The 144,179-nt window shown below is 34.8% G+C and overlaps 6 protein-coding genes across 6 annotated transcripts; 2 read left to right on the forward strand and 4 right to left on the reverse strand.

The window, feature by feature from the left end:
• Positions 1-16,445: 16,445 nt before the first annotated feature.
• LOC149424288 (uncharacterized) lies at positions 16,446-39,142 on the reverse strand. The gene is made up of 12 exons (XM_089651418.1): positions 38,909-39,142; positions 34,661-36,473; positions 34,418-34,528; positions 33,364-33,800; positions 31,664-31,756; positions 29,631-29,752; positions 28,766-29,135; positions 28,536-28,645; positions 27,549-27,613; positions 24,508-24,722; positions 22,822-22,962; positions 16,446-17,910 (listed from the first exon to the last, which is right to left on the reverse strand). Exons 1-12 carry the CDS (start codon positions 39,083-39,085, stop codon positions 17,662-17,664), a joined length of 3,903 nt encoding a protein of 1,300 aa, XP_089507544.1. The 5' UTR covers positions 39,086-39,142; the 3' UTR covers positions 16,446-17,661.
• A 306-nt stretch (positions 39,143-39,448) lies between these two features.
• On the reverse strand, positions 39,449-43,020 carry LOC149424289 (uncharacterized). Its single transcript, XM_089631262.1, has 2 exons — positions 42,784-43,020; positions 39,449-41,847 (listed from the first exon to the last, which is right to left on the reverse strand). Exons 1-2 carry the CDS (start codon positions 42,797-42,799, stop codon positions 40,328-40,330), a joined length of 1,536 nt encoding a protein of 511 aa, XP_089487388.1. The 5' UTR covers positions 42,800-43,020; the 3' UTR covers positions 39,449-40,327.
• Positions 43,021-44,593: 1,573 nt separating this feature from the next.
• On the forward strand, positions 44,594-46,109 carry LOC149424290 (transcription and mRNA export factor ENY2-like). The gene is made up of 2 exons (XM_089651419.1): positions 44,594-44,764; positions 44,865-46,109. Exons 1-2 carry the CDS (start codon positions 44,709-44,711, stop codon positions 45,082-45,084), a joined length of 276 nt encoding a protein of 91 aa, XP_089507545.1. The 5' UTR covers positions 44,594-44,708; the 3' UTR covers positions 45,085-46,109.
• A 989-nt stretch (positions 46,110-47,098) lies between these two features.
• Positions 47,099-86,807, reverse strand: Megf8 (multiple EGF like domains 8). The gene is made up of 20 exons (XM_089651421.1): positions 86,582-86,807; positions 86,320-86,497; positions 84,850-85,041; positions 82,154-82,380; positions 80,458-80,649; positions 80,269-80,368; positions 79,139-79,569; positions 78,798-78,962; positions 78,546-78,682; positions 72,033-72,266; positions 71,625-71,761; positions 70,465-70,678; positions 63,399-63,934; positions 60,578-63,317; positions 60,048-60,488; positions 59,797-59,964; positions 53,667-54,499; positions 53,280-53,578; positions 52,714-52,961; positions 47,099-52,634 (listed from the first exon to the last, which is right to left on the reverse strand). The coding sequence occupies exons 2-20, from the start codon at positions 86,494-86,496 to the stop codon at positions 51,670-51,672; spliced, it is 8,436 nt and encodes a 2,811-aa protein (XP_089507547.1). The 5' UTR covers position 86,497; positions 86,582-86,807; the 3' UTR covers positions 47,099-51,669.
• Positions 86,808-90,124: 3,317 nt separating this feature from the next.
• Positions 90,125-96,160, reverse strand: Nbr (exonuclease mut-7 homolog). The gene has a single exon (XM_089631263.1). It carries the CDS (start codon positions 95,938-95,940, stop codon positions 93,127-93,129), a length of 2,814 nt encoding a protein of 937 aa, XP_089487389.1. The 5' UTR covers positions 95,941-96,160; the 3' UTR covers positions 90,125-93,126.
• Positions 96,161-98,217: 2,057 nt separating this feature from the next.
• On the forward strand, positions 98,218-116,857 carry RabGGTa (Rab geranylgeranyltransferase subunit alpha). Its single transcript, XM_089631265.1, has 10 exons — positions 98,218-98,311; positions 100,764-100,874; positions 101,008-101,126; positions 104,181-104,374; positions 105,424-105,585; positions 108,870-108,983; positions 109,888-110,132; positions 110,498-110,687; positions 114,179-114,528; positions 115,992-116,857. Exons 1-10 carry the CDS (start codon positions 98,309-98,311, stop codon positions 116,148-116,150), a joined length of 1,647 nt encoding a protein of 548 aa, XP_089487391.1. The 5' UTR covers positions 98,218-98,308; the 3' UTR covers positions 116,151-116,857.
• Positions 116,858-144,179: the final 27,322 nt, after the last annotated feature.

The following is a 144,179-nucleotide window of genomic DNA, read 5'->3' on the forward strand; positions in this document are numbered from 1 at the left end:
TTTCCATGTATCTAATATCGGAAAAACTTTACCGACGAAGTTTGGCCGTTAGCGGGGGTTGACGTATCAATTGGCAGAGGGATGACCTAGGTAGGCACGGCGCGGACTAAGGGGCACGTAGCGGAGTTATTTTTATGTAACGTTAAATAAGTTAACCATTTTGTCTATTTCCGCAGGAGTGGGCAAAGAGAAACGCAACGCAACTCTGTCATATCAAACATGCTTGCATCAATTCACTATTTCATAGGTAGGTAAAAGGTACTTAAATAACTACGTACTTAATTAGTAAATACGAAGAATGCAGATAAAAACATAGTATTTACTGAACCATCAGCCCGTCTAATTCCTTAGCTAATTCTGTTTTCGTAATAACATGCTATTTGTAAATTTATATTTTTTGTAAATTGTACAGTCTTACCTATAATGTGTTTATATATTTTTTAATAAAAGTAGTATATAATCTTTTTCCTTCTTCTTTTCCTCTACACAAAAACGGGGCTATGTGAATTATCAAATTATTATTATAATCTACCATTTTCTACGGAATAGCTAATTTGTAGATGTGGCGCACGAAAAATTAAAACGGCCACCATCTTTAACTGGAACCTGAACGTAACCAACTTATCTACAGACAGACAAAATACCAAACGGTTGAGGTAGTCCGAGTTAAAACAGGACTTTTTTTTCATCAACTCCACAGAGGACTCCCTGTGGATAATAATTTCCCTCAGGGCCTGTCTCATATTTAGGGATGCTCTGTGGAGGGTCTTTTTGAGGAGAGGAAAGATTGGATGGGTATTGAAGAGACCCATGTTGTAGGAGGGAGGAAACACAGAGGCCGGCAAATCGTTCCACAGCCGAGCTGTTGAACTTAAGAACGAGTCGTAACCCGTTCTCATATGACAAATGCCAACCTTGTACATAAGTTTGGTGCGAGTTTGACGTGTTTCCAGACTATGCCAGTGCCAAAGGGATCAATGACGCTAGTTCGTCAGAGCACCTTTGATTGTAATACCGGTAAAACAAAAACACTGTATCTACCTGACGCCAGTCTCTATGTCAAGATAGGGGAATCTGTCAAACTGGGCGCTTGAGGGGCGCACTTGCGATGTGTACAGGTTCAACATTTGAGTACTATTAAACTGTTGTATACTAATTACCAGGAAAATATTACTTACAGTTTTAAATAGTGATTCTTGCAATGCCATCTCGTAGGTACATAAAATGCGGTATTTGAAGGGATTCTATTCAATAGGATATAATAAAATATTATATTTAAGAACCTTTCACGAAGATGATTAGATATGATGATACCGTGGATTTGTCAACAGTTGGTCCGTGTCGTTTTGGAAAGATTATAAAATAGGGATATGCAATTCAAAATTAAAAACAATAGTAGTTGACGTTTGTTTGGTTTTCTTTTCTTTACTGATCAGTATTATCTTCAAAACGATTTAAAATCGTAATTTTGCAATCATTTATATTAAAAAAATCTTAAATCTCCGAATGTTATCGACAAATTACTTTGAAAGTTTGCATTCGAAAACATGCTTTTTTCAAAAACAGCGTAGTCTGTTGGACGTACAAACCACGTGCGCTGTTATTTTCGCTATCTGCACAAACAGACTGAGCAACAGTAAAGTGTGGTTGGGTACATCAAGTGTTCTATAAATTAATAAATATTTGAGATAAAATGAATTGAACGTTCGCCCACCATTTTAGAATGAGGTCAGTATTCTCATATTTAAAAACCAGCATTTACATGGCTTTTATTTTGTTTAGGAAATAGGTAGGTAAGTTCTAAATGAAATTATATGTTTTTATTGAAACTGGTAACTAATGCTAAAAACTCCTCTGTAATACCTAACATGACCACAAACATAATATACCTAACTTTTAAATGCTTTATATTACTTCCGGACATTATCCCTCTATCTTCCCCTTGAATCCGGCATTCCGTGTTGCCAACCTATTGTCGCTAATGACCGTTTGTCCGCTAAGGCCGCCCTGGGAACCTGGCGGGGGGTGCGAGGGCGGGAGGCGCTAGGGCGGGGGCGGGGGCGGCCGGTGAAAGAGATTTACACACTTTCCTCGCGGCGAAAGTTACGCCACTTTATCAATGATGCGTGGGGAGGGGGATAACTCAATTGTTTAATGCGAGGATCGTACTACGCTTCAAGAATTACTACCGTTGGACAATATCTAGCCAAGAACTTAAATACCTCGGTGCAGGATGCTTAGCGAAATCCGGACAAAATACTTGATTATTCATTATTACAGAAAACCCTATTTGGTGTAGAATTATGAATTAGTAATTTCCAGATATTCCAGATTGATTGATTTGGAAAGATACATTATTTAAAGCTTAACGTTATCTATGTATAATATCTAAAAGCAAAATTAAAACATTAAATATAAAAAGACGGAAAAATCTTCGTGAATCCCAGAAAAAAAATGTATCAACTTATTTTACAATGCATGTTCTTTTAAACCATAAATAACACACATAAAAATTATGAATCAACAATATTACATGAGAAAAATATAATGTAGGTAGAAAAATAAAACATTAAAATTTTTTCAAACAATTGGAGGTAAATTTTGTGTTTACTTGGAATTGTCTCTAGCTTTTATGAACTTATTGGAGATTTCGTGAACTTTTTGTATCTTGTATTAATTATTATTCCTGTTAAAAAAGGGATTGCAGGTCTTTAACGAAAGAATTTACAGGTTTCCTATCAAACTGTCGGGGGACTAAGGGAATGTCGGAACACATTTTCATAAAAATTCTGATATTTTCGCATTTCGTCTTTATACTTATCAGGATAAGCGCAGTTGGGTGAACATGGGTTCATATATATTCTGAATATACTGATAGTTTGTTAGGAAATGGCGTGCCATCACGTTTTTGATAAATCAGCCATTTTCTTCCGTGTAGCTTTCGTGAACTAATTGTAGCTTTCGTAAACATATTGTAGCTTTTATGAACTTATTGTAGCTTTTGTAAACATATTGTAGCTTTCATGAATTTATTGTAGCTTTTGTAAACATATTGTAGCTTTCATGAACCTATTGTAGCTTTCGTAAACATATTGTAGCTTTCATGAACTAATTGTAGCTTTCGTAAACATATTGTAGCTTTTATGAACTTATTGTCGCTTTTGTAAACATATTGTAGCTTTCATGAATTTATTGTAGCTTTTGTAAACATATTGTAGCTTTCATGAACTTATTGTAGCTTTCGTAAACATATTGTAGCTTTCATGAATTTATTGTAGCTTTTGTAAACATATTGTAGCTTTCATGAACTTATTGTAGTTTTCGTAAACATATTGTAGCTTTCATGAACTTACTGTAGCTTCCAAGAGACTACTCGAGGGTTTTCCAACCTCGAGCTTCGGCTTTGTAAACGAGCTTGGGCCATAATCGCTCTTATATTGTTTTTTTTTTAAATATCACATAATTCCCCCATGCTATTAAAAATAATATCATTTTAAAATTAATCATTGAAATGCCAAAACAGCAACTGAATGAATTTTCCCACAAAATATAGTATATATCGCTGTAGTAGAGTAGGTAGGAGTAAAATGGTAGGAAATTGTAGTAATTATTCATCAGCTTTGTGCAGCGATTCTGTCCCTCCCTACTCCCTCCCCCTTCCCATGACGGATGTAGTACAATTTGCGGTCACCAGAGCGCATCCGGTCTATTACCGCCGCGCCGTGGAAGATTTACGGCCTATTATGGTTTTCCTTTTGGCTCCGGATTACTGCTGCGAATCATAATTAAGTTACCTAATCTCTTTTATAGATAACGCCGTTATTGTTGCATACCGCATTAACATGCCGTCTTCTCTTAAGGATCGCAATATTACCGGCGTTTTTTGTAGTCAAGCTATTTTATAAATATTTTTTGCCGTTATTCAGTAAGATATCTAAAGTAAATAATACATCAATGTTATAAAATTTTTCTGAATTTTTGAATATATACCTACACAATGTATAATATAAAGAAAATAGCTTTATTAGCTGGTTGCGCTAGAAATTCAGTACCTAAATTTTTATAAAAATTAATGTTCATATCAGCACCAAGCTCAATACGTAAATGAAGTTGTTAAGCTGAAAAAAACGTGTTTGATTTCGAAAAAAAAAGTTTCATGACGCCAAAAATAAGGAGTTTTCATTACATAGTTTTCTCCTTTGTTAGCGAAGTCCCCATGCACAAGCAATATTTCCGCTTTTAATTATGATAGTACGAGATTTTCAAATAACTAAAAGCATACAACAAAAACAACTAAAAAATTTTTTTTTGCTGTATCACGCAAAACGCTGATTTTGCATTAACGTATAGATAAATGTGTTTATGAGAATTATCTGATCTCTTTCCAGTATATTAGCGGAAAATCAAGTCATCTCGTCTTGAAAGAGTAAAGAGTACACAATTTCCGTCATTACAAAATGTAGATAATGACTAGGCTGGCGCTATAGCCGACTATGGCATACAACGGTTAGCATCGCGTTGATTGATGGCGAATGACGTAAAGTAAGTATTAAGTATTGAAAGAGGCTCTCAACCGCCCTCTGCCGCGGGTTAATAGATTCAAACTTCTTATCACTTGCTCTTTAGCATACATAATTGATTCGGCTTTCCAGGGGCGGCAAGAGAAATTATTGTAAAAAAATGTCTATTGGCTAAAAATGTATATCTAATAATGTGTTTAAATACAGGTTGAAATACGTCGTATTTCGAACTCACACTAAATAATTTTTTAATATAGTATTTTTTTTTTCTAAAAATTAAATAAATTGTGTAAAAAGACGTAGTTTTTCAATATACGTAGGTACCTACTGAGGTTATACATGTTAATCATATTAATAAAAAGTACCGACCAACCTATTTACAAAAATATAAAATAAGCCTGGTTCACCCTCACGATACCTCTCCCCATTCTTTCGCGGTATGAGCGTGGAAAACGGTATATTTGCTACTAAACTGCTACACAATTTTTTCCATATTGCTAAATTTTAAATAGAAAATGCAGTTTCTAATTTGATTTTGAAAATTATCGTGGACTTCTCTCCTACAAACACAAAACACCATTGAATAGAAAAATCCCAAAAATGCTAATATAAACCACTAAACAATTATTATAATCAAAAGGTTTACGTATCAAAAGGATATAATTTATACACGTGAAGCCTACTTTCATAAAAAATATCATGCGATACAAAATTATTATAACTTACCGTAATACCTGTATATTTTTTTAATAGTAAATAAGTAATAATTTCGCACTTCACTGGCGTTTTTCAATCTCAACGCACATTTGAACACCCAAAATGCAAAACACGAGAGCACCTCTAGTAATAAGTTGATTAATGGAGCTCCCCCCTTCGTGATCACCCCCTTCCCACCATGGCACCCCCCAGTACTCCAAACCACCCCCCCTACACACTTCACCCCAACCCTTTAATAAATATCTACAACATCCTTGTCAAAAGGGCAACTAAACCGTTTAAATTCCTTCGGGGAATATCTACTCTAACGTATCACTACTATGATTGTCTACTAGCGCTACTCGCGGAGTAAGGTAACCGGCAAATAAATGTGTATTTTTCAGCCATTTTAATCCTATGATTAAAGTTACTTGACGAGTAGCTTACTCAGAGGTAGGGTGTTCTGCGATACGGTGCGAAAATCTACCCTCCGATAAAAAGAAATAAAAAGCAACTTTTTACCTAACATTTACAAAATTCCATTTTTATAAAAAAAAATAGATAGCTAAATATCCATAGTTAGTAAGTAAAGTAAAAAAATCTATCCAAAAATATGGTAGGTTATTATATATGCAAAAGATATTGATGGGTGAAACTCAAAACATAAAAAAATAAATTGAAAAAAAAAATCTAAAAAACTAAACAAATAATATATCATTCCATACACAAGCAAATGCTTATTATGGGAGAACATAAAATAATAATAATTAATAATTATAAAAAAATTAATATAAAAAGTGAAAAAGAAACGAAATTGATGTTTTAGATTTTAACCCTAATTAATGGAATACTAATTTTTATTTGTGAAATCATTTGTGCATACTTTAGAAGGATTACTGTGCAGTATTGCACCCCATATGTTCCCAAATTAAACACTTTTTATGCTTTTATATAGATTATAATTTTAAAAAAGCGAAGATTTTAAGAAGAAAAACACACTAAAGGCAGCACTAAAGTTAATTTTCAAGTTTTGTGAAAGTTCTATTGAAGATCTGCCATTATTTCATTATGAAAAAGTTGTTTCACAAAACTTGAATGGAGCTTTCACATAACTTGAAAATTAACTTTGAAATATAATGAATTTTTTAAATTTTGTGAAACAACTGGCCCAAGTCTCATACTGTTAAACAATTGGGCCAAGTCTCATACTGCTAAACAACTGGCCCAAGTCTCATACTGTTAAACAATTGGGCCAAGTCTCATACTGCTAAACAACTGGCCCAAGTCTCATACTGTTAAACAATTGGGCCAAGTCTCATACTGCTAAACAACTGGCCCAAGTCTCATACTTTTTAAACAAAACTTATTTTTTTAAATATCTAATGTAAATTTTAAAATGTTAATTTCCATTTTAACATTTTTTGAATCTCCGAAATAAAATAAGACAGTTTTACTTGATCTCAGACAATGCTTATATCTTTTAAAAATCAGTGATACAATTATCGAATTGTGCTATTTATTATAAGATCACAAAATATTATGCATGATAGTTTAGAGAATTTGACTGCAATGCAGTTTGGACCTCAAAAACAATATTTTTTATTAAAAATTAATTTGAATGGGAAGGATTATAGTAACATATTACACTAGCGAGGCCATCGACTGCGCAAATGAATTCTAACGCATGACATTGAAAACAAACCAAAAACTCAATGGATTTACACATTTATTCCATCGAACTAGGATTGTTTATGGATTATAGATAGACTGATAGTAATTACACGACTACGCTAGAGTTTAAAAATCGTAGTTTTCAAAACCGTATCCCCGATGTGACAAAAAAAATTCTGTCCGTAAGTATTATTTTTTTAAATTAATTAAATGGATATTACAAAGATCCGATCATTATGGTTCACTGAGCCTAACGTACGTGCCTTATCGAAGCGATTCGTAAAAGCCAATTTTTCTAGGCAAATTAGGGAATCGAGATTTTTGACTAGCGTAGCGAAGTCCTGTTTTAACTCGACCGATTTGCATTCGTCTGTCTGTAAATTTGTTTGTACGTTTCGTTTCCATTTCAAAATGTGGTCGTTTTAATGGTTCAGTAAATATATTTTTTTCAATATTGTGGCACCTATCTATCTACCTTCCTGAAGAATTTAAAAAAAAAAAGAATTGTAGTTGAGATAGTGATGTTTCTTTTGAAAAATTGTACAATTCCTTGTTTGACGCGAGATCTACTTGTATCGAACATCAAAAATGATTTTATTGCATTTAATATCAATTGCCTCTAAAGTTGCACACCTGCGGGTTTGATGACCCCTTTTTCCAAATCATAATATTTACCAGTTTAAAAATGCATCAATAATAATCTGTCACCAGGCGGCAAAACGACTGGATCGAACATGAAACAGTTCGATAACCCTATTTTCTAAAACGAAATTAAAATTTTGACAAAGCCAAAAAGCTGTTGCTGGACGAAATATTATTCGCACCACAATACCTGCATTTGAAAACGTAAACATGTTTTTGCAAGCAGACGTCACACAAACGCTTGTAGGAGATATAATAAATAGCAAATTAAAACAAAATATTGAGGGAATTAAGTTTTAAAACCAAGCCGGTAACAAGGCGATCTGTTCTTACAATTTATGAGTGTCAACTGAAAGCTGTATTCGCTTCTGTGCCTCCATCACGGCACAATCATTTTAAAATATTAAAAACTATTTGCAACGAGCTGTTTACTGCGGGCACTCTATCAGCTGAGCCAGACGCATCTGTCATCATTACCATAATGGAGCGTCTCCGTGTGATGGCCCTTATAATCAAATGACCATGCTGCCGCTGAATTCCTCCTGGCTACCGACTGAATTAGCCCCTGATGCTGACAACCTAGAGTCTGGCCAATTCCTCCTGCCTACCGAGTGAACCAGCAATAATGCTGACAACCTAGAGGCTGGCCAATTCCTCCTGGCTACTGACTGAATTAGCCACTGATGCTGACAACCTAGAGGCTGGCTACCGACTGAATTAACCACTGATGCTGACAACCTAGAGGCTGGCCAATCCCTGGTCCACTGATGCTGAAAACCTAGAGGCCGTCCAATTCCTCCTGGCTACCGACTGAATTAGCCCCTGATGCTGACAACTTAGAGTCTGGCCAATTCCTCCTGGCTACCGAGTGAACCAGCACTGATGCTGACAACCTAGAGTCAGGCCAATTTCTCCTGGTTACCAACTGAATTAGCCACTGATGCTGACAACCTAGAAGCTGGCCAATTCCTCCTGGCTGCCGACTAAATTAGTCACTGATGCTGACAACCTAGAGGCTGGCCAGTTGCCTGCGCCATGATGCACAATGTGCTCCAATCTGAAATTATCGCTGAAAGAATTCCGATTGTCTCAGTTTCTATCTGTGTATTAAAACCCAGTTGTATTGAAATACATATGACTATTTCTTGTGAATTGGGTTGGCTGTAAGAAATAGGAATTATTATAAGCTACACCCCTTTGTACGTTCTGTATACCAGTACAATACATCTAGTAAAAATGTTAATTTTGATTTGAATCGTCTTTCTTTTATGATGGTTTTGATAGAACACCTCACGATGTTTTACTTAAATCATTACCCAGGTTGAGGACTGATGTGTGCTGGTGCTTATTATTTACAGTATTTTCTTGTACAGGCAAACACGTCCCGTACACTACTGTTCACAGAACTTTTTTATATGAATACCGCGCAAGAGTCCCAACTGTTCCCAACCGTCTGAAGGCAGTGAGACTATGGCATCCCCACTTCAGGTATGTTTTGAGGCTGGAGGTTGTGGGGAGTGGAAGGATATGGGAAGAAGATTTTGGGAGAGTACCTGGCTTTTCAGATCTGGTCACTAAACACGTCTAAAACCATTTCAAGCAATTCTGAATGTACCGCAAGTATGAAATTTACTTGAACTTACAAGTATAAAATTTACTTGAACCCGCAACCTTCGGCTTGCTATTTGGAAGCTTTACCTCTCAACCACGGAGACCGTCAGAACTACTAGCAATAACGTTGAGTGTTGAGAATAGTTCCGTTGACCTACAAATTACAGGAAGAAAAAGCTAAACTGACGGAATAGCTTTTAGTAGGTCACATCAACAGACTTTGTGCTATACAGTTTCAATTGTGTCAATAACTTTTGGAGTACATTACAATAATTATTATTTGTATTAATTGAACCATTTTTTGTAGCGATGTATGTACAAGTACACAGTCGATCAGATGAAATATTTGTTAACGCGAATGTGTACCCACCCAATGAAGGTTCTAGCGCGGGAGACGGTGTGGGGGCGGTGTGGGGGGAGTGGAGGGTGGGCTGGGCGGTCTCAGGGCGGGGGCGGCCTTATTCTGCTGAGTCGGACTATTCTCCGCCCACCCCCACCCCTCCCCGCACCCGCCCTGCCGCCGCCCTGACAGGACGCACCCGCCCGGCTCACGTACGCACATATAGCCTGCATTCTAATAATAAAATAAAACACATTATTTAAATCACAAAATTAGGCCATTTATTTTTAATTTAAAAATTCAAAGTATTCACTATTCAGCACGTTATCCATAACGCAGAAAATCTGTTTGTACGTTGCCTCAAGCAGCGAAAACGAGAAAGTTATTCGTGGCACCCTATAATGCATTAAAATTTAATGTAATGCAGATTTTACGGAGAGGTATGCATTGTTTCAATCTGTTTTCACGTAAACTAAGTAATCAATTCCATTAAGAGACGTAAGTCTAAACTAAAACTTTAGTTTAAACTTAAACATACGTAAAATTTTAAGGTCAGCTGATTTCTTCGATCATGAGCTATGGAGCTAATATCAAATTGACCGACAAAAAGAGAATTTTTTCATACCATAACATAACATTTTTCAAATGTTTATTTTATGTTGATTTAGGAAAAGTAATGATAAAACCATAAAATCTCGTAAAAATTGATTATGGATAGCGATATTTGGAATAATAACGTTGAAATTAATATTATAATACGTAGTAATACTGTACATAAGTTGTCAATACAGACTTCCGTTCATTTTACTTTTTTGTTAGCAAAAACCTCATTTTGTCTGTTTGATTCGCATCTTTACCCGAACTCACAACAAATAACTTTTACTTCCTAACATCAGATAAAAATATTATATACGATATCGCAAGTAAAATATACAAAAATTACATCGATTTAATATTATTAAAAATATCTAAATTGGAGCAGAAATTTAAAAAATGCCATAGAAAAAATTGATTCCTAACCACATAAAATAATATGTTCTTTAACTTCTGTTATTTTAAACATTGAATCAGATGTTTTTAAAATGCATAGACAAAATTAATCATGTTTTAACGTTTAACCATATAAAATATTTTTAAATTTAGAATAACAGAACTTAATGCTCTATTCTCTGTGCTTCTGTGTTTCCGCTTCCCGGGAATACCCTCCTAACCAAACACAACCCGCACCATCAGCACTATTTCCTCTCCGCTGGTACAATCGATAAAAATACACCACTCCTTTCGGCATGTCTGTATAGAAACTGTACAAATTCATACATTTCCATCAGATGTTCAGAGGAATTTGAATATTACACAAGTAAAAATGAGAATGTGTTTGATAATTGTTCTTTTTTTAAAATAATTATTGTAGGTAGGTGTTAGCCTAAACACTGTTGTACTCGTAAGTACCTACTTAATGATTACATCATGTCCGTATAGAAATTGAATGAATTCATACATTTCCATCCGATAGCTCCGAGGTTGGGCGAATACAAAGAATAAATAAATAATTATTAAAATGTAGTTTTATATTGTCACTTGCCATAGAGGTAGTGTAAAATTAACAAACTAACTAACAATCACGCCGATTCCGCAGTGGTATGCAGAGAGGATAGACCGCCACAAATCTCTGTCTCGACACACACACACCTAACTTCATTTATATTCATATATATCGTTCCATTATGACTCTTGACATGACTCGACTCAAGTAGGCGTGACCAAATTTAAACCCAAAATAGAGGATAAAAAAAAATCAATGTCAATCAATTGTCAATCAAAAATCAACCTAACCTAATCTTCCAAGATTTTATTAAGAGGTGCAGAGATGTGCTTTATTTCAAATAAATCCATTTCAAATGGAAATGCAAAATGCAAAATGGGTATTTTCCATTTTGCATTTTAAATGCTTTTCTAAAAACCATTTTGCATTTTGCATTTTAAATACTTTTTTCAATGCATTTTCCATTTTAAATGCTTTTTTGTAACATTCTTCTTCTATCTCCAATCATCTTTTTTTCATAAGCCCCAAATATCAGTCGGTCCTCAACCTCTCATTTCCATTTGTCAAGTTGCTCCCTGGTAGGAGCCCTGGCAATTGAGTGATACCATTACAAAAAATACTGATTCAAATACTGAACATGGGGCCATGACACTGTAATATTAAATGTTAGATAGCAGTTTCTATGTTTTTACGTTGGCAACATTAGTCCCGCGCAATTTTTTTGTGGTTTCATAATCTGTAGTCGTGGTGTTTCTGGATTTACCATCATGTAATATGTTTGTTCTACATTGATGTCCATTATTAAATGAAAAAATTGTTTAAAAATTCTATAATTATTTTGATTGTTTGACCTGAGAAACCATTTTGCATTTTCAATGCATTTTGAAAATAGGTATTTTGCATTTTGCATTTGAAATGCTTTTCTAAAAACCATTTTGCATTTTGCATTTTCAAATGGAAAAGTTTTGACCCATTTCCATTTTGCATTTCAAATGGTTTTGGGTACCCATTTTGCACATCTCTGAAGAGGTGTTAACGGTGTTAACCGATTTCGACTCCGCGTTCCCTGATTTAATTTAGTGAATGGTCCTGAACATGATTTTTTTTTAATTTTTCTGAAATTTTTGGTGCTGTGGTTCGGGATCACTCGTTCGCTCCTCCATTCATCAATAATTTCATCGCTAGTTTATGACTTATTTATTTCACCGCTGGTTTCATCACTGCTTTCAAGACTGATTTCATCATTGGTTTCATTACTAATTACATATCTGGTTTCCATCATAGGTTTCATCACTGATTTAATCGCTCGTTTCACCGTTGATTTCATCGCTGATTTCGTCACTGCAGATTTAATCACAGGTTTCATCACTGGTTTCTTAAGTAATTTCAACGCTCATTTTATCATTGATATCGACGCGTCAAATTTGATTGGGGAAGGACTAACAGGGCCGGCCCTACGCGGGTCAATTGGAACAGTCCACTCCGGGCCCCGAATTGGAAAGGCGCCAAGGCCCTGATAATATCCAACACCTGACACATCGTCCTAGAGATTATTTTTCATTAAACAGATCTACACAAACATATAAATCATCCAAATAGTTTTGATTACAGTTATTATCTACTACCTAGGGCCTAAGCTTCTACTCGTGTTTACAAGGGGCGTCAAGCCGATTGGCTGAAGGCCGGCCCTAAGGACTAAACATAATTTTTTTGGGAATTCAGTAAAACAGATTCTCTGTCTGAGATTTCCGATGAAGTTTCACTGTCCTGGGGTCGGGAGGGGGAACTGGAGGTTCTCCAGGGGGATCTGGAGGTTCTCTAGGGGGTCCAGGAAGGAACAGCAATATCGTCCATTTTTTACGAATTCACTAAGAAAAAAAATATAGTATGGAATGTGACAGTTATGAAATAAAGCTCATACATATCTGGTTTATGCGCGGCGAAAAGTGGCTCCTAGATGACCAGAGAGGAGAATAATCCACAAGAAACAACACTACATGTATTTTTGATTAGAAATCGGAATAAAATTTACTTTTTAATTAATATAAGAAAGAACCTAACAAAACAATGACAGCTAAAAGTTATTGTTGCGAATCCACGTATTTCTGAGAACCGTAAATAAACCACTCACCTGAGAACATTGAGGATTACCTAAGCTGTTAAAATTTGGAACTATAGAGTGGAATGTGTTCAGGAAAATTAAAAAATTATCTTTTTAAATCCGGAGAAGCGATTAAGTGCTTACTTAGGCATAATACAACATTTCAACAGACCACACAAGAAAAAGAAGTATCCGTACAGGCATTTCAATTCAATATTTGAAATGCGCGTAAGCTAACCTTTACTGGTCATTCTTAAAAATGGAACAAGTTATCTTTCGAGATTTTTCATGTGTAAAAACGTAACATCTAGGATTTACATAGTATGGCGTATGTTTGGGCGGTTAGTGAGCCTTCGGGGCTTCTTGGTTTCGAAATCTCAGACGAGAGCAATGGGTGTAAGTTTGGTTGCAGGCTGAATGATAAAGTCCTCGCGAGACGGCGTGCCTTATCTGCCGCAGCTTCCCCATCTCACGGAGGGTAGACGAGCAGTGAGCGATGAGCACTCGTCTCGGGGATTCACACATCGACCTAGAGACAATCGATATTAGAAAGTATGATTATATTCATCGGAAAACATTATAAGATCGACAATATCGACATTGACATTAAAATAGCGATTGGACAGGGGCAGGGGTTCCCTTCAGTAACGGAACACTTTACACTTCCAGTCTATAGATATAACAAGACATTCTATGAGCATTGATATGTTTCGATATGCCGAAACGTTAAATAATATACTGAAACATTCAAAAGGCGTAATGACTATTATATCATCGATTTCTGTGGGTTAACAGTCAATTTCGACGATATTTGTTCACCATGGGCAATCTCCAGTTTCCAAGCTAGGAAGGAGGCAGCATAATTTTGAAGTGAAACTTCTTTACGCGCGTTATGCATTTTCGAGGACCGGAGTAAAACCGACTCATGACCGTCACGAAAAACCGTGATCATTTCGCTATAGGAGCCTGGCTAATATTATATACCTAGTTTAGGTCACTCTCCGAACTCAGCTTCGCGGTCTAGAGGCAGAGCGCCCGACTGTCGTCGTTAAGAACCGAGGTTCGATCCCCGCTTTAACTATTTTTTTTTCTTTTTGTGATTTTTTTAATACGAGAAAAAGTGATAAAATGATCTCGTGCTGCAACTTTGTCAGGCATACATATAAGAAGATATCTACATGATTTGTAATAACGTAGTAAAAAATTACATAAATTTTTTAATTTTAATCAAGAGTCTCCCGAAATGTCTAAATCCATTTAGTGAGACTCTAGACCGGCAGGTGTTCACTCGAGTAATTGGCTAGAAGTTACGGTCGGTACCTATATGATATTTTGGTCGAAATATAGCTTACAAATCGAGCCGGTAGAGTCGCTCGGTATTTTGATTAATTATTTTTATTTTGAATCATTAAAATTACTAATCAAGGCCGATAACGCGACTAATTACCCTCGCAGACGTGCGTGACAAGTTTTTTTAATAAAAAACACAGCCGTAAGTGAGTTTTTCAAAATTTAGAAATGTTTTTCAAATTCAGACTCCATACGGGTATGAGACTGTTAAAACACAATTGATCTTTTCCAAAACGGACAAATATACGGAAATATTTTGAAAAACGACAGGTGATATGACTTCACACTGCCGATATATCTTCGATTTGACCCTATATAAAGCGTTAACGAGACGTTATGTGATATTATTCATTTGCCGAGTTTGAAAACGAAAATTTCCCCGGGACAAGTCAATTGAGGAGTACACGTTGTATACGCGGTTCTCGTCGCGCGAGATACCTCTCCTCGCGGTCTAGAGGCAGAGCGTTCGACACTCGTTATGCAGGACCCGGGTTTGAATCCCATATTTTTATAACTTTTAATTTTTTTTATCACATGCTACCTATAAATATGTCAATATACAGAAAAAAAGAGAGAATGAAATGAAAAGAGAGAGAGAGAGGAATACTAAAAGTTTCACTTCCGTCGTGCGTAGGCTTGCCACACACTGTATTTTCATTCTTATAGCCGATCAAGTTAATAATGCAAACACAATTTTCATTTTTGAAGTGAAACTTCTTTACGCGCGTCATGCAATTTCGAGGACCGGAGTAAAACCGAATCATGACCGTCACGAAAAACCGTGATCATTTCGCTATAGGAGCCTAGCTAATATTATATACCTAGTTTAGGTCACTCTCCAAACTCAGCTTCGCGGTCTAGGGCAGAGCGCCCGACTGTCGTCGTGAAGAACCGAGGTTCGATCCCCGCTTTAACTATTTTTTTTTCTTTTTGTGATTTTTTTAATACGAGGAAAAGTGATAAAATGCTCTCGTGCTGCGACTTTTAGATATTTTGACTATATGATATTTTGGTCGAAATATAGCTTACAAATCGAGCCGGTAGAGTCGCTCGGTATTTTGATTAATTATTTTTATTTTGAATCATTAAAATTACTAATCAAGGGCGATAACGCGACTAATTACCCTCGCAGACGTGCGTGACAAGTTTTTTTAGTAAAAAACACAGCCGTAAGTGAGTTTTTCAAAATTTAGATATGTTTTTCAAATTCAGACTCCATACGGGTATGAGACTGTTAAAACACGATTGATCTTTTCCAAAACGGACAAATATACGGAAATATTTTGAAAAACGACAGATATGACTTCACGCTGCCGATATATCTTCGATTCGACCCTATATAAAGCGTAAACGAGACGTTATGTGATATTATTCATTTGCCGTGTTTGAAAACGAAAATTGGCGCGGGACAAGTCAATTGAGGAGTACACGTTGTATACGAGGTTCTCGTCGCGCGAGATACCTCTCCTCGCGGTCTAGAGGCAGAGCGTTCGACACTCGTTATGCAGGACCCGAGTTCAAATCCCATATTTTTATAACTTTTAATTTTTTTTATCACATGCTACTTATAAATATGTCAATATTAGGAATCTAGTTAAACGTTCATTTGTTAACAACACGCCTATAAATAAATTTATGCTTTTTAAAACTATAATGTACAGCATTCTGAATAATTATAATATGAAATGAAAAGAGAGAGAGAAGAATACTTAAAGTTTCACTTCCGTCGTGCGTAGGCTTGCCACACACTGTATTTTTTTTATAGAGCTTACAGGGAAGGAACAAGAAAGTAGTCAGAATACACTAGATTTTTTTACGTATAAACCGGCATTGCTCGGGGTTGTGAACAGGGCCGTCTTAAACCATGAATGGGGGGCATGGCCATACTGCGTTTGAGGGCCGTTTGTAAACCAACAGGAAAACAACAAACTACAATTTTTTTTTTATTATTGAATATGTAAACACATTACAATAATTTACAAATGTAGATATTTCGAGGCTGATTGCGAAAAAATTAGAAATTTTTAACAAAAAATTGCCCAACTCAATTGTTTCTATAATTTTATTGAAGAGGTTCATGCAAGATAGTGCTATGCCACTGAATCGTGATTTGGAGATTTGAGAACATTTAAAAGTTTTAAATAATTGAAAAAAATACAAAATACCGCTATTATCATTTTGAATTTGACTCCTGTGTTCTCAACGTGCATCGTTTTGGTACTTAGCCAGGACCCCTCCGACGTTGGGGCTCTATGAAAACTTTGATATATTATTTTCCGAGTCCTATGTCCTCAATGTGTACCATTTTCACAGCATCCCCAAAGATGACATGTTATGCATTTGTGGAGTTGCAAAAACCGCTATCAAATTTTTAGGAAATCTGGAGTCACAAAAAACCGTTTCGAACACCTTGAAAATAATTTGAAAAAATATACCTTTTATACTAAAAATCAAAATAATTGTACATTATTCTATTTATGTATAATATTAATATTATATTTATTTTCAATTCAATAAAGTACTTTTTTTAATGTACCAAAACCTGCAGAAATTTACAGAGTAGGTTTTGCATCTCCATGACTTATATTATCTTTTTGAATAACTTGGACCTTTGAGGTTTTCATCCCAAGGATTTCAATTTTTCGAAAGGAAATCATTTACTAGCACGGTTTTTCAATGGACATAATTATTAAAAAAAACACACAGGAAAGTAATATCCACTTTAATCCAATTAATTTTAACCACTGTTTTATGCATTAAAAACACAATTTTGTAGAATGTTCAAAATACTATCTTTTGAAAATAAAAAATGTATAAATGATTTTTCATTCAAATTACATACTAAATTTGCTGTTATTATTAAATGCACAAAACTTAATAATGATATACTAAATACCTAACACTTAAAAATCTGGTCATAAACCAGCGTCTCATGAGAAAGCTGTTCAAGATAATCATATTGGACTAGAATACAAATTACATCATATTAGATTACATAGTCTTCTGCATAATAATTCTCAGCTCAAATTCGAATCTTCTATAAAGTTGTCACATAATTCAGGCTTAAAGTTTTTTTCCAGTCCCTTTGAAAATCTCATAAGAGAGTTTCACAGTAAGTTTGTAGGTTCTGATAATACAAGATGTTGGTTTCTTCCGAATTCTACATTACATAATAAACCCTGGACGATTATCTGTCAGAGAAGTCCATAGGGTCCATCTCAGTTGTGCTGGTAACCGACGGTGACAAGACCTTGATTGCGGCATTCATGATGGAGTCTCCGTTGCAGCCGTTGAGGTCATAGAACTCATCCGTGTTGATGGCAATGCTGTTCATGACGATCATAGGGGGCAGCTGACCACCTTCAAACAGCCCCAAGAGGTTATCCGAAACGGGCCTCTTCGTGCAGAACTGCTGAGCCAGAAGTAGGAAATACAACTGAAACAAAATTTATGTATTATGTGTAACGCTTTTTATTACTTTTGATGAATCTTTAGCCACGGGAACTTTTCGTGACTTGAGGAAAGAAGCACATGTGGTACCAGTATTCAAATCAGGTGACCAACCTTTAGTAAATAAATATAGACCAATTAGTTTACTATAGGTATTTGAACCTCTGATATACAAAAAATAAAAAACACACTTTAAGTCTCTTCTCTGCGCTAAGCAACATGAATTTGTTCATCACATATCTATCAATTAAATTTTTTTGGAATTTTGTAATTATGTGTGAAATTCTTTGAATGAAAGATTACAATTAGATGTAATTTATACTGATATCCAAAAAGCTTTTGATAAAGTTAACCACTCCATCTTACTAAAAAAGCTTGATCAAATAGGAATACTTGGAGACCTATTTCAATTTATAACAGAACACAATTAGTGCTTATTAATGGATATAAATAACCCCCAATATTTGTAACTTCTAGAGTACCACAGGGGTCAAATATTGGCCCCCTGCTTTTTCTAATATTCATAAATGACCTTGGTTCAAAATTAAACTGTGATTATCCTTTTTTTGAAAAAATTTAAGTCTGTTTCCGATCATCAACTGCTTCAAAATGACGTTGTTACACTAAATAACTGATGTACTGTCAATGATATGCACAAAATGTTATACTTTAAACTTCACTCGACATTGTAAAGGATTTTTCCTATGTTATTAATAATTCTATTCTTAAAAAAGAGTCTTCCTTAAGATATTTAGGAATCACTATTGATTCTGAATTTATATTCGATGTGCACATTAACGACAATAAATGCAAATCACTTAAAATGATGGGATTCATTCACAGAATATGTAAACCTTTCAAAGACCCTCAATCATGTTTAATCCACATTACTGTAAATATTAAAACATTTTAGAATCGTTTTTAAAAAAATGCTACTTTCAAATGTAGTCTAAATTACTATCTTAGATCATACGACTTACATTTTTAATACTTCAAGATTAATACTTTTAAAATTAGAAGGCAATTGACTGATCTAATTTATGTTTACACAAAATGATTGACGGCCATCTTGATACTGCATTATGTCTTAGCGATATTAAATAAAGTTTCCCAATTCCCATTGTTTAAGATGCCATAGCATGTTTCACCTGAATGCATTTACAAATAATATCGCCTATTTTAGTCCTCTGTCCCAAATGTATCAAACTATATAATAAGATAGAGTGAAGTAGACATTTTTAATTTACTGGATTCAGAAAAAATGTTCTGCTGTTGCTAAAAATATGTTGCGCTGATTATATTATGTATTACTTGGTCTCTATTTAATTTGTGTCTTTTTTTGTCTCTTACCTTTTTTTGTACTAGATATTTGTCATTTGAATGAGCTTTCATAAATGCTATAATTTTGGATTTTTATTTTTTTTATTATTGAATCTTTATTTATAGGTTTGAAAATTAATTTATCCCATGTATGAGTAGATTTTTGTAATTGTGACACCTATTTGTGTATTAACTAAGTTTTTTATGACTGGATTGTTCTCACGTCTATAAAAACCCAGTATAAATAAATTATTTAAAAAAAACATTACATTCAATAACTCAGAGGAATTGTACCTATTGATTTGATATTATGTAAGAATTATGGAACTGGCAGACGAAGGATGAAAGTAAACTGAATGCTATGTGAATGAGATCTATGAGAGGAATGTGTGGAAAAGCATGCAAGAATGTAAGAATGAATTAAGGAATGTGAGGAGACTATTACCTATTGATTTGATATTATGTAAGAATTATGGAACTGGCAGACGAAGGATGAAAGTAAACTGAATGCTATGTGAATGAGATCTATGAGAGGAATGTGTGGAAAAGCATGCAAGAATGTAAGAATGAATTAAGGAATGTGAGGAGACTATTACCTATTGATTTGATATTATGTAAGAATTATGGAACTGGCAGACGAAGGATGAAAGTAAACTGAATGCTATGTGAATGAGATCTATGAGAGGAATGTGTGGAAAAGCATGCAAGAATGTAAGAATGAATTAAGGAATGTGAGGAGACTATTACCTATTGATTTGATATTATGTAAGAATTATGGAACTGGCAGACGAAGGATGAAAGTAAACTGAATGCTATGTGAATGAGATCTATGAGAGGAATGTGTGGAAAAGCATGCAAGAATGTAAGAATGAATTAAGGAATGTGAGGAGACTATTACCTATTGATTTGATATTATGTAAGAATTATGGAACTGGCAGACGAAGGATGAAAGTAAACTGAATGCTATGTGAATGAGATCTATGAGAGGAATGTGTGGAAAAGCATGCAAGAATGTAAGAATGAATTAAGGAATGTGAGGAGACTATTACCTATTGATTTGATATTATGTAAGAATTATGGAACTGGCAGATGAAGCATGAAAGTAAACTGAATGCTATGTGAATGAGATCTCTGAGAGGAATGTGTGGAAAAGCATGCAAGAATGTAAGAATGAATTAAGGAATGTGAGGAGACTATTACCTATTGATTTGATATTATGTAAGAATTATGGAACTGGCAGACGAAGCATGAAAGTAAACTGAATGCTATGTGAATGAGATCTCTGAGAGGAATGTGTGGAAAAGCATGCAAGAATGTAAGAATGAATTAAGGAATGTGAGGAGACTATTACCTATTGATTTGATATTATGTAAGAATTATGGAACTGGCAGATGAAGCATGAAAGTAAACTGAATGCTATGTGAATGAGATCTATGAGAGGAATGTGTGGAAAAGCATGCAAGAATGTAAGAATGAATTAAGGAATGTGAGGAGACTATTACCTATTGATTTGATATTATGTAAGAATTATGGAACTGGCAGATGAAGCATGAAAGTAAACTGAATGCTATGTGAATGAGATCTCTGAGAGGAATGTGTGGAAAAGCATGCAAGAATGTAAGAATGAATTAAGGAATGTGAGGAGACTATTACCTATTGATTTGATATTATGTAAGAATTATGGAACTGGCAGATGAAGCATGAAAGTAAACTGAATGCTATGTGAATGAGATCTCTGAGAGGAATGTGTGGAAAAGCATGCAAGAATGTAAGAATGAATTAAGGAATGTGAGGAGACTATTACCTATTGATTTGATATTATGTAAGAATTATGGAACTGGCAGATGAAGCATGAAAGTAAACTGAATGCTATGTGAATGAGATCTCTGAGAGGAATGTGTGGAAAAGCATGCAAGAATGTAAGAATGAATTAAGGAATGTGAGGAGACTATTACCTATTGATTTGATATTATGTAAGAATTATGGAACTGGCAGATGAAGCATGAAAGTAAACTGAATGCTATGTGAATGAGATCTCTGAGAGGAATGTGTGGAAAAGCATGCAAGAATGTAAGAATGAATTAAGGAATGTGAGGAGACTATTACCTATTGATTTGATATTATGTAAGAATTATGGAACTGGCAGATGAAGCATGAAAGTAAACTGAATGCTATGTGAATGAGATCTCTGAGAGGAATGTGTGGAAAAGCATGCAAGAATGTAAGAATGAATTAAGGAATGTGAGGAGACTATTACCTATTGATTTGATATTATGTAAGAATTATGGAACTGGCAGATGAAGCATGAAATTAAACTGAATGCTATGTGAATGAGATCTCTGAGAGGAATGTGTGGAAAAGCATGCAAGAATGTAAGAATGAATTAAGGAATGTGAGGAGACTATTACCTATTGATTTGATATTATGTAAGAATTATGGAACTGGCAGATGAAGCATGAAAGTAAACTGAATGCTATGTGAATGAGATCTCTGAGAGGAATGTGTGGAAAAGCATGCAAGAATGTAAGAATGAATTAAGGAATGTGAGGAGACTATTACCTATTGATTTGATATTATGTAAGAATTATGGAACTGGCAGATGAAGCATGAAAGTAAACTGAATGCTATGTGAATGAGATCTCTGAGAGGAATGTGTGGAAAAGCATGCAAGAATGTAAGAATGAATTAAGGAATGTGAGGAGACTATTATGATGTGGAAGTGAATGATAGAAGAAGTCAAGGAAGACACAGTACGATCAAGAGAAATCCAATACTTGAATCAGACCATGTCGAGAGCCAGAATAATAGGTGAGCAGTGTAAGACGATGTATGAATGTGAATGAAGCAAGAAGTGTGTGCCAAGACAGAATTGTGCTGGCTACTCCTGCAGAGAAACGGCGAGATGGTTAATTGGTTAGTTTCAGATACTGAAAATGCTTGTTTAGGTTGAATCAAGGATTTTAACATAGCTTATAATACATTTTTACTATGTAATATGCAATGCCATCAATCAGCAAGGATAACAAGACACCCTACATTAAAAATAAAAATAAATTAATTCAAAAACCTATGATCTAAAACCTATATATTTTTATGTTTTGATAAATAAACTTTTAAAAGTATTTGTGAATTATTGGTAATTAAATATTTCTAAGAAAACATCAAGTTGAATTCTAGTATTCAACACTTTCACTGTCTTAAATTACTTATTACAGGGATTTTTAAATCCAAAAAAACTTGTTTAATTAGTACCTAATGCATTTCACTGAATCTTATAAAAATTATTTTATTATCCACTAGCTGACGTTTACCCGGCTTTGCTTGACTTTTCCCTACTTTCAATTAATATAATATCCATGTATTATACATAAACCTTCCGGAACAAAATCCCTAAATGATAGTGAAAACCCTATCAAACTTCGTTGCATAGTTTAGAAGAACTAAGCGCACAAACAGACAGACGGGCATACTATTTAGAGATTATCCAAGCTTATAAATAGAATCTGTTGATTGACATTTAAGTACCTACATAATAATTATATAGGTACTTCGACACAAGTAAAAGAAATTGACATACCTGTCCAGTTGTTTTGTTAGCCCAAATAACAGGCAGATCTTTTGATAATATTTCACTTCCATAGTTTTTGTATGTCATATATGCTAATTTAGCCCCTGCCACATTGGTTATTATTTCAGTTGATAGATCACTTGGGTTCAACTAAAAAAACACAAGTTTTACAGTTGAAAAATAAATAGTAGAGTATCATCTCAGTTAAACACCAAAATACACTTTTTGCAAGATATTCTTTAAAATATTAAGACAAATTATTTGTTGGCGCCTGTACATATGTAATATGAATACGAATAAATAATTTGGTTCGTATAAAAACTCAATTCTTTCAAGAAAGGCATACAAATACAATATTGGATTGAATCATCAATAGTTTTCAGGTCATTTGTTGGGGACCTCTGTTTCTCTTCCATAGTTTAAATTTATTATTCCTTTTTGATAATAATTTTTTCAAAAATTTTACAGCCTCTGTGGTTGAGTGGTTACGATGCTTGTCTATGAATCACAAGGTCGCGGGTTTGAATCCCAGCATACACAAGTAATTTTTTTTTTATTAATTTGTGTTATTTCTGAATTTTTTCAATCAAAATAATGTTTGTGGAACAGTGGTAGATACTTTCAGTACCTCCCTGGTGAAAGACCGCCATTCAGAATCGAAACGTTGCTTGAAATGGCCTTAGCCATATTGGATAGCCAGGTACTTCACCACCTTCCTTTCCCCATCTCCTCCCCCTCCCCACTACCTTCAGCCTCGCAAGATTCTCCACTTGCGAAGACGGTTGGAAGCTTCTGCGGTAGGTACTCACTTTAAAAACATCATAATCCGCTTTACAATTTGTACACTCTATACCAGCGGTCGGGGAACTTTGTAACCATTACCCCAAAATATTTTTGGGTAAGTCGATATTACCCCTTCCCCCAATTTTGAAAAGAGTCTTCTACTCAATGTATATTTAAATATTATTTATTGAATTAATCTACACGGAAAAAAAAAGTTACATGAAAATAGTAAATATGTAATAGACAAACAAAATAAAATTCTCAAATCGGATCAAACAAAAATTCTGATTTAGGATTTTATGTTTCCCTTTCAGTTTTTGGAGAAATGATGTTGCTTCATGTTTGATACAATTACTTCAAAATTGGGACTTTTTGATGTAAGAGCAATTTGAATACAGTCTTCGGCGTTTAATCGATTTCTGTTCTTCGTTTTTATGTTCATTAGAGTGGAAAAGCCTTGTTAACAAAGATAGGTTGTTGCAAATGGCAGCTTCTTTTTTACCCCCTCCTTATGTGCAATCGTAGCTTTTGATATCCAAAAAGACGACAGATTGGCTTTGCTCTCAAATTGAATACGTGCTTCAGTATTAGATCGAAGTTCAAGTATTGTTTCTGCCAAACCCGGAGGTTCTTCTGGTATGTTAGCAATTCCACATTTAAAAGAATCTACAACCCAATTGAAAGTATGTATACCAAGATCTGGAAAGTAGTCAGAGAACCGCTCTTTGAGTTTGGTAAGATGTTTTATAACTGTATCCTTGATGTCATCAAAAGTAATATTTTCACAGTCTTCCAAAATAGCAAACTAGAAAAATTTCCTTATTACCCAAAAAAAACATATTTACCCCATTTGGGGTAATTTACCCCGGTTCCCCGACCGCTGATCTATACTATAGAAATTGACAAACTTACTTCAACAAACATAGAAGTTTCATCATTTGCTGGTTTTATTATTATTAACTGATTTTCAGGTTGTGCACCATCATTTTTCTTTAAGATTCTCACAGTAGATAATTCCAGATACAAGTTAATCTGTTTTGCTATGTTGAATCCCAAATCAGCCATAGAAACATATTTTGGATAAGATGTATCGCCCAAATGGTACGACAATGCTCCCAATGGTACAACTGAAATTACAAAAAAAGGTTCAGTGAAAAATATTATGGCTTTAAACACAAATTATTATGGTGGTTCATCTTATGTACAAAATTATTATGGTGGTTCATCTTATGTACAAAATTATTATGGTGGTTCATCTTATGTATAAAATTATTATGGTGGTTCATCTTATGTATAAAATTATTATGGTGGTTCTTCTTATGTACAAAATTATTATGGTGGTTCATCTTATGTATAAAATTATTATGGTGGTTCATCTTATGTATAAAATTATTATGGTGGTTCATCTTATGTATAAAATTTATTGAAATGATTAAGTGATTTTCCGTATATTATGTAAAAGTATTTTTTCTTTAGAAAAATTTTTATAAATCGATTCTGAATATTATTATATAGTTTTATTGTAGATATATAATTATTCATAGTTAAATTATACTAACAACTGCACCAAATCCCGATTGGGTAGAACCGACCAATCCAATTTCAGAGAAATGAGTATATCTCTGTTTGCTTATGCAAGATTGCCACCGAAAGTTGATAGAATGCATTATCATTGACAACGAGTCCATCTACCGAGTTTCAGCTCGATGGGATGTCGAGAAGTGGGTTAATTTCCGATTCCAAGATATGCATTCATTCATTCATTCACAAAAACAAATGTGAAATTCAAATAGATATACAGTGAAACCTCTATCTATCGTTCCTCAAATAATCGTTTTCCCGGATGTATCATTTATTTCTTCTAGTCCGAATTCATTTCATACAAAAATAGATCGCATCGATCGTTTCTACGTCCACCATTTTCCCGCATTCATCGTAGGAATTACGTCGAGTATTTGATATATTTTGTCTAGGTTTAAACGGCGCCAGACAGCACTTGTTACGATGCGCGAAAATTGTGAGAGAAAAAGAGAAAGAATAACAGTTTGTCGCCGCCATCAGTCGCTAGTTGTCGTCAGTTGTCGCTAGATACCCGAACTTAGTGGAGTGTTTGCAGTTATCCTTTTTGAGCTTTTAAACTATCTTCGAAATGAGCCGTTTGATGAAAAAAGTACGTACTCTTTAAGAAAGATTGAAAATTATCGAAGAGGTGGAAAAAAACCCCGCTGAAAAACCCGTCGATATAGCCAAGCGTTTAGGAATCGCGGCATCCACGTTAAATTCTATTTTCTTGAAAAAAAAACGAAATTCGGGAGCAAATTCAAAAGTGCGGAAAATCTTCGAAAACTAGAAAAACCAGTAAAGAATTAAATTATTATCTCTTGGTACCAAATTTGACAAATTTTAACAATTTTGTTACTTTCGACGACAATATTCCAACGTGTGAGATAGAAACTATCGAAAGCTTGTGTGACGCAAGATTGACGGAGACAACAAAAGAGGTCGATATTGATGAAGAGGAGCCGCTGCCTGTAACTTCATTTTCAGAAGCTCTCTTTGAAATATTGAAAACTTTCTACTACGCACACTCAATAACTGATGCCGAAAAGAATATCATTTGCAAAGCCGAAAATATACTGTTGACTTGCGGAAATAAACCAGTAAAAAAACAAATGTCGATGAAAGATTATGTATTTACAATGCAATAAACTTTTTTTTAAAATTTCTTCTGTTTAGCTTTGTATTTTTTTAAATAAATACATTTATTTACATCTAAAACTTATTTTCTTCTTATAATTTTAATCTACCAACGGTTATGCAGATTGGGAGGACGGTATCTTTACTGGACCGTATCTCCTAGTGTTTTGTCCTCTTAATCCCGCATTCATTGTTTTCCCGCATTCATCGTTTATTTCGATAGGTCCCTTTAAAACCAATAGATAGAGGTTTCACTGTATTTAATTACGAATTAAACACCAACAAATTAATCAATACCCCTGTTCGGTTGGCATCATTGGATCGGCGGGCTTCTGAATTCACACGAGTATTTTCGTTTTGGTTTTGTAAGGTGATTTTTATGTGTCGGTTTTGTTTTTTGGTAGATTTGGAAAAATTGCAACATAATTTGGACAACTTTAAGCTCTATAATAAAATTGTGGTTTAATATTTAAAATAAATATATATATTATTAAGGATATATTCATGGGCAAACTGACAACCAAACAATATAAATACTACTAATGTTTATTTTTGGAGTCAACGTTTCCACATAAACACCTAATTCTATTACCATCTCCCGATGAATATCTGAATGTCCCCATTCAGGAACATGGACAAATTGAGTCGAGTACAACATGGTTGTAATTTTACACTTTGGTACACTACAAAAATAGAAGCGAAGAGATGCTGACATTTTACAATGTGTTCTTCAATTAAGAGAGGTTAAATTTAAGAAATGAAAAACGTTTCGAATTTCGCATACAAAATCCGGTACCTACCTACCTTATTTGATTAAACCGCAAAACTATGACCGTTTGTTGTCACGCCCGACCGACTATATATTTGGAGCAATTTCGCAGACTTTCGCGAATGTTTTATACTAATATAATACACAGATAATTTATATGGCAGCTCTTTAGTGAGATACGGAAGGGGCGTTGTAATCTTAAATCTTGCTTGGATGATATTCGAAAATCTTTTCTCTTAGACTTGTTATTATTATTGTTAAAGAAAAAATGGAAGTACAAAGGAATTTTAAATTTATATATATTGCATAGTGTTTAGTGTAACAACGAAAACATTTGTATTGTGTTGTATATTACCGACCCAGTTGCCTTTAGTAAAGTCAGAATAAATCAAATGCTATAGATATTTTCTTTTGCAAGTGATAACATGATTACAATATAGGAGTATGCATGTACCAAAATCGAGTACTAATATGAAGTATCACTCACCAATTCCACCAAGTGACTTTACTATAGAAAGCTTGGTTTCAAACGGAGAATACAGGATAGTCCACCTAGAAATAATAGAATTGATTGAAGCGTTGTTTGTTTTGTAGATTCATTAGAAAAATTGATGAAATTAGAAAAAACCATTAATAAGCGAAACTATGTTCAGATCAACCAAAAAGGTTACCGTTATTTTTACAAATAATAATATAAGACATGCTATTGGTCTGAAGCAAAAACTACAATGAAGTGTTAACGATAAAAATGTAGCTTAACCCTATCAGTACCGCACTTTTATTTCCACATATAGACTATATTTTAAACTTTTTTACCTTGACACCTTAAACAATTTTTTTTTTTTTTGCTCACTAATTTAGATTTTTTTCTAATTCGATTTTCATTATTTTTACGTCTCAAAGGGTTAATTTTTTTATTAGTCAGGAAAAAAAATCTAACGCGCAAACAATTATTTGATTAAAAAAAATAATAATTTATAGTATAACATGTATAAATATAAAGATAACATTAAAATAATAATGGATCCCAGTCCGAGCAAAACAGCCAAAACGGGATATGTCACTATATTTACAGTATTTGTTAATTATAATATTTGTTATTTTATAATTATATTAATTTTTTTGTTCATGTTCCTCAGAAGGAACTCTGGTATTGAAAGGATTAAGTGTTTATTTAGTACCTGTATTAAACCCTAGGGGTCGCATTTGCAGTATTGAATAATCATGCCCAAGCATTAAAGCATGAAGCATTGCAATTGCAGTGTCGAAATTGTACATTCATTTTGCCTTTGTATATAACCTCTACTAGATTAGTTAAAAGACAAAAAATAAAATGTCACTTTATCGAGTATTGCCAGTGTGTTGGCTTTAACAAAAAAATATTTTTATTTATTGAAGTTTCTTGTCGCCCCCTAAGGGTTAAATTTGTTTATACATTAAATAATATTGATTAAGTGTCATAAAAGTTACTTACAGATTTTCTGGTATCATTGGATCATTGCCTAACTGCTTGTAAAGGAGTTTTCGATTTCTTTCGTGTAATGCATTGGTATTTACTATAAAACATGATATATTCACATCATACTGAAAAAAATAAAATAAACGTAATGAAATGAAGCACAACAGTTAACAAAAATTGTGTAGAAAATAGTGGATGTACCAAACTGACTGGGTTTATGATAGTGAATAATTAATGTTACAAACCGTTTCAAGTCTATCAATTAAGTCTTGTGGATTTTTCCAAGGCAAATGATCTCCGACACCGAGCAATGACAAATTCCCAATAGTTGCTTTTGCCAATTGTTCGTTTTTAATTTCACTCAACCAGTCCTTATTAAACTCCGAATACAATGTGTTAACAAGTCTTTCAAATATATCTTCGGAATGTTTGTATAGATCAGTGATTTCGTTTTTCTCGAAAGATTCAAGGTACAGGGCAGAACTGACATCTTGCATTTGTTTGCTTGACATTTTGAGGCAGTACGAAGTCCTTTCACCAATTTTCTTTTGCTCCAACACATACTGTTTGTACAGATGATGTGTGTAGAGGGCTAAAATACTGTTATGCATTTCTCTAAAAGGTGAAAAAAAGATAATTGTGAATGAGTGGGGTTATTCAAAGAAATCAATAATAAATAAACAGGTTGGTAGATACTCTGAGTATCGCCCTGGTGAAAGACTACCATTAGGAATCGAAATGTTGCTTGAGATGATTTTATCCGTGTTTGGTGACCAATAGCCAGACACTTCCCCACCTTCCTCTTACCCATATCCTTCCACACCCCAATCCCTCCCCAACACAACATACCCCAATTGGAGATATCATTGTTCATTTATTCCATAATATATGGAAGTACAAACTCATTAGCATTAACTTGTAATGACATAAAGAAGGATATATGATTTGCCGCTGAGAGCTCAGTTCTATTGCAACCCTTTTTTGCAGCGCGCGTTGCTTATGAGAAGGAGAAGTTTCTCTATTATGTAGTGCTTCATCTGCTGCGGCTTTTGAAACCCCCAGCATCCTAATAAAAAACATGAAAAGAAAGACAAATGTTTCAAAATTCACCTTTTATCTGTAGTCTTCAAAGCATCCATTACTTTAGATAAATAAGACATGAAATAAACTTGAACATGAATGTCTTTTGGTAAGGGACCGACAAGTTCGGTGAGCAATTCTTCCCAGTTCACCTGTAATAAAGTATTATTTTAGTAAAATCCTACCATAATATTATCACAACAATATGTCTACTTGAATTTCAAAGAGTAGAGTTCAAAACAATGCAAAACATTTAAGTCACAAATCCTGTTCTTTTTAAAGGAGAAATTTACTAATTACCTACAGAACAAAATAACCAGTTTTCAAAAGTTTTTTAGCCTACAATTTTAGGATCGGCTTGTAGATGAGTAGGTTCCTACCAACCTACCTAATATTGTGATAACCTACAATACAAAGTACAGGGAATTTACCAACCTAAACCACATGTGGCTGGGAATGTAATGTTGTTAACCACATTTATATAAATAGTTCACCGTTGATGTGGTAAAGCCAGCCTCGTGCCTGGTTTAAGACCAGGTTTTAACCAAACAAACTCCATCGTAATAGGTCAAGTTTTTCACTGTCCTGACCTTACGCGCCGCGTAAAATTTATACCACTTTTTTATTAAAGATACAATAAAATATGGTCATCTGGCAATAAGGAAGTTGAGTCCATTTTTTTTATTTTTTTTTATCAATGTTCGCATTCAAACTTAAATACTGGTATTTTTTTTTTTTTTTTTAAAGTTTGTTTTCATAATTAAATTAATTCTCAAAGTTTAAATTTTATTAAGCCCGCCAAAACGAGCGGAATCCGAGCGGTAAGAGGCGGGGTGTGGTGTGACGTCATTAGAACTGTGAAAACCACGACGCTCAAGCATTTTGTATGGAAAAATTTTTAATTCTTCAACAAGGAATTCCAGTAATTTTTTTACCAATGTTAACCGTCTATTAGAATTGATGTTTTTAAAAAAAAAGAAAATTGATTAAGATTTAATAGTTAAATTAATATTTTAAGTTAGAATATTTGCTTTTCCCGCCCGGTACGGTATTGCCTCGCTATTTGTTGACGTTCCACGCGCTAATTCAGGACCACCGCGCAGAAAAGTAAAGACCAAAAGTAAAATAACGGTTTACAGCCCAGTTCACTGTGAGACCTTTCTGGGCGGCCGGCGGCCTGAAGTGTATCACATGCTATGTGACATGTATAATAATAAAAACTTCTAAGTTATGCAATAAACAACATATTATTATAAAGCACTATACGAATATGTATCTTTAGAAATCCATTTCATATAATAATAACAACAAATACGTACATATATTTGACAAACCCAAATAAACCTTTGGCCTATACACCTCTCTCATCTAAACCGACCATCTCTCATGTAATAGAAAGAGATGCACCATAGGTGATCCGTTGAACGTACAAGTCACGACACATGTGACGTCAGAATTCTTTCGACCAATCGTGGAGCGTCTACAGTCTATTGCTATTGAATGCTTTTTCAAGAACGTTTAACTAATTCTAAGAATAATAATATAGAAATATATTTATATTTTTAGAATCGATATTTTTTTATCTACATGAACATATTTTTTATAAGTCAAAATATTTTTCACTCAACTTCCTTATTGAATAGATTCACTCTGTAATGTTCAATAAAGTTAACTGTGTTGAAAACTTGCACTAGATGGCTTTTTATAAATGAGATTGTGTTATGCATAAATTACGCCAATACAAGTATAATTTCCTTTTTAACCTTATCTACGCGGCTGTGGTATATGTGATCTACTGCTATCCCCCTCTCGAAACTAACATTGTAATGGTTCAATATTGCCAGAAAGAGGAGAGTGCGCCTCATCAGGTACCTAACCAACAGCAGGTAATACAATACCTAACTATCGTGATTCATTTTTGGGTTTCTATGCCTTGATGCACTTCCTCCTTCTTACACCAACGTTTCAGACAGCGTTACAGTATCCATCATAAGGACAGATATACCTAACTAGATTACTATCATGATATATTTGAGCTATTTATCTTTGATTAATGGTTTTACCAGATTAAGGCTTTTTTGCAGATTTGGAAGAGATTTTGATGTAAAAATCTTGTATTGAAATTCTTTCCTCCTTTTAATGGCAGTTGGTAGAAACTGAAAAAAAACACACACACAGATTAATTTCATTGCATGCATAGATAAGAAAAAATTAATGCATTAAGCTAATTAATTTATTATCACGCTAAAGTAGATAAAAGAGTACACACATATATTATTATAATACAAAAATGCTGGATGACCTTAAAAATAATCATTAAGAATGCAAACACTTTGTGGCTTGACATTATATAAATGAAAAAAAGTTTATTGAGTTTTATATAGGTCGACCGGTTTCGGTTGGAAATATAAAGTTTATATTTCCATTGTCCTGAAGAAGGTTAAGTGCAACCGAATCCGGTCGACCTATATAACTCAATAAAGTGGTTTAAAACAAAGTTTAAAGAAATTTGTTTGCAGTTGGTTGCACTGAAATTTGAATGAGTTTGATAACTATTGCACTATGTATATTGAGAGCGTCTGAATCTGAATATCGAAGGAATCTGGCGAACCCATCTCTCAGGGAGTTGATACACGGCCTGCAATAGCCATCCCAAACTAAGGCATGAGCTACCGTGATCAGGCTGAACGACCTGAGGAACAGTGTCACAAACGGTGCCTCCAAGAAACAGGGTCGCATCTCGGAGTATTTAGTATTTAGTAAACGGGGCTCTGCTGGAGTGGACCTGCTATTTCTCTAAATGCTTGTGGAACGAAAATTGGACCATTCAAATACTTCCTCTTCCCTCGTGGGCCTTCAGGGAACCAAGGGGGAGTGGACTCCTTTGTTGTGGGGTCTTCAGGAAACCGAGGAGGAGTGGAGAGGAGAGATGACACCTTCCCTCGTGGGGTCTTCAGGGAACCAGGGGTAGTGGACTTTTCCATTGTGGGGCCTTCAAGGAACCAAGGAGGAATGGAGAAGAGATATGAGGCATATTGTGGAACAAGAAGACATAGCCTCATATCCAATGACAACCCTGGTGAACTTTATAAAAAGGACTGGGTTCCTGTTAAAGGAATGAGATAAAATGGGAGAAATCACAATGGGCCTATGGCCTAAGTGTTCATGGGAAAACAAAATAGAATAAATAATAGCTTACATTTAAAAAAACTAATTTTAATTCAACCGATGTATTCGCATAGATTTCGGGATGACTTATGCGATGATAGTTTGCTGTCGACTTTATACATTTGAATTATATTATAGATCAATTATATTATATATTTTTCTTTTTTTTTATCTCTCTCTTTGTGGATTGACATATAAATGAAAATAAAACAATTACTTTGTTTATAACAAAGAAATTTTATTTATTTAATTTTGTTTAACCGACCGGTTTCACATGGCACAAGCATCTTCAGGGTACAAACAGTTTATTGTTGTACCCTGCAGACGCTTTTGATAAGCGAAACCGGTCGGTTACAACAAATTAAATAAATAAAATTTCATTGTTATAATGGTTTTATTTTCATAATATATTTTACTTTATTGATTCAAATTATACTAAATATTTTATATTATTGGATCAGTATAAATGTTTAAAACACATTTGAAAGAATGTTCAAATGAATAACATACATTATATTAAAATAAAATAAAAAATATACATATTATGTAGAGTTATTTATTTGCAGATAAATTTAAAATAATAAAAATTACTTACTTGGTTCTGAGCATCTAAAATTGTTAACTCCAAAAATATTAGTACTTCTGATAAAAGATTATTTCCCAATTTTCCATCAAAAACCTTGAAACTCTCTAAAGCTTGTCTGACCTCGAGCAAATACTGAGAAATTTCTTTCCGAGCATCATCGTGCATCATATATGCTTCTGTGAGGTTAAGTTCTCCCTTTCTGAACATTGTTTTATCAATGATGAATTTCTCATTTTCATTATTTCTCGTAAGACTGTCATATTCCATGTCGGGAAAGACTGGCATTATGACAAGACTAAGATTCTTTGTTTGAGGGTCCACGTCCAGTCTCACATCAAAAAGAACTGGGAAGTTTTTCTTCAACAATTTGGTCAGTAAGGAGGTGAGTGAAGGAAACTTTGTATTTTTGTCACAAAAGAATCCAACGTCACTTAAAGCTTCTTGGGCTGAAAAGAAAAAACGCAAATTAACATATTAATAATTTAAAAATCAACCCGTAAAAACAAAGTTTTTATACTTAAATTATTCATTAAATTATACATCTATTTTAAAATGTTATTAAGACTCAAAAAAATAATAATATAGTTTGACAGAGGATTGAACTTTCCTACCGAGAAACAGTAGTCGACTGTATGAAATATAGTTATTCATGGTCAGGAATGGAACCTGAAACAGTAGTCGACTGTATTGGTTGTATGAAATATAGTTATTCATGGTCAGGAATGGAACCTGAAACCACCGACTTATAGTCAAAAATCTTACTACTATTTTTTAAACACATTATTAAAAATACTTTATTGGTTTCGCTCTAAGGAAAATTGGCATGGGCTAAGTGATGGGCAATACGCACATCATTTTATTCAAAATACAGTTAAAAATGTATAAAGTAAGAAAAAGGAAAATAATTGACTAAAAACCATAGAGTTTGGTGACAGTGAAATAAGGAATAACAGACACCATTGCAGATTTAAAAATTGTCACTATTATTCAGTCCCAAATTTTGAAACTGCAGTTCTTAATTTTATTGTCTGCTCGAAGGCCTTGGTATAGTTGCCACACTTACCGGGGTCTAATGCTTTCACCTTGCTGTAATCGTAATTCATACATGAAGTGAAGTAATTCTTTAATGCAACCGCATATTTGGAGCTGTCTTTCCCTGTGTTTTCTATAGAGTCTGAAAATAAAATATTTAAAAAATTATCTGTAAATATATGAGATTTCTATTTTATCATATGCATAAAAAGTGATTGACACTTTAAAAATACTGAACACCAGTAAGCCTTTACAAAATAATAATTAAACATACCTTTTAACCTCTTCAGAAAGTCAGCGGATGGGTCTCTTTCTACCAAGTAATCTTTAGAAATGCCGCCACAAGCGTAACTATAGAAGTCTTCACAGATATTCTCATCATGCTTCATAAAACTCAAGGATTTACTGGCAATGTTTTTACAAGTATTTGTATCACAAACATTTGTTTCTTCTTCGCTTGTTATGTCTTGGTATGGTGAGAATTTAAAATAGGATGATTCTGTAATTGTTTTAGGAGCTGCGTAAGGAGTTGTTGATGCAACTTCATAACTTTTTGTAATTTCTTTCAAAATTTCTACAGTTTTAAGTGATTTATCAGTTGTGTCTTTTACACTGGACAAAGGGGTAGAAAGAGTTGAATTTTCCAAAGCATTTGGTTCATTTTGTGTTGTTACAGTATTATTATAATTATCAAATGTTCTGGAAACACTTTTGACATTTTCTAGTTGAGAATTAATTTCTTCAGTACCAACAGAATGTATGGATTTGCGTGTTGTGTTTGTTTCCCCTGTCTCTGTGTGTGTTTCTGATGTAGTTACATTTTCTAAGAGAATTGGGATGGATTTGTATGTTGGGTTTGTTTCCCCTGTTTCTGTTTGTGTTTCTGCATGTGTTTCTGATGTAGTTACATTTTCTAAGAGAATTGGGATGGATTTGTATGTTAATTTTGTTTCCCCTGTTTCTGTGTGTGTTTCTGATGTAGTTACATTTTCTAAGAGAATTGGGATGGATTCGTATGTTGTGTTTGTTTCCCCTGTTTCTGTGTGTGTTTCTGATGTAGTTACATTTTCTAAGAGAATTGGGATGGATTTATATGTTGTGTTTGTTTGCCCTGTTTCTGTTTGTGTTTCTGCATGTGTTTCTGATATAGTTATATTTTCTAAGAGAATTGGGATGGATTTGTATGTTAAGTTTTTTTCCCCTGTTTCTGTGTGTGTTTCTGATATAGTTACATTTTCTAAGAGAATTGGGATGGATTTGTATGTTGTGTTTGTTTCCCCTGGTTCTGTGTGTGTTTCTGATGTAGTTACATTTTCTAAGAGAATTGGGATGGATTTGTATGTTGTGTTTGTTTCCCCTGGTTCTGTGTGTGTTTCTGATGTAGTTACATTTTCTAAGAGAATTGGGATGGATTTGTATGTTGTGTTTGTTTCCCCTGTTTCTGTTTGTGTTTCTGCATGTGTTTCTGATGTAGTTACATTTTCTAAGAGAATTGGGATGGATTTGTATGTTAAGTTTGTTTCCCCTGTTTCTGTGTGTGTTTCTGATGTAGTTACATTTTCTAAGAGAATTGGGATGGATTTGTATGTTGTGTGTGTTTCCCCTGTTTCTGTGTGTGTTTCTGATGTAGATACATTTTCTAACAAAATTGGGATGGATTTGTGTGTTGTGGGTGTTTTCTCTGTTTCTGTGTGTGTTTTTGATGTAGGTACATGTTCTAATAGAATCGGAATGGTTTTGTTTATAATTTCTTCCCTCTCGGTAGGAGTTTCTGTTGTAGAAACACTTTCTGATAAAGTTCTATTAACAAAGCCTTCGATTGTAGTTTTTACGGTCTTCGTTTCTATCAAAGGAGGATGGGTGGTGGCGGTTGTGGTTGATGTTTGGGTAGATTCTTCAAAGTTATGAAATCGGGTTGTACCGGCAAAATGCCCTTTACGAAATGCAGTAGCTGTAACTTCTGTTTCACTTGGTGTTGTGGTCAAAGGAATTTGGCTGATAACATTGGCAGTTTTTTTATTATCTGTATTATTTACTGGAATTGTCTCGGCATCTGATTTATATGCTGCACTATATCCTTCGATGTTCTGTGAAAATTGTACAATGTGACTCAAAAATATAAAATTTAAAGGTATTTAATTTAATTTGTGCAAAAATAATTTTCATTACGTTTAAGATTTTCAAAACATAGTCCTCCATGATGTAATTAAATATTGGAATTGTTCCAAGTAATCTAAGCTAAGTAATAATAATCAAATCATATTCAGGTAGTACATAAGCACACAATCAGGGTGGAAGATCCTCTCAGTATCGTCCTGGTGTAAGACCACCATTCAAAATTGAAACATTGCTTGAAATGGCTTTAACTGTGTTTGGTAACCAGATCTGAATAGCCAGATACTTCCCCGCCTTCCTCCTCCGCATCTCCTTCCCCTCCTTATTACCTTCAGTCTCACAACATACCCCAATGTAATGCTGGCTCCAGATAGTTGGAAGCAGTTGGGACTTGAGTGGTATTCAAATTTAAAAAAAACAAATAGATTAAGGGCAGTTGGGGAAGTGCGTCTATAGGGTATGCGCGTCTTTCAGACTTAATGAGAAAACAAAGCTAAAACTAATTTGTGACTGTGTGCGACATCTAGGAAGATACTATATTAAAACTATCACAGTCGACTAGTTCTAGATGACTCTTTTATTTTACGCCACTTTTAGTCTGACAGATATTTACTTTCATAATGATTTTGATTTTTACCCCCCAAGAGAGTGAAACCCTACATATTTGCTAGTTTTTATTTAATTATATCACGAAACTACAAGAGCTGGCTTATAAAGTGCATTTAACATTTTCAATATACGTATTAATACATTTCTGTGTTTATTATAAAAAACATATAATAGACGGATGCATTCAGGGCCGGCCCTGCACCAAACGGAGCCTGGTGCAAGTAAAATTTTGGCACCCCTTAAAACCAGTAGACACCTATGTAGGAGATCACCGTAATCAATAATATTTGCATGATTTGTGTTTTCGTGTAGCACCGTTTTTATGAAAAATAATCTCAAGGGCGATGTTTTAGGGGAGGTATTATCACCCGGAGTGTTCTGTTCCAACTGCGCCCGCTTAGGGCCGGCCTTTGAGGCATTTCACGGAGTATGTGCATTCAGCTGTCAGCCATTACTAAAATGAATGTATTATATTTTACAATTTTCCTACGGTTCCCGCGCTAAGACTTCTTATTCATTTATAAAATCCTAATCGAATTCAAATCTTTCATTTATATGCCGCACTTCCTCCGACTAACCTTATTCTAAAAGTGGGTGACGTTACATACTACATATGAGTCTTCGACTTGCAAAACCTGCCCTGGAAGCTTTGGTTGATTCCGAGATAATCGCCAAATTATTGCAGTAATTTGGATACCTGTGTTTTGACGCTTTAAAAAAATAACAATGATTTTTTGACAATTTATGTAATATTTTTTCCTGTTTTCATCTTTTATCTTTCTTCGCAGTTGCGTAAAATGCACCGTGAAACTTCCTAATATTGTTTTCTTTAAAGAAAGGCACTGATACCTCTTGAAATTTATTATGCCTACCCTTTAGATATTTTTTTGCAGAATACCTGTATAAAGTAACGTAAATCTTCTTAAGTTCTTCATCAAATCATTAACTATTGCTTTTTGCTATTATGAAAAAGACAATAAAAACCTTTTGTTTTTAATATAATATCAGTTAAAAATCAAATTTACAAGAAGCCATCAAATAATAAATTTCCACGGACCGTCACTGACAAATGTCAAAATATAACATGAAATGTCAAAACTTTAAATATTTGTCATTACGTATTTTGTTACGTTTCCATGTATCTGGATTTACAGGACTCTTCCTTCATTCTATTGGAAGAGATTCTCCCAATCATCAAAGATAAATCCAATGTTCCTACTAAAAACTAACCTTTTTTCATTGAAGCAAAACTGACCCGAATTTTTCTGTAGAACAGCGATTTCTCAAAAGCGGCCATATTGGATTTTAAGCATCTTTATTTGAATAAAGACATCTCATTGGTCGATTCTTCGGAGCGGATTTTCCACATCACATTTTACAACCGGAACGGGATTACGAGTACGATTGCGAGTAATCCAAAAACAAAAATTTTTTTTTTTGCGAAATTCGTAAATAATTTTGAATTTTGTCGATACATCGACTAAATTGACAATTCGCTAGAAAACTGCAATTTTTGTCAAAAAATATCCAGAGAGGGTTTTGCAAGTCGAAGTCCCATATGATGCTTGAAAACCCCTGGTGTTTTGTAGAGGACCACATTTAGAGGCAATTTTTAAGTATTCAAATCAGCTTAGTGGATAAATACACAGTCCACGAAAAATTTATATCCGTGGTAGGGTGGTATATAAATTATTCAAATATATGAGTTATTTCACATATTATTAAAATAAAGTATGTATTGTGTATTAATTGGCAAATAATGAATAATAATCACAAATAAAAAATAAAAAAAACGTACCTCTTTATTGTGGCCATGTCCATTCTCTGCATTTTTGTACTTCAACGGCCAGGCAACTAGAAGGATGAGGAGACAAATCACCACAAAGATAATAACTGAACAGGTACAAGATCTCCAAGAGTCTTGCTTAGAATCTGGCCTTTGAGGTTTATACACGGTGTATGTTCCTCTCGACATTTCTCAAAACAATTTTATTGTAGATCCACTAAATGTGTGCACTAGTTCACAGCGATGCAATTAGTAGTTAAATGTAGGCTGAGTTAACTCTAGAAGCAGGAAACGAGAACTCTGGAAAACGGTGGACAGGAAATATTCCCACCACAACGATAAGAATCTGTGTTTCGCATGCGGTGAAAACAGTTAGGTAGAGTTAGATAAAAAAATACTTGTTAAATACAGTGTAAACTGATAAGAATATAATGTTTATGTTAAAAATTAAATGGGATAGGTATTAATACTATAAACATAACCATTGTTTTAGAAATTCATCATTTAATTTGCAAAAAGTATTATTTATCAGAACAAAACACTGTAATATATAATAAAATACATATACCTACCACTGAATATATTTAATATACATGTTTATGGGTAAAATTAACTAAAATGGACTTCATTTTATGTAAATTTTAAAACAATTCTATAAACCTTTTATACTTGAACTACTATGGATGGCAAATGTAAGATCTCATCTCGAATTTGCATCCGTCATTTGGAATCCTCAATACATACTAAGCTTGGTGTATGTATTAACGGAATTGAAAGTATGTATTCAAACAAATTTTTTGAAAGTCATCAGTGTAACCCCATTACTCTTTACAAACGCAGAAAAAATGTTGACGTACTGATTCTCTATAACATTGTGAACTGCCTAACTGACTTATTGACTCAACAGCTCTATTACAAAGGATTGCATTTCATTGCAGATTCCAGATCGAATACCATATTTGGACCTTTGCTTGGATGTATCTGTAAATGTTACGATACCCTAAGAGATATTGATATTTTCCACTTTACCCTTAAAACGTTCAAAATCAAAGTAACCTCGAGATGTACTTAAATTAAAAAATTTATTTCTAGATTATTATTTAAATACACTACGTAGTCTTATAACTTTTACTATATACATACTTGCACCCTAATCTGTAACTATAACAAAAAATAATTTAAATGGAACTTTACTGGTTTATTTTATATTCACCATTAAATGTAAAATTAATTTACATGTATAACTTTGTTTCTTAAATAATTTTTTTTTAAATACATATTCTTCATAGGCCTCCCTCAAATATTTTTGATTTTGCCGATTCTTCTGGTAGCTTCCGCCCTTCTGAAACCAGTTGTAGCAGTTATTTTTAAGTTGTCAACTTATCTGCGGACGATCTCTGCTTCTCTTTCCCAACCAACTACAAAATATGATTATTGTGGTGGTTCTGCATTCTGACCCGACGACTCCAGTTGATCAGAGCCCTGTGCATCCGGTAGGGGAACTATAATAATTTCTATAGTAGAATGTTCACTAGTTTCAACGGGTTTATTGGTACTTTTGGTTTTTCTCTTAGAACCCAATTTCTCCGTGTGAGTTTTAACATGCTGATTTAATTTGTCAGTTCTCGTGAATTCCATCGTACAACCGAGGTGAGATCTAAAAGGGCAAGGCTTTTTCTTATTTGGTTGGTGTATTTTGATATGACGCATCAGGATATCTTTCCTTGTGAATTTGACATTGCAGATAATGCACATAAAGTTCTTTTCTTTGCTATGGGTCAGCATGTGCGATAAGAGATAGCTTTTGGTCTTAAAGTTCAAACCACAAATACCACACCTCAAGTTTTTAGAGTCATCGTGCAACACTAGATGACGCCGTAAAGCTCGCTCACTTACAAATGTCTTGTTGCAATGAGAGCAGGTATTGATGTGACTCGCTGTAGCCAGGTGATGCGCCAATCTATCGTGCTTCTTAAAACTCACATTGCAATACATACAGGTGTGTTTTGTAACCTGGTTGCTTTTGGAAGAGCTCGGATGATGGTTCTTATGATGGTTGGAAATTTCACTGAGGGATAAAAATTTTAGTGAACATATGTGGCAGTGGTATTCTGTAACTGGGTGATTGATATTAATATGAGATATTAACGAATCAAGATCTACAAACATTGCCAAGCATTTATTCTGTATACATTTGTATACCTTTTGGTGTCCGTGTTCTTTAAGATGAACTTTTAAGGTAACATAAGTGTTCAGGCGCTTTTGGCAATAAGGACAACAGTATCCAAGGTTACTTCCCACTCCCTGGTGCGCGGGAGAGGGGAGGGTTTTACTGAGGCCATCGGGCCACACTCGGTGCGTTGCCATGTGCTTCTTCAGGTTAGATTTATGGGAGAAGGTTCGTCCACACACAATGCACTGGAAAGGTTTCTCTCCAGTGTGAGATCGGAAGTGCAGATACAAGTCAAACTGTTTCTTGAAAACTCCCTGGCACACAGAACAGGTTAGTTCACCAGGTGTTCCACTAGAAGGCTGCTCGGAACAGGGGAGAGTTGTTACAACATTTGCTTCTTCAATAAACTCCTGAGGCTCAACTGGCTGGATATACCGGAGAGTTCTGATGCAAGGAACTGCTTCCTCTCTATTCATCTCATCTGAAGAAGAAACTGTTACTTTTTGGCATTCTGTTACGGCATTGGCTGAATTCCATATCCATATTTGATTAGATGGCTGAGCAAAACTAATCGATTTTTCATTTTCATTTCTTATCATTATCTGGGAAGCCATATTTTCAGTGTCTGCTGTGATATGCTCCCTCTTATGAGAAAAAAACTCTATTAGAGTTTGGAAGGTCTCTTTGCATTTTCCACACCGAAAAACATCTTCCGGGTCACTTACAAAAGACGGCATAACTGATACATTTTCACATAATGGCTGGCTTTCTTCAATATCTGAAAAAATATACATCTATGAGAATAGCAGACTAATCCCTCCCCAAACACGAGTTATTCTCAATTAGAGTGGTGTTAATTACATTAACAGCTTAGAACTTGTTATTTTTTTTTGCATTGCTTATATGTCTTGCATTTTCGTTTTATATTATTTTATATAACCTAATTGTTGATAATTACTTATGGTAACTTCTAATTATGTTAATCTCCGGTTGAAAATTTAAAAAAAAATGGTGTTCTTTCATGGCATGTCATGTTATGTTTTCAATCGATTAGATCTTTTGTGATTTACGAGGATCCAGATGATTAATCGTAGATGAAAATATGTTATTTTTGAACTGAAATTAATTTTACTTCCAATATACTTACCATATATTTTGCATTGGTATTTTTTTTTCCTTTTTGCACACAGATTTCGAACATATAAATATGTTAGATACCATAAATTGGTTTGTGTGTTCGTGTAAAGAATGGTAATTGAAATTTTTTTCCATTTTTCAATTTTAATTATTATGTTTCAAATCATATTACTGCAATAAACATAGCTTTGTATTGTAATATAATTGAAAAAAATGAAATATTCGGAATCGTTGGACACGGATTTTACGAAATATTTTTGAATAAAACCTTCTGATTTACCTTTATTACTATAAAATGAAAATGAAAAGAAAAAAAATAATTACAAGTGATTAAGCCCTCAATTGCAATACTAGGAATAACTGAGAAGCTTAGGGCATCCTCATTTGGCCAAGGCTTCTCAGAAGTTATGTTCAGATTGATAGTACTCAACTGCAGACAGACTGTGAAATTAATACATAAGTCTGGTACATGGCACTATTTGTAGCCTATCTCTTTCATTCTGAGATTCTCCCAACACCATCAAATGCTTAACAATTAGTAACATTCAATAATAACATTGATTTAATTCATACTTACTGTTGGCTAGATCCATGGTTTATAAATGTTATTGTCTCTAGTTTAAAATTTAATGTCAATTTTTTTATTATTAATTCACGTCTACTGGAAATGCATACAAATGTTTCAAAGGATTATCATTCACAGAACAATACCCTAACATTAACTACTTTAAAAGTATCCATTTGTTGTATGGGTCATGGGTTGTATAATATTCCTACCATGTTCCTACAATTGCTTGTTTATGTTTATGTCAAAATCATCTCTCTTGACTTGACGTAAGATTGCATAGATGTCATAGATAGAATTTCTCGTGTACTTCGTTCTGAGTCATTGAGTAGTTTAGCTAGAAAGTGGTAGAATGTGACATAATTATTATGCTGTGCCAGTGCACGTTGGGCCAACGCATTGGGCCAATGCGCTAGAACGTGTGCAGGACCACTTAGTGTATATTGGCCGCTGCACTCGTTGGACGCCAACGTAGACCGGCCAACCCGACAATGGTCGGTTTTTCTTGCACAAATCAAAGGATATTGGCGTCAACGTTGGCCCAACGGCACCAATAGCGGTCTATGCAGAATACTACAGGGTGCTGGGGCCATGTTTTCTACAAGCAACGTTGTCTTCACAACTTTACTTGCATTTCTTGCAGAACGACCTGCAGGTACTTCTTGGAGACATTACTCTAATAACCATAAGCAATATGTGGTTTCAGCAAGGCGGTGCTCCGCCTCACCTTGGGCTACAAGTTCAAAAATTCCTCGATGAAGAGTTTCAGGGCCGCTGGATAGGATATGCTGGACCTACCGCATGGCCAGCGAGGTCACCTGATCTGACTCCAATGGAATTTTTTTGTGGTACTTCATAAAAGAGAAAGTCTTTCCTGTATGTTGATACTTTAAAACTACGTATCATCAATGACTTCGACGAGGTAAAAATTAACCCAGACATGATTCAAAGAGTGCAAGAATCAACCATCAGACGGACCCAACTGTGCTTGGAAGTTAACGGTGAACATTTTGAACAATTTTTGTGACGTGTTTGTGTTTTTGAATTGGAAATCGGAACATCGCTACATATTGTGAGTATGACTACCTACCTATGCTAACAATAATTTTTATCTGTCACTTTGGCGTCACCACATCGAATAACGAAAAAAAACAACTCTGAAATAGCCGAAAAATATATGTTTTTTGTTTTTTTTTGGTGAAAATGCTCATATCAAAATTTTTTATGTTTATTTGGGTTCTTCATGTGGTGTATATTTTTCAGTTTCCCGCTTGTACTACGAGTTTCCGGATACAGTGAATAACATTTAACGTTTAGGAGGTCATTGAATAAAAAAGAGGGGATTTTCTTTAGTCGTTGGTGGGGTATATGCATATGCCAAGAAAACATTCGCAAGGAGCTCTTTTAAAGAGTATTTTTTTATCGCGAAGAACTTTAGTAAGCAACATTTGATACGAGATGATATTACGTATTAATTTACGATGTTTGACAACTATCATTGAGCGTGTGCCCTAGTCTTTCTCTTTCCGTTACACGAGACCTCCTTATCGCATAGCGAGAGTAAAAAGCGATATCTCAAACTCTAAGCCAATGAGATCTGAACTTTCAGCAACAACATTTTTTTAATGAGAAAACGGAGTGGGGCTTGACGGTTTCAAACGGGTTTTAAGGTCAGACCAAAGTTATATGCCCCTGGCCCACCGTGTATGATGAACTTTAGTCACGAATTTGGATTTTTAGGTTCTTAATGCATCACAAATAACCATAGACGAAAAAAACAGTCTTCTGTTATTCTGTTTCAATTTTTTTACTTACTAATCTATGCTACACAGGTTCTGTCAAAATTTGCCGCAAACTGTCAAAAATAGTAGAGATTTTTATAAATAAAACTACATTTGTGCTGCACAGTTCGTTTATTTTTATTTTATAAAACGACAATGGCTTTGAATACTATCGCAAATCAACGTATTATATTAACTGGAGATAGAGAAAGGTAAATTGTTGTATACTATGCCACAAATAACGGTTAATTTTATTATTATTGTTGTTCATACATTTTAAAAATTCCTTTGAATGATGGTTTGATATTTCAGGTTCAAAGAACTGTTACGCCGTCGACTTTTAGAGTGTGGCTGGAGGGACCAAGTGAGATTGCTCTGCCGCGATGTCGTGAAAGACAGCGAAGGAGCTTCCATAAGCATCGACACTCTAGTGACTAAAGTTACACCGAGGGCTCGATCTCTAGTATCAGACACCGTTAAGAAAGAGTTGTTGCAAATTATCAAAAACCATTTACTGACTCAAAAGGAATAATCAGTGTTAAAACGACTGAATGCACCGTAGTTTGGTAAAGTTGTTGAATTCCGCCTCAAGCAAAGGCTCTTAATTACTAATGGAAATAACTATTTAAGTCGGGGGTTTAAATAAACGGTGATGAAATAGGTTTTTTTAATTTGGGTTATTTTCATAATTTATGCATATTTCCTAACATTTAAACTTAAATTTGAAGAAATGGAACTTTAATGCATCTTTTACCATCTCCCACAAAATAAATAGTTGTTTCTTATAGTAATTAAGTTGAAACCAAGTGCTATTTATTAATTGTGTTGCGAATTAAGAGCAGGGCCGGCCCTGCGCGGGCACAATTGGTGCAATTCGTTCCGGGTGCTACATTTCCAAGGCGCTGATACTTAATACTTAACTTAACACATCACCTTTGAGATTATTTTTCACAAAAATATTATTGATTACAGTGATCACCAATCTTTTACCTAATACTTACCATCTTCTACCTATTACGTATTATCTACTACCTACTATCCACAGTAGTTTTTTTTTAATACAAAATTTTTTTTAATACAAAATGGTTTTCTAATTAGTAATTCGAAATTTATTTTTGTCCACACGAAAATTTATACGTATATCTATCTACTACCTACTACCTAGGGCCTTGGTGTCTAATGGTACCGTTTGGCTCGTGGTCGGCCCAGATTAAGCATGAGGCAGAATTCAACGAGTTTATCCATAGTTTTATTAAATTTTAGTAATATGAAGTAAGTGCATCAACTATGTGATTTTTCCCAACTCCTATTGGTTTACATAGGACAACACTCTTTTCAGGTGTTTTAAAACAATTTTCACTAAAAATTATTAGTAGTGTCGTCTTATATTTGCTAATTTTCTTTTGACAACTAGTTATTAATAATTGTTTAAGATTGCCAAACAAATGAATAAATGTATTTCTTAAAGCAAAATCTTCATTTTAATGTGGGTTTATAGTATTCATATCTCTTCCCTACATACAGCATCCCCAAAAATGACATATCCCCTGAGGGAAATAAACAACTCAGGGTCTCTTCTGTGGAGTTAGTATAAAATTAAGGATATCGTCTACGAAAGTTCAATACCGCAACTGAGCAAATAATTTCAAAAGATGTTTTGACGGCCTCCCTGTTCGAGGGGTAAGGCTCTCAACTAGCAAGCTGGAGGTAGCGGGTTCAAATTCCGGCGTGCGCAAGTAAATTTTATTTGGCTTTAGCCTGTTTGGTGACCAGATCTGAATAGCCAGGTACTTCCCCATCTCCTCCCCCTCCCCATTACCTTCAGCCTCACAACATACCGCATTTGGGGATGCCATAGTCTCACTGGCTCCAGACGGTTGGGAGCAGTTGGGACTAAGAATGATAAGGTTGTAAAAGAAAATGTTTCAAAAAGTTTTTTTAGTGATTTCAGTTGAACAGCACATGCCGCATTGATTGACGCTTTTAAATTTTGAAATTGACCAATAGACTGATTTTACTCGGTTACAGTCAATACCGCAAATGAATCATCCCCAATACATAAGCAAGCAAGAGCGCTTATATCCCTAGATAGTTTTTGTCCCTCCTGAACATTTACAAATAGATCTTCCACGGTATTGGACTTACACTGAAATATATTCAATTTTAATTTCTGTATCTCTGTTTCGGAAATCACCTGTCTTTTGTTGGACTAGTTTTAGTAAATAAAATACCAATTTAGTCAACATGAAATACAATACTCTATTTTTCAATAAAATTACAATAATATACATAATAATAATATTATATGAACATGATTAAAATTCATAAGAAGAAATTTTGAGTCATAAGTAATACTGCAAAGTTAGCTGTCATGTAAATATAAAATATCAGATTATCAATCATTAATCAATCACATAACTTGTAAATTTATTTTGCCTATATTTGAATCACAGACATGCTTAAAGTTAAACAATGGTTGCCAATTAATTTGAAGAAATAATTCACACACATAAAAATATTTGATCTACATAAATAATTTTGTTTGCTAAAGGTTTCAGAACATTAATTTCACAAAAAATATGGATATAATTATGCCAAAAAGGAAGTAGTTTTTCATTCAATTGAACATGACTGAAGCAATGGAAAATATTTCAAATAATTAGAAATAAGAAGTAATGTTCAATGAGTACCAAGAAAACTAATACAAAAGAAGTTTTAAACAGAAGCGATAAAAAGATATTGTTTACATAATATAAAATGATTTGCTGAGTAAACTCTAAAATAAGTTTAGTGTAAAATTCTCAAAAGAGCGTGATAGGTACCTAAAGAGTGGTGTAATAATTTATGTAAAATTAATAATGATATATTACAGTGAAACCCACTTATAAAGTTCCCACGTAAGAAATTTCCATGCTTAAGAAGTTTTGTTTTTACAGTCCCTTGAAGACTGAAATGCAAATGACCAAAATAATCTCAGTTATTTATTTATACGCCCATTGGGCTTTTACATACATAGTTAACAAAAAAATAATATTCATTTCAGTTATAAGGTTTTCCCACAAAATAAGTTTATTTCTGATGTCTTGGAAAACTTTATAACACAGATTCAATAAACATATAAACCTGCACGGATTGGGAGAAATATTAAATGTGACTAGTTTTTTCCATTGCTTCACAAATGCAGATTAATGACCAAACGAAAAACAATTATTATTCATTATTGTGTGGCCTAACAGTTTTAAACCAACTCTTGACCTCATTCTATTAAAATTGTAACAAAAAACATCAGGTACTTAATAAGGTAACATTTCCAGAGATAAAAAACACGTAAAATGGGTATTTATTACAAAATAATAGAAAACTGAAGTTAATGAATTAATAAAATGGAATGTGTATTTAGAACTCCAGTTCTCGTCTTTTCCTGCCTTGTGCAAAAAACGTTCTGCAAGCAGTATTTTTATTGGAACGATTCACTCGATTTAGTCTACTTATATAAAAGTCTACTTATATAAAGTCTTTCAGTAGACCTTAATAAATATATACAGAACTCTCACTAATCCGCCAACCTAAAAACAAGGGCATGTGTCCAATTAGTCAATGCGGCGGATTATAGTGCATAAATACAAAATATTATCAATCTTTCTTAAAATTTACATTTTTTGGTTTAAAGTTAAGGTGAATGACTTGCGAAAAGACTACATTTTGTAAACTTATTCAAGCAAAAAGTGGACAAACAAAATTAACAAAAAAACATGCAACAGTTGCTAGAATACAAAGAAGACTAACTGAAATATTCTAATCAACCCTGACGACTGGTTAAATGGTCAGCGAGAGCAAGTTAGACGGCAGTATAGTAACCGAGTGTGTAAGAGCAAGATAACACAACTCATCGGTTAACAAAGATTGGCGCTTGAGTCTAGGCACGCGGCGACTGGTTAAATGGTCAGCGAGAGCAAGTTAGATGGTGATATAGTAACCGAGTGTGTAAGAGCAAGATAACACAACCCATCGGTTAACAAAGATTGGCGCTTGAGTCTAGGCACGCGGCGACTGGTTAAATGGTCAGCGAGAGCAAGTTAGATGGTGATATAGTAACCGAGTGTGTAAGAGCAAGATAACACAACCCATCGGTTAACAAAGATTGGCGCTTGAGTCTAGGCACGCGGCGACTGGTTAAATGGTCAGCGAGAGCAAGTTAGAAGGTGATATAGTAACCGAGTGTGTAAGAGCAAGATAACACAACCCATCGGTTAACAAAGATTGGCGCTTGAGTCTAGGCACGCGGCGACTGGTTAAATGGTCAGCGAGAGCAAGTTAGAAGGTGATATAGTAACCGAGTGTGTAAGAGCAAGATAACACAACCCATCGGTTAACAAAGATTGGCGCTTGAGTCTAGGCACGCGGCGACTGGTTACATGGTCAGCGAGAGCAAGTTAGAAGGTGATATAGTAACCGAGTGTGTAAGAGCAAGATAACACAACCCATCGGTTAACAAAGATTGGCGCTTGAGTCTAGGCACGCGGCGACTGGTTAAATGGTCAGCGAGAGCAAGTTAGAAGGTGATATAGTAACCGAGTGTGTAAGAGCAAGATAACACAACCCATCGGTTAACAAAGATTGGCGCTTGAGTCTAGGCACGCGGCGACTGGTTAAATGGTCAGCGAGAGCAAGTTAGAAGGTGATATAGTAACCGAGTGTGTAAGAGCAAGATAACACAACCCATCAGTTAACAAAGCTTGGCGCTTGAGTCTAGGCACGCGGCGACTGGTTAAATGGTCAGCGAGAGCAAGTTAGAAGGTGATATAGTAACCGAGTGTGTAAGAGCAAGATAACACAACCCATCGGTTAACAAAGATTGGCGCTTGAGTCTAGGCACGCGGCGACTGGTTAAATGGTCAGCGAGAGCAAGTTAGAAGGTGATATAGTAACCGAGTGTGTAAGAGCAAGATAACACAACCCATCGGTTAACAAAGATTGGCGCTTGAGTCTAGGCACGCGGCGACTGGTTAAATGGTCAGCGAGAGCAAGTTAGAAGGTGATATAGTAACCGAGTGTGTAAGAGCAAGATAACACAACCCATCGGTTAACAAAGCTTGGCGCTTGAGTATAGGCACGCGGCGACTGGTTAAATGGTCAGCGAGAGCAAGTTAGAAGGTGATATAGTAACCGAGTGTGTAAGAGCAAGATAACAACCCATCGATGAACAAAGCTCGGCACTTGAGTCTACACGCGGCGGACTACTGAATTTGGCATACGAATACTAGTGAATTATTGATTTTGTGCTTTCAACTAGTAAAACTAACGGCAAATTGAGTGGCGGATTACTGAGAGAGTACTGTATTATAACAATCTGGGATTTGGAAATCAGTATTTGACCTTCCAGCTTTAAAAAACTCTTGATAAATAGATTGTTTTTAAAGTTGGAGAGAAAATAAATAGTAAATATAAATATAATGCATTATATAAAAACACCCTCACCCTAAACTTTGTTAGTTGAAATAAGGTTGGACTTCATCAGTGTTTTCTGGACGGTACCTCTAAGCACTCATTACTATTCTATCAGTTTCTTTATTGAGTTGAATCTTTGTTATTCTTGAGAAATTCTTATATTACCCCTAACCATAATTGGGAACATATTATTACAATGATTAATACTTGGTATCTGTGTTTTTATCGTCTTACCACTTAGCCTTCACATCCTAGATTCACTCACCTGAGATTGCTTCAAATTAACACTACATATTATACGTTTAATACAAAATCTGGGTACGTCGCACAACACTTATCTTGAATACGTACTTTATAAGATTGTTTAAAATAGCTCACAATCCAAAAACATTGTTAAAATGGCAAATGTTAAACAAATAAAGTTATGTATTTTGTATTTACAACTATTTTATAATGAGTGGTATAGCACATTTTACGAAAATAAATAAGAAAATATACATAATAATATCAATAGGTTTCGGAATGCACAATTCAAAGTCAATAATAGCCAGTAATACAAGTCCCTACGCATATCATATTATGTGTAAACACATATAAACTACTTCTTAACTGTTGGCACATACTGATTTTATTATCTACCTTTAAAATCTTGTTCCCGATACAATCGTAATATATATATATATTACAATACAAACTGAATTTCTAAAAGTACCAAATAATTCATCAGTAAGTGCAAAGAGAGCTGCTTACTTATTACAAATGAAATGCACTGATATTGTTAAATATAGATAATCAATTCTACGTCAAAAATACATATGAAACAGTTTGTGACAAATCTAATGTCTGCTACATATATTGATGGTACATATTCATTTACAACCACAAGCTAATGCTTCTCTGGAAGAGTAGTATTAAATATTGTCATTGTAAATTGTAAACATTTTTACTTACATGTAGGTACTTTTTCCTTTAATAAATAAAAAATAATAATTTTGTAAGTTGAAAGAATTTGAGATTATAATACATACATATCCAATCATTACATGTATGTCAGAAGTTGGATGGTTGATATAAGACAGAAAGTAGTCACATTGTTAATGGAATGTTGATTAATAGAAGTGATGAGATCACATATTATTTGAACCAAGTTTAGGTTGAAAGGAGATACATACACGAAAATGATCTAATTTTCAGAGCTTGCTTTAAAAATTGATTAATAAATAAACTGATTGAAACCATTAAAGAAATGTTATGAATAGTGATTATGTACTTAGCACATTGTTTGCGGGTGATGTCTAAATTTTCATAAAGTATTCAATATAAGATAAAAAAGTCACAGCTAAATATTTTAAATGAAAAAATTATCCATGCAAATGTGGTTTGACAAAATGCCCGCAAACAATGTGTTAATTGAACATTCTAAAAAGGCTCCAAACTTTAAAACATTACAAAAAATTGAGCATTGGAAAGTAGATTCAGTTATGAAGTAAAAGTTAATATTATTTATTTTAATTTCCCTCATCGACTGGTCGGCGAATAAAAGATTATGTACAACCCTAAAAGTTATTGCCTTCATAATACAATATACACACTATATATATGTAATCAGCTTTGTCATGGTCTAACAAATAAAACATAGCTATTTACAAACACCAATAAAGATAAGAGTCTAGGAAGGAGGGGCCCGGCGTAGGAAGGTGCGGCCGGAAGAGGGAAGAGTGCGCGCCAGGAGCACCAGGGAGGAGGCAAGTGCCAGGCGTGCCGGGGCGGAGCGCCCCCCGGGCAGCCGCACCAGTACTGACGCCACGGCCGCCAGCCCGTCCGCAGTGGGCTCCAGCGCTACGGGTCGCGCCTCCGTGCTCACGTTCACTGAACGCGCCCACGCCTTCTTTCGCTGCGCCCCGGGGCTCAAGGGCGCCAGCAGCAGCGTGACAGAAGCAAAAGGTCGCTTGGCCATGTGCAGCATCTCCACCACGTGTCGACGCCGCGCCCGCCTTACGTCAGCCGCCTGCTTGGCTTTCCACGCCACCACGCACGCCGCCAGGAACAGGAAGAAACAAGAAAAGAACACGGAAAAGAAAACAAACAGATCGATATGAAGCTGATCTTGTCTGAAGAAAACCATGCCTTTGCTGGGTTTAGTTATTCCGTCTTCGCTTTCCAAAGCTTTCAAAACCAAATAAAATTTAGTGTATCCCAAATCGTGAACGGCCTGAGGAAGAGTCAACACCAGACGATTCTTTAATCCTTTCACCCAAAGTAAAGTATTCTTCTTATCGACTGTGATGTACGTGCTTAAACCTTCAGCTTCGTGCGATATTAATGTGTACTCTACTTTCTGGAAAAACGACTTTGATTTATAAAGCTTATCAAAATTAGACCTGTTTAAGAAGAAAGGTTCAGTGATCTGAGGATCATTTCGGAACAGAGCGGGGTCGAGGTCTACGTGATGTTCGCCTGAACTAGAATTTACAGAAACTACAAACGAACTGTCGTTGGGGCTCATGAATATATCGAGAGCTCCTTGGGTAACATCTATAATAACTCGAATATCTACGTTCATAAATCTAGGGATGACAACGAAGAATACTGTGTGTCCTGGATTCAGCATGCGGGGTCGTACTTTGCACTCATCTGAAAAAACCAAATATTATTTAAAACAATGCATACAAAAAAATAATTTAGGGGAATATTGAAAATTGAGTACACTTACCAACAAGTTTAGCATCGAAACACATTTTGTTGTCAGCCGTCATCATCTTATAACATTGGTGTCCATTCTTGGGGTCGCCCATGTAGGAGTCCTTGCATTTGACGCACTGGTAGCGCCAGCACTCCTGGGCCGAGTTCTTGCTGGAGCTGGATGTTTGGCATGTGGCGTCGCTCTCCGTGTTGTTCCCGCAGTTGCACTTCTCACCGGTCACTGGGTCACAGATATCACCGTGTCCGTGGCATTCGCATCTGTGATACAACAAAATCGATTTTATATGTGAAATAAATCATATGAATTATAAAGCAGAAGTCTGGATGCTGAAGAAAAAATTCTGGAATAGCGAGTTTAACATTAAATTTGTCCAGAATTTCTTAGTATACAGAAATATTTTCAGTTCGCTTTGTCATTTCCATTGCAAGTTTTAAAGTACTCATTTAACTGTCAAAAAATGAAACAGATGCTATACCTTTTTTCAACATTGTTCAATAAGAGAATTGAAAGTCAGTTGTAGCTAGTAAAATATAATGTAGAAAGACTGATTAGGGTTTGATATATTATGTACATACGGTCGACACGGATCTCTGAAGTCTTCAGAACCCCTGAAGTTGCCATCGATGCATTTGTCACACCTCAAGCCGTCAGTGCTATTAGCACACTTGAGACATTTGGCTTTGGACATGGGGCCCTCGCCCAGGTAATTCTCCAACTGCACCACGGTCATGTCCGGTGTAATGGGGGGAACATCGGCCGAGTCACTCAGGCAAATAGAGCTGTGGCCGTGGCAGTAGGTTAGGCATGGAATACATTGTCCATTATCAGTGGGATCCCCCACAAACAGAGGTTTACACTTTTCACACTGCGCTCCCTGTAATAAACAAATTAAAACATTGCTATTATGTTCAACGAGGGACTCTTAATATTTTCATGTAAATTTGACGGAGACCCATTCCTACCATGGTGTTGTTATGACATTCCAAGCACTGGTTCAGTTTATCTGGCCCTTCACATTTGGCATGTCCGTTACATTGACATTGTATGCTGCAATTAGCGCCTACATATCCAAAGTCACAATCACACACATCGGGGCGCACACAAGCTCCCCTCACGCAGCCCTGGGTACAAACGGGCACACATGATCCCCCAGCGGCGCGATAACCAGGCCCACAGACACACTCGTAACCAAGCGGAAGGTCTTCACAACGCTCTGAAACTGGGTCACAACTGTGATGGCCGTTGGCACATTCATTCTCAGGCGGGCAGCGAACGTAATGCCACGAAACAGTGTCGTTTTCACTCAGTTCAACATTGTTGCGTTCCTCGTAAAGAGCTCGGCAGGTGGAGTGAAGGGGGTGCTCCGCAGGACTGTCTAGAGAGCCCTGTGTACATAGACCTTCTCCCTCCCAACTACCCTGTCCCTGGTGGGAGCACCAGCCACAGTGAGCGTGGCGCAAGCAGTCGGCGCATTGGCTGAAGCTCTCACACGGCGAGGGGCATTGCTCCGCCTCTTGGGACTGAAGAACTAGGCCACACACCCCTCCTGCACACATGACTCCCTGGTAGGAGGGGGCCACGCAGGCCTGCAGGTGCGTGGCCCAGTGGCACTCGTGTGTGCCCCCCTCCGCCCCCTCTGCTCGCAGACATGTCCTGCAGTCCTTGAATGTGTGACACTTTTGGGGACAGATATCTATTTCCCTCAGTTTTTGACTGCCCCTGCCGAGTCCATCTTTTGGAATGCACGCCCAGTCATATATTGCAGAGTTAGAGATGACTTTTGGAGTAAATTCACCTAAAAAAATATTACGTTAGGGTCAATCCGCACCAAATCATCCAGAAAATTTTGGATTTGTCACCCACCATCTCAGATTTTGATGAAACTTTAAATTTTTAATCCTTCCATATAGATAATAATAATAATATACAACGAGGCGTACCAGGCACACTACACTATTTCATATTGAAGCCAACAATACCAATGCAGCAAACAACTCAGTAATTACTCGCGCAATCACAACATACACCCATTACGAAAAATTACTACATTTAGACATCTTTCATGATTCCTTTCTAACATACAAAACTAACTTATTAAATTTCTTAGCATGACAAATTTCAAAAATATTTTCACATCATTTTTCAAAACTCCTATGTATTAACAGTCAATTACAATTCGTGAGCTTATTATAATTCTTATTTTCAATTCATTTATTATTATCTATCCACACACTTCCTTCCTTTTATAACAATCCCAGGCGAAATTACGTAATGACATTTTATGGACATACGTAATAGGTACTACAACTATGTAATAACTAAAAAAATTCTAACTGTATCCTATTGTACTGTGTATGTCTTAACAAATAAATAAATAAATAAATAAATTAAGAAAATATACCAAATTTTACCTTCCTACCTCAACTCGTTTTTTTTTTATGGGCAGTTGAAGTTTGGGCAAAATAAGCGTTTTTACATATTCCGAGCACTCCGGAAGAGCTTGTACCTTCAATGAAAAAAAATTGTATCTTTGTCATTTATAGTGCAAATGCAATGAAAATTTTCAATATTATCAAGAAAACTATGCTGATTGCAGAAAAAAATAAATAAACCCTTTACATTTATCTACTTGACTTTAAAAAATTACCAAAAGTAATTTTTTAAGTAATTTTTGGGACGGAAAAGGTACTTTACAAAAAAGCAATATCTCGGGAAGGTACAGTGTTAATGAAGTAATTTTTTTTTTTATTCATATCTACAAATAGCATAGAATCACATACAAAAATAAAATTCATGGCATTTTACTTGCTTCAATAAATAAAATCCATTATAAACTTTTTTCAAACTTTTTGTAATTTTTTTTTTATTCTTATCTACAATAAACATAGTACAACCTAAAAAAATAAAACTCCTGGTATTTTGTGTGCTTCACAGTGTAGAAACGTTTTTAAAATGAGAAATCTTAATCATACAGAATTGTTCCAAGTTTTTTAAAATCTAGATACTGTATTTGCAAATAAAAAAAGTCAAACTTATTCGGTCCTTTACAACATGCTGGTAAGCTTGCAATGTAAGCTTAAGGCACCAACAAAATAATGTACCTTGTTCCTTACCCTGAATGCATACACCATAGCAATATTTTATAACAAGATCAACTTTTTAACTCTTTTCAATACAAAGTTAACTCTTTAAAAAACAAATACAATAAAAATAAAACAGGCAATGTAGGATTAGGTTAAATGAAAGTACATTACAATAATATTGTTTACAAATAAATGTTCAAGTTCATTTTTTACTTTTATTCTTGATCTGACCCATAAGATGGTTGAACTTTTGATCAGCATGATGAACGTCTTTTTCAAGAAAGTAGTAAGCTCTTCCTGAACCTTTTGTTGTGGGAGGGTCAACGATATTAAAAATATTTTGTAGTGGAACAAAACAAATATCTTCTTTTTGATGTGGCCAGTAAAAGGATGGAGCTGGGCCAAAAGGATGCATAAACTTGATTGATACATCACACTCGTCTTCATCTTTGGAAACCACAAGTCCAAAAAACCAATGGTTGTCATATACGCAAGCTACATAAGAGTTTGTACAAATTTGTACCATACTTAGTTGCTCAGAGCGATTTCGTTCCCCACTGAAGTTAAAAATCAAAGCATAATCTGAATCTGAACTTATCCTTTTTGTGCCAACTTCATTTTCAGACAGAGGAACAAAGCAGTGGAAACCTCGAGTGCCTGGTATTGTTTTAGCTTGTGAAAAACGCTGCTGTAATTGTTGCCTGCAAGTGAATAAGCTTTCTTTTCTCAGCAAGTAAAAATATATATTTTCTACTCTCGACTGACAAAACTTAAAAGTTTTGTCTACAGTTGTGATAGTGTTGCCAGGGCCAAGTTGCAAACTTTCTCTAGTTAGAAGACGTTTTACTGTTCCACCTATTCCATCACAGGGAGATTTCCCATGACTCGTAGCAAAAAACGACCAACATGCTTTCAAGTTGAAGTCTTTTTGATGGTGACACAGATTTAAAAAGTTTTTGCAGTTTTTATATTGCGCTGCGCAACCATCAGTAAAATAATGAACACTTTGAATTTGGGGAAATTTTTGATTTAAAAATTGAGCAACAATTTTTTGAGTTTCGTAAACGAAACTTACATCATGTTCCAAGTCATCTGAAATTACACACAAGCTTGACACTGTGAGATCTTTGCCAGGCTCTTCACAAGTGTAAATTACCACTGGGTGGAGTGAACAACTGTCTTGCGTCCAGTGGTAACCCTGGACTTCATTCTGGATAACATAGGAGAAGTTTTCACTGAAGTCTAATAACACAACAGCTTCATTTATCTGAAGCTGTGCTTTTAGGGACTCTTTGAGATATTTTGATTGAGACTTTGTTATAAAAGAATGAGGAAGAAGTTTTACAAGACTCTTCACAAGATGTTCTACATATTCATGAAAGGGAACTGTAACTGAAACCTGCTGTGTTCTATCAGTAGTTACCCATGCACTGTATGTAATTTCATCTTCTTGGTCCCATTCTTCAAATTTTTCTAACAAATATTTCTTAAGATTTTCACTAGATGTTGAACACTTATCGCAATGTCGAAGCATACAGTCTCTATTGTTCTTTGAGCACACTAAGTAGTCCATTAAATCATTGTACGTTTCTTCACTGTCACAAGCATTAAGAAGCAACACTACATTTTGATGAATTGCACAAACGCAGACAGAATGAGAGCCTGGAGAACCTACTGGCACACACCATTTGGGACGCAACCAACAAAATTTCGAAATCCCAATTTTTGAAGCAGGGTATTCAAACTTGAAGGTAGCATAAAGTTCATTCAGGTTACAAAGCAATAGTCTTTTTTGTTCATAAACATTTTTGGTTATGCTAACTTTATCTTTTTTCCCTGGCATAACACGAGAAAATTCATCGTTTTGGTAGAAATTTTTAACCAAAGTAACTGTTCCTTGGTCTAATGGTTTTCCTTTTTTTGGATCAGGTAAAGCAATGATACCATTTTCATTTAGTAGCTCTCGTGCTTTACGAACTGAGTATTCACCAACACTGAATTCTTCAGCAACCTTTTTTCTACTCCACGAAGTTGGAGCGAGAGTTAGAAGCTGAATTCTCTCACGGCGTGTAACTTGTGTTTCCAATTTTTTTTTAACCAACTCAACAAGCCTGTCCATGTCATTAGCTTTTTCTTGAATACATCTTGGTATTTTTGCATCACATTTTACTGGGGAAAATTCTTTTTCTAAAACTTTACTTACTTTTTTCTTTAAGGTTGAACAAGCAGAATCTAACTTCCGTTTAGCGTAACTAGACTTACTGTGGGATGGTATTGCATGTAGTTTAAATGGAGATTCTCCAATGTCAGTTAAAGAAGTGTTGATTTCTTGTAAAAAAATTTCTTTGTTTAAAACATTTTCAACTTCACTTATGTCTTCTTGAAAAGTGTTAAGCTCTTCAATTTCATTGTTAAGGTTTTGGCTCTTACTAATTTTTGCTCTGCATGCATTACAAATTTTTTGTCCAGGGATTGCTTTATTAGTTACTTTTAGAATGGTATTAATGTTCTCTGAAAATTCCAAGGATACTGTTCTTAAAGTTTTTGTAATTTTCCTTTTGTGGCTTTGGAACGGGTCAAAACAAGCTTTTTGAAATGTTTCATATTTATTTAAGTTAAATATTCTGTGGTGCTCACAAATGTTGAAAACCAAGTCTGTAGATACAAAAGTTCTTTGTTGAATAAGCTTTTTTTCAAATTCACTTAACAAATCCACACTCGTTAATTTCTCTGACTTAGTATAACTTTTTTTGTGACATTCAGTACCATTATGTTGTCCCACACTACATTTAACTAAACTTGTTTCGATTAGAGACATTTTAACAACGTACACCATAACATGAAACAACTACTGTATTTATATAGATGATCACTGCTTTGAAGCTGACTCAGAACTAAGCATGTCAGAGGAAACAAAGCATGTAGTATCCTGCAAACTTAGTGATGAGGCAGATAGTAATTTTCATGTTCTGTCTTGTTCTTGTTGCAGATACATCATTTCCATGTAGTGACTTGTCTCTAGGACTGTTTCTTTGATATTAGTCCATTCATTCAACCTATATTACTAGCTATATACCTAAACTATAACTTGCTCAATTACAAACTAAAAATAGATATAAAAAAAATCACAAAAAGTTTGAAAAAAGTTTAAAATGGATTTTATTTATTTTTGTATCTAGATTTAAAAAAACCTAGAACAATTCTGTATGATAAAGATTTCTTATTTTAAAAACGTTTCTACACTGTGAAGCACACAAAATACCAGGAGTTTTATTTTTTTAGGTTGTACTATGTTTATTGTAGATAAGAATAAAAAAAAAATTACAAAAAGTTTGAAAAAAGTTTATAATGGATTTTATTTATTGAAGCAAGTAAAATGCCATGAATTTTATTTTTGTATGTGATTCTATGCTATTTGTAGATATGAATAAAAAAAAAAATTACTTCATTAACACTGTACCTTCCCGAGATATTGCTTTTTTGTAAAGTACCTTTTCCGTCCCAAAAATTACTTAAAATATTACTTTTGGTAATTTTTTAAAGTCAAGTAGATAAATGTAAAGGGTTTATTTATTTTTTTCTGCAATCAGCATAGTTTTCTTGATAATATTGAAAATTTTCATTGCATTTGCACTATAAATGACAAAGATACAATTTTTTTTCATTGAAGGTACAAGCTCTTCCGGAGTGCTCGGAATATGTAAAAACGCTTATTTTGCCCAAACTTCAACTGCCCATAAAAAAAAAACGAGTTGAGGTAGGAAGGTAAAATTTGGTATATTTTCTTATCTATATGGAAGGATTAAAAATTTAAAGTTTCATCAAAATCTGAGATGGTGGGTGACATGGCCTGGATGATTTGGTGCGGATTGACCCGTTAAATAAGAATTAAAAATTTTTAATGACAAAGATGTGGTTGTTTTCGTTTTCCATGACAGGCGTTTTACATGTTTAATGGTCAAAACTGTAGTCAAAAATATATTGCCACACAAAAACAATATGTACTCACTGGATAATAAAACCTGTCTTGTCCAAATACAGGTTTCCTTTGGACAGTGTTCGCAATCTGTAGCGGCACACTTGTTCTCAGGGCAAGTATCCAAGTCTGTAATAGTAGACAATGAGGTGTCACATTTGATACTGTTGGAACAGTCTTGACCACGAGGAATGCAGGCTCCTGGAATTAAAAATAATGAAATAATCGGAACTGGAAAAAGGAAGGGATATCAAATATTGATAAATTAGATTTATGTTTATAACCTTTTCCACAAGCAGAACACCATTGGCAGGTAGACTCGGATTCAGGATATGCCGGCCAGGAAGCCAGGCAGGCACCACAAGTAGTGAAGTTTGAGCAAGAGCGACTGGCCACCAGCGTGGCATCACACGCCGCCCCATTGTTGGTGATGAGCGTCCCGTTGTGACTGCTGCACTGCTCCGCATGGCCGATGGAGTGGCAGTGAGTGGAGTTGTGCCCCCCGAGGGGATACACGGTGCAGAAGCTGCAGCCCATGTGGTGGCGGCAGGCGTGCTTGCCAGTGCTCCAGAGGCGACATAGGTCAGGCGGAAGAGTCACCCTTGTCACTGAACAACGGGCCGCCCCTGCCCAACCACCCACTATGTAAAGCACTCCGCTCTCTGCATCCAGAGTCATCGCATGAGCATACACGGGCGGTGGGAGATCCCCGATAATGACCACATCTAAACAGAGAAACATGTATAAATAATATGTCAACTAATTAAAATAATCTTTGTTGAACACTTTTCAATATGTATGTAATTTAACATACCTTTGACTAAGCGAATCCACTGGTTGCAGTTATAAACATAGGCTGACAGCGCATCCGTAGCATTGTGTGGATGGGTTCTTCCACCGAAAACAATCATATATTCGTCAGTCGTTACTGCGGAGTGAAGGAATCTGGCTCGGGGTAAGTCGTCTCCCGGATTGTTAAGTTCGGCAAATGTAGGTAATTCACTCCACTCCAATGTTTGGTAATTGAGTGCAAAGAGTTTGTTGGATATAATTGTTCCGTTGACCGAATATAATAATCCTCCATATACATAGAGACTTTGTGTCGGTGAGTGGTACACAGTGGTGTGACCACAGATACCTATTGGCTTAGTGCCCTTTGTGACTAATTTATTCCACTTGTTCTTCTCTATGTCAAACTCCCACACGTCTGGTAAGAATCCTTGTTCTAATGAAAAGCCACCAATAAGGACGAGACTTTCAGCTTCCTGGTTCTTTTGCAAGGTGAGTGTGTGCCCAGCCAAAGTGGGTGGCTGTTGATCCCCTCCCGCAATGATATTCCAGCGTTGATCCTTAAGACTAAATTGCCAGAAATCTCCTAGTGTTTTATTTTGAGCATCTGTTCCTTGGACACTTAATCCACCATAAATGTAAATCACTTGACGAACATGTATCATTTCTGCAGCGTGGAAATATCTTCCCTCGGGCATTTTGGCTTCTGGGGTGGCTTCAACTGTGACTTGCATCCACGTGCTGTTTCTTGTGTCAAACAATCTGATATCATTCAAGGGGCCGTGGGATAGCGAGTATCCCCCAAACATCCAAAGGGATCCTCTTTTATCAGTTACCAAAGAATGGCCAAAACGAGGTAGAGTTTTTCTCAAGTGGTCTAAAGAGTAAGCCAGATTTTGTGAGTTGAATAATTCAGTGAATACTAATTGGTAAGGATGGAGCCTGTCTGAGCAATCATGACCTCCCCACCCGGGAGAGCACAAACATCTGCCATAGCCTTTGTCACATGTTCCTTGTTTAATAGCTGCACTACAATTTCTCGGACAAAGTTCCTTTTCACAATTTAATCCCGCCAAACCATCGGGACATATGCATTGATTATTAGTACAAACTCTTGGCAAGGAGCACCCACTCTCACAACTCAGTATCTTATAGACTGCTTCAAAGCCCTGTCCTATCGGCCCCTGTTTATAGTGGACTGTTAAATGGCCTGAACGCGCCTCCACTGTTGTCGGAGAAGCATCATTACAGAACACTCCAATTAGTTGACTTTGTTGCGCCCCTCCCAAATCTGGCAACCCATCATAAACATATACAGCGTTATCTCCGCATGAAACATTCAATCTTGAGGAGTTAATTGTCAATTGAATGATAGCACTTTTACTGATATTGCCAGGAGAGATAATCCAGAGACATTCCTTTACAGGGGGACCTCCCCACGGAGCCGAGTGCGCCTTGTGTGATCCCAGTCCTTGCTCCACTTCGTCTGTCAGCATTCCTCGTGCCTCACACTGGTAGTAGCACCTCCCTTCGTGTCTTGGATCTCCGTAGTAATCTCCACTACATTTTTCACAATTTGGACCTTCTGTGTTATCCCTACAGAAGCATTCGCCTGTTTGGACATCACACACCCCGAGATCGTCATCACCATGACCATTACAGTCGCACCGCCGGCAACCGCGATTCGACGTAGCATTACCATAGCTGCCTATTTTACATTTATCACAAAATTCCCCTTCTGTCCAGTCTTGACATTCATCACAAATGCCAACATCTGTATGGCATGTGGAATGATTATTGCATCCGCAATTATTGGCACAATCTGCTCCTGTCCACCCCAAATCACATTGGCAAACATAATCAGGAGAGCCAATACAATATCCGTGAGCGCAATTATTATAACAAGTTCTTGTGCAACTTGTCCGACCATCCCCTATAAAACCTCTTACACATTTGCAGCTGTATGAACCGTGAGTGTTTGTACAAATAGCTTCCTTATGGCAATCGTGCAGATTCAAGCCACATTCATCTACATCGGGGCATTGAGCATAGGCCCACTGAGCTTCTTCAGATGTTATGTTAAGGAGTTCCCCGCAGTCTGAGTGCGAGCTTCCAAAGTCTCCTTGCATGCACGCACCCTTGATGGGGTTTTCTCTGGAATAGCACCAACCACAGCTCAGAGACTGAAGACAGGAGCTACAATTTGCATGTTGCGAACAGGATTTACATTGATCAGTGTGTCTCGGAGAGGTTTCTAGGGCATTCACAGGGGCACTGGGGGATACAGTTCTGTCGAGCCACTCTCTGCACAAGCCAAATTGATATTCACTGGTATAAACACTAAAACTAAAGCATTGATGCGTGGCTTCACACCATACACATCTTCCTCGTTCATCCAAGCAGGTGGAGCAATCATTTCTTGTGTGGCATGGCTGGGGGCATTCCTCGTGCAGCTGGACAGCTCCCATCACTCGACCCCTGCGGCCACAGCGAGCATCTTCTGCCCACCATTCACACCCATTACTGGCCACACATCTCGAGCAACTTATATAATTTGAGCAGTTGGGGCAGGAAGAAGGTTGTAGCGTTAGGTAACGCCAATCACCATTCATTGAGCAATTTTGAGTTTCATCTTCAGATCTAGAGATACACTTGTCCGTAAGCTCGCACCAACCGCAGTCCGAGTCTGTCAGACAGTGAAGGCAGTTTTCATATTGAGTACAAGTTCCATTAGAATATGGTTCCAAGTATTCAAAGGTAAAAACCTGAAAAGAATAACATTTTACATTAATCACCATTTGACACCCATTCTGATAAACAATCCCACATAAAAATACTATAATTACTTTAGCATTTTCGTGACTTTTATTATGTTGCAGTTCCATTTTGCTCTGCTGGTGCGAGCTGAAGGGTCCACTGGTGAGTGCCTTGTGAGCATGAAAGTCAACAGCAAGCCGGCCGGGCTGCAAGGCAGGCCACGAGGCAGCGGTGCACTGCGATGTTTCAGCCGTAAGATTGGCCGCCAGGTCCTTGCCTCCTAGCCGCAGTTCTGCGCGTGCGTGTCCTGCGCAGACGCGCAACAATTCCCCAGCACCTTCCCACGCGGTGGGAGTGTGCAAGAATCCACGGAGCTGAGCGACCATCTCTCCTTCAGGTTCACCGCGCCCCCCGGCTGCAGCGTTGAAGTCAACCGTGGTAGCATTGATGATGGCCACATGATCGGGGCGCGTCCAATCTGTGGGGTGCTGGTACTTGACGAAAGTGAAGCCGGGCCTGCGGTCCAGGGAGCGGCACTGCTCAACGCTAGTAACCTCTGTGCCTGTGTCTCCCCACCAGCCCGGGGACTGGGAAGGGGTGTCTTCCCCGCACACACCATAGTTGTCTGTAGGAAAATAAATTTTATCAGTTTATAATTCAAGATACATTCCTGTTCCTCTACCACATTAATAAAAATATATTAACACGCAAAAATGAGATTCGAGACCTTGGCGTGGTTTTCAAAGCAAATCTCTCTTTCAAATCTCACATATCTGACATTGTCTCATGCGCGAAAAAAATGCTTGGATTTGTCCTTCCTAATGCTAAATCATTTACTAACGGAATCGCAATACGAAGAAAATATGAAGCCCTTGTTCGCAGTAACCTGGAATATAGCTCCACTGGGTCCCTACTGAACAAAGCCGTATCCTAGAAATAGAAAAGTACAAAAGAGAATTATGCGTTACCTATATGAGAGAATATACATACTATAAATTATACCTATGTCCATCCTTGTTCTTAGCCCTTCAAATGAATTTTGTAGAAAACAACTCACATGGTCTCATAGAAATAATTGTATCTCCCTTACTGTCATGGTGAGAAATAAGATCTAAACGGTGTTAGAAAGAGAATACCACGCTTTATATTCAAATATAGAAATTAACCACAGAAGAATTCAAATTTGCACCTTTATGAAACCAAAGCTTTCAAACACAATTTAAAAAAAAAAAAAATCTTTGTGAATTTTAAATTAATTATTTTTATATACTATGACTAAAAGTGAGGTGACAATGATGTCTGTAATATGTTTGTATGCGTGGGTTTTATATTTTTTCGTTATCAGCAATTTTAGTTAAAAACGAAAGGCAATAAAGATACGCATTAAAAAATTTAATATATCAAAAATTATACAATTATTTATAGCAATGAAATTTTAAAGCGTATTTTATCACCGTTTTTAGTTTTCGGATACATTCAGAAATATTCCATTTATTTGGATTTTATTGCAAAATAAAAATTCAATTTCAATATCAAAATATAGCTAAGGCCTGAGGAGTTAACAGGAATGCTCGATTTCAACACCTTAGAAGCACACTGAAAAATATTTTAGGTAAACATTTTTTAAAGTAATCTTTGGAACTATTCTTAATCCACTTATACAGAAAGATGGCGTTATTTTCAATATTGTCGAACAAAACACTTTTGACGCCTTATGCTTTTTAATATTAAGATGAATTGTTGGTTTCCGCCCGTACGTAAGACATATTAATCGTAAAAATTGTTTTTTTAAAGCTATAAAGCTCAAGTCACAATTTTATCGCAAACATGTACAACAAAGAATTTGCCAAAACTCGCGTGTTTTCTATACAAAAAATGTATTACCCAACCAAAAGAAATTTGCGAAAATCTTCATCTCAGTGCGAAAAGAGACGGAACACGAGAAGGAGGATTGTTGAATTCAGTAATTTAAATCAAGGCCCGGGAGATTGAATGTTTAATAAAAAGGGCAGCCGGATAACAAAGGCCAAAGGTGCTCTTGCTGGCGTAAACTAGACCCTTTTATATCCCGCTTGCACGACATACAGTGCTACATCAAGATCGAGATATGTCCGTATTACATGGTTCCCGATAAGTTATATATTTTTTCCAATCAAAAGTTTCAAGTTTTATGAGAGGTTCCCGTAAATATTAAATTTAGCAATCCATCAACACCACCTAGAGTTTATTAAGCGTTGGAATTACCTTTTTCACTGTGTAAAATTTGGGTACCTAATATTTAATGTACCTATCGCTTCTTTCCAAAAATCGAGAACAGTATTTTTCTTATGAGGAAGTCGTTTCTTCTTCAAAATAATGCACCACCTCTCAACAGCTTTTTTATGTCTTGATACACCAGTAGTCTCACTTGCTGAATAAAGAATGTTGTGGTCCAAATAATATTTTTTAGTAGTTTTAAATGCTCACAACCAGTCAAAATTTTTGTCTATTTCTATGCAGCGCATTTATGAAACCAACAAAGTGATGAGAATTGCGTTAGTGTCTCATCGTAATACGTAGTCTCTAAATACTATAAAATAAAGTGGCTATCCGCGTCTGTTTGTTTGTGCGCTTATTTTTTCTAAACTACACAACCGAATTTGATAGGGTTTTCACTACCATTTAGAGAATTTCTTCCGTAAAGTTTATATATATAATATGAACATATTATATTTATAGAAAGTAGAGAAAAATCGGTGATTTGCAATCAAGTCATAAATATTTTTTCAGGCGCTTACATTGCTAACGCTGGTTAAACATTATGAGATACATCAAAATAATGTACTAAGGAATTGTACATTTTAAAAAAGGCCTTTAGAAATATATAATATATGTGGTTTTTGTCTAATTTATTTATTTACTGGACAATTTGTATAGCGCCGCTTTTGTGAGATATCACCTCAGGGGCGCTTTACAGTTGATGCAGGTATTACAAAAAATATAAATATTACAAAAAATAAAGTGAAAATAAGTTAAATAAAATGAAGTGAATCTATCTCCTAAAGATAACCCCTAGCAACGCCGGGTACACGTCAGCTAGTCAATAATAATGTAAGTATTAAAAGTTTGCTAGTAACAATAATATTATTATGAGACGATGTATGAATGTGAATATGACACGACAGTGAAGGGTAGGATAAGTCGGAGACGCCCGAGGAAGCATAGCATGATCAAGTGAATCCAATATTTGAGTCGGAATAATTAAAAAGTATGTATGAGACGATGTGTGAATGTGAATATGACACGACAGTGAAGGGTGGAAGAAATCGGAGACGACCGAGGAAGACATGGCACAATCAAGTGAATCAAATATTTGAGTCAGGTCGCATCAAGAATCGGACGTATGAGATGATGTATGCATATGAATAAAGCAAGATGTGTGTGCCGCTGCAGAGTCGAGTGGTGATCTTGTATCGAATCTATTTACCAATATAATTACTTCCCTAAAAGGGAACTCAATGTTACATGTGGGTAGAATATTGAGTGCACCAGTAATAAAAACTCTATTAACAACTTTATCATTTATTCTATAATTCTGTTACCACACATATTGCTCTAGGAAGTTAATATTAAGCATGAGACTCATTATAATAGCTTTAACACTCAAGGCGTGTCGAGTTAAATATTACCTCGATAGATGACAAAAATGCAAGTCATGACAGTTGAATTTACGAACGCATAAAATGATGCTATAATGAATTTACTGGGCGCCAGCTCAGAATCACATAATTCTGAACAAATTTATATAATTATGAGAGTAATCCCTAAGATATTAAAGAATAAAAGTCAATCTCAATTTGGAAGGCATCTTACGTATAATCCTAAGTCCGCCAAGGGCGGCAAGCTTCCACAAACGTCACGTGTCCCCGAGTATCTCGCCACAACTGACGGAACAAATAGAAACGAACCACAGCGCTCTTCAGACCCGTAGCTCGCAAATCAAAACGGCAACTTGAGAATGCTGTCAGCCGCTAACGGTAGGAACTAAAAAGCAAGACTGCTACAATCTGACATTTCTGCCTGCCCCTGCGGAACTGCGTGACGGTTAGTTAGTTACAAATGAATACCGCACAAAAGTCTCAACTGCTCCCAACCGTTTGGAGCCAGTGATACTATGGTATCCCCATTTGGGGTATGGTGTTTTGGGTACCACCGCCCCGAATAATTTATTGAATAACCAACACCTCTGCCATAGGTTATCCCAAGTGGTTCGTTACGTTTGATGACTTTGCAGGGGTGCCCGGGAAACAGCGCGCGGCGTGATAGATACAAAGCAAATAAATAAATTATATAATTATCATGGTACCTAGCAAATATTTGTGAAAAATTTCATTACTACCAAATACTTCCCCTTACACCCGGAATTGCTAGGGTTATCCTACGAAGATAGACATATACCATCTCAGATTTTTCGGTAGGCCTTTTTAAGATATGCAATTCTGTAGTACATTATTTTGATGTATCTCATAAGGTTTAGCCAGCGTTAGCAATTTAGTGTAGGAAAAAATATTTTTTCGACTTGATTATAAAACATCGACTTTCTATAAATACAATATGCATGTTTTATATATGTAAACCTTCCGGAAGAAATTTTCTAAATGATAGTGAAAACCCCTTCAATATCTGTTGCGTGGTTTAGAAGAACTACGAGCACGCACAAACAGAAAACTGAAACTGTGTTGTACAAGATTATTATTATTATTGATTTCTTGTAGTCACTTCGAAGTACGAACGGCTGGCTGCAGGTGTGAGGCGGCATAGACTTCAATCTATGAATTTTATTCATAATACATGGCATAATAGCCCTTGCGCTGAGCATTATTTGAACATATAAAAAAGCAAGACAAATATTTTATCAGAATCACTTATCATTTCATGCTGTCTTTTGACCTTTTTACTACAAACATATTCAACTACTTTAACATACATAATGCGGTATATCGGGACCATTTACACACAAGTATGTCTCATTCTAGACATACTTGTAGACATGGACAGATTTATTTACAGTATTGAATTAAATCGATTCAATCTTATTTCCTTTGTCCTACGAAATGATTCTTTATATTCTGTTGGGTTTTACATAAAACAAGTTTAAATTTATCATATATATTATAGTGCATTCAAATTAACATAATAATATAAATATATATAAAAAAAAAAAAAAAAAATAGAAATACTAATCAAAACAAAAGCTACAAAAAAAAGAGAGAAGAGAGAAAAAATGTATTTATTTTTTATTTTTTTATTTTTTATAGTGAATACCTCACAAGAGTCCCAACTGCTCCCGTCTGGAGCCAGTGAGACTATGGCATCCCCAATTGGGGGATGTTGTGAGGCTGAAGGTAAGTGGGGAAGGGAAAGAGGAAGGTGGGGAAGTACCTGGCTATTCAGATCTAGTCACTAAACACGGCTAAAGCCATTTGGAGCAACGTTTCAATTCTGAATGGTGGTCTTACACCAGGGCGATACTGGTAGTATCTTCCACTCTGGAACGTGCCGCAAATATACTATATATTATTTTAATTAATTAATTGTGAAATAACACAAATTAATCAAATAAAATTTATTTGCGCACGCCGGGTTCGAACCCGCGACCTTCGGAATGGCAGTCCAATGCGTTACCACTGGACTATGCCGGCTGTCAAATTAATATTAATATTAAGTATTAATCCCTGCCTGGTATTAATTATAACAAAAATCAACATAAAAGAAAAAGTAAATTATAAGTTAAATATTTACTTAAAAAGTAAGTAACAGATTGAATAATATAATAATTTAGCGAAACAAATTTCGAAGTTAAATTTAGTATGGAATAAATGAAAATATCTACAAAACTGAATTTATTTCCAAGCCTATGTAGCCTTTGGACTGGGGAATTAATAAAATAGTTGGTTTTATATTAATACAAAGTACAACTCCGGAAGTATAATATTACGATTTGGTACTCAGAACGTTATTAGCTTAGTTAAGTCAGGTGCATTCATTAAGCCATTAACTAGTACCGAATCACTCATGGTTCTTCTGTAAGATAAGTCTGTTAACCACTGGATTGCTTTTGGTAATATAAATGCGCCAATTTAAATGCCTCCGATGCTTTATTGAAAAAAATTGCAAATTATCTCGTGATTCGGAAAAATATTTATTTTAAAATTTTAGCCATTCCCGCTTCTATTATTTTGCACTTTAAACGAAGCTATTGAAATGCTTTATCCGTTAAAACATAGATGTCGCAAATCCTAGGATTAATTCGTCTTCTATGGAGATTTGAAGTTGCCTTTTTTATTCCAAAATTCACTCATTTTCTGTCGCGTGCGTTTTACAACTGTCAGATATATAAATCATTGAAATAGTAAGTAATTTAATTCATTTAACATAATTAATTTGGTCAATGGGTATAGATACTTTGAAATTGATGAAGCCTATGACGCATGACACAAAATAGTAAAACTGCCCCCATGACCTTTTATACTTGCAAGTACCTCAAGTTTGTGATCTTTCTCGTAATATATTGGTGCGGTGACCGGATAAATCAACACAATGATAACTCATCACATCTTTAAAAAGTTATATAAAGTCATGGAAAGTGATGAAACAAAAACTTTATTAACTGGGTTAAGTAGGTTAGGTTAGATTAGGTTAAAAAAAATTTTTTTTTCATCGTTTCTAATGACTTTATATCACTTTTTAAAAGTGTGTTGAATTGTCACTGTGTTGAGTTATCATGGAACCATTGGTGCATAACCGCTTTATGGAGAACATGAATAAATAAATAAATATTGTATAGGGCAGGGGAACAAAAATTATTATTACAGAATTCAACGGAAAATAAAATTTGATGACGTGCTAACTCAACACAGTGATTATTCAACACACTTTTAAAAAGTGATATAAAATCATTAAAAATGATGAAAAAAAAAATTAACCTAACCTACTTAACCCAGTTAATAAAGTTTTTGTTTCATCACTTTCGATGACTTTATATAACTTTTTAAAGATGTGATGAATTATCATTTTGATGGTTTATCCGGTCACGGAAAAATCAGTTAGCAATTTACTTCATAAGGAAGAATCAATGAGAGTATCAAAACATGCAGTGACCATAATAATATTTACCGTCTTTATGATGACAGCGCGCATTCTGCACGCACCAGGTGCAGTGGTGCAGCCCCAATTTGGTGCTGACAGAGGGTAGGCCGGGCCCCGAGGGTTGCGGGGCGCCCAGCGCCAGGCAGGAGTGGCAGTCACCTAGCGCAGGGCACACGCCCCCGCAGCGGACTGACTGCAGGTTAGTGGTGCAGTTGGAGCCCACCGTTCGACCATAGCAGACCTGAAGTTGTATATGTTATAACATTGCTATGTCGTAAAGTCATAATGAAAATTAAATAAATTATTAACACATACGCTTCTAAGCGCATACATGCAAAATCACAGGATATTACAATTCCACTTTTGAAAAAGACAATTAAAATAATTTTCTGTTAACATATAATTTTACAGGTAGGAACTTTATCAGTTATCTGACTTGTTTAAACAAACAGTTACAATGTTGAAAATGACACTTTGTTGAAATTGAAAGCAAATCTGAGTTCTAGAATTCATTGAACGGGAATTTTTTTTTTTTTGTTTTTTATCGACTTTATAAACTGACAATACATTGTACATACAAAATATAATGATGAATTAAAGTATAGTGATGGTGTTTCTTAGTTGCAGACACAAGCCAAATTTGTTATCTTTAATAATTTTCATCGAAAATGTAGGATTGTCACGAAAACTGCAGCGCACAACCGTTATCCTAAATACATCAGGTGCTACCTATGCCTATTACATACAGATATTTTTACTAAAAGTTCTTCCGTAATCTCACTAAAAGAATTAAAAATATTTCATCACAATATTACGACGCGATGTGCAATACGAATGACTGTATTTTATGTCATCGGTCACTTGCAAGCTCACTTCTAAGGCAAAAGCAAGCATGTTTTGATTTTGATATTGCTCTGCAGTCATATGAGTACCTAAAATACCCAACGGTGGCAAAGTTGTGCTTTCAGAGCCGACTTTTAAAATCAAGAGTTATGCTGTTTTTCCTGTAAATTTCAAACTGTCATATTCGGGAGTTGAGCATAAGCCCACATTCGAATGTACTAAATAAAATTGGTGTTACTCAGTGTTGCCACAGTTATGAAATTCTCCAGACCGTTTCATTAAATTTCCAAACTTTCTTAAGGAACTATTTTTCCTCAATTGGTACATATTATGTTTAAAGTTACCTCATCAGCTGAACACCAGCCGCACTCGGGATCTGCGAGGCACTCGGCATGGGAGCGGTGGCGCGGACAGGCCGCCTCGGGGTCCCCACCCCCTACCCCTCCCAGCCAGCCCGGCACCACAAAGGCCAGAAGGTCGCCTGAGGAAAAGCAGTATTAAATAACCTTATTATTTTTTACTGACAAACTCAGGAGAATAACCATGTTAAGAAGTTTTCCAAGCGACCAGAAAAAAAAACTTCTTAAGCGGATAACAAATAAAATAATGTAGGAAAAATTGATTTTTAATAAGTCTTCAAGATAAATAGGTACACCGTAAAAGCCAAACTTCTTAATTGGGAACTTCTTAAGCGAGTTTCATTGTAGTTACACAGCATTGAAAAAGGACAAAATTCCAAACACAAGGCGTACCGTTAACATTCCCGTGATACCCCCCTGCCAGCAGGAGGGTGGACGGGGGCCGGAGAGCGGCGGCGTGCGCAAACACTCCTTGTGCCTTAGGGTAGGCCTGCCCAGCCCCCCCGAGCACCTCTCCGCTGGTCCACGCGTGGCAGCCCAGGTGGTACAGGTACATCTGGTTGTCGTAGCAGATTTCCTCCTTGTTGTGGCGGTGGGAGTAGCCACCGAAAACCACTAGGTAATTGCCTGTGGGACAAAGAGATTATTTCTATAATAATATGTAATAATCATTTATCAGAAACACATAGATGTAATATATAGCCGATAATAATATATTGTGTTGAGTCTGTCAAGAAAGTGTAGTGATAAAAAACAATTAACATTTTTCTTTTATTCCTATGGCAATACCGAATTAAGAACAAATTACAGCAGTATGTATAGTAATTTATTTTTGGGGTATTATGCCGTGTTGCGCTACCTCCTTCTTTATTTTCATGAAATTCATAAATATGAATAAAGACGAAGCTCAATAGTTCTTGATATCCGCTAATTGACGGCTACACCAAAAATAAAAGCACAAAATCATCTAAAATTATAATGTACTAGTGGTCCCGGGCAGACGTTGTCCTGCCACAGACCGCCTTCTATGTAGACCACATTTTATATAGACCTCATTTATGTAGACCGCCTTTTATCTGTTGTCAGATATTTTATGCATTTGATATATTTAGAATATATGCGCAAGTCACATACATCGTAGATATTGTTTTGACGTTTCATTTGATAATTCAATCAAATTCCACCACCGAATTAAAAAATGGTTAATAGATCTTTTTTTTTTTTTTTTTTACAGTGAATAGATTTACAACAACAATTTATTTATTCGGAGATTAGCGTGTACGAACACAGTGACACGTGATTTTTATATATTAAGATTATCAGCTCTTAGAGACACTGTAATGCTGTCTGAAACGTTGGCAAAAGAAGGAGGTAGCACAACACGGCATAATACCCCAAAAATAAATCACTATGATACTTTTCGTCGTGAAAATCTCAAATCAAATTACAGTACATTCAAATGTGAAGTTACATTTGACTTCCGAATATGATAGTAATTTATTGATGAACTTAATTTATTTATTTGTTATTCTTAATTTTTTCTTCATTTAGTCTCTTCCATATAGTTTTATTTTTAACATCTAATAAATGGCCTATCTGACATTATGTAGGTACTCAAATTACAAAAAAAAACTTACCATGCAAATTTCGAAAATGTTGTTGTTACCATACTATATCGATATTTTAACAAAGAATATCAGGAGACTTACATTTATTTTTAAAGAACTTCAACACATATTAAATAATTCGACACATAATAATAAGAGAAATTAAAAACTGTCTGTTTTGCCTTAGTCCAATCTCAACTTTTTTATAACATGGTATGCTGGGGATTATGTCTAAAGTCCAATGTTGAACCACTAAATATTACTCTAAAATTGATCCTTAAAGTTATGTACAAAAAAAAATTTGTTATCCATCCAACCTACTTTATAAGTAATGTAATGTTTTGTGTATAAAACATCTGTATATCATTCAAATACTTGATTGATTTTTTATCAATATTATATGTGCTGAAAGAACACAACAAACGAGTGCAACTATACCGTAATATATAGTGACCAGATCTGAATAGCCAGGTACTTCCCCACCTTCCTCTTTCCCTTCCCCACTTACCTTCAGCCTCACAACATCCCCCAATTGGGGATGCCATAGTCTCACTGGCTCCAGACGGGAGCAGTTGGGACTCTTGTGAGGTATTCACTATAAAAAAAATAAAAAATAAAACTAGAATTGGCTCTACATTGAACTTTGTGGCGGTACATACTAAAATTTCTTTTGGTCAAGAAACTATTTATATCAGGCACCACTTATGTTTAATATTCTTCCAAATCATATTAAGTCTACCAATTCCTTAGTTAAATTTAAAAAGTTAATTAAGATGTTTGTATTGACAGACGACTGTCTTAATACTTTTTCATCCTTGTCCTTTCTTAAATAATAAGATTTTATGTAAGTCCCATTTGCTGCAAAAAAAATTGTTTCTTCTTGAGAATAATGATTAATAAGTAGTTAGGGTTCAAATATTGTTACAATATATTGTCAAATATCCCATCTTAAGGCTGGCCGCATACATACGTTTTCCGTATTCGATTTCCGAATTCGTTTTCCGTATTCGGAATTCCGTGAGACTAGCGCAAACGTTCGTTTTTCTTCATTCGGAATGTATAAACGTCAGTACCAGTGTTGCCAACAAGGGCGATATATCGCCATTTAGGCTCAGAGCGAGAATCGGCGCCGAAAAAATCTAAAAGGCGACTGGTCGCCAATTAAGCTACTTCAAAAACATCAATTTAATAAACATGTCCCGAAATTCTCTAGCCACCCCCACCCCCCCCATGAAATTTATTTTTCTGGGGACAAATTTTATATTTTCTTGAAATTCTCTAGCCACCCCCCCCATGAATTTTTTTTATTTTCACGTAAAAACATCAATTTTAAATATGTCCCACCTAACAGCAAATTCGGCTACTTTACGCTACCTTATGTATGAGAAACGGCGATATTAGGTCAAGATCCGTTGGCAACACTGAATTACTAAACGGAAATTTCCGAACATTTGCGCCGGCACAAACAAAGTGTATGCAAGAGCTGCGTTCCACATGACGTCATTAGGTTTTTTCCATTCGGTTTCTCCGAACGCGCCGGTTCGCATTCGGAACGTGCGTAAGGAATTTGTTCCGTTCGGAACTAAAACGAATGTGTGCGGCAGTCAATGTATTTTCTACTGATTCCGTGCATTCGGATGTCCGAATACGGAAAACGAATTCGGAAATCGAATACGGAAAACGTATGTATGCGGCCAGCCTAATACTCATCAAATAGATTTTTTTTAAATATTTTGTGTTTGTATGTAGTATTACTTAATGTTTGTGATTACTCTATGTTTATTTCACTCAAATGTAAATTGTTAACCTCGATACAGGCTTAGTCCTAAGTGAGGTTAATTATTATGAGAAAAAATGTGATTTATGTATAGTGAGATGCAATAAATAAATAAATAAAAATGTTCTCAATACACGATTTGCTAGCGAGACAGGCGCAGTTCATTACCCGTGTATTGCTTGAAACATTTAGGCCAGCGCCACACTTGACGGAAATTCCGTCGCGTAACTTCCGCGGGAGTCAATCCGTTACCATACGTTGCAGCCACACTGAATATTCAGTGGCGGATTATCAGTCGACTTTATATTGCACTTCGATAGTAAATCGTTCAGTGTCGAACATCCTGTGCGTGCGTCGTCGCCGCGTGTTATCCGCCGAATGTGGCGCGATACATACAAACACTTGGAATGCGACGTTACCGATCTTCCGCCGACGGAAGATCGGTGCGCGGAGGACGGAGCAGACGCGAGAGTCGGCGGTCCGCCACGGAGCGACCGATCGTCCGCGACGGAACGACCGATCTTCCGCGTAGTGTGCCCGCTATTTGTAATTTATATGTAATTACATGTATTGGCGTTCCGTCGCGAAAGTTCCGCGACGGAATTTCCGTCAAGTGTGGCGCTGGCCTTAATTTTGTAGGTGGCCAAAGAAGGAACTAACAAACTATTTTTTAAAACCATTGTTTTATTTCTGGATAACTCATCAAAATGGAAATTCAACACACCTTTAAAAAGTGATATAAGTGATGAAATAAAAACTAGGTTAAATAGGTTAAGTAGATTAGGTTTATACTTTAGTTTTTTTTTCATCGCTTTAAACTTTTTTTGTGTTGAGTTATCACGGACCCTTTTATTTCATATCCACAAAATCTACCCTAGCGTTCATTTCACAGGCAGTTCATTTCGGTTTTTAAATAAAAAAAGGCTGAGATAGAGAAGAGAAAGGATTCCCTTTTTCGGGGTTATGTTTGGAAATTGAATAAATTTCGAGCAAATAATATCTGAACGGTTTATTTACTTGCTGTAAATAAAAATTGTGACAACTTATTAGTTTTCCATGCATTATATGCATAGTTATGAAACTCGAATGATGGTATATTCTTTACGTACATATTAAACACTACAAGTTTGAACCGGTTTGTACTATCTTTATCCTGTTAAAAACAAGGATTATGACTTGATTTCTAACACGGCGATGACGACTGCAATGTACATATTTACCCAATTTCAAATTGTCTACACTGGCCTTGTGCAAATTATTATTACACGAGACTTGTTGAAATTTTAAAATGAAATAAAACGATGCACAAACAATTAGCACCCCCAAAATCAGTTTTATGCTAAATTCTAACACGGGACATGTTTTCATTCATAAAACCTTGACACTCCCAAACAAGAAGCAACAAGAACAACGGGGAAGCTGATATCTATCACAGTTTAATGTGTTGGATGTAATACAATATCATTTAAAAAAACCATCGCCTATTTATTATCACATGAATGCTTTTTACTTCATTTGATTTCCTAGGTCACTTTTTAGTGTCGTTAAACAACTTTCTTCTTGGTCTACCATATCGGCGTTGCACATCAAATATAGGCTACGTGACGATTTTAATGAAAATGAGTTAAATATAGACTTTTTTACAATTTGAGCCACGTGATAGTAACAAATATTTAAGGAGATAGAAAACGAGCCATGTGCCAACAATGAAAATTTTGCATTTAAATAAGAGCCGTGTGATCTTAAGTTACAAGGCCCATATTTGATTTGAGGCTTGTAGTGGATCTGTTGTCACATGGTTCATATTCTACACCCAAACTATCTTGAATTAACTAGAGATAGGATCCAACCAAATGATATGGATGCTCTTTATCATTGACTCCTAATATTTCAGTTATTCAGGAGATTTAAAGAAATCAGACAAGGAGGGTTTTGGGGAAAAGGGTATGTCGGTTATAAAAAGCATTAGCGGAAAATAAGAACAAAGACAATTACCAGAAAAGTTTGTAGTGTGAGTAGGTATAAAACGTGAGAATAAGATTGATATTCACACTAATTACCCAAGGTGGCACAAAAACATTTATTTTTATTGTGAGAAAATAAGGGAAAAAAATCGACTGCACATTTAATATTAAAAGTTTTTGGAAAGTGAAAACTCAGTCAGAGAAAAAGCATATTTCGTGGGCGTAGCACAAGTGTTACAAGAAAGTGTTTTCATAAAATACAGGTATCACGAAAAAGAATAAAGCGCATCATGTACGTCTGTTTACTAAGTAAGGACGGGAAAAACATCAAAATGTTTTTGAATACTTTGGGCCTCAAAAATGCACATACAGGGGCAAGCAAGAGATGGGGAAATCGGCAACACGTCGTTATCAATGATGGTGAAAATGCTCGCAGAACTCTACAAATAAAAGAATTGCAAAGCAAACTAAAGCCGTGGAAAATGTAAAAAGCGGCAAACAAATAGGCCATATTTTGAATAGAGCTTTTCATGGACTCAACACACGCTATCTGTCTTCAATATTTGGTGCACAAAACTATGTGCCAATTGTGAATAGAAACTTGTTCAGCAATCCCAAGCCAAGGTGTGAGCTACCGTGCTCAGGGTGAGTGACACTAGGGACCAGTGTCATGAATCCGAGATATAGGGTCGCATCTCGGAGTATTTAGACCTTTCCCCAGCTCTCGGGGCTCTGCTGGGGTGGACCTTCAATTTTCCGAGACACTTGTGGGACCAAAATTAGACCATACAATGAAAAAAAATTAGGGACTTTGGGCAACCTAGGGGTAGTGGAGAGGAGAGCTGATACCAAACCCCTTTCCTTGTCTGAATCCAAATTCGTTGCAGCAATTAAAACTTGTGATAGACAAAGATCATCACCCTTTTTATTTATTTATCCTAACGTTTGTGTAGGAATTGTAGAAGCAAATTAATTAATTTTGTTTTTTTGTACTGTGAATTGGGTTCCAATTAATATTATCAAAGTGGATTTTTTCTGTGTAAATATGATGACCCAAAGATAAGAGTTATTTACACATGGGAATGTTGAAAAAAAGTGTCATTCAAATGTCAGTGAAATAAATGTACTTTGCCAAAATAGTATAAAATTAATATAATTAAAAAAATAATGTGGCATCCTCTGCATACCACTACACAATTCAATTGTTATTGTATGTACACGACATTCACATATACTTCGTGATAATATAATGTTTTAATATAATAAATCTCTCCAACACCGGACTATGGCCTAGGTGTCAAATTTGAATAACGTTGAATGAAATATTTTATTGCTGGTATTAAAAATGATACATGTGGCAAAATCACATTAAAATGCAATTTTGTGGTATAAAATAATTAACATTTCCAATAAATATATTTTTCCTACTTTGTTCATAAATAGAAGTGGTATTTTTTTTTTAACAGTTTTTATCGATTTTCTCAGAATGTACTCACATAACCCATATTTGATGTGCGACGACGAATTGCTCTTTGAGAAGTTTATTTTTTAAACTTACCTATAATAGTGGCAGTGTGGAATGCTCTTTCTCTTGGAACGTAAGTGTCCCGCAAATGAGCACGGGGATAATGTAGCTCGCTCCAATGTTTATTAATAATGTTAAATGCAAACATCCTATCTGAGAGCTTGGAAAACCTAAAAAGAAATACATACAAGCAATTAGCATTAATCACATTGAATAAATTATAACATTTTTTTAAATCTTTGCATTTGAATAATGAATTAACAATTAGGTATATACTAATATTACCTGGCAACCCCAGCAACAACACCACCATAGACAATGATGGAATGAGAAAAAGAATGATAAACTGCACTATGGGCCACCACTCTCACATCCAACTCCTTTCCTCCCCTCACCCGAACCTCCTCCCAGCTCTCTGTGGATGGATTGTCTATTGTGATTCGAAACATCCTGGAAAAGAAGTATAAAATTAGAATGATCATTATTGTAGAATTTTTGAAAAGCTACCTCCTACTACAGGCAAACGATGCCAGAAATTACTTCAATAAGTAAGGAGTACATAAAGGTGGTACCCTTTTTAATGATAGTGGCAGTAATTTTAAAAGACAGAAAGAAGTAATGCATACCTTGAAGAAAACTCCCCATCACTGGTACTTCCTCCAAACAAGTATAGTTCATCATTGACGGCTGTTAGGGTGTGGCGGGTTAAAGCCGGAGGAACCACAGTAGAGTTCTCCGCCCGTAGGGTCCACTTCTTCAGCACGGCATCGTAAACCCAAAGCTCATTTGACAGAACTCCACTGGACAATTTCCCTCCGTACACGGCAAACTTGGCCCCTATTTGACAAGCCGCATGGCCATATCTCGGGGCAGGCCGGTCCAGCTTTGTTTGGTTTATGGCTTCGTAGCGGCTGTCCTCTGTGGTCATATTGATGTAGCTGCTGGAATTTTCCCCGTCCAGATGGGATCCAGGGGACCGGTTGCGTCTCACAAGTGATGAATAAAGAAATTGGTTGAAAAAAGTCCCTTTGTTGAGTCCCCATCTGTTTAACGCATCCTAGAAATAAAAATATAATTGAATTAATGATAACCTTTATAATATTCAGAGAAAGATTTCAAATTACATTACTAATCCGCCACCCCAAACACAGAATTTACGGAATTACATATAGTGCAAACATATAAAATATTGTAAAAATTAAAACAGGTATTTCGCAAAAACAAACAAACACCGCTATCGAAATTTTGCAAAATTTCAATTTATTGGTTTAAAATTAAGGTGTCATTTTTACACTTGAGAGAAGACTCAATTTTGTAAATACATTCAAACAAAAAACATGGCAGAATAAAACAAACAGAAACACATGCAACAGTTACTAGAATACACAGACTAACAGGAATAGGAATACAATAGGACTAACCGAAATATTTTAAAACAACAATAATTAACTCTGGTGACTGGCAAAATGGTCAGCAAGAGCAAGTTAGATGGCGGTACATAGTAGTAATATTAACTGAGTGTGTAAGATAACCATCTCGTCAGTCGGTGAACAAAGCTTGGCGCTCGAGTCTAGGCACGCGGCGAACTACTAAATTTGACATTCAAATACCGGCGAATTATAGATCTTGATTTGTGCTTTAACTAGTTAAACTAATGGCGGATTATAGTAGTTGTTGGATAATAATCGAGTGGCGGATTACTGAGAGTACTGTATGTGTTATCGACTTTTAGAGAATAATTTTAAAAAAAACCTACCTGTTTTAACACTTCTTTCAGGAGGGATTGATCAAATTCATTGGATAGAAATCCTGGAATCACTTTGCCATCTTCGTCTTCCCATTGACTTGATGAAAACCTAAAAAAAGTATATTTTTAAATAATGAAATCTTTAAAAAAAAGTGGTAATCTCTTTATTGTTGAGTCTGTTTGTAAACTAGCTGATACCTGTAAATTTGTAATGATCCCAGTACATTATTGAGATCATATCCTCCAAACACGTATAGTGAATCCGTGTGATTTATATAAATGGCCGAATGAGCTGCTCTTGGTGAGAGGCCACCTTTGGTATGGGAGAGCCAATGCCACTTGTTTCCATTCAGATCAGTGGAGTCTAGAGAACACGCCGCCCCGGAAAACCTAGAAAAAAATTTACAATAAAAAATTTATCAGTTTACTGTGATCGCACAGCCACACGTTGCAAAAGATCATGTGATATTATGTGCTCTGTCTCGTTTCTTTGGTACTGCTGGAACAAGATGGAGTGCGTAACATGTGATGCGCTAGGTTTTACCTAGTGGAGATGTGTGAAAATCTTTTTATTGTTTTGAATATTTTCTAAACGACATCTACATTTTTTACTTCATATATTTTTATTTATTTATTAGTTTAGTTAACAGATTACAAAATGGAAAGAAACGAAAAATGTAGCCTTACTGGGGTACCCTGTTCTAAGGCCACATTGTACATGTTATAATGTCTGACTTTGACTGTGATAGAATGGCAAAGAGTAATTAGCTTGGTTTACAAACTCTAGCACCTTCATAATGATGGGAAAATGATTTTAGGGGTAATTTTTTTATTAATTAATGGTTTTAGTTGTTAGTATTGCGGGAGATGGCTGTTTTTTTTAAATCTCTGCGGAGCATTTGTTTGGCTTTTTTAAGTTTTATTCAAACACTTTGTCATATTTGGCGAATTTATTTGTAGAGTTACTTTTATGGTTGGGGAATGCCGTAAAAATGTTCAGCTTGTTTTGAAAGTTTTCTTTCAGCATAGGGATGCCGGAGTCTTTGGGAATGTATGATATCCTCATCCAACGAGGAGCTCCAAGAGCTATTTAATTGCTATGTTTTGGAGTATTTGAATTGTTACAATGTAAACATCAATTTAGTTAGTACATGTAATATTTAAATATTTTTTTATAGTATGTAGGTAATAATACCAATTATTGTAAAGCAAGAAAAACTTTGTAAGAATTATGTAAGGAAGAGAATTAATCTCTATTTGGTTTTATCATGGCTTCAATATTGCTTCTTCCTGTCTCAATAATCCATATCATTACATGTGTATTTTTTGAAATCCGATAAATTGATAGAGAGTGAAATTGATTTAGTTTGAGAGGGATAGTGTTTTAAAACTAGATGGAAATCCACCTTTGAGTGCGAAATTCCCTCAGTATTCAGAGACAATAATTTTAATTGTTCCCAGATAAATAAAGATTTCCCATGGCCGGGAGACTTGTAACTCTTCGGCCCCTTATGTAGCGGCATAATTTGTAGTTTGAGGCCCACTTATTTTGGGTATCGCTTCACTCATTGCCCTACCTACATACACTGTAACATTGTATAGCCTGGATTCTCACTGCCTCGTAAACTCTGGTCCTCCATCAATAGGATAAGGTACTCCCACAATCACTGTCTATATGGTTTTAGTTGTGGGTTGATGTATTTTTATTTGATTTGAGAATCTTGTATTCTTACCAGAGTTTTAAAGATTAAAGTGTAACCTATTTTTAAATGTGTGAATTAATTAATCAGGAATCGTGGTTAACTCTGTATAAATATATAAAATTATTAAACTTTTTTTCACTGTTCTGTTTATACCACATAATATAAGAGCGTGAATTAATAACAAAAGTTACCCTTTGTGGCAGTGGCAGCGCCCCTCCCTGCAGACCCCGTGGCCAGAGCATGACTGGGGACAGAGCTCCACGCTGCAGTCGTTGCCCCCCCAGTCCCCCTCGCACAAACAGGTGTGGGAGGCGCAGGCGCCCCGGTCCGAACAGTTGTTGGGGCAGTTGTGGACAAAGAACTCTGCCTTGAAGCCGTCCAGCACATAGTTAGTATCGCTGTATAGTAAGATGAGCATCTGAAAAAAAAGGTTGAAATTAGAATTCAAGTAAGTAATTTACTAATAATTAAACAATATCATTTTGGTGGCGAGTTTGTAAGAGCAAATACTATAGAATAGTTATATGTATTACCTCCAACTTCTGACATTTCCCATACATTCTAACGGCAGTATTCTACACTGGCGCCTCATTTTGGAAAACATTTTAATGGAATTTATGCATAATTATGCCATGCTACACTAGTGCCTCTATCGGCAAGAGTTGCCAGCAAGTACAAGTAAATACTGCCAATTACTGGAGTTATATGTATTATTAATATTCTAGGGTATTTGGCAACATTAACTTATCGGTTATCATTTCGTAAGAATCTAAAATTTAAAAATACATAATTCTTAAGCCCCCGCTCTTAATAGATTTGGTAGTGTAATGGTAAGCAGAGTTGCCTTCCAAGCAGTTGATCGGGGTTCAAATTATCGGCTGTGACAATTTTTATTTATTTTAAATTTTTAGCTTTTATTTTTAAAGACACGTTTTTTTCCCCATTACTCTACACAGGTCTGCGCTAGTTATTAAGGCGATGCAATGCAAAGTAATGCAACATCATACAAAATCATGTGTTTTTGGTTTGAAGAAGTGATCACTTAGAAATATATAGATAAATACTGCGGGTACAACACATCTTGGCCTTATAAATAATCGAGCATTTTTTTGATTAAGCATTCTTTTTATAAGCTCAGAAAAAAAGAAAGTATCAGGCCTAAAAAAGTATTTACTTTAATTTGCAAAATCTCATACTTACGAATGCCTTTTTTGGATATATGTTTATTGAATAATGTGGCAAATTAAATCTTTTACAATGTTTTTATGAAATAAAAGGGGCGGCATTCGATGAATTTGGAATTGAACCTTATGACTACTGCATGATGACTAAGTGCATTTTATATTAGTTACCGCACCGCTTCAGTGACGAATGGACGTCTTCTGACTCTGTGACGCTTGGTTCCGGGAAACTTTTAGTTTGCATGCATTGATTTTTATATTTCCTATTATAGGTATACAATTATTATTACAACTTAATATTAGAATTAGAGGATCAAATCACCAGAGAAGAAAAATGTAAAACAATAATATTGAAATATACGTAGATCTCAGAACAGGTATAATACCTAGTAAGGTCTGAATCACAAAAAAACAGTTTTTTAAGTATTTAATAAAAATAAAATACAGTCAAACTTGGTTACAACGATCACGACTATAATGAGCAATTACAAAACAACATTTTAATTCAGGCTTATCTTCATATAATTGTTGGCTGTTATAACAAGGTCGATTGACTGATATACCATGCAAATAATTTAGTCAACACAATTTCTAAATACTTGAATGGGTCGTTGGGTCTGTAAAAAAGACGAATATTTGGGAATTATTCTCCAAGTAGTAACAAATAAAAAGGGCGAAATAGCGCGGCGGTTAGCTGCCTGGCGCACAATGGTGGCTGGCGGAAATATCCTATCACGTTAGGGACGGATTCATATGTTTATGGCACTACCTGGTTAAGATTGTTGGCTATGTAAAACATTGCTATCCATTGGGCAATATGTAAAATTATCATAAAACCTGCAAAAGAGGTGATAAATTTGAGCTTTGTAAATTTGTTCCCTTTTTGCCTTCAAAAGAAGCATTACAACTCAATGTCAATTTTGTTCTCAAAACCAATAAATATATTTATGAAGGTACCTAGTTAAGAGTACCTACATCCCTGCACGGGGTATATTTATGATAGTGATGCACAAATTTTTCAGTAGAGGGGCCGCTTTGCCTATTCTTCAAACAGCCCGCGATCTACAAGTGTACTATTTTTTTTGTTTTCGTTGAGGGGGAGGGGTTGAAAGCGAAATTCAAGATTTAGGGTTTCTGTCGATTGGTGTTATGCAAACCGGTTCTTCAAATTTAGTTCCCTTTAGCAAATGCAGCGTAAATTAACCAAAACTCTTTAAAAAAAAAAATTTCAGCCAGGATTTTCAAGAATATTAATTTATATTTATAAAAACACTAATTAATTGACAGAATATATTAGATTGGTTTAGATGAAAATTCATATACTACTGTAGAGTGAAATTATATTAACTACCTTATTATGTAGAAGGTCTAAACATACCTAACTTACAAATTTTGTTGACAAAACAGGATGCTGTAATAGTTGTATTACTACTACACAATAAAGAATATTGTGGTTCGGACCAACTTTATAATTACATCTACCCATGTTATTATGTATTATTTCCTACATACACTGTACAGTTGAATCTGTTTCTCTGCAGGAGGGTAAATAAAAGCTTTCCGCCTAAGGTATGCTCACCACTGAGGAAGGATTTTATGTATGTAGTGTCACTATTAGTGATGAGGATTCAGAGTAAGTGGAATAGGTTTATACATAGATACTTAAATAGTAACTTATTGGTAGGGACGTAAGTGATAATACATACATAGCCGCTAGTTGCAATAATTTGTTGTGGTTCAGTTTTCCCGCTAAAGCTGCCAAGGAGAGGGGCACGGAAAGAGTTACCATCATAAACAAACACATAGTCATAGGAGCACTCTGTTCCCATACTTCGGAACTTGAGAGTGATAAACTGGCTGGCATTCTGGGCTTTGATAAGCCATTCACAGTGCGAGTCCTGGAAAGAACGTAAAATAAATAAATTATAAAGCCAATAGAATGGAATAATACAATATGCACATATTATAGTTACTTCAGGGTGATTTCATAAGTGGAATCTACTGACACTCATCCACAAATTCACAATACTTTTCATAAAAATAATGAGTGACAAATATTAGGAAAAACTCTCTTTTGGATAACATTTTATGAAATACAGTGTAACTTAACGCATTATTAAACTTGAACATAAAACCAGTAGGTATGTGGCGTGTTTTATTTTATTAAGTACAATACTGCGGTCGCGCAAGCACACTGAGTACCTGCATGTATTGACCAGCCACAGACGCCATTACGTTAATGTTTTTTTGGGCATTTTTAAAATGGCTCAGACCATTGAAAATCCCACGGATTGTGAAGTACGCAACGAAATTCGTTTTTTAAATGCAAGAGATGTGAAGTCGTCCAAAATTTATCGGCAGATTAATGAAGTATATGGAGAAAACGCTATGAGACAGAATGGGAAGAAAATGGGTTAGAACATTTGAAGATGGCCGTACAAATGTGCACGATGACAAGCGAGATGGGCGACCTGGTGCAGAAGGTTGCTGTAAGTCCACACTTGGCTCATCAAATCCAAGATCTATGGCTAGGAACAACTTGATCACGCCCTGTGTAGCCCTGACCTAGCGCCCAGTGACTATCAATTGTTCCTGCACTTTACCCCTATAGTGCAACTGGCTACATTTGCAGTCCACTGAAATTATGACTACCTTGAGGTTACCTTGAGGTGCACTGCAGTGTGTAAAGCTAAGTTTTAAATGTTTTGGATGTATTTAGTTACTGACAATGAAAATTCTAAACTAAAAAAGTTGACACTGTAGAAGTGTGTCTATTATTTCTATTAAAAGTTTTAATATTATATTTGGATTTGAGAAGTTTACTAAATTTCATCCGTCACAAGACGCACCTTGGCGATAAGTTCATGACAAAGTCAAAACAGTCGTAGCGCAGTGGTTAGAGAATCAGGTGGAAGATTTCAATGACGATAGTACAGAGCTGATTGTAAGCCTTAATATAGGTTGCAATTATGTTGAAAAGTAGATTATGAACCAGGAGTTCATGCAAAAAATAAAATTGTTTAACAATATTATGTTGTGTTTTCTTAATATCAAAATGCTACTTAGAAGATGCGCTTCATATTAATGTTAAAGAAGAATGATTGCAGCGAGACAAGATAATTTTCAGAAATCTGACAGATGAAGACATTGAAGTGTTTACAAACAACAGCATATACCTGAGTGTAGTTTGAGCCCGAAGGACCATCAGTGATGATCCCCGAAGAGTCTGTGAAGACCCGGCGAGACTTGTCACACGGCGCTGTGGTTACAGCTGCACAAATGGCAGCAACAAGACACATCCATGTTCCAGCTATCAAGCCAGCGCTTCTTTTCTTTACCCTCGGGTGAATCATACTTGAAGCATATAAAAAAATCGTGTAAAACAGCTAATATCATTCTTAAATAAGTAAAATAATATTACTATCAGTATTAACTCACTCGATTTCGTCTGCTGGTCCAAGGCTAACAACTCAAATTTCTCGACGGTCATGTATCCAGTCAAGGTATTAGCATATTATTCAAGTTCATATAATTAAATGCACATTAATAATTTCATTTCAAAAGCACGGGAGATTTATATTGCACTTATTTTTTCTGTTTCGCCTTTATATATTATCTTAATTTGTTCACAACACAAATAAAAATTGTGCCTCTGTTTGACATTCATGACCATAGATAAAATATTGTAAAAATAAGTGTTGTCAGTAACTGACTACAATTTTACCTATTTCGGAAAAGGAACTCCAGTGAAAAATATTGACAAAAAAATACATAATCATGTAGTTCAGGGGTGATGAATTTGCGGCCCGGGGGCACTTTCGGTGCGGCCTGCTGACCACAAAAAATAATATGGCTAAATTACTTTCAGAACGCAAGATCGGTTTTCTTTCACGGTGTCACAAAACTCAGTTAAAGTTATAACATAGCTGACAGGCACTAACGTATGCACCTACGTTACTTTAAACAGTTTAGAGTTTAGAACAATAAATGGGTGATCCAAAATCCATTTTAATTTCTTATTATTTTAAGATAATAAAGACAAGAAATTTAATTATAGAATAAGAAATTAACTGTGTAATAAGAAATTATGAGTGCATGTTTAATATATTGGGAACTCATTTACAGATAAAATTACAGTAGAGTTGTGGATGCATCTGTTGAATGAAAACATCATCGTATTCGAAGTTCAGTTATAAAATCTAAGTTGCCAGGTTGTGTGCTAAAAATATAGGAGGAAACCATTTTCATGTGCTGGGTGTAGATTTAATCAAAGCTGGGGCTCACACAAAGATTGAATCTTAAGTTAAAAGCACTTTTTTCTTCCAAATGGTGTATTGAAATTTTAATAGAGGTTTTATCGGATGACGCGTTTCGAAGAAAATCGTTCGCATGTTTCGAGTGGAGTTTGATTTCTAGTTTCACACTAAATGCTGTAAAATTCAGAGGATAACAATTTGGTCAATCTGCGTCTAATGATTATATAAATGAACTTATATTTTATTTTATACATCCCTTCGTACAGGGTATCACTAAAAATAGAAAACAACTGGGTTTGCCAATGCAGATGCTCTAAAATAACCACAATAGATGTGTTCAAAACCCTCAAATACTATATATGGTGAATAAAATAATATTTCCCCGAAATTTACTTTATGATTTACCTCCAAAATACTATTAAAATAAAAAAATTGTTGGAAAAATTGTTACGAAATTATAGCGTTTACGTCCTCACTCAAATTTTTAAATATTCCCCGTAATTTGGAGAATTCCTCATGAATTGGCAACACTAGTAATAACACAAGGGCGCGTACTTGTGATGCCGAATCATGCCGAATGTACATGCTGGCCCATTGGCCCAATGATGGCCCAATGCATTGGGCCAACGTTCAGGCAGCAAATCGGAAATGGCACATTATAAATCGTTTTAGAATTTTTTTCGTCAACATATTAATAAACTAAATATACCTTCACTATCGTAATTTATTTCCTCAATTTTTTCGAGAACCTAAAAAACAATGAAAATATGCATATTCTGCGTTGGCCATTTGATCTTCTTTATTAACCTCTCGACTGTGAGTCGGACGCCGGCATCCGAGAAATATTTTTGCTTGGTTTTTTTTTTTAAATGTGAATACCGCACAAGAGTCCCAACTGCTCCCAACCGTCTGCAGCCAGTGAGACTACGGTATCCCCAGTTGGGGTACATTGTGAGGCTGAAGGTAGTGTGGAGCAAAAGTGGGTGAGGTAGGTGGGGGAGTACCTGTCTATTCAGATATGGTCACCAAACAACGTTTCTGCATGGTGGTCTTACACCAGGGCGATACTGAGAGTATTTTCCACTTTGGAAAGTGCCGCAAGTATTCCATATTCTTTTTAAATGAATAAAGCGTGAAATTAAATAAATTCATCAAATAAAATATGTATACTTGCGCATTCGAAACTGCGACCTTCGGATTGCTAGTCAAGAACCTTACCCCTCGACCACAGAGACTGTCAAATATAGATGGATGTGGAAATTACCACAGCCGTGAAAATTTATTTGTACAGTACGTTTAATTATTAATCATCGTAATTCGTAAACGTAAACAATCAACACAACTGTCTTCGCTGAACGCGTATTGCATACTGAAGACTGGGCCAACGTGTGAACGCAGTTAGCGGATTCATGCCAAGATCATTTGATATCTGCATGAAAACCAACAATAATCGGGTTGACCGGCCAACGTCGGGGGCCAACGCATGCAACAGCCAAGAAGTCGTCCTGTACACTTTGGGCCAGCGCTTTGGCCCAATGCATTGGGCCAACGTGGACTAGTCACATGAAAAATTATTATTTTTACCATTATTCAAGTTGTGAGTGGTTTATTTATGTTCACAAATGGGTGGGCAGCAAAATTAAATGCTTCATGAACGCTTCATTCTAAACATAATGGATTCATTATAATAACTATTATGATTTAAAAAAAAATAATAAATGCAGTACCATTTCTTCATCGAGGATTTTGTATTGCGTTTTCAGCTACTGTACTGTAAGATATTTCAATATAACAATTTTAATCAATAAAAATACTTAAAATTTCAAGCCTTAATTATAAAATTGGAGGCAAAAAGATTGAACCTTGGTTCACCAAATAAAATTATCTCCCACCTAATCCATTACCAACCAACGATACTGTTCTAACAATCAGACCTGGCCCACATTTCTTAGTTCATCCACACATACTTTTCTGTTATACCGACTCAATTATTTGATTCACATGTCTTCCTGAGGTGTCCCCAACTGTTTCCATTCACTTATTAAATAAATTTATAAATTTTATTACATAAAGATAGTTGCCAATAAAAATGTGCGGTGAAAAAATGAAGACAATGTTAGTAGTTCTTATTCGAAGTATGATACAATTAAAAGTGACCGAGGGGAATAGGGTCCCATTAGCTCAGTTGGTAGAGCACTGTCCCGGAAAGACAAGGGTCCTGGGTTTGAGTCCCAGATGTGACCGTTTCCTTTTCTGTTTCAGATTTTTGTTTAGAAATCACTAATATTGTCTTCAATATCTAAATATTCATTACTCTCACACCGTTCTTGCAATTTTTTGGAATCTTCTAATCCGCAACATGGTCGTACATTTTTACTAGACACCTACCACAGGGACTCATTTATACTGCATTTAGTATATTTTCATCTTCCCTGCCTCACTGCCATAACCAGGCTTGGTATGAGAACATTATAGATGGCTAACTTCGCTCCCTTTGACAAATTTCTTTTAATAACAAGAAAAGCAAAAGCACCCTTGTTTATCTGTTCTTTCATACCAAAGGTTAAAAGGAGTTTGTGTGGCTTCACTAAAATTCTCTCGTTATCATAAAAAAACTACAAAAACATTTGAAATAATTATATTTTTTGAATACCATAGTAAATAAAATAAAAACCTTAATAAAATACAATAAATTTATTAGAAATAAAAGAACAATTCATGAGAAAATAATTTGTCACATATACAATTTATAGTAATCTATAAAATTATAAAGGTTTCCAATTAAAAAAAAAATTGTAGAAACAATATAAAAAAAATTATAAATGATTAATGGGCAATTGATGAGCACAACTTTGCATAATAAACTTCCAATGATACATTTTTCGATTTGCTTAGAAATATAGATAATTTAGAGTGCTGATGAATTATCATATTATATTGTCTATGTAAGTTCAATACCACGTATGCTATAATAAGTTGAAAATATGAGTTTTTGGCGCTATAAGTTGAACAGCGCAAGCCGCACGCATCGATTGGTACTTTCAAATTTTGAAAATGTCTAACTGTTTGCACACGGTTAAAGTTAATACCGTCAAATACTGTATAATACCTCCAACTTCAGAAATTTTCCATACATTCTGATGGCAATATGCTACACTGTGTCTTCTAGCAGCACGAGTTCTGAGGTTTAGTTTACTTTCCGCAATCTTTATTAATACAGACTGTGTCTTGGGAAATGCACCGACAGTTAAAGAGACCTGTTTTCGGACTTCTAAGACTTGGTTTAGTATAAATTTTGCAAACCGCCAGAGTTCATGCAAACTATGAAATCATTTATTTAACGTTTTTCATGTAATATTTTGTATTGTTAAAAATACATTGGTGGTTATATAAAAATATAATGGTGAGATATTTTCAACCGCTTAAGGACCAGGCCCGAGTATACTCGAAGGCTCTTATGTGCGAAAAATCCTACACCCGAGATAACTCCTCGTGCAAACGTTACCTGCAGATATGACCATTGACACATATATACTCGGATGAAAATAAATTCGATTTATGGTATGTAGAAGCGAGACAAAAGACAGCTGCAATGATTAATTAAACTATGTACCACTCCCCCTATCCGGGTTGTATGTTTTTTGTTAATTAATAATTAAAAATGAATAAAAAAGAAGATTAATAAAAACGAATTTCTTTTATTTTTTGGCCAACACTATGCAATACAATATAAACTTTCAATTCCATTTTGGTCCCATAATGGCTTTTATGAAGGTTATATGTTAGGTAAATAAAATTCATTCATGAAAAAAAAACTTTTTTTTTTACCATTTTTTAATGATTACTGAAGGGGTTAACATATTTACGATTATGTATAACATTGTTTAAATAATGTTTTTCCATTACTCCAAGATTTTTCGTAATGCCGTGTAATCCTTGCAAGATTATTTGACTTGTTTAAAAATATATTTATTAGTGAACATTATTTTCAGATGCCTCACAAATGCTGTTTTCCTGGATGTAAATCGATTTGTAGCAATTTTCTAAAGAAAGTGCAGTTACCATATGATTTAAGATTTTCACGGCCAAAAGTATTTTTGGTATTAGCCAACGTTGTCCGAAACGTTGGCTAAAGAAGGAGTTAGCGCAACACGGCACAACACGCCAAACACAAATAACAAAAATGCATTTATCATTTTCAATGAAGATGAACGATTCAAGAATGAAAGATTCTAGGTTTAATAAATAATATTATAATAGTTATTTTTAATTATACCAAGAACCACAATTTCTAATTATTGGCCGGATCATTTTGAACGTTTCGGTTCCATGATAACTCCTCAAAAAGACAATTCAACAAACCTTTAAAAGGTGATATAAAGTCATTAAAAATAATGAAAAAAAACTAGGTTAAATAGTTGCAAATGTAACCTATTTAAACTAGTTTTTGTTTCATCACTTTATAACACTTTTTATGTGTATTGAATTGTCATTTTTATGAGTTGTCCGGTCACCGTTTTATATATATATAAACCTTCCGGAAGAAATTCTCTATATGATATTGAAAACATTATCAAAATCCGTTACATAGTTTAGTAGAACTAAACGCACAGACAGAAGTTTTATACTATTTAAAGATATAGTACAGATTGAAAACAGAATAGTTATGTATATTTACTGTTAATGTTTATGTTATTTATGTTAAATTAACCAACATTTTCTATTGAAATCTCTAAAGGATAGGAATCTCTCTAGGCAGGAATATTGTTTTTACTTTATGCCTTCTTGGGTAAATGGGTCTCTTTACTTTGAAATTTTTGCTAACGCCGAGTGTACAAGCATGGCCTGTATTAATAAAGATGGCGGTGATTTTATGCATGATTATACTGTGCTACACTAGCAGCCAGAGTTACCAGTCAATACAAGTAAACACTGCCAATATTTTACTGGAGTTGGACGTGTTATTAATATTCTATGGTATTTGATACCGCCAATGAATCTTCCCCAGTACATAAGCAAGCAAGTGCGCATATATATATAAATTTTCCATCGTGGACATTTTTACAAATGGTTTTTCTGCAGTATTGGACTTACACTGACGATATATTATTATTATGTACCCAATTGTCAGTTTTCAAAAGTTGATAGTCAAATACTAATAATTACTTAATTTTTCATCAGCCATAAAAAAATTAAAAAGAGATACAAAACAATTGGGGGAAAAAAAAACACAATTCAATATTGAAGTGTCAGGTGCTTTTTTGTACTATGTATTTATGTAAACAGTAGGTAGGTACTTTATTAGTAACAAGTTTCTCATGAGTTAGCTTCGCCCTGTCACCGGCACATTTATTCAACAAATGAATTATAATATGTTTTAGGAAACAGTCAGATCACAGATTAAATGTTATGAAAATGTTATTCAATAATGACAATATTAGTTACATACTATCTATCGCGGCAAAAAGCTTCAAACTATGAGATTTGAAACCAAACTAAGATTATACCGTATAATTATAGTTGTTAACCCTTCATGCCCCACACCGATCACTTCCGCTCTGTTAAGTACCGTAGTTGAATTAAAATAAACATCTGACCAAATAACAATTAAACATGAAAAGTTGCCTAGAATCAAATTAAGGAACGGAATGTAGTCGGAGCAGGCGGTGTGGTCCTTAAGGATTCATAGCACCTAATAATAATTTGGTTAATGTTTATTAATGGAATTCAATTGGTCTGGCTTAACTGTAGTATTAATGTATTAATAGGCGACGGGAGAAAACCGTTTCTCCAATGGCACTTTCCACAACTTTGGCAGATATGGAAGTTGTCATTGCCGTTTACTACCGCATCTGTAATGGGTTGCAGTTGAATTTTGACACTGTTGCACGTTAAACACTGCTCAGTATAGATTTGCTCCGGGGGTAGGGAACTATTTCCATGGACCTGGATGTCATCTTCTTCATCATCGTACACATTTCCGTCATTGTCTTCGAAAACAGCACTTGATGAGGCTGCGTCTGATCTAGTCCAGGTTTGGGAGCTGATGGATGTTGAATTATTATAAATGTTTGACTGCTTTTGATTTATTGATAGCGTTTGAAACTGATTTAAATCAGTATGACTTGTGAAACTTGAATTATAGATTTGAGTCATTCTTTGCATGATCTGTCTAGGAATAACAACCAAGTCATTACCATTACAAGTTTGGCATCTTCCAAATATCTGTTCTGGTTTTAAATTAATATTGAAATAACAAATAATCTCTTTAATCTGATCTTCTATGTTGGAGCTTTGTAAAGTGTAGACATGATTTCGGGGAATAAGTCTGGAAACTCTCTTATGCTCTGCACTCTTGATCACCACATACCTGTTTTCCAAACAAGCCGTGTTCACCCAGGTCTCCCACTTGTCATTTTCCGTGCTGAGGACTGTATCAATGCCACAACATCTTAAGTAGCTGGCCAAGGCTGCCCAGTGCCTGTCTACCAGAAGTTTGGTGTATTCAACTGAAATAGGATTGAGATTAGGACCCTGTGCATAATTTGTGTATGCCTTATCTCGTCCATGTTTTTTTCTTGGTTTCTTGATTTTGGATAATTCTGATTGGGCCATTACCTGGTAACACAAATCTTCAAAATTTCTTCCCGTTTTTAAACACATTTGTTCAAAAACACCATAAGCCTCCAGCAAAACAAATGCATCTAAAGCGGCATACTCTATTTGCGTTGCTCTTAATGGTCTGTTTTCCCAATTGGAACATTGTTCATGCTTACTCAGTGGCATTCCAAAGCACTGCTCCACGATAGAACTCAGTCCTTCACCCACATGTGGCTTTGGGTAGGGCATACAGACTCCTCTAGTTAGGGCAGTTTTCCATAAATTGAACAATTCCAGATATCCAAAACCTTTGAACTTAATAGAGCTCAACCCAGGAACAGAAGCCCTGATTTCACGCATATCATTTTCTAGTCCAAAGCCTAATTTCACAACACTATTATTGTCAAGAATGTTTTCAGCAAGGATAGTCCACAGGCCGCTGTACTGCTGATCATTTAAGGCCAGCACATCGAATAAGAACACACAAGATTTAGTGGCTATCTGTATGAGAGATACGGTGCTATGCTTCGCTCCAAAAGAAGGCTTCCATTCGGAGTCCAATCCAATGAGTTTCTCTCCCATAAGTCCATTATAAACAGCATCTTTAAAAGCTTTGGCCGTGTCTATTAATATGACCTTTTCAGAAGGTAAAGACAACCTGTGGTAGAGCGTCTCTTGAGATGTGCTCGGAGGTGTGTCCCAGGTTTCTTCTTCAACTTCACCATTCTGAGAACTTAAGTAACTGTTTAACATATCGGGATATAATCTCTCTGGAAGGTTAAAATATTTGGCCCACTTGTAGGCCTCCTTAGAATCATAGTCATTAACTAAATTGACTAGTTCCACAACCAAATCTGGCTTATCAGAAATTGTATCAATAACTAGATCATTCCAAGCATTATCACTAATAACATTTTCCTGGTACTTCTGATGAATCAAGAAGCGAATCCCTCCGATAGCCCGACTTCTGCTCAAGTTGTGGCAAGTGTTGAGAGGAACATTGTAGGTGTGACATAGTCGGGAAATCAGCTTCCCTAAAGGCTTGTGATACAGCTTACCCCAGTTCACATCGGGAACGTCTCGAACACTGAGGAAGGTCTCAACTCTGACTTTGATGCTTATGTTTCTATCTAGTAGGTTATCTAAGAACTTGACTAGTTCAGCTGCTTGTTCGGGGCAAGTGGACAGATAATCATCCACTAAATTAGACTTATCTTGAAACACCAAAGGCACCAACAAATCCTCAATATCTATGTGTTTCTGGAGGTTCAATGCTAGGATGCTTTGATAAGCCAATTTGTACTTTGCAGAATTTAACATACCTTTAACATATGGAAGGAAATTTTCATTTTCTTCGGTAATTCGGTAAGTGTCTACAACTAGTTTTACAAATGAAAAGTTTTTCTGTTCTTTAGCTATGTTAAAGGCTGTTAATTTTAAATTAGAAGTCAATTGCGGAGGCAGCTCGGGGTTTCTATTGGACCATTCTTTCAGCTGACAAACAATTTGATAAGGTAATGTATTGGGTTTGGAATCTGAAAATCCCTGACAGTTGATAACCAACACCAATACAGATGTAAAAGGGTCTGTAGAGGTTTCAAAGAAGTTATTGAGCAGATTGACAACATTAGCATTTTTTTTCCACAAATTCCAAGATTCCTGCAGTTTGTGTAGCCAAATTCTTGTGTCTTTGTCGAGGTTCGAATCAAAACCAAATCCGTTTTTCCTGAAAATTTCTTCCACTGACGGGATCAATTTTATACACTGATTTTCAGAGGCCAAACTTTTTAAATCTATGGTAGCGGTCGGAGGCATAACATTTTGACTTTGATTGCTTGATTTGGACACATTATGTGAGACATTTCTACCACGGCTGTAATTTGATGACATGCCATGTTTCCCACGAAGATTACTACTTTTTGGGTCGGTCATTGTCCTCATTCAATAAAAATCATTAATGGTTTATTTAGAAATGACAACACGTTAACACTGAACAAAGAGGGCAGAATTCAATTTATCTCAAACGACAACCAAATTATCCAATATATGTGCATTGATAGCATCTTCGTAGAAAATAATTTTGTAAGAAATATAATAGAACAGAAGTGCAAAACAAATTATTGAAAACGCGTTCCGTCGAATGTACGACTGTCAGTTTGTCTCGATCTCGGTGATTGTATGCCGAAAAAATAAATCTCCCCAGATTTCATAAAAACTCCCCATATTCGAAAATTCGCGACTTCAACATAGAAAATAGGCAAAAATGCAAAAAACGGGGTTTAACCAGGCGTAACAGCTATCGAAAAGGGAGGGGGGAATATTTTTTCAATCATAAATAATGTTTTATTTCTTTATATTTTGACTAGCTATTTAATGATAGTTATTATTTCACACAAAACTTTTGATTGTGTAATTTATAATTATAATTATAATTTCTATTAACTTCTCGTGATAAATAAAAACTATTATTTAAAAGGAGCAGAGAAAGATATCCACTCTCTGTATAGATAGAGCCGGTATTTAAAGTATTTATCAATAATGTATAAATAAGTATTTATTAATAATGGTTTCACTAGGCTTATCTATCTCGCCATAATCAGAGAACAACTTTACATACATTTATTACGTAAATATCTCTTAAGCCACGCTTGAAATGCAAATGATATACCGGTCCATTTTAGATTCGCTATGATAGGCCCCATATATCAGTAAGTCGTATATTTACTTCTATCAAATTGCTCCCTCATAGGAGCCTTGGCAAGTGATACCATTAAAAGTACTGAAATTACAAAAAATACTGGAATACGCCATACAGATTTACGTCTGCCGGAAGGAGCCTTGGAAAAATAAGCCCAGTGATACCATTACTAAAAATACTGATGTAACGAGCCATATAAAAACAAACCTGTCCAAATAAACCACATTTCTTGACATCTACCTTTAACACATCGCTCACAAATGGCCACTGAACAAAATGCATGATTACACAAAATCCACCAGATTTCTTATTTTTTTACAAAACAAAACTCCTTGTCTCCCTTTGAAATTCAAAATCATCCAGATCTGGGATTTCTTCCCAAACATACCATTAAGCCGGGAATATACATGCCTGTAGCTGGCACACTTGCATGCAAGCTCCTTGCACATGCCAGCTACTATCATGTGTATACGCTAACTTGCATGCCTGTACCTGCCTTGCAAGTAGATTGCACAACATTTGATTTACTGGCATGCAAGTTGAGGGAGGGGACGAGGGGGGCTATGAAACCGGCATGTGTGAACGTCGCGACAGGTACGGGCATGCCAGTAGCTCAGTCTCTCATTAAATTAGCCACACATTGTACTGCCAATTGCAATACGATGATATTTAATTCACTTCGAATGTTTTCCATTGCCAAAAAGCTTGAGACTACTCAGTCTCAGAGTGATTTGAGACACGTACTGTCTAGTGACTGGCATGTGTATACGTCTTGCAAATACAGGCATGCAAGGACGCAATTTGCATGCAAGTTTAACTTGCATGTGTATTCTCATTGCGCCAGTAACTTGTACATGCCATTAACATGCATGCAAGCTACTGTTCCATTTTACAGGCATGTGTATCGCCGCCTTTACTGACGGTCGGTCGTTCGTGATTCGGTCGGAGTCGGAGTCGAACGAAACGAGAGGCTAGAAAATATAAATCGCTACGAATCGCAAGTTTGACGGCCTCCGTAGTCGAGAGTAGGTAAGATTCTCGACTACAAATCCACAGGTGGCGGGTTCAAAAATCCCGGCGTGCAGAGGTAAATTTTATTAAATTAATTTGTGTTGTTCCATAATTAATTCATAAAAAAATTATATAAACTCTACGCCCAAGAAGGACAGGCCCTATGCGGGCGCAGTTGGAGCAGTCTGCTCCTGGCGCCGAATTACTAAAACTCTGATAGAACACCTAACAATCCAAACACATCGCCCTTGAGATTATTTTTCAAAAACATATGGACTGAACTTACTGCCGATTTTGTATTTCAACAAGTACTATTCTTTTGAAATTTTGAAAGATTTTATGAAAATTTCGAAATATTCAAATATTTTGGGGAAATTTTTGTCCGAAGGTCTCTAGCCACCAATCATTGTACGAACATAAAGTGGGGAATTTAAGAAAATTTGGGTCTAAAATCTAGGGAAATAAAATTTTTGGGCATACCATCACTGATATCAACTGTCAAAGGAATTTGACAGATCAGACGAAATTTTCGTCACGGATTGTCAATCCTTTTCTGAATTGCAAACAATTGGGGTTTCTTTGACTTTTAACGCATTCATAATGGTATGTAAAATTATTTTATGTAAATAGCGTCACCTTTACGCAAATAACAATATTTTTTTATTATTACTCATAGTTACAAATTCATAAATTTGATTTTCATCTTTCTGTAAACACCTTTTTATTTATTGGATGTACAAATATATTTATAAACTTTTACATAGTTATCAGCTCTAATTTATTATAAAAGTACTGTGAGTGGTTAATTTATGAAAGTGTCTTTGCTACAGTTAAAAGAAAATATGTCGATTTTGCCAACCACCGCATTCAAATAGAATTATGAACTCCTTACCTGTGTGTGTTGGAAAGATAACATTTGTTATTCTCAATGACCTCATGTAAATACGTCATATCCTTATAATATTAACTCTAAATGTAGAAGATCAAAGAAACACACTTCGTTCCCACTGAAATGTATTAATTAAAATGTTTTTTTAAGAAAAGATAAACAGTCGAAACATATAATGCGTGTAGCCTTAATAGCTATACGAAAGCGCCCCTACACGACTGTGAATGGGTCTTGCCAAAAAGGGATTATCATGTAAAACCGCTGAATAGATACTGAGATATTATCATGTAAAACCACTGAATAGATAACCACTGAGCAGAGTATAATAAAATATGAACAACCAGAGAAATATTACTAAAAAGGAGCTGGAAAATTTGAAATTCTAAAAGCATTTGCACAAATGCAAAGAATTTAAAATGAATACCACCTGTCAGCGTGGAATCCGTACAGGTTTTTTCGGGATGTGGAAAATAGCTACTAAATTAAGATCATCGCTGATTTATGAAACCTTAACTCCTGAGGCTAATTTGTTCGGTTTTGGGAAAAAACAACTATTACCTGTAGAACCAATTTGTTAACTTTTTGGAACATCTCGTATGATCTAGAAATCGCTGTCTCCCTTACCGTCATAGTTAGAAATTGAACTAAACGGTGTTAGAAAGAGAAGACACCAAGCTTTGTATTCTAATATAGAAGTTAACCACAGAATAATTAAAATGTTCACCTCTATGAAACCAAAGGAAGACCGCAATTTAAGAAAAATTTCTGAAACTTTTAAATAAATTATTTTTGTATGAAATGCCAAAAAAGTGAAGTCGTAATGTTTATATTAAATTAGTCTAATAAAATAAGTTTTTTTTTCACTAGCACTAATTTTAGTTCCGTGTTTAGACGAAAAAACGTAAGGTGAACCATTTTTAAAACTTTTCATCTTTGATTTAAAAATTTTAATATTTTGTAAATTATATGTTTATTTCTAAGGCCTGAAGGAACACTTTGATCTTAGTGAGGTTGCATTTTAAGTCTCAAAATATTTAATGAATTTTTAATTGTAATACGTCTGGCACACTTGAGATGATTTTTAAAGAAAATGGTAGTATAAAAATCAGTATTATGAATTTTTTCCTATTTTCGTTTTTTTTCTTTCTTTTGTGCATCTTTATTTTTAATATTATTGCAATTTAGTTAACAATGTATGTTACATAATCTGTTTATAAATACATGAAAGATATAATTAAGCGTTTGTTATAACTCAAATTTTTTTATAATAATTTTAATTTAACCGGGATCCCAGGATTGAAAACTGTTAGCACCGTAATCCTGGTTTTGAAAAAAATTCCCGGGATTGAAAGCCTTAGAGGAGACCAACATTTTTAACTTATATCCCACTACAAAAAATCTCTCAAACATAAATGCTAATGGATTAGTAATGCATCTAATCAGATGTTCTAAACACAAAATAAATTAAAATAACATTTTTGTAATTTGTACCGTCTTACCAGATAATATGTTTAAATATTTAAAAAAAATAGTATAGATAAGCTACCATATATAGTTTAAACAGAATAGCTAGTTATGTTAAGATAAATGATTTTTTAAACATATCCGGAAATACGCTGGCGTTCAAGATGTTAAAGGGATACATCGAAATATTCCCAAGTGCGCCATAGGTCCTGAGCACTGAGAAATGCGTCAACAGACTCTGTCGGACTCGTCCCTTCGCATCGATTCGTGGGCATTGTCGCTAGTAAGCTCAAAGTCATAGTGTGGAGCGGTGGCCTGTCGTCTTGTTATCTCACCAAAATTCGACCTTGAAAATACAGCGAAAAAAAAAATTTGCACGGTGGTTTTTTGGTGATTTCTGCAAATGTCACTTATTATTTTTCTGTCTAAATAATTTATTTATTTTGATAAAGGCAAAGAAGCTTTGACTGATTTTGTATTATCATTTCCAAGTATGGGAAATATCTGGCAGGAACTATCCCCATTGACCCCTCTACAAGAGAGAATTTCGGTACACACTTTCGTTAGACATAATGAGAACTGCCCACAATGCACGTCTATCGGTTTATCTCTTTAGTGGGTAAAACAGAAACAGGGACAGTTAGACAATATGCATTTTCATAATTCAAATTTCTGACTAATTAATTAAATATGTTTATTTAGCACGGAAGATTGAAAGTACGGACGTCGGAAGAGGAGAAAATTAGAAAGGAAAAGGAACGTGCCAAGAAAGTAATAGTTTTCAAGAGTGGGATGGAATTACTCTTTAAAAAAGTAAGAGTAAAATACTTATTAACTTCACATAATATCAATTATTTTTATCACTTTTTTTCATAATACATTATATTATTTTTGTAAGTTACTCATTTTCTGATTGGTAAATATTTTGATGTATAATTATTTTCAGAGATCCAATAAAGAGTATGATGAAGAAGCATTGGAGGTTTCAGGACAACTGGTGTCAGCAAATCCTGATATTTACACTGTGTGGAATTATCGAAGAGAAATCCTATTATTTCTAATCAGGTACAATTTTTATGATATTGATGCACTGTGTACCATCGCCATCTCGAGTAAAAAACGAACTAACTAACTAAGCATCACGCCGTTTCCCCGCAGGGGTAGGCAGAGAGGACGGACCGCCAAACAACTCGTTCTTGGCACACACTTCTTGCCTCATTCACATTCATACATCGTCTCATACATACTCTTCTATTATTCTGACTCTTGACATGGCCCGACTCGAGTATCTGATTCACTTGATCGTGCCATGTCTTTCTCGGGCGTCCCCGGCTTCTGCTACCATTTGCATTTGCATCATATATCCTCCTTACACTCCTATCTTCGCTCATTCGCTCTACATGCCCAAACCATCTAAGCGTCCCTTTCTTAATCTTACTCATTACGCTTACATCAGCCTTGCACTCTTTGCGGATCTCCACATTCCTCACATGATCAAACATGGTTTTACCACACATACGCCTCAGGGATCTCATTTCAACAGCATTTAATCTTCTTTCATCCTTTCTTTGCCAGTTCTATGCCTCACTTCTATACATCAAGGTAGGTACCAGCACTCCATTGTGGACTGCTAACTTCGCTTCTTTGGACAATTTTTTGTTAGCGCCAACGGTGTTCAGTCCTCCATTAACGGAATTACCTGCATTTACCCTTCTTTCAATATCTCTGTCAGCCTTCCCATCTCTCGTAAACATACTTCCTAAATACACAAATCTCGAGTGCATCATACATCATACATCTCGAATCATACATCTCGAGTACATGTTGGATAACATGACAGCGTTCATTCGGTATCATAGATCAGTGGTTTTCAAAGTGAGGGTCGCGAGACATCAATAAATTAAATTAGAAAAATATATTATGTATACAGCAAACCATGGTTATCATTTTACAGAAGAATTAGGTCAATGACAATTAAAAAATTGTACCTAAGTAATACAAATTAAAGGTGCGCTCGTCTATTAATTTATCGAACCTTTGTTGTGTTCGAGACAGTATGAGGGCATCTTCCAATTTTAGTTTGTTTCTATATTTCGTTTTTATCACAACCATGGAAGAAAAGTGCTCTTGTGTAAAGCTTGATATTTTTAAGAAGTGCATACCATTAAATACATTAAACGACAGGTGGTTGCGCGGAGGTGAAATTTTTTTATTACTAAAAAGTTTGAAAACTGCCGCCAAAGATAATAGAAAAAAAGGGAGATATGACATGGAAGCGTGACTACTGTCGCTGAGTTATGACCAACCTGGACAGACTATTAAAGCGGAGGAGCCAATGAAAGTTATGTTTTTGTATGTACGTAGATGCAAAGGCGGGGCAACGCTTTGTGTATATGCTATTTGCAGTAGTAAGGGTAAATATGATGTTGGCAACACTTGTGCGTCCGGTTTCGTACTAATATTAGTTCATGACACACCTCCATTTTTTTCTATTTATGTTCTGAACCAACCCTTTATTCTGCTGTGTCTGGCTAGTGTTGCAATTATTTAAAAAAAAATGTGGATAATTAATTATTTTTTATGATTAATTATTGGGTTATAATGCCATGTTATGCTTCCTCCTCCTTAAGCCAACGTTTCAGTAATGTTATTATTTATTTTTAAAAGATCTTCATAATATAGTTTTCCACCAAAACGTTGAAGGGATGAATAGTAATAATACAGAAAAAATACTTATGTAACAATTTTAGACAGCTTATCTATGTTAAAATAAAGAATGCACAGTTAAATTATTTTAAAGAGACCCCTGCTCATGTAGTGGTGTACTGGATGGACTAAAAATAATGAGTATTTAACTTTTTAACGCTTTACATTTGAATGCACATTAAAATTCAAATTCAGATTCAACATATCTTTATTGTACATATACAATATAAAGCACAGAGGGTATATCTCATACGCATACTTTAGTTAACCCAATAAATGATAAGTAAAAACTGCATATTTACCTGTAATAATGTCGCGAGTCTAAATTTAAACAGCCAACTTCTATAAGTACTTGAGTATGCTAGATAAAAATAATTATTTTAACTACTCAGGCAAATTTGTTCGGTTTTCCGAACAAACAGCTTTTACCTCTAGAGGCAATTTGTTCACTTTTCAGAAGAGCTCTCATAGAAATCATTGTCTCCCTTACTGTCATAGTGAGAAATATGATCTAAACGGTGTTAGAAAGAGAAAACACTATACTTTATATTCAAATCTTGATGTCAACTGTAGAATAATTAAAATGTGCACCTCCATAAAACGGAAGGTTCCGACTGCAATTTAAGAAAAATATTCGAAAGAAATATGAAAATTTGTGAATTTTTTATATAAAATGACTAAAAAGTGAGGTGTCAGTAACGTTTAGAATACATTTGCATAATAAATTGTGTGTTTTTTGCATTATCCGTAATTTTAGTTCAGTGTTTAGATGAAATAATGTAAAATGAGACATTTTTTAAACTTTTTTATATTCGCATTAAAAATTTTAATATTTCTAAAATTCTATGTTTATTTCTGATAGTAAAATTTGAAAGCTTATTTTGTCAACTTTGTCAATTTTGTCGACCTTCTGACAGCGTCTTTAAGAAATGTTATGGTCAATATACCAGAGGCTTGAGGGGTTAAAGTCAATAATAAAATATCAATAAATATAATAATTGTTAAATGTCGTTACTCACCCAGTATCTTTGGGCAGTTGCGGATTAAGTGGGGACTGCAGGCGGGTGTTCCAAACTAGTTCGAACCAGTTTGACGCACGCTCGTGATACTATACTAATACGTTCAAAAATTTCCTCCTTAATACGATTGGCTTTAATAATTATTTAAACAAAGTAGTATAAATAATTAAAATGATTTTCCTCAATTAATGCGTAGTATAACAAAAGTACAGTGTAACAGTAAAAAAAATATGTTTTGTCACGTCTAACTGGCAAATTTGTACATAAATAGCTCTGTTATAAATGAATCCTTTGTTTTGTGAAGTCAAATTAAAGTTGCATGGATTACTTTACTTACATTACTTTTAGATGAAGACAGATACAACTATAAAGACAACTTTTGGTGTTTTTTCAGTCAAGGTGATGAAGAAAAGTCCTCCAAGCTTCTGGACTCTGAGCTGCAACTAACAGAACATTGTTTAAAAGTTAATCCCAAGTCGTATTGTTCGTGGCAACAGAGAGTTTGGGTTTTAGACACGAGACCGGATCCAGACTGGACGAAGGAGCTGAAACTTTGCAATGCATATTTGAAACTGGATGAAAGGAATTGTAAGTAGAAATTACCCATTCTATTTTAAAGACTCAAAAATTATTTGTAGGGAACCACAACTTTATTATGTTTTTCTTATAACATACTGTTAAAAAGTCCTCGTTACTTATTCTTAGGCGCCGTTTCAGCGTTTGTATAGTTAAGCCGGCCGAAAGTTCTATTTATGGCTGGTTTTACCAAACCTACGCCACAGTAATAAATCATATTTTCCATTGTTGCAACTTTACGCGCCGCTTAATATTTATACTGCATTTATAAGTAAGGGAGATATATGCATTGGAGTAAATCGCGTGGTAGTATTTCATTGAAATTAAACAAACCTCGCATCTTTTTAGCCATTGACTGTCAATGAAACAAATTGTAATCAGGCTGTAAATAAGTGATGCACCATTTTTTTGCTTATGCCCACAAATGCTGTCGATTCATATCATTCGAAAAGTCAAACAAAAAAATTGTAAAAGTTTTCATCATTTTTAATAACTTGTTATTTTGGGCGGCTGATTTAAAAATTGAAGACAGACTAAATAGTTTGTCATGAAAACATTGTATTTTTTATTGTAGCACCTATAAATTCAATCGATGACTATAAGCTCAAATATAACAAACTCACTGCTATTACTTATGTGATGGTATTAGACAACTGACAAAAAATATTAATAATAATATTTTGTTGAGCCGAGAAGGATATAACTGAAGTGTTTTGTTGTTGATTTTTTTATTTAACATATCATAATATAAAGGTAAAGTATGTTTTTGTAGAATAAAAAAAAAAAAAAATATAATATAAATAAATATCATACTTTATTTAATATGTATTTAAGACTTGTGTTGCATTGTTGTAATATCTTTTTTAAGGTGAACATAATGACACATATACAATATGGATATTCTTGTCATGATATTATTATGGCATTCATAAGATAAATAGATTTTATCCTGTAAGATAGATTGTAACTTTTTAACAAAATTAATTCAGTAAATGACCCTCTGCTTTCTAATGTACGTATGTTATAATTTTTATATTTAGCAATTTTTGTTATGGTTTCAGTTCATTGTTGGGATTACCGCCGCCATGTGGTCATCCGTTCCAAAATTCCCGAGGACAAAGAGTTTGAGTACAGCACTGAAAAAATTCATGAAAACTTCTCCAACTATTCAGCCTGGCATTATCGCAGTAAATTGTTGACCATTTTGTATCCGGACAAGGATGGTAGGTTTATTTATTGTAACTCTATTTTAATTTTACGTTTTTCTTTTATATATTTGTAGTGGTACGCCACTAGTCGAGTCGGACGGTGTCAAGTACTACTTAGTACACAGTGCCAAGCGCTAAGGTACCTAGGCCGTCATAGATCACACTCAAAATTTCGGCCGTTGCTCTTATATTTATTTGGCAATGTTTGTAGCCATAGCAACTAGAATGTTCGGGAACGTTCTTAGGTGCAACTTGAATCAATTGGCACCTTAGATGAGCGACAGCGGGTAGGTAGTCAGTCAGTCTACTAAGTGCTAATCAAAATAACTTACTCATTTCGCGTTGCGATTACTTAAATAATTTTTGCTGTAATAAATCTATCATAAAATATTGCATGGTTTACTTTCAACACTGAACACATCTTCAACCTTCGCAGCAGTCGTGACCCCGACGTGATCATTTTATTTTTTTCCCGTACATTCTTAAAGTTGTGGAACTTTTACTGTGCTATAGTTATAATGCGAAAATGTCCCTCCCAAGTACAATTACGCCGCCAGAGGTTAATCGGGTAGCGGTGCTCGTTGCGCCTTTCTGCCTTAATGTCCCGGAATTGTGGTTCGCCATGGTAGAGCAGAGTTTTGCTTCATCGGGAGTGACGACAGATGCCACCAAGTTTGGTTTCATCTTCGGGTCCCTGGATCTCTCATATACTCAAGAGGTTCGGGACATTATTGTTAACCCCCCCGAGGTTGTGGCGTATGCCCTTTTAAAAACAGAGCTGACTCGACGCCTCAGCTCCACCCAAGAGCAGAAGATAAGGAGACCTTTGGAGCATGAGGAGCGCGGAGTACGTAAACCCTCTCAATTTCTCGTGTCATATACAAACTCTTGCGGGCAGTGCCGTGCCTGATGAGATAATTAAAACCTTGTGGATTTGCTTGGACCATTTGCATGCTTCAGCATGCAAATGGTCCTGGCCACGCAACAGGACACCCCACTGGACAAGGTAGTCAATTTGGCTGACTCCATTGACGAATACGCCGGCAGACCTGCCCTCAACGAAGTTACTTGCAGCACTAGTGAGGAAACACTCAACGCAGCAACTATTGCTCACTAAAATGCAGCAACTATTGCTCCCGCTGAAACAAGAGCTGGATTCCTTGTGGCATGTTTTAACTCTCCCAGTCGCACCACAAATCCCAGACTTTGAGGCATATGCTGGTACCACAGGAAGTATGCGACCAACGCACGGGAGTGCACCAAACCCTGCAATTTTGAGCAGGAAAACGTCCAGAGGCTTTCACTGATGGCGACCAGCTCCAGCAGCCCATCCCCATTCAGTCGCCTCTTCATCACAGACAAGGTCTCATGTATACAATACCTAGTGGACACAGGTGCGGACCTACGCGTCTTTCCACGACGCCTGATCCAGGGATGCCCTTCTAAACAGGTCTATGAGCTGGTGGCCGCGAATGGCAGCACCATCGCCACCTTCAGTAGTCTAACACTCACACTTGAGCTTGGACTGCGACGCGATCTCACCTGGAGCTTCGTCGTTGCTGACATATCAAGGCCATTAAGGAATTTCGCCATTCTACCCTACACCACATTCAAACTACCCCTGGTCCCCCAGTCGCTGAATGACCCCGCCGCCTCGCTCCGATAAGCTCAAACTGGCCAAGAAGGTATTTGAGACCATGGTCCTACTAGAAATCGCCCGACCCTCCGAGAGCTGTTGGGCATCACCTCTATACATGGTGCCTAAGAAAGATGACCAATGGCGACCATGCGCGGACTACTGGTCCCTCAACGCCAGGACAATCCCTGACCGATATCCTGTACGTCATATTCAACATTTTGCGCAGTCGTTGAGAGGTGCCAAAATCTTCTCTATCATCGATCTGGTTCGGGCCTATAACCAGATCCCTGTAGCTCTAGAGAACATTCCGAAGACGGCAATTAATCAAGTATAAAGTAAATGTAAACCAAGGTATAAAGTCAAAATTTCATAAAAATAATTAATAAATAAAATACATAAAAACTGTTATCAAACATTCATAAGACGAAACAGTTTTCACGCGTGATAATAATTATACAGCGGAACTTGTTTATAAATAAACAATTTTTTTTTTAAAATAAAAAATCATTATTAAATATAAAAAAGAAAAACAAAAAAAACGAGTGCTATGTTTAAATTATTTTACCTTAAAATTATAATAAGGTGTACCTCATGGAGGAATAATATGTGAATTTCCTCCAAGGGTGTACTTGGATGGGTTTGACTGCTGAAGAGATAAACCGTTAAAAGTGTGTTATAGTCTTATCCTTTTGCCCAAAGTAGGCTAATTTTTTCCTTACTTCTGATGATATAGAGCAAACATTCTAAAATATCCAAATTCCTTTACTAATAACTGATTTTTATTTTATCTGTCATTTTCATAATATTGTGTAAACAAAAACCTAGCTAACAACCACTCTGTAAATTGCCATCTCAACACAGGCGTTTCACACCTAGTGAGATGGGCAATACGTCATTACTTTAATTAAATGTAATATTAAAATACAGAAATAAAAATATACAAAAAATAGATAATCTATCACACTGGCCCATGACTAGTAAGTCAAGAGGCCTTATTTCTTTCAAATCGGTAAAGGAATGTAATTATTATGTATGTACAATGCACAATATTGTCTCTATAATTCGAACATTTAAAAACTGAGCCTGTTCAGTTTAACAAATTTTTGGTTTGCTGAATGGAACAGCTGGATTTTCAAAACATTTGAGAATTTGACATTTTTCAGAATCTTTATAAAGTAGATGCTACATAGTCAAACTCTCTCCACTAAGGCCAGGTATATTAGTTGCTTGGTTGAAATATCGAGTTTAGCTCATAAATACTTATGTAGATATCACCAATAATACACATTTTGTCTAAGATTTTGATAGAGGAATGTGATTCTTTTTTCTTTGCAAAAATAAACTATTGACTGTCGTCGGGGTGTTTCAAACAACCTCAGTTTATTTTTACGCAGGTTTAATTTACGATTTGTTTTTTGATATAGTTCCCCACTATATCAAAAATCAATCAGCATGGTGCTATATGCGAGAATACTAATTGTAAATAGTATTTGTTTTGCTGGAGTTGGTGGAGTGCACTATGAATGAAATTATGACAAACTAGCTGCTGAAGACAAACTTTTTTCTTCAATGGTTAAAGTTTTCTGTTTTCCACCCACCCGTCCCCCTCCCCGTCACCTGGAATGCAGGAACTATACTGTATTTATTTAATGACTTTCAGGAGTAAGGCCAATTGAAGAAGTCCGTCTTCGGGATGAATTAGAGTTGGTACTCAATGCTGCATTTACTGACCCCAATGATACAAGTGCCTGGTTCTATCAGAGATGGCTTCTAGGTGAGTTTTTAAATTATTTTATTATATTTGAGAAACGCAGTCGAATACATTGCTTCTAGTTTTCAAATTAATGTAGCTGAGTTGCAATGGCAAAAATCAAATTTAATTCCTGTTTAATTTTTTATTAACACATTGTAGTCGGGCAGTTAAAACAATAGACTATAGCCTATAGCGGGTGTTTTTTTCGCGGTTAGCTCAAAAATATATCGCTTTCTTAAAATTGACACAATTTCTAAACCAAATAATATTTTCGATTGAAATTTTCAAAGAAATCATATATAAAATTTGATCATCAAAAATAAGTTATAATTGCTTTGATTACATCATAATTTCACAATTAGTCCAATACGTGAAATGACTCAAACTAAACTGGACATTGAGATAGCATAAAAGCTCTAGATTTGTGGCAACGCCTTTACAAGCGGCACACTAGCCAATCCGGACAAGGCATCTCAAATAACGTGGACAGACTGACGCCTAGCACCCAGGTAGCAAATTACCCTTCAAGGCGTTTTATTTCACGCTGATAATAAACCCGTATAATGCCGTTTCCCGCCAAAAACCAACAGTCGACAAAAACGGCATTTGCCGTGTCCCGCAGTTGACCGACAGTCCGCGAAAAACGGCAAATGCCGTGTCCCGACGACAATGTGTTAAAATGCTTCTTAAATCATCATAACCTCTAAAACTAGCCAGTATCAATTCACAGACGGATTAATGCCTGCTTTACTGCTTGCCTATTGGCAAAACATGCATGTTTGCCTGAACATATTTGCCTGTGTCTGTCACATATGTGAATCTTCGGCGGCTGTCCTTCTACATGTTAAAATGTACCGCATATGTGAAACGGCCTGCATTTTAAAGGTTAATAATTCTTTAAATATGTACATTATTTTGTTTACAGGGGGTGGGACAAAATTAAAACGTCTGGCTGTTTGTAGGATCACTCCGACCAAGTCATTTATTGCATTTAACCAAAGCGTGCCGAGCCCATCTTTGTCTAGTGATATCAACATCACAGTTAACAATATTGTAGTTAAAGGAGTATGGAAATCAGTATCGGGGTTGAAACAAGATGTTTTGTGGATTTTGGAACATGAAAATGATAATATTAGCCAATTGTTTTCCAAACCTGATATTTCAATTGAGGTATTTTGTTGAATATTTTCACTTTAACACATTTGAATTGAAATTTTTTATTGATTGAGAATACAAAATATATTGTTTTAAGCGGCCCGAGACTATAAATGTCAATTGTCAATATTATTGTCAATACTGGGTACAGGCGTGACAAACAAGTGTCAAGCAAAAGTTGCACACTAATGAAAATGTCCGAATATATTATATAGCCACTAATGATTTCTTACACTTTTTTTGCCCTTTTGACGGCATATTTATTTATTTGCTAGTTGGGAATGTGTGTTGGGTGTTGTTTGGATGCTGGATGAAGTATTGACAATAATAATGATCGTCTTTGGACCACTTTACAAATGTATTAATATTCTATATTTTAGGTTCAATTACTCCAGGAGAACGGAATGAGAGTTAATTGCACAAGATCTTCAGGAACCGCTGACGATGGTGAATATATTGGTATTTGTCCAATAGATTTTAAAAACAACTATGGGGATCAAGTTCTTGAAGAGTTGGAGAAACAGAAAGATTCGTGTGAACAGCTGCTTGAATTGGAGCCTGATAGTAAATGTATGCATTAAAATTTATTGGTATTTTGATATTACGTTAAAATAACTTTTACATATTTTTTATTTATTAAACACTATGTGCCTTACTAATAAACGTTACACAACTACATATAAATTTTACACAAATGATAACCAACTGTTTACCATAAATTAATGGTTGTTTACCATTTGTGTACAATTTAAAACACGTTTATTAGTAAGAGTGTATTACTTTATTTTATGTTTCAAATAAAAGTGTGTGTACAGGTGTCAATCTCTTCTTAGGCCGTCATATCATTTGTCAGTAAGGAATCGAAATAAACCGAGCTCTGTAAAACCCTGCTCAGAAAATTAAAGTTCGCTAAAGTAAGGTAAAGGTTGTAATGATCTGCCCTTTTTACTTCAAACTTTTCCTTCTCTTCTTTCTACGATAATTTTCCTTAAGTCCCGTAGGTAACTTTTCCATAAGGCTTTGGTTATATATATATCCGGGGAGGGAAGGTCCTCCCTGCCGTCTTTTCTTTATTACACACCCCTTCAAGAGTGTACATCCTAGTTTGTCTACGTGACGTACGACCTTGAACGTACTCATTTCACGTGACGGTTCAGTATAAAAAGGCTTCACCGAACGTTGTGTTGGTTTTTTGTTTCTCGGTTTAGAAACCTAGTTATTTATGTATGTGTGGTATCCCTTGGTTCTTTTGAGATAGAGTGAGTTGAATCCATTACCGCTGTGTTTTAAAACCATTTTATAAACCTTATCTTCTAAGTCGCCTGCTCCCCCCCCACTAGCTACTCGATTCTACCTATCGTAGGGTAATGTGAATATAATAAAGTGTTAGATTTTATATATGTGATATACATACGATAAGTTTATGGTGTTAGTTGTCGGCGCCATCCATGTATATATTTTGGGAGGGGAAGGAGAGGAAAGGAAATGAATTTTTTTTCAAGCTAAGATTGACTCCTCCTCTTACCAAACAAAACTGATGGATGATAATTTGAGCAAGGCGATCGATATCTGCGTGTCTGGATATCACAACCGGCCGGGTCTCCCCTTGTTCCAAATCGGCAACCTTCACGCCAGAATAAAGAAAACCAGGTCTCATCACCAATTTCAGAATTGCCCCAATCTCAAACACCTCCAGGAAAATCTACTTTACTGAGTGTAGAAGGGGAAAACCATGACATCCCTTGTCACGAATCTAGTCGCGAAAATGTGACACGCAAGGTCCTAAGTTACGTGCCACCTCCAGAAAACGTTGTAACTCCCACGCCGTCGGGGATTTACATCCCTTTCTAGGTCAATACATAGGTAACACACGACGATCTTGTCGACATTTTGCCTGCTTATTAACGATAGGTTGTGTGCCTACCCATTCAGCCAATTATCATGTGAGATATATGTAAGGTCTACTCGAAATGCCAAATTTGGGATGAGGACTGTCTGTATTTTAATATTTGGTTCCAGTATTTATTTTATGAGGTTACTAGCATCCTCGTGTATTAGGTATGGGTAACTTCTACTGAATACCTATCCTCTCAGGTAAGGTATAAACGGATAATTGGTTTGATTTTTTGCATTTAATTTAAAGAGGCTGCCTACCTCTCGAAAGATACCTGTTGAGAAAAGTTGTTCGGTTGGTAGTTTTATTTCGGAGATTACCATCTCCCTCTTTCGACTTTAGATTTGTTTTTGTGCATCCCAATTCGTAACTTAGAAAGTCAAATAATAGATGAAAAGTATTAAATTAGAAAGTCAAATAACAGAAGAAAAGTTTTCATTTCGTTCCGTCTGGTTGCATCCGATCGCTTTCAATTTGGGACGGCATACGCTAGCAAAACTTCCCCTTTGACTGACTGTACTCCGCGCCTCTCGGCCTATATATGAAAAGGTCGTTGACTCGTCTCTCGCTCACAGCTGATTGACGGTTCGCCTAGCACATCCCTGTTAATGATAACATTATTTGGGCGGCAGGTGTCGTAAACTTAGTTCCTGTACCTCGGTTGTATCCGTCTTTTAAAAAGGTCCTCTGAAATTTAATAAATAATATAAAAACTCACCCAGTTAGGCACCTCTCATTCTCAGCGTGAAGCTTACCTGGTTACACTATATAGCTAAATCACTTTAATTTTCGACCTCCTCCCTACGCTTATAAAAGGGTAATTAAATATTCCTGTAAATAAAATTGTACCTCCCTAATCTGTTAGGATTCGAACCCACAGTTAATAATCTATTTGATTCTCTGGTTTTCGGTCTCCGTGGATAGAATGCCATCTCGCCAAATCAATAACTTAGCCCGATTAAACACTTCCTGCCTTTAAGTACATTCACTCTATTTTAAAAACGCAATCATTATTTTTATTATTTTCATGTTTTTAAGACAAGCAATCTAGTTCGAACTGTATACGAAATCACGTTTAAATCAACACAACTTTATAACACAATCGCGATTGCACAACACCTGGCGCCCCTGAGGTGGGTTTTTACAAAACGGCGCTCTACAAATTATCCAATTATTATTATTGTCATTATTATTAATTTTTTTCCCACTGAGTCGAACCACTTTCACTTCACACAAACACCGGATCAATAATCTTTCACTTTAATTCAATATTCCGCAATACTCTCTAATACCATTTGAATTCAATAATTAACTGTAATTTCAAACAACACTTCTTATTTGTATCCCTTTCTCGGGGCTGCCAATGCACCCAAGTTCAAAACTCGACTGTCTCTCCGGTCTCTCCTTCCCCGTGGGAATCTGTTTACTCCAGGCCTGTCTGTCCATAAATCTTCCGTCGTTGTCTAAACAAAAAATTTTTTTGAGCACGTTCGTTTATTATTTATCGTTTATTTTCGTGGATATTCAAAACATCACAAGGTCTGCAGCGCAGTCCATTGTGGGACTTTTCTGCACAGGGTCTTACAGCACTCGGTGTATGTCGATTCCTTACCGACCCATGGAATGACGGACTAAGTGAGATAAACAAGGTCAAATATTATTATATTAAACATGAGTAATTCTCAATTAGGGAGGTATTAATTAATATCAAGAAACCAGTCAATTTTTAACTAATGGCCTGTTGTCAATGTGTTGCGTACCGAAACACGCCACTGATTGCATCAGAGCTTTCCATGTGAGGAGGAGATAAAGCTATATGACTGCTTTACGCTAGAAAGTAATGCAAGTATGTATACAAAGATTGGTCACTTAGCAATGATTGTTTTTGAAGATGGAATAACTAAAAATTTTACGGAATCTGATTCTAAGTTAGTACAGCAGAAATTTTACTTGTGTACTATATCTTAGGACTACTACGAGGTAAGAGGAGACTAGGGGCGGGTGTTCAAAACTGTTTGGATCCAATTTGAATCACTATCACAGTGTGCACAAATACACTCTTTAAAATGATTTTGCTAAAAATTACCTCCATATTAGGTATATTTAAAATTTGGTGAGATTTTCAGTTTAGAAATCAGTAAATATCATTATGTCTGAATTTTTTCAGGGACTCATCTCACATTAGCTATTATCAAACACTCCATTGATCACATCGAAAACTATGATAGTTGCAATCAAATCCTAAAAAAACTAATCGATTTGGACTCAAAACGTACAAATTACTACAAAGATTTATGTGCAAGATGGCACCTTGAATACTTCCTCCAAAGAAATGTATGCCAGAATGAGAAAGTGAATAAAGGAAAATTTGCTGAGGAAGAGGAGAAAAACAAAGTTGTAGAACTTTCTACACTTTATCACTTGCAGTACTGGAGTGCCTGTTCTGAAATAGATCTCAGTGGTCATAAGTTAACTTCCCAGAGCCTGCCGATGATGCATGTTTTGCAGAACTGCCAGGTAAGGTTAAACTTCTTTTTTTTGAAATGTAAATACTGCACAAAAATACCCAACTGCTCCTGACTGTATGGAACTTGTGGGATTATGGCATCCCCAATTGGGGTATATAGTGAAGCTGAAGGTAGCGGGGAAGCAATACTGAGAGTATCTTTCACTCTGAAATATATATTATTGTATATCTCACAATATGTACATTTATATTGCTTGGGTGGTGGATGGCATTTAAATTTTTACGGTCTTCTAAAGACTTACTATAAAAACATTTTGTTTAGATCGATCAAGGGATGTAGGATTGTATAGGAAACAATGAAAGCACCTCGACAAACATGCTTTCAATATTGTATCTGGATATTCACATACAAATACTTTGCACACAACTTTATAAATCAAACTTTTTTGTTCCACGAAATACATTAAGAATAATATATCTATCATTGGCGGAATCCCTAACAAGATATGGAATAATTACATGGGGACATTAAACAAAAATAATTCTTAATTTATTTCAAAGATATCTAAATAAATCGGTCAAAGAACCTTAGATACAATGTCCCTAACATTTACAATGCGTTGCCGAACTCAGTAGAAAAATGTGAACAAATTTTTAAGAAGGAGATGGATGCTGAAAAATTGGTTACTGATCAGTAATAAAAGTTTTTATCGCAAAAGCTGTTTCGACATTCAAAGCCATTTTCAAACTGTGGTTACGTCACATTGATGATTCTATTTCTATACTTATGATTCTATTTACCCCTGCCCAATTTCAATTTTAATTTTAATTTGTCTAAAATGATTTATTACCGGTTAAACCGATGATTTACTATCGTAAAATCGATATTACTACCAAGTAAATCGGTTTCACCGGTAATAAATCATTTTAGACATTATAAAAAGTAAAATTGGGCAGGGGTAAATAGAATCATATAAAGAAGTAATTTCAGTTACGAAATGGCTTTGAATGCCAAAACAGCTGTTAAAACTAAAATACTAGCAAGAAATTAGTAATATCAGTATTAAATTTAAAAAAATATATTATTCATTACACTTATTTTTATTTTTTATCTTATGTCTGTGATTCAAAATAATAACTAACTAACTAATTAACCATCACGCCGTTTCGCCGCAGGGGTAGGCAGAGAGGACAGACCGTCAAACAACTAGGTCTTGGCACACACTCCTTGCCTCATTCACATTCACACATCGTAACATACATACTTTTCTATTATTCTGATTCTTGACATGGCCCGACTCAAGTATCTGATTCACTTGGTCGTGCCATGACTTCTACCTTAATCAAAATAATAATACATATGTATAGATCATGGTGTTTTTAAAAAGATATATGTATAAAGTAAATTGTTATTAAAAATATAGTTAGTTATTATTGAACTGCTATCTTATGTATTATGAAATATTATGAAACATTTAAATATTGAAAAAACTAAATTAATCCCTTTTTTCAGACTCTGAACCTGAATAATAACTGCTTTGATTCATTGAGAGGTTTTCCTGCGTTGCCAAAACTACACACCTTAAGCTTGAAAGGAAATCAAATTGATCCGAAACACATCAGAATTGTTAAAGAAAAATGTCCAAAGATTGTTAACATTTTTATTGAATAGCCTACAATATGTATTAGCTTACGTAACCCATAAATATTCTGTATACCTTTGTATTTTGATAATTTAGTTTTCGACTGACTAGTCTGAGGCATCAGATAAGTGCACCTAATGCATAATATATTAATTTTTAGGTCTACATATTAATGAAATCCTTTTAAAATTATGTACCTGCTTTATAATTACTTTTTGCTGATTCCTTTTTTAACAATCTCATAAATTTTATCAATTTTTTTTAAACGATTATAAATAAATATTTGTTGTATCACCATGCTTACAATTCAAAACCATTTGTATTGTGTACTTATCTCTAAATAGTATAAAATAATGTCGCTATCCGCGTCCTTCTGTTTGTGCTCTTAATTCTTCTAAACTACCCAACAGATTTTGATAGAGTTCTCACTATCATCAAGAATTTCTTCCGGAAGGTTTAGATAAATAATACATGCATATTCTATATATAAAAAGTTGACAAAAGTCGATGTTTATCCTAGAACTCAACCTCAAAATTTAACGCCGGGTACACGTCAGCTAGTGTATTTATAAAATAAATAATTTATACATAATTATTTAGTTACATGAATATTGTATGCCTAATAAAAAGTGCATTATTTAAGCACATAAGGGGTAAAATTGGTTATTTTTGTAATAACACGAATTATGTAGGTATGCACTGCCAACTATCTATAGGTTCTGTAATTTTTAATATTTATGCATGAATAAATAATACATATTTTAATAAATTGATATTTTGTTTGATTTTGTGATGCGTTTTCAGCCTTAGAAGACATTTTACCAATTTCAACTGTTGGACAGGAAATAGAAGAATATTGTTTATTGTATGTACGAGGCGTATCCAGAAAGTAAGTGTACTGAATTTTTGTAGGTTACAAATCTTTTTATTGAAACAAAAAAATTACATGGTTACCGTAGTACATATGTAAGCTATTTTTCGACATAGTCGCCATTCCTCTCAATGCAGGTGGTGAAGTGGGGGATCAACTTTTTGATGCCTTCCTCGAAGTAGTTTCCCGCCAACACCTTCGTCCACTTTTCCACCTCCTCCTTTACCTCCTCGTCGGTTAAAAACCTTTTTCCACCCATGTACAGCTTCAGGGAGGTAAAGAGATAATAATCTGAAGTTGCTAGGTTAAGGGAATGCGCGGGGTGGTTCAGGATACCCCATTTAAACGAAGCAAGCAGTTCCTTCGTGGCGTTGGCCGTGTGTGGTCTGGCATTGTCGTGCAGCAGGCTGACTCCCTTTGTCAGCATGCCTCTCCTCTTGTTATGAATCGCCTTCCGCAATTTTTTTAGGGTCTCACAGTATCTTGCAGAGTTGATGGTCTCCACTTGAGCCAGATATTTAATCAAAATTATGCCTTGACAGTCCCAAAACACGGATGCCACGATTTTCTTGGCTGAAATTGTGGTTTTAAACTTTTTGGTGGAGGGTGAAGAGGTGAGAATCGTTTTTAAACTCGCGATACCACTTGTACACACTCGTACAATTCATAGCTTTATCACCATATGCAGTTTTAACCTCATTATAAACCTCAAACGGAGGTTTTTCTTTCCAAACTAGATAACGGATGAGCCGCGTATTTCGCATTTGGCGGGAGATTGGATTGACATTTTTCACAAAACGTGTTGTCGCGTTGACACTTCTCAACGTACTGACCTTGAACAGGTCTCGTTGCAGAGGGGAAGAGTCAGGCTACACGTAAGTGTAGCCAACATATCGAAAATATAATTCATTCGGTCGTGAGAGCTTCAGTACATTTACTTTCTGGATATGCCTCGTATATGTGTGGATGAGATTATATTCCTTCAGTCTTCACTCAGCTCGTGGAGTTAATACAATATCTGCAACTATCTCAACCAACAATAACAATAATAAAACATTTAAAAGTAATAATTTCTTCTTAACTCTTTCTTGCAAGTATTGTGAACTGATTTGACGTGGTTATAAATTGAGCCCTTATGCCTAAAAAAAGTGTTGTGTGAAAAGTGGCTGTTAAAAAGAATAACACCATTTTTTCATAAATTGATATTTTTTAATTTTACTAATGAAAAATTCTATAAAATTTTAAAATTCCAGACATGTTACAATATATTAACAAATAACGCAATGCAGATATATAATATTATATCTGCATTGAATAATAATGACAAACTAGACCGTCCAGACGATAGCGTAATAATACTATCAGATATTCCAAACGCCGATCGTGCAAACCGTCGGTTTCAGTGTAATGCTTAGATATACCATTGTGTTGAAAAATATTGCACTACAAGCTATAATTATAGGTATAGGTCTTGTAGTATCTTCTGTGGTTGAGATTTTAAAAGGATTATTGCTGTGAACGTAGATGTACGTATAGTAAATAAACTGAATGGATCTGCACAAATACAGTGCAATCTCGATTACGCTGTTTTTCCAGAGCTTAATTATTTGAATATCTCTGTAAATATCTCATTTCCCCCACAACATATCCAGGATTGGCCCTGTGCTGGTTATATTCGGGGCGGCCCGCTCTGTACGCCGACTTGCCAAGACGCAGATATTATCCAACACCTAATTCAACGCCCTTGAGGTTTGTATTAGCGCCCAGCGCCACTTGGCTCTTGGCTGCCCCTGAATATATTATATGTGGATTTTCACACATTACAAGATAATTAACCCTAGATTCATAACCTTATCTAAGAGGAACATTATTCATAAACATTCATCTCACAGACGACTAAATTTAAGTGATGAGTTTTGGGGTACTTGTAAATAAAATAAATAAATTAAGTATGGCACTCTTTAATATGTTTAATTAGGTAACAAAAAAATAATAAACGAGTTAAAATTAAATTTCATCGGTACATTCCACACACACGAGGCCGCGATGGTCCATGCACATATACTTTTTGCATTGCTTGCATTGGAACTTTGTCATCATCATCATCATTTTTGGCTCTACAACCCCTGGTGGGTCTTGGTCTCCTCAAGAGTCTTCCTCGGAGAGAACTTTGTCATATGCCGTTTTTTATAATCACAATAACCACAAACCTTTTTTTGAGTACCACTTGGACCAGGTGTGGCAATAGTAGGCATTTCATCTAAAACTTCGGCGATTTTCCTTTTTAGGCATCTCTTCAAAGTTGGCATTTTGTGTCTTTTACGTAACCATGTCGTTATCACTGTCGGAATCTGTCGGGACCATTTCATCTAATTGTACATGATCTTCGACATCACTGATTTCTACATCCTTTTGCTGACTGGTAAAATCATCCATTCTAAAATAAAATAAAAAGATTTGATGTAAAATACACACAATAAAACATTTTGAACGATAAAATAAGATGTAACTATAAATAATAACTCATATAGAATAATATCATATACTTACTTTTACTTTGTATAACCAGAACTCATCAAAAACTATGTTTTCAAAATAACATGCAGTCTCGTCAAAAGTTACACTATTCATAAACATTCGTCTCTCAGACGTTAAAATGTCTATAACTTGTCCACAAGACTTCACTGTGAGGCAAGCGAACCCGAGTTACTAATGAACAAGCGATCTAGGAAGGTACTTGAGAGATCATCATTCTATTTCTTTCACTCGAGACAATAGAAACAAATTTACGTTTTGCGCGGTCTGTGGGACGAATTGTTATGAATCTAGGGTTAAAGAAAAAACAGTTTATAAAATTACGGACATTTTTTTTCAATTTTTAATTAATTGTCAGCAATACTTTTATATTTTGAATAAAATAATTAATTAAACAGTATTTGTCGAATGCAACAGAAACTTGTCTTTAATATATACACATGGCTACGTGTGTTGATAACTTGCCAGTGGTGAATAGTGAACAAGAATGGATATGTATAGAGTTTCGCTCACCGTGCCACGATGCCCGGTTATCAGTAGTCAGTAGCAGCCGGCTCTAATGGATATATCACGCGTTTTATTAATATTGGCTGATGTTTTATCCTCGTTTTTGGCACTAATACACAAAATATTACTTATGTGCATGTGTCCATAATTTGGTTTGGTTTTACACCCAGCCGGGCTTTTACGTGGATTTTAAGAACAGAATATACCTAGTGAGCTATCGAAAATTATGCAAAAAAATTTTAAAACATGGAATAACAGTAAACTGATAAACTGATTATGAAACAATATTAGTAAAACAGTAACATAAAATAATATAAAATAAAATACTACATATAAGAAAAATCACTAAAACTACATTACTAATAAATGTAAACTAATTGTTGACCGGTCGGTGGCCGAGTTGACATCGCGTTTGGGTCCCACCCAGGCGTAGTGTGTTCAATTTCTCAACTGGCTAAGTCCTCCATCACAACACAAGCAACATTTTCAGCATACTGTTGTGGTAGTAGGAGATTTTCAAATATTGTCAGGTTATTCGTAACCCGGAAATGTTTATCTTTCTTAAAAAAAAAAAAACTATTCATTTTTATCCAACTTAAAAATGACAAAATACATACTCGACAAAATTCTAAATGTGTGCCCTGTATGCTGAGAACTGTTCCATGATAAATCAACACATCGACAATTAAGATATTAGAAAAGATGAAAAAAAAAATATTAACCGTTTGATTGCCAATCGTCGACTTTCGTCGATTCGTGTTTTAAAGAAGATTGCCGATCGTCGATTTCCGTCGATTGCGTCAGTCGTGTTCTGATTCGCGCGTACATCGGGTGTGGTGCTGCGGCGTTGGTAAATAATATTCTAATATTATCTTAATAGTTGTAAGATCGTAGTAAACCGTTTAAATTTCAGATTCATTTATTATTTTTTTATTTTAGTTAATTGAAAAAATATAACGTCGAGGGCGTCCTCTGAAATGTCTGACAGCGGGAGCGACGATTTCCACTCCTCTAATTCAAGTTCGAGTAAGAGTAGCTCTGATGAGAGTGATGTCAGTGATGTCATACCTGTGTTTCCCAACCGCAGGATGCGAATTTCCAGTAATTCTTCGGATCGTGACCAAGAAATGGAGAGTAACACCGGAAATTACTCATTTTCAAATGTACCTCCCGGAACCAATTTTTCTACCGAAAATTCTCATTTTTTTCGAAACGCCTGGACTTCGGGATCCTCCTCCGCGTGATTCTAAACCAATATCATATTTTGATTTATCGAAATCCTTGAAAATTCAAAGAACTTATGGGGTTTTAAAAAAATATATAGTTTCATAAAAAATAATGTTTTTTTGGTGGCATTTTACAAGCAAATGTATGAATTTTTTGGCACTCAAACGGTTAAACCTAACCTAACCTAACCTACTTAACCCAATTAATAAAGTTTTTGTTTCATCACTTTCCATGACTTTATATAAATTTTTAAAGATGTGATGAATTATCATTGTGATGATTCATCCGGTCACCAATGAGAACACAGTACACCTGAGCTCAGAGAATTTTTAGCTCCATTAGAGAAGGGTTAAAAACAAATTGTTTTAGCTCAAGTTAAAAAAAATAATCAGTGATACAATGAAGGTCATCATTGTAAACTAGCGCAGATAAAGGCGCTATTGCTTACTAATATCTTGCCGAAAAGTATTTGACTATCATCATGCGAGTAAGTAGTGGGCGGGGACTTGATTCGGTTGTTTCCGTTCGTTCGGTGTTAGAGCGTTGGTGTAAGCCAAAATTAGGACTAATTGGAGGTAAAAAGTGAAACCATTTTTTTCGCTTCGTGTCTCATCTAAATAATGTCTAATGGGGATAGTCAATTCTCTACAAATAAATTCTAATTTTGACAATGGCAATTAAAATAATTCTCTGTTAAAAGTATTATATTATAGGTACGAGTAGGTACTTTAACGCTTGTCTGAATTCTCCATACAAACATTTTCAATTTTGAAAAGGACAAGTAAATTCAAAGCAGTTCTAGAGTTCATTGACCTGAAGTTCCAGACAGAAAGATCACAACTGAAATTAGTTTTTTTAAATTTTTATTTTAAAAATGGCACAAATGTGTAGTTAAACATTTCATAATTATAAGAAGATTGTTCCTTTAATGATTATTACAAGATGTCCCTTCAGTGACAATCAGAAGATTGTTCCTTCAATGACAAATATAAGATTGTTCCTTCAATGACAAATAGAAGATTGTTCCTTCAATGACAAATAGAAGATTGTTCCTTCAATGACAATTAGAAGATTGTTCCTTCAGTGACAATTAGAAGATTGTTTCTTCAATGACAATTAAAAGATTGTTCCTTCAATGACAAATAGAAGATTGTTCCTTCAATGACAATTAGAAGATTGTTCCTTCAGTGACAATTAGAAGATTGTTTCTTCAATGACAATTAAAAGATTGTTCCTTCAATGACATCGAACTAGATATTTTTTCTAATAAGTTTTAGCAAAGCCATTCATATACATTTATATCCATAGACAGTTTATTTTTTATTATTTCACATACGTACAAAACAGCAAATATATTTAATTGTTTGTTATGTTTTTGTTTGCTAATTCACTTTTTAAGATGCCTTTTTTAAGAACTAGTAGATAAGTACCTTATTTTTGTGTGTTATTTTAAAACTCTCATATATTTCATGCTTTAGTTTTTTGTATTGCATCTGTACAGTAACTCTTCTAAAATAACGTAAATTTATATTTGATATTAGATCTCCACTTAAACCATAGAAATAAGATAAAATACATATAATACCCACACTCAGGCTTCGCGTTGGTGGGATTTTTTTTTACTTACATTTATTACAATATTTTTAATACAGTTTTCAATATTTTATGCAACTTATGAAGATTGTTGATGACAATTTTTAAAATTACTAAAAAATATAATTCGGCAAGTGTGAATACTGGTGTATCAGTTTACAGAATATCGAAGATTTTATACGAAGGAAAGACATGAAAAACTATGAGAGGTGGTGCATTATTTTGAAGAAGAAAACTTCCAAATATGAAAAGATATTGTTGATGATTTTTGTAAAGAAGTGATAGGTAAGTTGAAAAATTCACGAATTTTACATGATGGAAAAGGAAATTCCAACGCTTAAAAAACCCCAGATGGCGTTGAACTAGGCAGAGCATATTTACGGAAACCTCTCATAAATCTTGAAACTTTTCATTAGAAAAAATACAAATCACTTGTAAAAAATATATAATATATCGGGAAACATGTAATACGGACTTCGTATCTCTTTTTCTTGATCTTCATATAGCATCGTTCGTCGTGCAAGCGGATAAAAAGGGTCTAGTTAACGCCAGCAAGGGCACAATAGGCCTTTGTTATCCGGCGGCCCTTTTTATTAAAAATTCACTCTCCCCGGGCGTTGATTTAAATTACCGAGATCGACAACTCTCCCAATATCCATCTCACTTCAACTTATGCGTTATGTTAGACTTTTGAGATGCATTCGCAAATATCTTTTGTTTGGGTAATATATTTTTTTATTCAAACATTATTTTTACATTTTTTTGGGGATTGTAGTATCTTTGTAAAACGCTTATAATTTAAAAAAATATATTTACCAAAGTCACCCAAATTCAAAAGGTGACTTTGAACCCCATGATTTAAAAAAATATATTTTTGACTCCCCAAAAACTTAAAAATATATATACTTTGGTAGTGTGCAATAAATATGAATTTTCCGACATAAACATTTTTTATAAAAAAAGTTATTGTGTCAGAGTTGAAAATTGATCAAAGTCACCCTATTTTACTGGGCCCGTGTAACTTAAAAAAACACACACATAATTAGGAAGCTACAAGCTTTGAGGCATTCATGTAGCCAGAGAAACCTAAATGTACTACGTAGATAGGAAGATCACATAACTACTCCATTTTGGGGCAAATTCCTCAAATAGCCTCGGGGATGCTATTCTAAAATACCCGCAGTTATTTGATTTTTCTCGAATAATTTTCAGGAATTTGTTACTGATAATAATTTTTCCCTCAATTTTATGATAAGCGATTTTTGTTTGCTTTTTAACCGTTTGAGTGCCAAAAAAATTCATACAGTTGCTTGTAAAATGCCACCAAAAAAACATTATTTTTTATGAAACTATATATTTTTTTAAAACCCCATAAATTCTTTGAATTTTCAAGAATTTGAATTTTTTGAAGAATTTTTTGTTGTGTATAAAGCTTCGGGCTTTCAGACACAGATGGCAGTGCTCTTAGTTTTAGCCTCCGACGACAGAGGGCGTCTCAGCTTTAGGTTAGGTTTGATTGGAATCCCTCTGGGAGACCGAATCTAGCGAGTACCGATAAAGGTTGACCAACGCGGTAATATTGTACACGCGATATTCTAAATAAACCAGTTAATAACAAGTAACCTATATATTACTGAAAGAGGTATCTTCCATCCAAGGAGTGTTGGGAGTCTGTGGCAAGAAGTCCACGGCTGTATATCCTGAAGGATAGAACATCACAGATTTCGATGATTTTTTCGGTGTTTTATTAAAGAATATTGGTTTAGAATCACGCGGAGGAGGATCCCGAATTCCAGGCGTTTCGAAAAAATGAGCATTTTACGTACAGACGTACGCGCGAATCAGAACATGACTGACGCAATCGAAGGAAATCGACGATCGGCAATCTTCGCTAAAACACGAATCGACGAAAATCGACGATTGGCACCCAAACGGTTAAAAACGATGGCATTCATCGACGCACCGCGGTGTGGAACATTCGGAGTCAGGCGAAATCACACAGTCCTTAAGTAGATGGTGATTAGGTTGAAATTCCAGCCACCTGTCATTTTATAAAGAACGTAATATGCCACATTACACAGTAAGAAATATCGGAAAAGGGGTTCGTAAGTAGGTGAAAAATAACTATAAAAAATACTCAATTATATAATTTATACTAAGGCTAATATGTGTTCTACTCGCAGTATTTAATTAACAACTTTTCATTTTTCGTTTCATTGCATCACGTTACGTATTTCGTAGACCGTAGGGGATCACAGTTCAAGTGAATTAGATACTTGAGTCGGACCATGTCAAGAGTCAGAATAATAGAAGAACATGTATGGGATGATGTATGGATGTGAATGAGGCAAGAAGTGTGTGCCAATACCGAGCTGTTTGGCGGTCCGTCCTCTCTGCCTACCCCTACGGGAAAACGGCGTGATGGTTACTTAGTTAATTAAGTTTTTAAAAATAAATTCAAATCCATTAGAATAATTGTCCCAAAACTCCTAATTAATATGTAATTTTTTCTACATTTAGCAGTAGTTAAATAATTATACTTAGTGTAGGTACCTAATTAAAGTTACATGAAACATTTATTTTATTATTTCATTATGTCGATGAGGCTCGCTATCCATCACATCGCCAACCCTTCGGTGGCGCAAAGAGGAGGAAGGAACTCGAACAATGTCGAATTGGTACGTGGAATATTAGAGGAGGCATGGAAAGAAAGATGAATGAATTGTGTATGGTAGCAGAAATCGGGGACGCCCGAGGAAGACATGGCACGACCAAGTGACTCAGATACTTGAGTCGGGCCATGTCAAGAGTCAGAACAATAGAAGAGTATGTATGAGGCGATGTATGAATGTGAATGAGGCTAGGAGTGTGTGCCAAGACCGAGTTGTTTGGCGGTCCGTCCTCTCTGCCTACCCCTGCGGGGAAACGGCGTGATGGTTAGTTAGTTAGTTTATTATACAGGGTGTATCGGCACTAACCCGACAAACTTTAACCAGCTATTCCTTAGCACATTTGGAGTAAAAAATGTTATGGGCACTTTGCTGTCCGGTAGCATTTTTTTTTCAATTAAAAACAAAATTTTTTAAAATTTCCGCACTACATCACTGTCATTGGCATTGCGTTTCGTGTTAAACAGCTGTTATAAGCAAGTGTGTCAAAAAGCGTCTTCGCTCTTTCGCACACACTAAATAATAATAGTTAAAAATGAGACGAATGGTGCCGTGCTATTTCGTTGTGACTGTAAACGTGCGCCAATATAGGTACACACGTGCATTATTCAACGGAATTCGAATAAAATATTTGCCAGATGGGTTTTCAAACTTTATCAAAGGATAAAACAGTGGTGACATGTGGTGAAAATATGAATAGTAAATTTTTTATTAAAAAAAAACGTTACCGGACAGCAAAGTGCACATAAGATTTTTTACTCCAAATATGCTAAGGAATAGCTGGTTAAAGTTTGTCGGGTACGTGCCGATACACCCTGTATATTCACAAAGATACTCATTAGAGAAAGAGACATTGTGAATCCGTACTTCGTTCAAGAACTACATTCATGAATTAGGAATTTCCCCCATGCGACCCAAGGTAAAAAATCGTATCTCACTCAAAGTACACATTTAAATGTCCCAAAAAACTATGAAAACATGTAAAAAACCACGCATCTGGCAGATTTGGGGGCTGAGACGGAATAACTATAGTAACTAGTAGGTACCTCTATAAGTCTTGTCGGTGGAAAACGATATGCCCTGATCCTTTTTGTTTCTGTTTTATATGACTATTGCACAAGAGTAACAATTGCTTCAAACTGAGTCCAAATTGCTTAATTGAGGTTGAAGATAGTGGGGAACGCAAGGAGAAGGGGAAGACTTGGTTATTAAGATCTGATCACCAAATACCCCTAAAGCCATTTCAAGCAATGTTTAGATTTTGAATGGTATAGATAATATACCATCTAAATGTTGCGTTTACATATTTAATTTCATTTGCTCCACTAATGAGACGAATGCCGTGCTTCATGCTTGACTGCAAAGGGGTTAGGCAATTGAAAACGGCCCCTTATAAATAATGTCTTTGAAGGAGAGTGAACCATAAATCAATCCTCAGAATAAATAGTGCAAGTGGCGCCACACACTTCCTCCTTTTTCTCTATTTTAAAGGCTGCATGTAGTCGGGAGGTTACAAGTCTCACAGCAAGTACCTTCCTCCCCGTGTAAGAAGGTAGCTACTTACTTCTTTTAAAAGCTTTTCTGTAAGTTATTTGAGTATCCTACACAAAAAATATACATTTAAAAATGCACTTATTTCTAGGTTTTTGAAAAAATCTCTTTGGCATAAAAGCTTGTATACTTGCACAGTGGCTGTCCGGCTATAAACTCTAAAAAGGTCTCATTGGCGCCGGCGAATTTAAGGCGATGCACTACGTCGTGTAATATTTTGAATCGAGCCGCTATCAATAACACACCTTATGTAGATGGCGATAAGGCTTAAATTCCCGCTTGACACCATCCACCTATTTTAATTTATGCTAGAAAAAAACATGGCCAAAAAGTGCCTTTTATTTTATTTTGTATATGTTCAGGCACAAATATTTAAATGTTTTTTGATCATTTTATAAATAACTTAATTTACCACATTATATAATAAAACCATAACCAAAAATGGGTTCGTAAGTAGGAGATTTTGAACTTTAAAGCAGTTTTCATAGGGCTATACATTATTTTTTTCTGGGCTTATAAAAAGACTTATCTAAAAAATACTCGATTATTTCAAAGGCCAAGATGTATTCTACTCGCAGTATTTAATTAAAACATCTGAAACATTTCTAGGCGACCAAAATTTCAAACCAAAAACACATGATTTTAAATTACTACGTAGTGCATCGCCTTAAGTAACTTTTCTATCTGGAATTTCTAGGTAAACTCAACAGTTATGTCATTTTAACCGTCGAAATAAGTCTAAAGTCACTAAGGACAATGATGTTCCTATAATAAGTAACAAAATTACGAAATATTGAGAGCGTTTAATATGATCTCGTCTTAGGACGCTACCGTTTCTGTGGAGATAATATTTTTTATATGGAGTTTGTAACCTCATATTTAGATGTTTTTTTAAAACATATAAGTGGTAGGTACTAGGTACCTACAAAACGAGAAAGTCTAAATTTTGTTTTTTTTCCTGGGTATTCTATATTTCTAAAATACATATAAGCTGATTTAATATAAAAACGTCGATTTCCCTCAAATAACACAAAAATATATTTGCTGAAAAATGTTTCTGAGAAAAAAAGTGGTAAATAATATTTGATAAAATTTTTATCCGAACGTTCTTTCTTTAAACAGTTGAAGTATTTTTTTCGTGGATATTGTGAAATGTTCGGTTATTTTTAAAATAAAGGTCACTGTTATGTGGGTAGATAGATATCTGTCAAAATATCTGTTTGTCTGAAACAGAAAAAACTCAACGGCGAGTACTTTTTGGTCTGAAATTTTCGTCAGCAATATTATTTTTACAATAATACAATGTGGGGTTTTGAACAGTCATCAAAATAAATATAAAAAGTAAGTTATGGTGCTCATGTTATTTTTTTCATATTTTTACACAAAATCGGGATGATAAGCCATTAAACTACATGTAGGTACCTACATTTTACATTTGAAACCATTTGAAGGTGTTTTTGCACAAAAACGGCGCTATAAAAGTCATCCAGGTATTATTATTATTATTATTGAAACCTAAATAATATTATTGTAGCCCCTTTTCGATACATAAAGTATCTTTTTTTTGGAGGTAGGTACCTGTATATTCGTGTACGAAGGATATATTATTAATATATTAGGGCAACTCTGCACAGATTTTGCTTCCGGCCTTTGCTGAATATCGTATTTAAATTGAATTGAGTGATTTTTTTTATGTGATACCTCAGTAGAGCGCCCCTGTCTTTTCAGTGTAAAGGGAGGGCAGCTATGTCGCCACTCGGTTGGGAGACGTTGTGAGGAGGATTAAGGTAGGGTCTGTAGGAAGGGATTTATTAATGCGAGTCTTGAAGAGGCCCAGATTATATGAAGGAGGAGAAACAGATACCGGTAACTCGTTCCACATACGAGCCGTCTTACACAAAACAAGTCGAAGAAGCGGCCCGTTCTCAATCAATCGTTCGTCAATGCTGCTAGCTCATTAGAGCAGGCTCCATTAAAATACCCGTAGAACGGAGTCGGCATTTCCACATGGCGTCTGTGCATTAGATATTGCAATCGGTCTGTCAATCAGACGGACCTCCCTCCTTTGCGCAGAATCAAGTAGGTTTATCAAGTTTTGGTGGAGCTCCAGCCCAGAGGTGGCTCCCAAATTCAATTGTTGGGCTTACTGCAGCTGCTTACTAATTAAATTAAATTACTTTAACATTAATTCCGCTAAAACTGCGGATTAAGTTACTCTCATTATATAATAGAAGAGACGAGAATTGTTCCGTGTATAAATGGGCAGGCCTGACGTCGCCTGATTGAGCTGATTATGTCACACATGTTGTGGCAAAGAAGGAATCAGCCGTTATTCTAATGATCTAGTTATCAAAGTAACCCTTAAAATCACTTACATCCTAAAAGCAAGCTATACGCAGTTTCTTAATTAATATTCTTGGGAAAATGCTGGCAGACATTTAATATCTAGCCCCAGCTTACGAATATATTATGTACCTACGAGTGTTTTAATGAGTTGTATGATCTGTCGAGGTTAATTCATGTTAATTTAGGTGACATGTTATTAGCCTTTCAATTTGGGAGGAAGTTATGGGTAACGCCGCCCCGGAAACCATTTATTGGATAACCAACACCTCTGCTATAGGTCACTCCAAGTGGTTCAATACGTTTGTTAACTTAGCAGGGGTGCCTGATCGGGAGACCCTTTGACCTCTCCAGCTGGACTCTTTCGACCCACCGTATTGCATCGCAGCGGGAGGGATGGATTCATACACCCGTCACTCCTAGACACACTGCTACCTATATTCCTACCCACCCCTGTACCTACCCATTTCTTTTAAACTTCCGATTTTGTTGTCCGGGTTAAATCTTCCCCAAAGGAAAAACTTAACCCTTCCACACACTTTTCCACAAATGATCATCTAGTCAATCAACACTATGTAAGTGCATTATATAAGCAAAATAAATACAAAACAATACAAGAACAACACGTCAACTCACCAGAGATCGAATGGGAAAATAATTCACCGACTCCAGATATTTTCATATCAGAGGGTTCGGCTCGGTAGAACTTCTAACAGGGCCTATAAATCCTACTGATCCCTCAACATAAATATTTAAAAAATCTTTTGTTATCCTACATGTATTCAAAATGACCGACTTTTGCATCTTTATATATACATTTTTTGATAGATCTAATACGCCTAAATTATTAATGAGAGAGCTAGGTATAATGCCAGTAGCCGAAATAACGAATGGTAATATTTTTATAGTCTGAGAATGCCAAATTCTTTTTATTTCATTTCCTAAATCTGTGTATTTTCTTATTTTTTCACTAACAGATTTTTGAATATTACAGGAATTTGGAATAGCGACATCAATGATATAAGTTATTTTTTTAATTTTGTCATGTAACTATATCGGGTCTATTATGACTAATCGCTCGGTCTGTTAGTATAGTTTTATCATAATATATTTTATATAATTCGTTTTCTAAAAATTAATTTGGTTCGTATTCAAAATATGGTACTTTATTACGGCAGTCAATCAAATTATGTTTAATTACCAAATTTTGGTGAATTATTTTTTAAACTTGATTGTGCCTAAATGTATACTCGGACGGTGTTAATATAGAACATCCCGATATAATATGTTCTATAGTTTCCGGAAAAGCCAAACATTTTCTACACAAATCATCAATTTGATTTGTTTCTTTGATTATATGCTTTCTATAATTTTTAGTATTAATGACTCTATCCTGAATGGCAAGCATAAATCCTTCTATTTCTGCGCTCAACTCTCCAATACTCAACCATTTGTTTGACGAAAATTTATCAACATTATTAATATTTATTATTATTAATATCATAATTTTTTTTATTTTTATTTATTACACATAGCTAATAGATTCCAACTTGTAGTAATTTTACAATTCAATTTTATTTACATTAAAATATTGAGTTTTTTTAAATTTTTGCCCTCTAAAAAAAATAAACTAACATAATCTAACCTAACCAAGGTTTTTAATTAATTTTTATTACCTTATCAACTTATTTATAATCATTTTACTTTCAAAAAGTGTTCTGTTTATCACTGTTCTGTTTAGTTTGGTTATCGCAATTACCCGGGCGAATAGCTGTTCGTAGAGATACGTTTTAGACTATACAAATAAATGCTAAAAAACCTAACGTTATATTTCTCATTTACCATATCACGACATGTTTGCCGTGTTAACCCGCATTGCACGCCAAATTTGTGTAAACGTATCGAAATACGTAGAACAATTTAGAGGGAGCATCCTTTACGGGCACATAGTCTATTACTTCCAGTTGACAGATGACGCACGGCCCCGCCCATGGAATTAGTCTTGCAGCCCTCACGCCCTTCATCCCTTCAGCCCTTACGGCCTGGAGCTTTAGATAGAGAACATTGCATTATGCATTCATCGTCCAGCGTTTGTTCAGATGACCAGCCTGGATAATACGCTAACATTTACCTAATTCAGTTACCGACAGGTACTACAGAAAACCAGCTAACTGCGCTAAATCTTTACGAAATAATGTGACCGAAATTTGTAAATTTATATAATATTTTATTTTTATTTATTTTTTTATAGTGAATACCTCACAAGAGTCCCAACTGCTCCCGTCTGGAGCCAGTGAGACTATGGCATCCCCAATTGGGGGATGTTGTGAGGCTGAAGGCAAGTGGGGAAGGGAAAGAGGAAGGTGGGGAAGTACCTGGCTATTCAGACCTAGTCACTAAACACGGCTAAAGCCATTTGGAGCAACGTTTCAATTCTGAATGGTGGTCTTACACCAGGGCGATACTGGTAGTATCTTCCACTCTGGAACGTGCCGCAAATATACTATACATTATTTTAATTAATTAATTGTGAAATAACACAAATTAATCAAATAAAATTTATTTGCGCACGCCGGGTTCGAACCCGCGACCTTCGGAATGGCAGTCCAATGCGTTACCACTGGACTATGCCGGCCGTCAATTACAAGTTTTAAATAGCCGAATTTGGATCCTGGTTCTCTTGTATTACATTGGAAAACGTTTCGACGTATTTTAATATTTTTCTCTTTATTTTCTTTAACAATGAACATTAATGATGAATATTTCAAAGTATTTTTTATAATTTTCTAAAAATCTTCGAAACGAGTATTGGCGAATGGGGGGAATTTCAATAGAAACATTTATTAATCTCTTGATAAATGAAAAAAAAACTATATTGAAATTCAAATCGCGAAAAGCAGAGATTGAAACTTGGCATTTTTATGAAATCACATTGTTAAACCCTTCACATAAGGAAGAATTTATGATTTTTAATTACTTTAAAAATAACAACTTTGTTTTGAAAAAGTGAAATAACTAAAAACTCAACTTAGCACTAGTCTTAAGAGGAAAGCTGCGCGGTTTTTCTGTTTTTCTGTTTTGAAGCTGTTTTTCAAACATAAATTTGGATTTGAGGCCAAATTAAACTATTGATTAAAATGGGCTATTTAATAATATATAAGTTACAAATTATAAAACAGACGCCAATAAACAATTCAATTTTGCATAATTTTAGCGTCAACTTTGGCAATTCTTGTGAGTTGTGAAGTTGTGTTTTAAAAAATATAATTTGTCCTGACTTTCCTACACACATATACATGTGTAATATTATATATATATACCGTATGTATGTATATGTAGGAATATAAATATATACATATATACCTATATATATATATATAATTATATAATGTATAATATTTCGATGGGCTTAAATTTAACTTACAAATGATCGATCAAGGCGATGCACCAGGTCGTGAAATATTTGGAATCGGGCCGCTAGCAATAACACTCCTTATGCGGATGGCGAAAAGGTTTAAATTCCTGCTTACCATCAGCCGCCTGTTTTGATTTAGTAAAGAAATTATTTTTTATTTACTGTGCGAAGTTCAGGGACAAATATTCAAATATTTTACGATCATTTTCAAAAGAATCATAACGGAAAAGAGGTTCGTAAGTAGGTGAACTTTAAAGGCCCGATACTTTATTTTTTCTGGGCTTATAAAAATAAATGCTCGTATCAAAGGCCAAGATGTGTTCTACTCGCAGTATTTAATGAAAGCATCTTAAGTGAACACATTTTCAAAAAAAAAACAAATAATTTTGCATTACTACGTAGTGATTCGCCTTGAGCAGGAGCACAAAATTGTCTTTAAATAAATTTGTTAAATATAATTTTAGTTGGCTCTAAAATCAAGAAAAATCGAATTCGCTAATGGTATATATTTTATAATTTGAAACAAAAATAAATAAAATAGCATATATCCTTAAAAAATATTTACTTTAAAAAATTCAGCTTGGTATTATAAAAAGTATTTTACCCTCAAATTCAAATTTAAGTTTTGAATGAAAAATGCCGCGCACCGTCCCTCCACAATCACGTTTTTCTCGTTGAACACTTGAAATACAAGGAACAAACAATGTGGCGTGTTTGCCTATTTTTGTGACAGCTCAATGGATATTATTTAAAAGCTTCTTGAAGATAATGACGTCACAAGCTGAATGTGAATATTGAGATATAAAAACTTTATAAATTGTTAGGACGTTAACAATTAATCAAATTTCAAAGCTGATTTTCAAGTTTTTTGTAGGACCTATTCAAGTTCTGTTGTTATTTCAGTTTTGTGAAACAACTGGCCAATAATGATATAAAAACAGAACTAGAATAGAACCATCACAGATCTCAAAATCAACTTTGTAATTTGAACAATCCATCTAATTTCAATGTTGATTTTCAAGTTCTGTGAAAGTTCTATTCAAGTTCTGTTATTACATAATTACTGGCCAGTTGTTTCACAAAACTCAAAATAATAACAGAGTTTCAATAGAACCTTCAAAGAACTTGAATATCAACTTTGAAATTTTATGAATTGTTCAAATTCTTTGAAACAACTCGTCCTTAATTAGTATTTCATAACTGAATATTGATTGAATGTTGATAGCAGCTGACCGGCAAACAGAAGGCTGCGGGTTCAATTCCCGTCGGCGGCATGTATTTTTTCTCAGAAGATTTGTTTCATGCTTCAATTTGTGTGGGTGTTTCGGGCTTATGATTATTGTTTATAATAATTTGTAATCCTTTGTGCTATGTATAAAAAACCTTGTTTTGTAAACATTACTTTATCATTAAAAACAAGTTTTAAATTGTTTAAAAACAAGTTTTAAATTGTTTTTATTTATTTTGAGGGTTTATTAATTTCTAGACCTTCGAGATTATTCAGACCTAGCGCATTTCTAAGCAGTACATCTATAAATAAAGATATCTGAAAATAATACACTTACTCAATGAAGTATAGATTACGTTATTTATTAAAAAATGTGTTCAAAATAAAGTGATATTTATACTAAGATTTTTTATTGTAATTATAATTACGTATACCCATAAAGTAATATACCCTAGGTTTTTTTTTCTAATAGAAATAATATATTTAATTTCAAATCCTAATCACAGATGATGACACGTGCAAGTTAGTACGAAAGAGAGTAATTAAATATTTTTTTTGTATTATATCATTTTATTTTCAAGCCTAATTGGTCGGCATCTTGTTTAGTGTGTATTTTTGTAAGGAAGTGTGTTTTGACCACTTATTTATGAAACGATATGTGTTGTCTTGTTTCTGACCTAAAAATTGTTAGCGTCGTCATTATGTTTGGCTCAGATTATTGGGGTGGCTATCTAACCCTTAAAATTAGGTGCGATGTCCATCCTTTTTAAGGGTATGATGACCAAATTTATATAAATGTATTCCTTCGTTTTTACAATTATAAAATGTTAGTTTATTCGTTCATCCGATGTCCGACAAACAACCGTAATGGCTTGGGTCTTCGTGTCAACTGGACGGAGGAGCAGTTACGATATGCAATACATACGGAGAGAACTACTACAAAACAGAAGATCGCACACTGAATACCGTGTAAATTGTGCTTCAATTGGTTGCGCGAACACTGCACAGAATTTTCTGACATGTGCCATTCGCGCGACAGAAAAGATGTTACGGACCTTAAGAAATGAAGTAAACTAAGGAAATAAAAATAAAAATTAGGCATGGACATACCTACCGGATACTCTGGGAGAGATGGCAAATTTTTCACCATTTATCTCTTTTCATAACTGTTCAACTACTGAAGCATTGTGTTTAAAAATGAATAATGTTTTTATTACAGTAATCAATGAAATTTTATTTGCTACAACTAAAGAAAAAAATGTCCTTAAAAACTATGGCCAACTACCCCGCATTTACCCTACTCCTGGTGGCTAAAAATGGTTTTTTTAGTTGGACACCAAGCATATTATGAATGAATCATCCAAGGGCATTCATTAGGCCCATATCAGTAGGTACAAATACCCTGGCAGACTGAAAACACGTGGGAGGTATTTTTAACACAGTCGGTATTTTTTAAGCATTGTTCAAAGTTATATTGTATTCCAAATTAATTTATGATGCTCATTATTCATAAGTTCCAGCTACTTATATAGCGTAGTCTTAAATATTAGTGAGAAATTGAGTAGCTCAGTTATATTTTCAGTTATTGAATTGCTGAGAAAGTTTCAAACATTTAGAATTAATAAAACTTGTGGAGCGCTTGAAAATTATCTTAATCAAAGGCTTAAAACGGCTGCCAATTCAGCCATTAGATATTTAAGCCATCTAAATTTCAAGTTTTATAATAATTAATGAAAAACAATTGTATGAACGTTTACCTTTGTACCTGAAACCAATCCAGTTGTACGTTCTTTGGCCAGTTTTGTAGCTTGTTCTTGCAGCACTACTCTAGACTCTGGGGTCAAGTTCCGCGAACAATTTGCACTTTATTTGTGCACAAATTTTAATTATTTCTATTTGAGCTTGGTACAAGCTGAGTGACTTCTGTTACCTAACTAGAGTTATGTTTTAGTAAAATGTTGATGCTAGTATATTGTGGAGTTGTAGCTGAATTGAAACCAGGTGACGTTTTGTGAAATAACATTTTTTAAAATTCACCTACAAAAATATACGATACTTATATACGATAGACCGGTCAGTGGTTGAGTGGGCATAGCGCTTGGGTCTCACCCGAGCGTCGCGTGTTCGATTCCTCGGCTGGCTAAGTCCTCCATCACAACACAAGCAACATTTTCGGCTTTCTGTGGTGGTAGTAGGAGATTTTCAAACATTGTTGGGTTATTCGTAACCCGGGAATGTTTGTCTTTCTTTTTAAAAAATTAATAATTAATAATTATCAGCGTTATTTTAGAATGTATAAGTCAAAAATGTCTTACTTTCCGTTGATTTTATTTATAAGTGAACTATAGAAAAATTATTGGGAATATAAATACATTTATGGATTCCTGACGTGACCATTCAACAGTAAATGCCAATATCAGTAAACATTTATTTTAAATTAACCTAGAATCGTCACTAGTATCTCTGCTATTCTAAACTATCCTAACATAACCCAACCTTACCTGGATTTATCAATAATATAATCTTATTATAATAATATCTTTTGTTGAAAATCACAGGCCAATATGCATACAATCGTTGAAACCAAAAGTTTTCGAAAATTTAATTCTTCAAAAAATATATGGTTTTTTCTCTGACCGTTCTATTTTAACTTACCTTACACTATATGAAAACTTCATCTCAAGTGCCCTTGCTAATAGACAACAAGTTGACTCGATTTATACGATTTTAGTAAAGCGTTTGATAAGGTTTGCCACAAAATTCTTATAAATAACTTGTCAAAACTAGCAATAAGTGGTAAAGTATTATGCTGGATTAAGAATTATTTATCAAAACGTGTACTAACTGTCTGTATCAAAGAACAGTTGTCTAACGAATTCGAAGCTACTAGCGACGTGCCTCAGGGTTCGCACCTTGGTCCAATATTATTTATATTATTCATAAACGATGTCACTTCCATAATCTCTGATGTTCATATTATTATTTGCCGATGACATGAAAATATATAAAACCATAAAAAATATCAACGACTACAATCTGTTTTAAAAATTTTACAAAATTCGCAGAGTGGAGTAGCATTGAAAAACTCTCACTTAATATTGAAAAATGTTTTATCATGAATTTTTTCATAATAAAAAACCGTATCAAATATAGTTATACATTGGATAACCATAGCTTATTGTCTGTGATTGAAATAAGGGACCTTTGAATAACCTTTGATACTAAATTAACATTTAATAATCACATTGATATCATTACTAGCAAAGCATTGAAAATTATGGGCTTCATCCTAAAAATATCTAAGGATTTCAAAAATATCCTCACAACCAAAATACTATACAACTCTTGTTAGAAGCCACTTACAATACAACTCCTCTATATGGAACCCTTCATACAACAGCCATATAAATTCCATTGAAAGGATTAAAATTACTCCCATCAATTAATTTTCAATTAGAAATTCCAGCGAACGACATAAATTATGATTTAATATCACAAAGACTACGAAACTCATCGTTAAAAGATTAACAATATTGTTTTTGTTTAAAATAAACAGTAACTGGTTTGACTCCCCTGAACTAGTCTCGTTGATAAATTATCATGGACCTAGTAGTAGACCAACTAGATTTATATTACCATATTTTTGTAACAATACTGCCACTAACTCAGAATAAAATTCATTAATATATCGCCTTCATAGATTAGGATGATATCTGATATTAATGATGAAGGAAGTCTGTTATCATATAATTTTTTTTTTCGTCTGCAAGTATCAAAAGATAAGATGACCGGTCGGTGGCTGAGTTGACATCGCGTTTGTGTCCCACTCAGGCGTCGTGTGTTTAATTCCTCGACTGGCTAAGTCCTCCATCACAACACAAGCAACATTTTCCGCTTACTATGGTGGTAGTAGGAGATTTTCAAATATTGTCAGGTTATTCGTAACCCGACATATTTGTCTTTCTTTTTTTTTAAATTAATAGTAAAAAGTTAGTAATTAAGCATACTATATTCACTAACTGTATTTTTATGATGGTGTTGATTAAATCACCGTAAGTTTTTTATTTGGAAAACAAGTTTATAATATTGTCGGTTTATATATGTGCATGTGAATTTTACCTGAGAAATTAATTATAGGTTTCATTACTATACTAACAAATTATGTATTTAATAATTATACAGTACAGCCAGTACACATTATTTCAAATTACAACAAGAGTTACACCGTAATTTGGCTTATTTGCCATATGAATACATTTTTAACAGAGATTTTGTGTTTATTTTTGTTGCTACTTCAGATAGAATGTTATTATATTATGTTGAACAAAATCTAAGCATTTTGATTCGAATTCGTTTACAATGTTTTTCATTAAAAATAATAATTCACGAATGCGTGTGCCGAGTAGGTATTTTCAATTTAGTTCCATTTAAAAATTCAGGACATTCAGCAAAGTAAAGTTGTTAACGATTTTGTATAATAATATCTGCAAACTGTTTACGTACACTGATGAATCAAATTTTGAAAACACAGTTACAACGAGATAATTAATTAATAGATAGATTGCGCGATTTGTAAAAGATATATTTCATGATTTATTTTCTGATTTTTTTAATTTAATATATTATATTTTGTTATATTATTTTATAATATGTAATGCATAAATGGAAACCACATATTGGACGCACACTCGTAATGTCTTCATGAATATGCAAAGTATAGTTGTTTGATATGACAATGTTTGTGAGGTCTTTTGTATTTCTTGTTTGTGATCCAGGCATTTTAACTGCTTCGTTTATAATATGATACATTTACTAACGTCTCTCTCGTAAGACATTATTGATTTTTATTGATTAATATTATATTTTTTTGTTTTTTGTCTTTTCTTGAACCATAAAAAATAACTGATTATTTTGACTATAAACAAATAGGTATGCTGTTTAAGTCACCTTTAATTTGATAATTTATGTAATTTGACAACAACGGTTATTTATGGGCTTGTACAGATTGGCTGGCATCAATGGAAAATAATTTATTATATTTCATTAATACGTTATTTTAACATTTTTTTCCATTTCCTTATACTTTTTAGCTATAAATTTTAAACTTTATATCAATGGCACATGTTGTACGGTATGTATTTAAATAAATAAAATAAAAATATCCACTTAAAATGATTTTATTACCTAGTTTTATAACTAATTTCCCTCCTAACTATTGTTCTTACCTGATATCGAAATAAATCAGTTCTTCTTTTTACAATAAAATCAAGTTGCCTATCATACCTACAAAAAAACATTCACATTTGCTTATACTGTTTGAAGAATCACGACCTGTTGTGATGTTGTGAATCACGTTGAGTTACCCAGAATTAAAGAGAAACCCAGCTGACCTCAGAACTTCAAAAGTTTTCTGTAATAAAATACAAGAGTTATAAAGTTGTTCGGGAGAAGTTAACATTTGACGTAAATACTCACGTGCTTACACCCGATTTAAATACTCGATTTCTTTTGCTGGTGTTGTGATCTGATGCAAATGTTGTTTTTTTTTCTTTAATTCCAAGAATATACCTTGGAATATATTCAACTTACCTTCATACTTATGTGACCATTGAATTCTGACTACGCATACGAATGGCTGAAACAGTGAATAACTTTTGCCTTTTCCCGGTCCCCTTTACAAACCCCGTGCCCGGTGATTTATCCCCCCTCTCGGCAGTCCTGCATGTAACAATAGTTATTGGTATACATTGTATTAAGTACTGATAAATTGCGTGTGCGTACATAAAGTATAAAAATACAAATTTATCCACTAATACTAGACATTCAAAATAATTAACACATATCTATTACTAGTTAACGTGTATCTGGCATTGTTCAACTCTTATCTACTTTCTATAAATGTAAAAAAAATTTCGGTCAGCAAAACTACAAATACTTAGGAACAAATTTCTTCAATAAATTTCCAGAAAATATAAGATCACTAAATGATAGTTTCAAAGAATTCAAAACACAATTAAAAAAATATACTGAAAACCTAAACTAAAAAAAACTTAAATATATAAAAAAAAAAAAAAAAAAACAAAAATTAAAAAAAAAAAATAAATCTAAGAAACTAAACAAATAATTAGAAATGTTCCGACTAGTCGGTAAAACCGACTATCCGGCCACTATTGTAGTCGTCGATTAGTCGGCGACTAATCGGCAAAGAGCGCCGACTATCCGGCTTCTTACGTTGTATGTATTTCTAAATAATATGAATGCGGGGAACTACATGAAATAAAAACCTTGATTATATATTATTTTTTTTATTTTATAATCAGTCTTATACATTAACAAATGTAAAGCAATCTTTCCTTTGGTAATCAGTTTTTAAAATTACTTGCTTGTAAAGAAAACATAATTATGACATTTATTGAACAAAATTAGTACCTATCCTAATTAACATAAAAACCAACATAATATCTTCTTATCTTCAATGAACATTTATAAGTATTTCTTATTATTAAAATAAAAAGTAGATTTTTTAAATTAACAAACTCAGTTATATGCATTAAAGCAAGATTGTATGTACAAGATGCACAGTAATATATGTATATTATATATATATATATATATATATATATATATATATATATATATATATATATATATATATAGGTCCCACAACATTTATTGCGTCCGTGCGTAAATCCGTCTTTGGGCGTCCAGCACTTCTAGTTCTTTTTTTTAGATTGTTTTTGTGAATATTGCACTATGTTTTACTCACAATAATCGCTAATATCATATTTTTTTAATATTCATAATAATGCAGGTTTTGATGTTTATTACACTTTCATACATTTCTAGCGTCACGTACATACTCACGTCCGGGTGTATATTTTTTATATATTGAAGATTCCTTTTAATATAGGTTTCACGTCCGTTCACTCTAATTCAATTGTTACGTCTTCCGTATATTGCTGACTATTCTTATAAAGGTTTCACGTCCATACTGAATAATTTATTCTGGCGTCCGAGTGTATATTATTTGTTTGTTACATGGCGTTTTGAAGGTCGATTTCATTTTTACGTCTTCCGTATATAAAGATTAATTATTATTATCAAAAGACTCTTGGATTTGTTTTGAGAGTTTCAAAAGGTACATTTAGGCCGTTGTTATGCCCCTTATATTATAAAACCCCTTAGGATTGAATGAATTATTCTGATATGGGAGATATATTTCACCATAAAAATAATCAATATAAATATTGTTTATTTTAATTCTTTTATATATCGAGACAAATAGACATCTATAGTTTTTGCAATCTTTTCTTTATTTTGAATATCTACTTATGTGAGACTTCTTATCATTTTTACCAATGTATCTTATTTTATTATACGCTTTTGTTGTAACATTTTTTTTTCATTCTATTTTGTTTTCTCTATTGTTTTAATTTTGAAGAATTTATAATAACTGCGATACTCAACTATTAAACTAGAATGTAAAAGTCTATTAGGTGTAATAAATAAATTAACAAATAAATAAACAACATCAAATATTTCTTACTCTTCTAGTGAACTTTTCACGTTCATAGTGAATTAATTAATTAAATACAGCATCTGTGGTTGAGAGGTAAGACTCTCGACTCGCAATCCGAATCCCGTAATCTGACGGTCAAACCCGGCGTGCCCAAATAATTTTTTATTTGTTTGTGTGATTTCACAATTAATACATTTAACACAATATAAAGTGTTTTTGCAACACGTTCCAGAGTGAAATATACTCTCAGTATCGCCCTGGTGTGAGACAACCATTCCGAATGGAAACGTTATTTCTAAGCTTTTGCCGTGTTTGGTGACCAGATATGAATATCCAGGTACTTTTCTATATTTCTCTTCCCCATCTTCTTCCCCTCGCCAATACCTTCACCCTTGTACTCAGATTGGGGATGCCACAGTCTCGCTGTTCCAGACGGGAGCGGTTGAGACTCTTGTGCGGTATTTAAAAAATATATGTATATATATTTGTTTTATTTTTTTGGCATCCAGAAACACACCAGACCTGACAACAAACAGTCTACTGATAGTGAGAAGTTTGAATGAATATCTTGTTGCATCTTGTATACAAACGTACCTACTGGGTGCAGGCGTGTGACATTTTTTTTTACAACGATATCCTTAGTAAAAATGTATCATTTCATAACGCGCCAGTTCGCTCGATTACAGAGGGCGGTCGGACCTTTTTAGGTCAGGTCGTCAATTTACCGTCTACTGTAATCCATCTTACAAAAATTTCCACCCGCGCAGGGTGATTTTTAGTTCTGAGTGCTACGTGGCATCGTTGTAAATGAACTAAATGTTGCCAAATCTAGCGTTTTGCTTCACTAAGGGCTCAAACAATACATAAAAATGTACAAATTCACAAACGGCCATGGGGACGCAGCACCGCCGTCGTTATGTATACAAAATAATATCTACTCGTGATCGGTTACGAGGATACAATACCATCGACGCAGCACTTCCGTCGTTACGTATTCAATATAATAATATCTGTTTTTATATTTAACTTAATTAGTTCAACCTCAAATTGTAATATTTCAATTAATGAGCTAAATTTATTATTATCATTATGTTTAAAATAAAAATATTTTTATTTATATTTCTTAACATCTTTAGTGTTACAATATTTACAACATAATATTTCAATCACTTTTCTGATAAATCAGATGCTTGTAAAAACTATTAATAACCTTACAAGAAAATACAATAAAAGTAATAAAAACAGGTTATTTATAAATAATACCTAAGAATGATAAGCAGAAACATAATATGTGGAGTTTATTAAACATAATTGAAAAGTACCTACACGGCACACACGCTCATGTAATCTATTTAAAGAAAAACACTGTAAAACCATTTCAAATAAAAATTCTTGTCTTAGAAGAATATGTTCAACATATGTATAATAACATTCTCTCTGATTCTATCTTCAATGTCACCAAAATAAATATAAAACTCAATTAAAAATGTATTAAACGTGTACCAAACTGCATAAAATGTAATGAAATATATTATGTAGTATTATTTTATAATAATCTTCTGTTTTAACAATCTCCTGTTATAATAATCTCCCTCTTGAATAACGTTATATTTTTTACAAAAAAGCAAACAATACTTCTTTTTAAACCACTTTATATTTATTTAACACAATATTTGGGTTCAATCCAAACCGCTAGACGAAATACAAATTAAAATAAAGTGGTTTAAAACAAAGTATTTGTTTCATTTGTATAATGTCAAGCCACAAAGTGTTTGCTTATTTCGATAAATTTAACATTTTTTAGATAAATTTAAGTATAGTGTTTAAATTTTTAGATACATTATAGAATAGTATATTGAGGAAATCTGTAATTGATTTCCCAGTTAGGTAAATTACACATGTATAAATGAACCACATTGTAAACTGTTGATTTCCCTGAAATAAAATAAATAAATAAATAATATCAAACAATAAGAAAAGTTATGAGGTGGTATTAGAGAATTTTAAATTGATTTTTTTTGTAACTGTTATAATTTTTCTCTGATATATCTAGGAGTAATTTAAAAAAAATAAATTATACCGTTAAATAGTGATGTTGTGCTGTTGTAGTTCAAACTAGTGGTACGGTTAGTCCTCCAATATAAATAATTATTTTGCTTAAAATTAATTGTGGAATATTATTTTTATCAAAGAAATCTTTATCTAATTGAAGTATTTAGTGTACGAGTATTTTTCATAAATTTTTGTGAGAGGGGAAACCTTGGAAAACATGTATTGTTGGATAGTAATATGGCTTGTTTAAGATAATTTTTATTAATATTTTTTGAATTGTCACAAATGGAAGTAGGCATGATTTATATGCACCCTCCCCCCCCACCACAAGCCACGATTCCATATATTGTAGTAGTGTAGAATGTGCAAGTGCAAAATAAATATCTTTATGTATTTTTAATGATACAGAATTTCTAAGTCGAAAAAATATAAAGATGAGTTTTCTCATTCTGTCTACTGTAGAGTTAATTTGACTTTTCGATTTGATGTTATTATCGATAATTATTCCAAGATGTTCACACCCTAAGCACCCTGATCAAGTTTCTGAA

Source organism: Hesperophylax consimilis, chromosome 4 (genome assembly GCF_061612785.1).
Source record: "Hesperophylax consimilis isolate HC1 chromosome 4, BYU_Hcon_1.0, whole genome shotgun sequence".
Lineage (NCBI taxonomy): Eukaryota > Metazoa > Arthropoda > Insecta > Trichoptera > Limnephilidae > Hesperophylax > Hesperophylax consimilis.

What these genes read in the sequence shown, in the direction of transcription:
- Nbr (XM_089631263.1), bottom strand. Translation starts at nt 95,940, where the DNA reads ATGAGGACAATGACCGACCCAAAAAGTAGTAATCTTCGTGGGAAACAT.
- RabGGTa (XM_089631265.1), top strand. An exon ending in ATCCTATTATTTCTAATCAG is followed by an intron (nt 101,127 to 104,180) that starts GTACAATTTTTA and finishes GTGTTTTTTCAG; the next exon opens with TCAAGGTGATGAAGAAAAGT. An exon ending in AACCTGATATTTCAATTGAG is followed by an intron (nt 110,133 to 110,497) that starts GTATTTTGTTGA and finishes TCTATATTTTAG; the next exon opens with GTTCAATTACTCCAGGAGAA.
- Megf8 (XM_089651421.1), bottom strand. Translation starts at nt 86,496, where the DNA reads ATGATTCACCCGAGGGTAAAGAAAAGAAGCGCTGGCTTGATAGCTGGA. An exon ending in TTATTGCAACTAGCGGCTAT is followed by an intron (nt 82,381 to 84,849) that starts GTATGTATTATC and finishes CTTTTTTTTCAG; the next exon opens with ATGCTCATCTTACTATACAG. An exon ending in GGATCATTACAAATTTACAG is followed by an intron (nt 80,369 to 80,457) that starts GTATCAGCTAGT and finishes TACTTTTTTTAG; the next exon opens with GTTTTCATCAAGTCAATGGG.
- LOC149424288 (XM_089651418.1), bottom strand. Translation starts at nt 39,085, where the DNA reads ATGTCGAGAGGAACATACACCGTGTATAAACCTCAAAGGCCAGATTCT. An exon ending in TTTTAGATGCTCAGAACCAA is followed by an intron (nt 31,757 to 33,363) that starts GTAAGTAATTTT and finishes GTTTTTTTTCAG; the next exon opens with TTTCTACCAACTGCCATTAA. An exon ending in TTGAAGACTACAGATAAAAG is followed by an intron (nt 29,136 to 29,630) that starts GTGAATTTTGAA and finishes TTCACCTTTTAG; the next exon opens with AGAAATGCATAACAGTATTT.
- LOC149424290 (XM_089651419.1), top strand. Translation starts at nt 44,709, where the DNA reads ATGGCTTTGAATACTATCGCAAATCAACGTATTATATTAACTGGAGAT. An exon ending in TTAACTGGAGATAGAGAAAG is followed by an intron (nt 44,765 to 44,864) that starts GTAAATTGTTGT and finishes TTGATATTTCAG; the next exon opens with GTTCAAAGAACTGTTACGCC.